This window comes from Amblyraja radiata, chromosome 15, assembly GCF_010909765.2.
Source record: "Amblyraja radiata isolate CabotCenter1 chromosome 15, sAmbRad1.1.pri, whole genome shotgun sequence".
In the NCBI taxonomy this organism is placed as follows: domain Eukaryota; kingdom Metazoa; phylum Chordata; class Chondrichthyes; order Rajiformes; family Rajidae; genus Amblyraja; species Amblyraja radiata.
This window is the reverse complement of record NC_045970.1, coordinates 33,813,041-33,916,765: the sequence shown is the minus strand read 5'-3', so window position 1 is coordinate 33,916,765 and position 103,725 is coordinate 33,813,041. Positions and strand designations below refer to the sequence as shown.

Below are 103,725 nucleotides of genomic sequence, written 5' to 3'. Positions count from 1 at the left end.
AACATCACCCATGCTTTTTCTCCAGAGATGCTGCCTGACTCGCTGAGTTACTTCAGTACTTTGTGTCCATCGTTAGTACATTGTGCTAGTTTGTTTCATTTTCTGGAAATCTATTTTCAGATGTTATTGGCCACAGGATAGCAGGAAAACGAAAATAAACCAGACCAGGAGATCACAACAGTACTGTATTTAAAAGCCCACACTGTCTCCAGTTCATAAGACTAAAACGGCAGTCAATACTGTGGATGTGTCCTCTCCAAGTCTAGACAAATGCAGTAGGAAATCTTTACACTTGGTCTCCCTTCAAGCCAAGGCTTCCCGACGGGCCGCGGCTGTGGGCATAGTCTTAACTACTCTTGCAATAAAGACATTTGCCTTCCTGGCCATTTGTGCACGTACTTTAGTTTAGTTTTTCGTTTTAGAGACGCCGTGGAAACAGGCCCTTCGGCCCACCAAGTCCGTGCCGACCAACAATCACAAGTACGCTTGTTCTATCCTACACTTTAGGGCCAATTTATAGAAGCCAATTAACCTACAAATCTACTTGTAGAAACAAGGAACTGCAGATGTTGGTTTACACAAAAGGACACTTTTTTTTAACACAAACGGTGGTGGGTATATGGAATGAGCTGCCTGAGAAGGTAGTTGAGGCAGGTACTATAGCAAAATTTAAGAAGCATTTAGGCAGGTACATGGATTTAATAGTTTTAAAGGAATTTGGGCCAAATGCAGGCAGGTGGGACTAGTGTAGATGGGGCATGTGGGATGAGAGAGGATCTTACTGAAACATATAAGATTATTAAGGGTTCGGACTAACTAGATGCAGGAAAAATGTTGGAGGAGTCCAGAACCAGGGGCCACAGTTAAAGAATAAGGGGCAGGCCATTTATATAACCATATATCAATATTTAGAACAGAGATGAGAAAATACTTTTTCACACAGAGAGTTGTGAGTCTCTGGAATTCTCTGCCTCAGAGGGCGGTGGAGGCCGGTTCTCTGGATGCTTTCAAGAGAGAGTTGGATGAGCTCTTAAAGATAGCGGAGTCAAGAGATATGGGGAGACGGCAGGAACGGGGTACTGATTGTGGATGATCAGCCATGATCACATTGAATGGCGGTGCTGGCTCGAAGGGCCAAATAGCCTACACCTGCACCTATTGTCTATTGTCTATTGTCTATTGACCAATGATCACCCGTACCCCAGCACTATCCTCACACTGGGGACAATTTAACAACTTACAGAAGCCAATTAACCTACAGACCTGCACGTCTTTGGAGTGTGGGAGGAAACCGGAGCACCCAGAAAAAACCCACGGAGTCATGGGAAAAACGTACAAACTCCATACAGACAGCGCCCGTAGTCAGGACTCTAGCGCTGTAAGGCAGCAGCTCTACCGCTGCACCACTGTGAAACTTCCTGTGCCCAGGAATGCTACCTGACCCATTGAGTTACTCCAGCATTTTGTGTCTATCTGGCAGAGCACCGTCCTGATGTTTGTTTGATTGAAGTCTCCGGCGATGATGAACAGGGCTCCAGGGTTTGTTGTGTCAAGAGGGTTGATGACTGAGAATAATTTATTGGAGTTAGCCAGGGGTGGTATGTAGACCACTGACAAGAAGGTAGAGATGAAATTGCTCTGTAGAAAACAAACATCATTTTATGATCAGGTACACTGTGCAGCAAACAACTTTGGTTTACGTTTGTTAGATACTACTCTAAGAAAATATTCTATCAACTACATGGGTACCAATTATTTCATTAGTCATAATATATTTTTCATTTATGTTAATCTTATTCACCAACAGATGGTTAATACAAGTCAAACACAATACAAGGGCATCTTGACATTATTCTATCTCACCTTTCAGGCAGCCCTCGCACCATCCCTTCCCTGAGCCAATCATAAGCCTCCTATTTACAGTAACATTTCTATGCCACAAGCGGTAGGGGGGCACAGGTGATGTACTGTAACTCCTCACAGAAAGTTCAACAGGTTTCGTTATCTCCTCTACTATTTCATGTTTATATTTACCATCCACCCTTCAAGACATTGCCAGACAATACGTTGACTCTTACTTTGCTGATTTCCACGAACTTCTTCTGCACCTGGTCAAGCGAGAAATGCCAATTGTCACATCCAAAACACCCTTTCGTTACCTTGTTCAATTCCAATCAAAATTAAGTAAGGAAGGATATTAATTTTTCTTCCACAATGTCAATAGAGCAGTGTTGAGCTGAAGTCGTCACATCAGTGCACCACAAATCATCAATTATAAATCAGGCAGCGACGCCTTTTTCCTTGCCTGGGCTTCTGTCAGTCCATATACGAAAACTGGAGAAACCCTCAGGTTATATATCAGGATCAGTCAATTCAAAGCTGAGGCATGTTTCAGTGAAACAAAGAACACAGCAGTCCCAGTTCTCCCTTGGACACAGAAGCCTTGCTCTCAACTATTCAAAGATAGATACAAAATGCTGAGTAACTCAGCGAGTCAGGCAGCATCTGTGGAGGATATGGAGAGGTGAGGTTTTGTGTCGAGACCCTTATTCGGGCTTCAGACTTCTTTAGACTCCTAACCCGAAGCATCACTCATCTGTGTTCTCCAGAGATGCTGACTGACCCACTGAGTCTATTATTGGTGTAAAGGAGCATCTTCAGCTCTTATAGTTTGTTCTCAACTGACATTGACCTATCTGATATTATTTGTTTACCATATCAGGCCTAAAACATCCATTTTTTTCCGTAACTCAGTCATCTGTTGCATGGAATCAGAGTTGTGAAGTTTTGTTTAGACTTTATTTTAGACATTAGAGATACAGCATGGAAACATGCCCATCAGACCACCGAATCTGCGCTGACCTGTGTTCACCCCATACACCAGCACTATCCTACACACTAGGGACAATTTCCAATTCACAGAAGCTGATGCCTTTGGAGTATGGGAGGAAATTGGAGCACCTGGAGAAAACCCACAGGTCACACGGATAATGTACAAACTCCGTACAGACTAGTTATCCCACTACCACACAAGAGGCAATTTACAGAGGCCAATTAATCCTACAAACCCACAAATCTTTAGGATGTGGGAGGAAACCGGACACCCAGAGGAAACCAATGCAGTCACGGAAAGAAGATGCAAACTCCACACAGACAGATACCAAGGTCAGATCGAACCTGGGTCTCTGGCGCTGTGAGACAGCTGCTCTACCGCTACGGAAGTTATAATTTTTTTCCAGGGTAGAAATGTCAAATACCAGAGGACATAACTTTAAAGTGAGAGGAGGAAAGTTTAAAGGGAATGTGGGAAGTTAATTCTTTACACAGATAGTGGTGGAGGCCTGGAATGTACTGTCAGAGATGAAGGTGGAAGCAGATACCATATGGGTTCTAAGAGGTTTTTAAATAAGTACATAAGTATGCAGGGATACGAGGGGTATGGATCATATGCGGGCAGAAGGGACTAGTTTAATTTAGTATCATGTCTTCCTTTTCTTTTCTTTTTTTAACAAAAATAAATTTAATCAATTATTACAAGAATAATATATACAATATGAAACAAACCTACCACCATAGTACATAAACAAGTATTCTTAAAAATCAAATACCTGTACATGCTAAAACAACTATATCACCATCCTTATTAAGGATGCATCCCACACCACATGGTGCCCAGCGGTCCCAGAATCCGCCAGGGCGAGTGTCATGTCTGTGTCATGGCATACGGAGTGTCCGTAGCAGCGACTGCGGAGGTCTCAATAGGCCCGACTATGGGTGGACAAGGGGATGGGGACTGGACTTTGTGCCTTCCCTCACAGTGGCAACCATTGTGGGGGGATGTTTTTATGTTTATTGTTAAATTCCCTTATAATGTTATGTGGTATTCTTATTAATGTGCTGCAATGGCAACTTGAATTTCACTACACCAATTGGTGTATGTGACAATGTGAACCTTTGAACCTTTGATGTCTGTCACAGACATTGTGTGTGAAGGGCCTGTCCTTGTGCTGGACATTTCTGTGTTCTGTGTCAGAATCGTTTTCTGGAACAGTTTGTTAACCAGTTACCCAGCTATTAATAGTAAAGATATCTAACAAGAGCAGAACTGAAGAGGCCTCAGTGGCATTCATAATAAATAACCTGGCCACGCTGAGTGGTAATGAATACTCTCCAATGCAATGTGTGGATAGATTGTCATCCTGTTCGGAATGGAATTGGAGCTGTCCTGAGCTGCAGCTACTGAAGAGTCGGTCTAATGTTTCTTCTTCTGTTGGCATAATGTTTAAATCAACAACATTTTATCGAAATAAAAACAGGCAGTGCACCGCAGTCTGTAGAAGTTCCCCGACACAAATCACCACCGATCCATGTTCTCCGGCGATGCTACCTGACCTGCTGAGTTACTCCAACACTTTGTGCCTTTAAAATTGTAAGAATATTTATTTCATCAGAAGCATGGACATCCTGTATTCAAATCATTTCAAAACATAGATTTCATCACTCAACGTTGCGGCTTTTATTTCGACATTGAACGAACAATTTGTACCATTGTGCAATTATGTTGTTATTCAAGATGGCGCTCCTGAGAGGGCGGCGTCACGGAGCTCTCAGGGTCAACCTGCTTTTTTGTCTGTCTCTTGTTATTTTGTGCCATACTACGGTAACAGCATGATCAGCAAACGGCGTCTATGACCGGGCCACCCTACTACGGCTGAGAGAGTGCAGTCCTTTTGGACATTTAGACCCGGGCACGTTTAACCCCTACCCTGAGCTAATACGCTACGGCGACTCGACGCTAGGCCGACACCCGGACAACGACAGGCCCAGGCGGAGACGCGGCAGACGGGGAGGGGCCGAACGACGACTCCGGCGCTTGGTTAGCAGTGGAAGGTTAGCCCTCCCGGTCATACTGTTTGCTAACGTCCAGTCTCTGGTAAATAAGATGGATGAGCTCCATGCTCGGATCTCCACGCAGAGGGACTTACAGGACTGCTCCATACTGTGCTTCTGTAAAACATGGCTGGGGAAAAGGACACCCGACGAGGCGATAACACCAGACGGCTACACGGCCTTCAGGGAGGACCGGAGCGCAGCGGACAGCGGCAAGACCCGCGGCGGAGGAACGGCCGTCCTCGTCAAACAAACCTGGTGTACCGACTGTAAGCTTATTTCTAAATCTTGCTCTGAGAATGTGGAGTATCTAACTGTGAAGCTACGGCCGTTTTATCTACCCAGAGAACTGCAATGTATTATTGTGAGTGTCGTGTATATTCCCCCTTCCGCCAAAGAAGAGGCTGCACTCAGGGAGCTACACGACATGATCAATGAGCATGAAAACAAATATCCTGATGCTGCTTTTATTATTCTGGGAGACTTTAATCATTGCAACCTCAAGAAAAACATACCAAAACTGTATCAGTTTGTGACTTTCCCAACTAGAGGAAATAAGATACTGGACCACTGCTACAGTAATATCAGAAATGCTTTTATAGCTGAACCAATACCCCACTTCGGCAAGTCTGACCACCTGGCAATTCGGCTCAAGCCCACCTACACCAAGAGGCTTAAGGCACAGCCAGTCACAGTCAGAACTGTTAACACCTGGACGGACAGTGCACAGGCTAGCCTGCAGGGATGTTTAGAGGCTACAGACTGGAACATCTTTAAGGTGGCCACAGATGACATTCATGAATACACAGAGGCTGTGAGTGACTACATCAGCTGGTGCACATCTATATGTGCCCCTCCCAGAACTGTGTGTGTGTTTCCAAACCAGAAACCTTGGTTCAATGGAAACATAAAACAGAAGATCAGGAAAAGGCAGGAAGCTTTTAAGTCAGGAGATCAAAAGGAGTACAAGAAAGCCCGGTACGAGCTACAGAAGTCCATCAGAGCTGCAAAGAGGGCTTATTCCCAAAAACTTGAAAGCTTTTACCTAAGTAACAACACACGCAGTATGTGGCAGGGAATCCAAGCAGTCACAAACTACAAGAAAACAGTACCAACCACAGACCCCCAGGATGTCACCCTCCCAGACAGCCTTAATACCTTCTACACCAGGTTTGACAGACTGAACACAAACACCCCCTCAAAAGCCCCCTGCAACCCCACGGACACTGTCTTTCAGGTGACACCCACACAGGTCCTGAAAGCTCTGAGGCAGGTGAACCCCCACAAGGCTGTGGGAACAGATGGCGTCCCTCCTAAAGTTCTGAAGGCCAGTGCAGAACAACTCACTGGAGTGTATGTAGACATCTTCAATCTGTCTTTAAACCAAGCAGTGGTCCCCCGTATTTTTAAATTTTCCACCATTGTACCAGTTCCAAAAAAAACAAACCCATCCACCCTGAATGACTTCAGGCCAGTGGCACTCACGCCAGTTGCCATGAAGTGTCTAAAAAAACTGGTTCTCACACACATCAATCACATGGCCCCGGGCACGATCGACCCCCTCCAGTTCGCCTACCACCCCAACTGCTCAGTGGACGACGCAGTGGCCATTGCTCTACACCACATCCTGCAACACCTGGACAGCAGAGGAACATACATCAGAACGCTGTTCCTGGATTACAGCTCGGCTTTTAACACCATTCGCCCGGGCAGGCTGACTGAGAAGCTGACAGACCTCGGCATCCCGACTCCCACCTGCAACTGGATCTTGGATTTCCTGACTGAAAGACCACAGGTGGTGAGGATGGGAAGGAGGGTGTCTGCAGAGCTCACCGTCAGCACAGGATCACCACAAGGCTGCTGTCTCAGTCCCAAACTTTTCACCCTGTACACACACGACTGTGTCTCCACCCAGGAAAATACCATCATTATTAAGTATGCGGTTGATACCACCATCCTGGGCCTCATCAAGGGGGGGGACGAGTCGGGCTACAGGAGTCTGGTGAACGACATTCTTGCCTATGGTGAGGTGAACGACCTAAGCCTCAACACAGACAAGACAAGAGAAATAATAATGGACTTCAGAAAAAATCCACCCCCCCTGCAGCCCCTCATCATCAAGGGGACTGTGGTGGAGAGGGCTGACAGTTACAGATACCTGGGATTACAAGTAACATCAGATCTGAACTGGACTTTGAACACTGCTGCCACAGTGAAAAAAGCCCAGCAGAGACTGTACTTCATCAGGCTGCTCAGAAAAGCTGGTCTGCACTGTCGCCCTCTCACCCAGGTCTACAAAGGACTGATAGAGAGCATCCTCACCACAGGCATCACGGTGTGGTATGGAAACACCACACAGACAGAGAGGAAGGCTCTGCAAAGAGTCATAAAGACTGCAGAGAGGATTATCAGAACGGAACTCCCCTCCATGGACACAATCTACACACAGCGCTGTCAAAAAAGAGCAGAGAGAATCATCAGAGACACACTACATCCAGCTCACTCCCTGCTCAAACACAAAAACTGCACATACAACCTCAGGCACAGACGAGCGGACAGCATCGCCACAAACAGAACACGCTTTTTTAAGAGCTTCTTCCCTGCCACAGTGAGACTCTTGGCCAAAACAAAATGAACTGATGTCCTGACCTACCTCATAGCATATCATATTATATCATATTATATTGTCTCCTGGGCCTGTGTAATTTACAATGCAATCGACACTTTTATATAGGGTTTGTGCAATTTACAATGCTCTCACTTTCCCCTTTATATAGGGTTTTAGGCACTTCCTTTTTTATTTCTAGAGAAGTATATGTTTTTATAGATTATGTGTCATTCTGTGTGTCTTTTTAATTTGACTTGACTTGACTCTCTGAACAACCGCACAAGAGTTCCTATGTGTGTAAGCACAAATGGCAAATAAAGTTTTTGACCTTTGACCTTGACCAATATTGACATTATTTTTGTATTGTTACTATAATCTTACTCCCTTCCAAAAATATGTTTTCACGGAGGAGGCTGCAGTTTAATATGTAAGTTGTAATCAAGTTCATGGGCTTAATGATTCAACCATATGTTGCACTAACTGAATTACTTCAATTATTGGAGAAACATACGAAATTGTTTTAGTTACTTTAGTTTAGTTTAGTTTAGTTTAGTTTAGAGATACATGTTCATAAGTTATAGAAGAATAAGGGCATTCGGCCCATCGAGTCTACTACACCATTCAATCATGGCTGATCTATCTTTCCCTCTCAACCCCATTCTTCTGCCTTCTCCCCATGACTCCAGACACGCATACAGAGTGGAAACAGGCTCTTTGTCCCACCGAGTCACCACCGACCAACGATCATCCCATATACTAATTCTTTCCTACACACTAGGGACAATTTACGGAAGCCAATTGACCTACAAACCGGCACATCTTTGGAATGTGGGAGGAAACCGGAGCACCCGGAGAAAACCCACGTGGTCACAGGGAGAAAGTACAAAATTCACACAGACATCACCCATAGTCAGACAATAGACAATAGGTGCAGGAGTAGGCCATTCGGCCCTTCGAGCCAGCACCTCCATTCAATGTGATCATGGCTGATCATCCCCAATCAGTACCCCGTTCCTGCCTTCTCCCCATATCCCCTGACTCTGCTATCTTTAAGAGCCCTATCTAGCTCTCTCTTGAAAGTATCCAGAGAACCGGCCTCCTCAGCCCTCTGAGGCAGAGAATTCCACAGGAGCTGGATCCACAGGATCGAACCCAGGTCTCAGGCGCTGTGCCACTGTTCCGCCTTTGGTGTAGGGGTCGGCATTGGATCCTGAAGCCTGTTCCATTATTCAACAAGTTCCAATCCTGCCTGATCGCAGCTGATGATGCCGTTTTCTGCTCATTTCCACCGTTGATCACTCCACACCCTGATCACTATCAGTGACCAGTCTGCATCAGCCTCAGAGACCAGAGACAATCATAACAAGAGCCAGGCCATGTTTTCTGGCACATGGCCCGACTAATCCTTGTTGACGCCGCCATCGGGGCTGGTTTGGAGCAGCCAGGGCACACATACATACATCCGTTTGGAACGGATAGCCAAGGTAAAGCTCAAGTTTGGAATGTGTGGATGACCTACCCGCTCAATGATTTCAATTTAACGCATTTAACGCAATGAAAGACACAATGTGCTGGAGTAACTCAGCGGGTCAGGCAGCATGGACAAGGGGACATTTCAGGTTGGGATGTCTCTTGAGACTCAAGTAGGGTCCCAACCCGAAACATCACCTATCCATGTTCTCCAGGGATGGTGCCTGACACATTAAGTTCTTCCAGCACCTCGTGTCTTTCCTTGGTAAACCAGGAGTTAACTTAATGAAGGGTATTCTCAGTATTGAAACAGAACTTCATTTCCAGCAGGGACTCTGAGATGGCCACTCTCAAAGAAGGGTGATTTCAGCAGATGCGTTTGGAGTCAGGAAATGTTGCCAACTGGCCCGCTTCAGACTGCAGGAGTACGTGCTGAGGGACTGACTGAAGTTTGGTGCAGCCAATGCCAAGGCTCTGTGGGGGAGGACCACAGTCTAGGGTCCTTCCGCTGTTGGACATTGGGGGGCAGGGATTGGTGGGGACACTCTTCAAACAAGGGAAGGAATATCACCCCAGGGGTCCACATGGGCGGCAAGGATGTTTTGCTTAACTGTAGGTGTGAACACTACTGAGTATGAAACTAATGAAAGTATAGATACCGAGAACACCGATAGAGATAGAGAGAATGTCTGAAGATTTACTGTAAAGTTTATTTTGTGAAAATAAATTGGGATTATTAGTGAGGGTGAGGTCTGGTAGGTTTACCCTTGTGTTGGTTCCCACACCAACTGCTGCAGAACCAGCCTGGAAACGTGCTCTTTAGGTTCCAAACAATTCAATTGGTAATGGAGATACCATTCCACTCATGTAGATTGGCAACGGCAATCCCACTGATAATGGCGGCACAGTCGCGCAGTGGAAGAGTTGTTGCCTTGCAGCGCCAGAGATCTGGGTTCGATCCTGACCTCGGGTGCTGCCTTTATGGAGTTTGTACATTCTCCCTGTGACCGCGTAGTTCTCCGGGTGCTTCGGTTTCCTCCCACACTACAGGTTTTTAGGTTAGTTAGATTCAGTAAAAAAATTGCAAGTTGTCTCCAGCATGTAGGATGGTGCTAGTGTACGGGGTGATCGCTGGTCAGCATGGACTCGGTGGGCTGAAGGGCCTGTTTCCGCACTGTTTCTCTAAAGTCTAAGGCCTGAAGTATATTTTTGTGATGGCACAAAGTGCTGGAGTATCTCAACGGGTCAGGCAGCATCTCTGAAGAGAAAGGATAGTTGACGTTTCAGGTTGGGACCCTTCTTCAAACTGAAAGTAGGGGGCGGGGAGATGGTGGGGGGTGGTGGGGATGGGGAGGGAAGTAGTGAGAAAAGCCCAGGACTAATCAGGGCTGTCTACAAATGACCTCAGGCAGGGAGGCGCCGAGTAAGTCCATTGTTGGCTAGGGAAGGTGTACAATGTGGTGAACTGTGGAACTGTTTAAATGACTAGGATGGAGGAAAGGAGCAAAGGAGGAGCAGGGAGGGGAGGGGAGTGTAGGTAGAAGTTACTTATATTCTGCAGTTCTGAAGTCCTTGCTGCCCTCGATGCTTTTACCAGCTATATTTCAATCCTAAACAAGCACTGATAAATTGGTCAACTGTCCAACACTAGAGGGCATAGCTATAAGGTGAATGGGTGAAAGTTAAATAGCAATATGCATGGCAAGGTTTTTACATAGAGAGGAGAGGGGGCCAGAAACACAGTGCCTGGGGTGGTGGTGGAGGAAGATACGATAGTGGTGCTTAAGAGGCTTTTGGCTAGACACATCTCATGTAGAGGCAGATGAGATTAGTTTAACTATGTAGAAACAAAGAACTGCAGATGCTGGTAATACACAAAAGGACACAAAGTGCTGGAGTAACTCAGCTGGTCAGGAAGCATCTCCGGGGAACATGGATACGTGAGGTTTTGGGGCAACACTAGTCTGAAGAAGGATCTTGACCCCAAACATCACCTATCCATGTTCACTAAAGATGCTGCCTGACCCACTGAGTTACTCCAGCACTTTGTGTCCTTCATTTTAACTATGCATCATGTTCGGTGCAAACATTGTGGGCCGAAGGGCTGTACAGTTCTCCGTTCTGTGTCTATGTCCACAAGGATGTACAGGAACAGCTTGACTTGAGTCATGACCACAGCTTCTTGGCATGTTGTCTAGTCTCCTGTTCAGTTCTTGTAACATGGGAACCTAAAGTGGGCTTTTTTTCCTGGTCTGATGCCATGGGACTTCCATGCTGAAGGTTTCCTATGTTATTTCCACAAAATTGTACCTTATTCCAGCATCTGGGAAGTTGGACAAAAGATGTGCACACTAGAGACAATTTGCAATTTACAATTTTTACCGTAGCCAATTAACATACAAATCTGTATGTCTTTGGACAGTGGGAGGAAAGTAGAACTTCCAGGGAAAACACTACTCCATCCACGTACTGAAATTCGGAACTGTAATATGTATTGTAATTGTAATTTTTAATATTTTTTAAATACTTTTTAATATAACTTTAAAATTCTGCCTAAGAATACTACCTATTCATCCTTCACCATTTTGTCTTTATAGATATGTATATAGCGCCGCAGAATTGTGCACCTATCTCCCCCCCCCCCCCCCTTGTTTTGTTTTCTGTTTCTTGTTTTTTGTACTAAATTATATGTATGCACTGAGTACGAGATGCTTTTAATCTCATTGTACATGTATAGTGACAATAAATGGCATATCTATATATATCTAAAACCCACCCGGTCAAGAGGTGAAAGTACAAACTCCATACCGACAGCACCCATCGTCAGGATCGAACCCGGGTCTCTGGTGTTATGAGGAAGCAATTCTACCACTGCCCAATAGTGCCTCCCTAGTTAATCATTTAAATTCACAAGCGTCAATTATGGGATCTGTGCTTACATATTGTGGTTCAATGGTTCTTTCTTATCGTGTATACAGAGGCACACAGTTCAGTAAAATATTGCCATAGCTAAGCACAGTCCCCGATAGTACAAAGAACTTAGAAATAGTCCACTGAGACCACATGCAAGAGTTGCCTGGTTTTGGCGCGATTTATAATGTCCACTCCAGTCCGTGCACTCGGTCTCCTGGTTCGGTGCATGACCCAGGCGAGCCCCAGGCTGCTACAGGGCCTCCATCCGTCACCCTCGGCCGGATCATCCAGTAAACCATTGTCACTCTCCTCAGCCAACCTCGATAGTGCAGAAGGTAAGACCCCTGGTTCACTCTCTTACCAGCCCGTGCTCTTGCGTCTACTATCACGGACTCCCTTTATCCTCCTCCCTGCCTCCCCACTCCTCAGGAGGCAAGCAGGGGCCTGGCTCAGCGGTTCCCTCAACAGGTCGCGGCTTGCTGCCGCCGGCCTTCCGGCTGCGAGGCCTGGATCATTTTTACAGGCCTCTAGATTGAAATATTATTCCACCATACCTTTTGAATAACTTTCATCTCTCTTCAATAGAACTTGGAGAAGAAAACCTGTGGCAAGAACACCAGAAGCAGAACAGATCTTGATCTAAAACGGCAAGTAGTGTTGCCTGCACGTTGACTCTGAGCAGGGTGGGTTAATGTGGTAAATGTTTGGCACAGTAAATTGACTGCCTGCCCTTTCACTTCTTGGACCTCGGTTCAAATCCAGCTCACGTTGATGTAAGAATCCTCTCTCTGTTCACTGCAAAACCTTATATGAAATGGCCGCAGCTCTGTGCCTCGTGTAAACCCACAGCACCAAACTATTCCCAATTAGGATGAAATTAGCAGCCTTATTGACGCACAGAATTATGTGCGGTGGGAAGTGGTGCCTTGCCATCTGGCAAGTGTTTGTGACAGTCTAGAGGCTTTACTTTCACCTAATTTGTCCTGACATAACATTCACAAACATGGTTTGCAACAGCAGCAGAAGACTAAGACTCCCTTCAAACGGAGTGTGTTTACCAAAGTGACAGTATGATTCAAGCTATGCAAAAGCCCATTTACAAAACCCTTGGGCACACAAATGTGCATCTATCAACCGTCGACGCACCTCCCCAAACTTGAGCAATAAATCTTTGGCCAAACATTTTGGACAAGTAACTGTACCCGCTTAATAATTTCAGGGTTTTCACTGTCAGTGAGAATTGATAACATTTTCATTTAAACTTAATAATTAGCATGCACCAAATTGGGGCTTCACAGTTTAAACCGATGATGGTCCTATAATAAGATATTTCAATTGAAACGTTAAGTTTAGTTTAGAGATACAGCTTGGAAACAGGCGCTGCGGCCCAGAACAGCAGGTCCAGCACTGATCCCTGCAGCATACTGCTGGTCACAGGCCTACAATAAGAAAAATAACCTTCTTCTCCCACCCTTTGTCTCCTGCCACTAAGCCAATTCTATTACCAACTTGCTAGCTCACTCTGGATCCCATGTGATCTCTCTATCCAGAAAAGCCTACCATGCAAGATCTTGTGAAAGGTAATAGACACAAAAAACTGGAGTAACTCAGCGGAACAGGCAGCATCTCTGGAGAGAAGGAATGGGTGACGTTTCGGGTCGAGACCCTTCTTCAGGCTTCTTCTGATTTCTTCTGATTCTACCTTCGATTTAAACCAGCATTTGTAGTTCTTTCCTACACACAAAATGCTGGAGTAACCCAACAGGTCAGGCAGCATCTCTGTGGAAAAGGAATAGGCCCAGAGATGCTGCCAGACCCGCTGAGTTACTCCAACATTTTGTGTCTATCTTCGGTGTAAACCAGCATCTGCAGTTCATTCCTCTACATTCCTCTTGCTCACCTCTTCAAAAACTGAATAAACTTTGTGAGAAATTGTATGTCCTGAGTATAAATTTAGGTTATAATTTGGTATTCCATAATTCAGGATCTTGCAGCAATTCAATGTATCTTTGTTTCTAATCTGTATATTTACAATAATGAAGGAAAGTTTACTCAGGGAGCAATGGGGTAAGAATTTCCAGACTCCTACGTTGGTTTGAAAAAAAGGTGCATTTAATTTAAATTCTCTCTGAATGACAACTACCAATTCCATAAATACACAGTTCAAACTGGTTGGTGGAAAGTTTATTTTCAATTTCAGTTATTTACAATAGTTTCATGTTTAGTGGGCCCACATTCTGTTTGTGAATTTAACCACAGCAAACGTTTGCAATGTTTGAATGGAAAGGCAGACGACCAGAACCTCTGTTAAAGGAGCTTTTCTGTGGTGTATTCGCGCATGGAACGGACTTTAAATAAGACTCGGACACGGGAGTAAACTAACAAGCTTCTTTTATTCTGAACGCCACCATGAGTCTCTCTTGCGCATGCGTCAATTGCGCAACACCTTAAATATATTAATCATATTGCATACACAACGTTTTCTTACCCAGTTCATCAGTTAATCTAAAAATGTGAATCCCAACAGCATGTTATCCCACCACCAGGAATGTCCTCTGATCACCTTGAATGTGAAAATGTGGAAATAGTACTACAAGTACTGCAGAAGATTCTCTTTATTGCTTCAGTAGCCTAAAGGGCCCGTTCCACTATGGCGACCTTATTGGCGAGTTCCGGAGAGTCTGCGATCGCCACAAACTTGCAGCATGGTCGACACGTGGTCGTAGGTGGTCTCTGGTTAGTCTCCTTCATGATCAAGAGGAGTTCCCGCATAGTGGTTACCACTCGCGGCCTCAGTTTGGTAGCGGAAAAACTTTCAACATGTTGAAAAACCTTCTGCAAGCAAAAGTTGGTCAGCATGGAGAATACTTTTGAACTCGTAGTGCAGTGGTAGTGGAGTCGCCATGTCGTTGTTGGTAGTCGAGGTAGCCGTAGGTAATCTCCTTTGCTGACCGGGCATTTTAATTGGCTCATTGGCGAAAGAAAACATAAGCACGGGTTTTCAGAACCAAGGAAAACTGACTAAACCTTTCCTTTCAAAACATCTTTTAAATTTGCACCTGCCTCGACCTCTTCCTCCGGCAGCTCATTCAATATATCCAGCATGCTCTGTGTGAAAAAACTGTCTCTCGGGACCCCTTTAAATGTTTCCCCTCTCCTTAATCCTGTGCACTCTAGCTTTAGACCCCTACCCTGGATAAACAGACTGTGACCATCCACCTTATCATGCCCCCCATTGTCTTATAAACCTCCATTAGATCCACCCCTCAGCCTCCTTTGCTCCAGAGAAAACAATCCCAGCCTCTGCACAGGAAGAAGGCACAGATGGAAGATATTTTTAACACATGTTGAATAAATGTTCCCAACTGTAGCAATCGTTTATTTTCAACTGCCTTTGAACATGTTGATTAATACGGATGCACTCAGAATCGATTTGCGGCCAAAGGTAAGGGTATTAAAACATGTTTTAATATTCGACCTTGTCCTCAAAATCCATTTATTGACTAACAGAGGGAACTTATTGGGGAAACTGGGGGAAAAGAGTTGTAAAGATTCACACTTTATCTCTATCATATAGGGACAGGCTGTCTTAAGAAGTGTTTTGGAAAGCAGTTCTCTATAAGCAGAAGCAAAACACATAGAAACATGTACCTCTATTGCCAAAACTTTATTTTGTGACTTGATGTTAACTCAAAAATATACACAGCTGTTCTGGCTCTTTATCCCCTTTAAAGACATATTGATGGATATGCAAATTAAAACAGAGAGAACCCAAAAATTTATATAACAGTTTCTTCAAGTGTGCGACATATCTCTATTCTCACATCAACTTCTGCCCAAGCAGTCGCTGCTGTGCTTTTAAACACGACGGACAATTAACAAATGCATGTGTTAAATTCTGCATATTCACAATTATCAGTCACAATATCGGCAAAATTAGCTGAATCTGAACAAGAAAACATGCTGCTACCAAAAAAATGGAAAATGTATTTACAATTGGATATTCCAAATTCTGAAATTTGAAGACCTCTTGCACGAATAATGATCCCACTGCTTGCTTTGCTGATTCCAGTTACCACACAACAATGATAGAAAGTCTTAATTCAACCCACAGGTCTGCGTCAGTCTTTGAAATCTGCAATTGCTTGCATACGTGTCTACACCCAACGCATTGATATTGGGCCCCAGAAATCCAAATTATGATTAACATCAAAATAAGCTCAGTAAAATAAAATAGGTTCTCTTTCCAACGTAAGCATAGATGAAAATAGATTATGTATAGGAGTTGGCTTAATTTTAGAGGGGTTGGTATCCAAAAAATGAAAGACACTGTTTAATTCCAGTTCAACACCAATCCTATGAGACTAATTAGGTTGGTTTACTCATGTAAACATAACAAAGCACAATCAATACACAGACTCACATCTTAGCGTAAGTAATGCGTTCATGAGCATTGTAGATACAGTATGTCTCTTTGAATGTCAGTGTTACATTATTAAGTTTGCCACAAGGAAGATGATATTGAAAGGATGATGGCAGAATAAAGATTGGTTACAATAAAAGCCTAACTATCAATCTTCTTGACATGAAAATCATTAATTGTTTGTGACATTTTCATTGCCTTTTAAAATATTTATTCATGGAATGTTTGTGTCATTGGCCAGGTTAGAATTTATTACCCAAATGAATGGGGGGGGGGGGAGGGGGGATAGTGAAGATAGACACAAAATGCTGGAGTAACTCAACGGGTTAGGCAGCATCCCTGGAGAGAAGTAAGAGGAGACATTTCGGGTCGAGACCCTTCTTCAGATTGAGAGTCAGGTGAGAAGGAAACTAGAGGCATGGGGAGGATAGTGAGCTGCCTGCTGCAGTTCTTTTCATGAATATATTTATAACCAGTAACAATGAAGGAATGGTGCTCTGTTTCAAGTATCATGTGTAACTTGGAGGGGTTACTGTGATAGTTTTTCTCTCATATACTCACTGACTTTGTTTCTTGAGATGTTGCAAGTGGAGATGGTACCGGGGAAGGGGTCTTGGTGACAAGTTGCAGTATGTATGGTAGACAGTGTTAATGATGAAGGAAGTGGTGGTGGTAATTGCCAGTCAATAGAGATGCATGAGGTGGATGATGCTGTGCTTCCTGAGCATTGCTGAACCTGATGTTCCAGGCAGACACACTCTACCATGTTCTCACTCGTACTTTAGGTTGGCAGATAAGCTTTAGTGAGTCAGGATAGTCACTCCAAAAGACCCAGCCTCTGGCCTGGCAAGAAAGGAGCAACAAATTTGATGACAGTTAAAAATTAAGCACAAGCTGATTGAAATATGGCCTGGCATAAATTCAGATTTAGTCACTCACAGGATGTACTTCCCAATTTCACCAGCTATTTAAATGCCATTTGACATCCACATCATCCAATACATAGATTATCACAATACAGGTTATATCCCATTGTCTCTCTAGAAAGCCACATACCAATACACAGATAAACTAATTCAAACGGGCTCTTTAGGCCTAATCAACTTTGAATGTCTTGCCATGAAAACTGTAATTTTCTAATCTACATTTAAAAAAAAATTCAAGACTGTACACACAATCTGATGACCCAAGTAATTAGTTTTGGATGACACAACATCAATTTTAAAATGTAACGTGCGTTCATGTTTATGCAGCAAATTAACTTAAAAGAAAAACATTGACAATAATGATAAATCTGCAATGAACTCAAAGGTAATTTGGTAAATATATACATAAGTCTGTCGAAATAACTTGCACTTATCAGATGATATATCAAATTATACAATGGTTCCTGGTTGCTTCAGCTTGATTTAATTCTTACATGAATTCCCCCAGGATGTCATTTATTACTGTTATGAATAAATATTGTATGAACAGGACAGTATTATAAGCAGTGGTTTCCTGACAAATAAACAGATTTCCTGCATTCAAATTACAGGATTCACAAATGTAAAATCAGTCTGAAGCAGGGTCCCGACCCGAAGGTCACCGATGCGTGTTCTCCAGGGATGCTGCCTGACTCGTGGAATTACTCCAGCACTTTGTGTCTTTTTTATTCCAAAATTGCAAATTTTTGTTTCAGGTCTAAATGGCAATATTTGCTGACAGTATTCCTGGGGATCAACTGTTAAATAATGGTAGATATTTTGATTATGTTGGTCTTCAAAGAGAGAGATCGAAAGGGCTGTGAAAAATACAAGTGGAAAGGGAAGGTGCGTTTACAAACAACAGAAATAAAAGGATAATCAAAGTGGAATAAAGATGAAAGAGGTCACGAGTAATTGCAAGTGATTTTCCGAAACCTTCTCAAAAATATGTGGAGGGGGAGGGAGGGGGCGAGTTAGGGTGGGGGGTGTAATAGAAGGGCACATGGACAAATAAGTTTGGCAGCACGGTGGCGCAGCGGTATAGTTGCTGCCTTACAGTGCTTGCAGCACAGGAGACCCGGGTTCGATCCCGTAGGTCTGTATGGAGTTTGTACCTTCTCCCTGTGAACGCGTGGGTTTTTTCCGAGATCTTTGGTTTCCTCCCACACTCCAACGACATACAGGTTTGTCAGTTAATTGGCTTGGTATGAGTGTAAATTGTCCCTAGTGCGTGTAGGATAATGTTAATGGACGGAGATCACTGGTCAGAGCGAACTCGGTGGGCCGAAGGGCTTCTTTCCACGCTGTATCTCTAAACTAAACTAATAATTATTCAAACAGGACCAAATAGAATTGACCCAGAACACTAAAGGAGATCACGAAGCAGCGAGCTCAGATGATAAATTGTATTTTTTTTTAAATTTTGGAAATAGAAATTCTTAAATGACCCAGATGTTGCACGTTACAATCCCGAAGAAAGCAAAAAAAGTCAGTAAATTAAACGATAGTTAATATTACCTCCGAATGTGTAATTTGAGGTCCCAATTCCAAGAAACTGAGTAGTTCAAGAGGCATTTTCCCACACATGCTATCCCTGTAAGGGGTCGATTAGAGGGTTCTTTGGGATATTAGGGATAGGGCTAGCTGCTGCAGATTGGTGGTGGGACTAGGAAGAAGTCAGTAGTGGTGGGCAATGATGGTAGTTGTATCGGGCAGTTAAGAGGCCAGATGTAGGAGGGAACTGCAGATGCTGGTTTAGACTGAAAATAGACACAAAGTGCTGGAGTAACCAACGGGACAGACAGCATCTCTGGAGAAAAGGAACGGGTGACGCTTCTTCAGAGGGTCTTCTTCAGAGGTTAGTCTGTGTTGGGGCTAATCAAGTCAGGGGTGAGATCATGGGGCAGTATTGGGAGAGGGTCACTAGTTTCAGGTGGGGAGCACCAAGGGTGAGTCAGGTATGTAGATTAAGAGTACGGACCCAAGTCAGATTTCCAGTGCTTTGCCCTGAAGCTGTTGAAGAGGAGATGGTGACAATAAAGAAATGGACAAATGTATCAAATGGTGATGAAAGAACAATAGAAAAACCCAGGGAAAGTTAATGAAGGAGGCTCTTTGTAAAGGGGTTTCATGTAAGCAATCTAATTTAAGACTGTATTCATAACTCTATAAATTGGGTGCACACTATCTTTTTAATATTCCCTACATTTAATATTCTCTAGTATCTATTGCAACATAAATCAATCACATGCAACTATATTCATAAGTCATAGGAGCAGAATTAGCACATTCAACCCATCCGGTCTACTTCGCCATTCAATCATGGCTGATCTATCTCCATTCTCTCAACCCCATTCTCCTGCCTTCTCCCCATAATCTTTGAAATCCTTACTAATCAAGAATCTGTCACTCCCCACTTTAAAAATACCCAAAATGAGTTAGCCTCCACAGCCGTCTGTGGCATTTTGCACAGTTCAAAGTGAACTTTATTGTCTTGATGGTCTATTATTTCTATCAGTACGGGTTAAGATGTAAATATACCAAATTTGCATGATGTAAGGTGAGGTCAATTTTCCAGATATGTATATAATGTACAATTTGAATATAGTCTTGAATTTTATTCAAGAATGTGTTTTACATGTTGTTTTGCAGAATATTTACCAAAATAATTCCTTTGAGTTCATTATTTTTGACACCTTTGACCACTGATGCCTTAAGATTATGCTCTTGAATATTAGTGTACATATCCTTATAATGGTGACATGGGATAGAAATTTCACCTTGGTCACATGGGCTAAACTAGAGAAACAACTACACTTTGTGCTTCACTATAATAGTTTGGTTTCACTTCAATCAATGGAATAGAAGTGGAGTCCAACTCTCCTTTGCAATTCTGTTGTGTTAAGCATATGTGAGCCAGGACAAAATTTTCCCCATTGATACTTATTTATTGTTTCAATGGAGCCATCGTCCAACTTCTTTTAAATAGCAGGACGTGCAGTATTCACATGCTGTCATTTGAAAGATCCTAATTTTAAGGCAATACACAATGATTCATAGAAAAATAAAGTGCAAATCTAAGAACGGACCATGTGGTGCCAGCTAAAGATGTCGATGAAAGTAAACCCCTGGATTTGTTTAAATGCGTTACTCAATTTTGTTTTAGACCAGTTGGAGGTTCTGAAGCAAATGGCTCTCACAATTTCCATTGCAACTATTCAAATACAGAGTAGAGGGCAAGCTGCAACATCAGAGTCAGTATCCAGAATACAAACTGTTTGGCATTCAGGAATAGGCCGGGATTTGTCCCACTCGAATCTGTGAAAAAGCACAAAGAGGTTACAAATTGTTCCTTCCATATATCGACAGTATTAACAAAAGGTGGCCTGATGTAAACATATGTGTCGGATAGGAACACACATCCTATTCAAACACACTGAATTATTTTAGTTCTCTAGCTGTGGTCTCATCAATGCATTGCATCAACAAGATTATTCCTACTTTTAAATTCGACCCTCCTTTCAATAAAGGCGAATATGCCATTTTAGTGCCATTTTAGTGCCATTTAGCTACAGGTTTGGGTACAATACACTTAGTCACTTCATGTAAGGCTAATATAAATGATAAATAGCTGAGGCTGCACCACTGATGCCTGTGGCATCCCAGTGGTTTTTGCTTACTAACATAAAAACAAACAATTCTCTCTCTTCCATCAGCTAACCATTGCTTTAGCAATGTTCTGGCAAAATTATCCTCAAAGTCATGAGTCCTTTTCTTGTGCAATAAATTGATAATTGGCAACTAATTAAATTGACTTTCAAATCACATTTAGTACCATATCCGCTGGTTCCCCTTTATCCATCCTGTCAATCACATCCTCAGAACTAAAACTTAATTTGCCTTTTCTAAAACCTGCACTGTTGTTGCTTCATTCTGAAGTGCTACGGTATTTTGTCACATTTGTTTCCATTTTCTCTGCTGTTAATAATCATTCTAAATGTTTCACTCCAATGCCTCCTCATTTTTTACACATTGGTGTGCTTTTAGACTTCCGCAGATGCAATTGTTTGCTCAACATCTCTGTAATTTCCTTTCTTCCCCATTATTACTGCGCCTTTAAAGCACCAGACCTTCTCACTTTTTGCACAATTTGAAGCTCTCGTAATCCATTTTCATCTGTATAATTAAATGTGTCATCTTGACCACTTCCTGTTTGCACTGTGCTTTGATTTTAGAAAAAAACGCTACCACATATGGCTGTGATTTTTTGGCCATCTTACTCAGTCCTCCTCCGCTGTGCAGGCCCCGAAGATTTTCCCATCGATGAAAAATAAAAGACTTATTGGTGTTTAAAAAATCTTGAGATTCTCTCTCCTGTCAATCGCCGCCATGAAGGGCACGCCCCTTCCGGTTGGAGGGGGGGGGGGGGGGGCTATAAAACCCAGAAGTGTGGGCGTGGCTCAGTCTGTCTGCAAGACTGCGAGGGAGAGGTCACGACTCTCTGTCTGAGCTGGGATACTACAGAACACTGTGAATATTCAATGTACTTGAATAAATGATTTGAGCCTGCCCTGTGCGTGAAAGCGCAATGGCAATGGAAATGAAGTGAAAATGCAATCAGCTGTTTGGCTTGAGCCTGCCCTGTGCTGGAAACTGTAATGTATTTTCATTTCAGGGCAGGCTCAAGCCAAACAGCTGATTGCATTTTCACTCCATTTCCATTGCCATTGCACTTTCAAGCACAGGGCAGGCTCAAGCCAAACAGCTGATTGCATTTTCACTTCATTTCCATTGCACTTTCACGCACAGGGCAGGCTCAAGCCAAACAGCTGATTGCATTTTCACTTCATTTCCATTGCCATTGCAGCTTCAAGCACAGGGCAGGTCAAACAACTCATTTCATTTTCATTAAGAGCTAACATTGCATACTCACTGTGTTCTGTAGTTTCCCAGCTCAGACAGAGAGTCGTGACCTCTCCCTTGCCATCTTGCAGACAGACTGAGCCACGCCCACACTTCTGGGTTTTATAGTCCCTCCCCCTCCCACCAGAAGGGGCGTGGCCTTCATGGTGGTGATTGACAGGAGAGAGAATCTCAAGATTTTTTAAACACTAATAAGTCTTTTATTTTTCATTGATGGGAAAAATCCTCAGGGCCTGCGCAGCGGAGGAGGACACTGAGTAAGATGGCCAAAAAGTCACAGCCATATGTGGTAGCGTTTTTTCTAAAATCAAAGCACAGTGCAAACAGGAAATGGTCAAGATGACACTTTTAATTAGATAGATATCTTTGTTTTCTCTCTTTTAATCAGCTATTTAGTCATCCTTTTCTGAATTTGAAATGTTTCCAATCCTCAGACCTTCCATAATTCTTGGTATAATTATGCTATTCCTTCAATCTCATACCACTTCTCTGCTTAGTCGAATTTCCTATAGACTCTCATGACTGTTGTTTCAGACATGAATTAGTTTAGTTTAGTTTAGTTTAGTATAGAGATACAGTGTGGAAACAGGCCCTACTGCCCACAGAGTCTTCACTGATCAGGGATTACCTGAAAACTAATTCTATCCTACACACTAGGGTCAATTTACAGAAGCCAATTAACCTAGAAACCTGCATGTTTTTAGAATGTGGGTGGAAACTGCAGCATCCGGAAAAACCCATACGGTCTATGTTATTTTATGTTCAAACCATCATTTACCCTAGCCTCTTTAGCATGCTGAAAATGTTCAGTCTTTTAGATTGACAGCATTGACCAATATTCCAAAGAACCCATCCCTCCAGCTGTTATCAGGCAACTGAAGCATTCTACCAACATCTAGAGAGCAGTCCTGAGCTACTATCTACCTCATTGAAGACACTCAGACTATCTTTAATTGCACTTTACTGGACTTCATCTTGCACTAAATGTTATTCACGTTATTCCCTTTATCATGCATCTGTATACTGTGGATGGCTCGATTATAATCATGTATTATCTTTACGCTGACTGGTTAGAACGCAACACAAGCTTTTCACTATAACTTGGTACATGTGACAATAAACTAAACTAAACAGTGTCAAAGCCATGTAAAGGTTTTTTCTCCCTACAAGATGGAGGTCTTTGGCATGAAAAACATCAACGCTGGGAAACATAATCTTTCTCAAACACTGCCTTCTGAGTCAGTGCCTCCCACACTTTGACATCATAAGTTACCATATAAAAAATGTTATTGAAATGCACAAAGCTGGAAATGAGTGTTATTCCAGTGAATCATTTCAATTCCGTATTCTAGTTATTCTCATCTCATTGGAACATAACTGTTGACTGGGCGTGAAATATTTGCTCAATTGATGACACTTGTTATTCACACACAGCTGAAACATTATTTTATGGCAAAACAGACACAACTGAATGACAGAGCAAAGTTGAGGATGGAAATAGCTTACATCTGCTTCCATTTCTTATGTTCTTATGTGAAAAACCCCATTATATCTCAACGTCACCATGACTGTGCAAATTATACTCTGATGCTTTTTAACCCCATTGTCTGCTGCAAATAAATCACCCAAAACACTTTGGTACATTAATAGCTAATAATGCAACATACCTGCTGTGCATGATTTGGAGGCCTTGAATTTACCCATTTTATCATTTTTCTCTAAATTGTCCATTTTGGTTGTATCAACATTTCCTGAAAGGAGGAAAACATTGAGCTGTAAATTTGTTCATAGAAATTCAAATACAGTAGAAACAAGGAACTGCAGGTGCTGGTTTACAAAAAACAACGCAAAGTGCTGGAGTAATTCACGGATCAGGCAACATCTTCAGATTTTTCTTCAGAATCAGTCTAAAGAAGGGCCCCAACCTAAAACATCACTGCTTCATGTTCTCCAGAGATGCCGCCTGTCACTTTGTGTCTTTTTACATTTAAAATCAAGTGTTGTGCTGTGTAGGAAGGAAGACAGACACAAAATGCTGGAGTAACTCAGCGGGTCAGGCAGCATCTCTGGAGAGAAGGAATGGGTGATGTTTTGGGTCAAGACTGATCTTCAGACTTGTGCTGTTGTATTTGCAATTCGGCAATTCTGCAGACATTTCTGGGTGACACTCAGAATGTTTGACCCCACATTTTTTGTTGAGTGTTTTGTCCTGTCTTGCAAATTTTCTTTTAGCAAGTAACTCACATAAATGATGTCAACAATAGCATAACATCTAAAATTAGTATGCAGTGAGATTTATAAACTCACTGGCCCGAACTAAACTGAAACTAAAACATGGTATTTCAAGTTCACACACAAACTACGTTCTCAGATGAACCGAAATACAAGTACCCTGGACTGCCTTGCCAACACTTAGCCCAGGACACTGTGCAGCGACTTCCCCCGATTTTATGGTTACAGCAAATTTATAGAGTTTTTTAGACTTTATACTTGAGATACAATGTGGAAACAGGCTCTTCAGCCCAATGAGTCCACGCTGACCAGTGATCACCTCCATACACTAACACTATCCCATACACTAGGAACAATTTACAATTTTTACCAAACCCAATTAACCTACAAATTCATTAACCCTCAAACTAAAACATTAAAACAAATACATGAAATACGCTACAACTGAACAGATTTAAAAAATAATGAAATAATAAGACTGGTCATATTTTTAAACAGGAATTTCTGCCAAGATCCAGTCAACATGAAATCATAGATCTTAAAGGGCAAGGAACTATGCAAGAAAATGATAAAATAAGAGACCTTCAAGCCTATCTCACTGTTCATTGTAATTGTGGCTGGTCTGTGCTGGCCTCTTTTGTGCCAGTTCTCCGTAACCTTGAATTCCTCAAAGTTTCATATATTTATCAATCTACGCCTTAAATGTATCTAACGATCTGGCCTCCACCACTCTCAGGGGCAGAGAATACCAGAGATTCACAAGTTTCACTTTCCTATGAGAGAACACACTTTCATACACCTCATTGTTAAATAATCAGACACTTATTTTGTAACCGTGTACTCTTGTTCGTGACTGGCCCACAAGTGGAAACTTCTCAATATCTACACTGTGAAGCTCTCTGATATCTTGTATGTTTAAAATCTCCAGCATATAAAAAAAAAGAGGATTCCCGAATAATAATGTAATCAATTTTAACATTTTACTTTTCTAACTGTGAGCAAAAAAGTACAGTAATGCTATTCAGAAAGAGCTATTTTTGATTATCAAACGTTGACTATCAGATTTGCCCTGATAGTTATTTTCCTCATTAGCCACATAAGACAAATGCAACAGGGAGTCTTCTTGTGTTCGTTGTTTTGGAAAGATATCAAAAACATTCAAAAGAACACATTAACAGTCTCACAAGAGAAAGTTATTAAAATAAATCTATGTGCTATGTTTACACCAATGCTGATGAATTGCAACATCAGTATCATCTGGTCATATTTTGATTTAACGTCCCTTAACATTATCTAACCTTATAAATAGAAAGCAAAATACTGCAATTCTAATTATGGGTCAGGAGAACATGGATAGGTGATGTTTCGGGTCGGGACCCTTCTTCTTTCCTGTCAATCTTGTTTCAAGTGTTGACATCACTGTCATTGTCTGTCCTGAAAAGGACGCAAGCTTCCGGAGCCATCACTTGTTACAATAGATGATTGATGGTGGTAGCAGAATTAGCTCAGGATACTTCCAGTTTGCAGCCCTGCGGCGTGGACCCTTCTGCTATGGGGCCGGGACCCTTCTTACGTCACATATTCATATTCTCCAAAGTTTATGTTAGAAATACAGCATGGAAATCAGAGATATGGGCCAAATATGGACAGCTGGGACTAGTGTAGATAGGACACCTTGGTCAGTGCGGGCAAGCTGAACCAAAGGGCCTGTTTCCGCGCTGCATGCCTCTATGACTCTCTATGGCTCTATGAAATGGATAGGTGACATTTCGGGTCGGGACCCTTCTTCAGACTGATCCAGACTTCAGTCTGAAGAAGGTCACTGACCTGAAAAGTCACCTATCCATGTTCTCCACGGATGCTGCCTGATCCGTTGAGTTACTCCAGCATTTTGTGTCTTTCCCTGACCACACATTACATTGGGCATGCTGAGCAGGTAAATTTCTTTCAGGCAATCTTAGCAAGAAAGCCAAATCGCGAAATCTACTTAAGTGTTTTTATACTTTTCATACCAAGGCAGCACAAGCCAGAATACACTTCCAGCGTGGACAAGGAAATTGATGTCACTAACATAATTTAATCTGCTCCACCTACCAACCCACCCCTTCATACTCCTTTGCTGCCATTATCAGCCATTTCTAGGATCCCAAACAGGTCGCTTCGTAATCCATTCCACCAATAAACCTGGTTTTATAATCCACCAGGAATAGTTTTTTTTTTCTATTTTCCACACCTGTTCACCTGTAGCTACAATCTGACCCATCTCTAGTGAATATGTTCTTTTTTTACAAAAGGATAAGGTCACTAATTATCCTCACATGTATTTTACTAATTCAGTTCTCAAGTGGCACAGCTTGATCTATAAGGGGCCCCAAAGATGAGAAATGTATCATTTGGGAACAAGTAATTTTAATATCTTATGTAAAGATGTTTACCAAAAGGATTTTAGGACAGGATTTCCTCTGGAAATTATTTTTTTTCTCATTAGCAACATCGTATACATGCAACAGGGAGCGTTCACATGTTCACTGTTTTGGAAAATGTTACAAACAACATACACAAGGATATATTTACTGATCCACCAGAGAGAGACTGTAAGAGAGCTTCTTACTATTTTTCTCACACTGTATGCACAAAGCAACCACAAGAACAAATTCCGTTCAGATCACTATGTGCCATTTTACAAAATTTAAAATGCCTTCATGACACATCTGCAGCAGATGATTATTTAAAAAAAATCAAATTTAGAAAGTTATTTCCATTTCAGCTTCCTCACACGACCCATTCACACACCAAATTCTCCTGCTGAGAGGTAGAGCAAAGAGTTGTTCCCAGGCTTCAGCTGGGGTCCGTCTGGGGTCCGTCGTGGTTGATTTTGCCATGGAACCAGAGGATTCTAACATGTGTATGAAGGAACTGCAGATGCTGGTTTAAACCAAAGATAGACACAAAATGCTGGAGTAACACAGCGGGACAGGCAGCACCTCTGGAGAGAAGGAATGGGTGACGTTTTGGGTCAAGACCCTCCTTCAGACTGACTAACTCATTATATCTTCCCAATGGCAGCCTTGAACTTCATCAAGCCAACACATCCTACCACTCAGTGGCAAGGTATTGGCTCCCCAAGTGAATAACAATATCAGGCTGAGCTTCCATTCATACGTTTACCTCACGTGTATGAGCAGGTTAAACACATCACAGGGATAAGAAAATTATTCTGAACAGCTAAATGTGGATTATTTAAGATGCTTATTAACAACAATTTTCTAATTATTTCATTTTCGGTATGCCGAGGATGTTATCATAAAAAGCTTTATCACCTTTTTTGCTTTGGATGGCACAGTGGTGCAATTAGAGTCATATATTCATACAGCACAGAAACAGACTCTTCGGCCCAACTTATCCATGGCGACGAAGGTGCCCCATCAAAGCTAGTCCCATCTGCCCATGCTCGGTCCAGATCTCCCTAAACCCTTGCTATCCAAATTAATGAAAAGTTAGTAGAGCCACGACCATATAGTGACAGATACTGGGTTCAATCCTGACCTCAGGTTCTGTTTGTGTCATTTTTGTATGTTCTTTCTGTGACCACATGGGTTTCCTCTGGCTACTCCATTTTGGTCCCACATCCCAAAGACACATGGATTGGTAGGTTCAATGTCCACTATAAATTGCCAGTGGTATGTATGCGAGCAGTAAAATCTGGAGGGAGTTAATAGGAATGCGGGTAGAATAAAATAAATGGAATTAACGTAGGATTAGTATAAATGAGTGGTCAGTGATCAATGTGAACTTAGTGCTGCAAAGTGCCATGCGGTCTCTCTACCACTAAAGGCAGTAGTATTAGGATCAACCATTAGGAAATGAAGTAAAGTTCAATAGATAGATGTAAAGAAATTCTGCTTCATGTAAAGGTTGATCGACATGTGGAATAAATATCCAAGCAGGACAGTGAAAGCAAACGCTGTCCAGTGTCTTCTTGCTTTAGAACATAGAGCTGGAACTGACCGTTCAGTCCCCAATGTCTGTGCTACACATCATGCCAAGACCAACTCTTATCTGCCTGCACATAATCCACATCACTCTTTCCCTTCACATCCTTGTGCCTATCCAAAAATGCAGTTATTATATCAGCCTCCACCACCACCCCCGGCAGTGTGTTCCAAGCTCCCACCACCACTCTGTGTAAATAATTTGCCCTGTACATGTCCCTTAAACTTTCCCCTTCTCACCTTAAAGCTACGCTATCACCTTAAAAGCTTTGTTAATCTTTGAAAATCTGCCGTTTTCCATAGGGAAGGTATAGTTTTATTCATGCTCAATTAGTTCTTGCCAGCAAATGGTTCAGATTCCCATTAGAAAGAACAATCAATGTGTGCTTCTACCAATCATCATTAAAACTGCACTTCCTTTATGTACAGAAACCATAGGTTAGCCATTTTAGTTAAGCATTTCTAAGCATTTCTTAGGTCATAAGGTCATAAGTGATAGGAGCAGAATTAGGGCATTCGGCCCATCTAATCTACGCCGCCATTTAATCATGGCTGATCTATCTCTCCCTCCCAACCCCATTCTCCTGCCTTCCCCCCATAACCCCTGACACCATTTGATTCCATTTACGAGCACAAATGGAAGCCAGACTATTGTGATACCTGTTATTTTTGTTGTGCCCAACTATTGTAATTTCAAAATAGAAAGTATTTTAAAACTTGCCTGCCACGTAGAAAGTGATTTGCTGGCATCCTGTTACAGTGGCTGCAGATGGGCCCCCTGGGAAAATTGTTACTCTCCAGGGCAAAATTCCAAGAGCCTCAGCAACAGTACTGCGGAATTCATATCTAGAAAGAGAAAAGCATTTCAATTTAATCTGTTCAAAGTCCAGTTTGTGGCATTGGTAAATTTTGACGATTAAATGCCAAACCATCAGGAGCTTTAAGCGGTGGGGATGTAGCTGCTAGGAACCAATGTGAGATTGTCCCAAAACTTGTTTCATTTAAGAGCTTTATTACTGATAGAAAGGCGACATTCAGTCCATGCTCAAACTCGGCTGGGTTTGCTTTTTCTAAGGTGGTTAAGCTGGATCCCATATTAAATTGTTGTAGGTGGTTTCCACTGGTCAGTGGTTGAGGCTCAAAATTAAAACCATCACAGAAAGAATTAATGGGAATTTTGGAAAATATTTCTTCCAAAAAAAACCTTTTCATTTCCTCAGTATCCACAGTGTGGAGTGCACAAAGAAAATCATGTAAATGAGGGTCCTGGCCAGGCCAAGGACCTTGCAGGGAAGAAGGGGCTGGAGGTGGGATCAACAGTTAACAAATTAGTTGGTGCTGCCGAGGAGATAGGGGGCCAGAAGGCTACAGACCTAATGTGGGTAAATGAGGTCAGGGTCAATAGATGGCATGGGCATAATGGGCCAAAGGGCCTGTTTCTGTGCTGTATAACGCAATGAGAGCGAGGACCAACTGAATGATCGTGAGACACAGAAAGGCAAGGGTAGAGGTTTATCAGATGATTGGTGGTTGGGAGTCACGAGGGATAGTCCTAAGCTTTTGGGAGTGAGCACTGTTGGTAGCAGGATGGGATCCTAAAATAGGCAATTCAATCAACTCAAATAAATAATTTTATTTGCCAGATATTTATAAATAATCTACCAGAGGTACATCCAGTGGCCTTAGCATCCACTCAACAAAGTCTACCTGAAGACACATGGAAGCAGGCTTCCCTCACTATGTGAATGCTTGTTTCTGCAGGAACGTATCTTTACAGACTCATCTGTGGATTATGTGGCACACACACAGAGCAACAGAGAATGAACATTGCAGACCACAACATGCAAGTCCCACCACTGTTGTTTATAATTTATTAAATGAGTTAATTGTTTGAGAAGAAGAATTGAAGGCTCTGGGGAGTGGGCAGAGGAGTTTGACATTTATATTGTCAAGCAACTAACACCTGTTTTGTGCAAGAGGGAAGGAGGAAGGGTCTCAACCTGAAACAGGAGGAAAACAGCAGTCTGCTTGGGAAATATCATTCTCCAAAGTTACATCCCTTGGAATTTCCTGTTGAAATGGAGAATATCTTTGGCACAAAATTATATTTACAGTAATCCCTCATCAGCTTGAGCCACTGTCAGGAAACTGTACTGGTAACATGTGTACAATGCTCTTTTCAGAAACATTTTTTTTGTGTTATTCAAAAGCTTATCATAATGTGTAGGTTTCAAATAATGAGCCTGTTTCCTTGACAATGTCAGATTTTATGGTGCCTTGTGAATGAATAGAAAATGTACATAGCACTAAGTTGTGCTGAGTTCCCTCTGTAATTAAAATAACAAGTTTTAATGTCATTTACAAAGGAAGTCATCAATTGGTACAAAATTACTGCAAGTAGATTATTTTCATCCTGTAAGTGAGTTTTGTTAAAATATTGATGCAACAATGACATGTCTGAAGTTGGGAGATTTGATAGTCAACACTCGAGCCAGGCAGATCTGTGCGATTCCAGTTGATTGTAACTGAACAAGTCCCATAATCAATAATAAAACCAGAGAAGAATTCAATAGAAGCTAAGGCTTGGTCTCTTTCTATTAGCTGCAGATAAGCGTAAAAGTTAACAGACTAATTGTTACTAGCCAAGTTTTTGGGAAGCTTATTAATACTCTGTGCTGGTGGTTTCAGCAGTCATAGCTGGATATAAAATCCAACCACAGAACTTGGTAGTTTCTGAATATCCCCTTTTACATTCTGACCAGGTCTGGATCCTATATCTAAACCTTCCACAGTCCCCACCCTCCCATTATTCTGGCCTGCAGTGGTTCCAAGCTCTCATAAGATCGGAGTAGAATTCGGCCATTCGGCCCATCACGTCTACACCGCCATTCAACCATGGCTGATCTATCTCTCCCCCCTAACCCCATTCTCCTGCCTTCTCCCCATAACCTCTGACATCTGTACTAATCAAGAAATTCTCTCTCGACAGCGCCAACTTAAAATTCTAGTCCTCGTGTGTAGTCCTAATGATTTTATCCCTCCCCATCTCCAGAACCTGCTTCAGCCTTATGAGCACCATTTCATCACCACAATTACCTCTAACCCACAGCATCTCAGTTATTCCTCTTTCTCTTCCTTTAGCAGGTGCGCCTTCCATTGATGCGCATGAGATTCAGTTGTCAAAATTCTTTCCCAAAACTATCCTGTCTCTCCCTTTCCTATTTTAAGACCCTTTAGCCCTTTAATTGACTAAACATTAGGTTACACTTGATATTATCTCGTTCTCACTGATTCCAGAGGGTGTTTCTCCAAGTTGCTTCATTAATGCAATAATTAATTTTATTCATTTAACAGGTACCATCACAACATTTAAGAAACATTTAGACAGGTACATGGATAGGATAGGTTTAAAAGGGATATGGGCCAAATGCAGGCAGTTGTGACTAGTGTATATGGAACATATTGGTCAGTGTGGGCAAGTTGGGCTGAAGGGCCTATTTCCACGCTGTATGACTCTATGACTCCATGACACATTGATGTTTTCACAACTGTTGAAGGAATATTTAATTTTGTGTACATGGAACATTTTAATTAAAAGCAAGTATAAAACCACAATGGGTAAAAAGTGGTGGGAGTGACTGTGGCAAAAGCACCAACCAGCTCAACATTAATCATTCCACTGCCTGACGTTAATTGTGATTTATTCCAGGAACCAAACCAAGCAGGCAGCTTGGCATTACCTCTTTCATATTACCATTTGTATATTTTTATGATTAAAAAACAAGAACAGAAATTGGGGGAGTGTGGCGGGTATATTTATATCGCTTTCTAACTGTTGAAACCAGAAGTACAATCAAAAACAAATAATTATTTAGATTAACGGTACCGCAGCATTTTAAAGGTCTCTTAATAGCAGCTGTTTCCTCATTTTTAAATAATTGTTTTCATTCATACTGAGATTGTTTAAGGGACATGTGATAGTTGTATCCCTTTATTTTATATTGACAGTCCAGTGGTAAACAATGTTACAACAGTCTGAAGAAGGGTTTCGGCCCGAAACGTTACCTATTTCCTTCGCTCCATAGATGCTGCTGCACCCGCTGAGTTTCTCCAGCATTTTTGTGTACCTTACAACATGGGGACAGGTTCTTTGCCGACAATGTCTATGCCAAGCATGACCCCAATATGGCATCCTGTACATCGGCGAAACCAAGCATTAACTCTGCCACTATTTCGACATACACTTGCGCTTATTCCGCCAAGTCCTACTGGATCTCCTGGTTGCTAAGCATTTTTACTCATCTTCCCATTCACATGCTGACTGTGCTGGGCCTCCTCCACTGCCAAATGTGAAGCCACACGCACCATATATTCCACATGGATAGATTTCAACCTAACATCATGAACATTGAATTCTCCAATTTTAGATGAATACAAACTCTCTCTCCTATGCCCCACCTGGACTCACATTTATTTCTCCCGCCCCGCTCCCCTTCTGCTCACATTCCTTCCTCTGGCTTCACATTTCACAACTCTTTAAAAACTTTTGTCTCAAACCTTCTGTCTTTTCATCTCTAGCCTTTTTCCTACCATCTGCTATATCTACAAACTAAACTAAGACATGAACAACCTTAAAGGCTGAAACAGTGTTACCATTGCTTTGACTTTTATGCTGTTCTGATGACATAATTAAACATGCAAATATTAAATTATTTTCCTCTACCCACAGTTGCTGATTGACCCGCTGAGCATTGTACCTGATTGTATTTGAATTCCCTAAAGGCCTTTGATAAGATACTCTGCAGAAGATTCACAGTGAAAGTTCATAGAACAAGTTAGGGCTTTATTCTTTGGAGCGCAGAAGGTTAAGGGGGGACTTGATAGAGGTTTTTAAAATGATGAGAGGGATAGACAGAGTTGACGTGGAAAAGCTTTTCCCACTGAGAGTAGGGAAGATTCAAACAAGGGGACATGACTTGAGAATTAAGGGACTGAAGTTTAGGGGTAACATGAGGGGGAACTTCTTTACTCAGAGAGTGGTAGCTGTGTGGAATGAGCTTCCAGTGAAGGTGGTGGAGGCAGGTTCGTTTTTATCATTTAAAAATAAATTGGATAGTTATATGGATGGGAAAGGAATGGAGGGTTATGGTCTGAGCGCAGGTATATGGGACTAGGGGAGATTATGTGTTCGGCACGGACTAGAGGGGTCGAGATGGCCTGTTTCCGTGCTGTAATTGTTATATGGTTATATGGTTATTGACCAGATATATTTATCTCTTCACAAATGTCATCTGACCTGCTGACCATTTCCACATTTTTAAATTGTTTTTCTATATAAGGTTCAAATAAATCAGCAAACAACAAAATGAGAAGTGGCATTTGTGATGTTGCACAATGATTTGTGGTAGGACCACTATCGTCATTAGAACTGATTTACGAGGGAAAGCACAGACAGTCATCTACCATTCTCAGAATGGGCACGTCATTGGTGAATGAATTAAAGGTAAGGGATAGGATATTTTGAAAGAATAAAAAGCATTTTTTTTTTAGAGAAAGCTTCCAAAGAGGATAGCAGAATGACAAGATACAAGAAAACTGAGAATCACCAAAAAGGGGTAGACACAAAAAGCTGGAGTAACTGGAGAGAAGGAATGGGTGACGTTTTGGGTCAAGACACAATAGGGAAAGTTAGTGGCACAATAGTCAAGTCAAGTCAAGTCAATTTTATTTCTATAGCACATTTAAAAACAACTCTCGTTGACCAAAGTGCTTTACATTAGTGCAGGTACTAACTTGCTACAAACAGTGGTACATAGATCAACAATACATACATAAATACATACAGCGCTCCCTCAGAGGACCTCAAGAAAGGCTTGAGAGTAGAAATAAGTTTTAAGTCTAGACTTAAAAGAGTTGATGAAGGGGGCAGTTCTGATGGGAAGAGGGGTGCTGTTCCATATAGGTGGCCACCATATCATCAAAAGCAGCGAGTTTCATTATAGACATTGACAATGGCTTGGCTTCATAAAGGGAAGACAAACTGGGACTGAACGCTCTATTGACATAGTGGAACATGATCAGATGGCCTCTCCATGGTAAATGAACTGAGACCTATATTTTTTCTTAATGTCTTCTCTGATTATTATTATTATTATTATTATTATTATTATTATATAAAAAAACATTCTTCCTACAATTTTAAATAGAGCTTGAATGCTGTGTTATAATGATGATATATGATATGAGATCAAAGAAGCATAAAGATATTTGAGGGAAAGAAACAAGTAGGGCCTTATGAAGACTAAATGTGCTGTAAAATGCATTAGGCAAGAGACTGCAGTTGCAATTCCCCTATCATATAAACATGAACTAAAATGTAAACCCTGCCGGAAGATTTCTGGATGACCAGCGTGATACTTTTATTTTAAGAAAGATTAATAAACAAGTTCAGTGAATCTATTTACTTAAAATCAACAAAAGATAATTGAATCCTTGTACCAAGACACTTGAAAACTTTAGTCTTTAGAGATACAGCACAAAAATAGGTCCTTTGGCCCACTGAGTCCATGCCGACCAGTGATCCCCCATACACTATATTACACACGAGAAATAATTTACAATTTACAGAAGCCAATTCATCTACAAACCTGCACATCTTTGAAGCAGGGAGGAAACCAGACCACCCGGAGAAAACCCATGTGGTCATAGAGAGAATGTACAAACTCGGTAAAGATGCCCCCAAACTGAAAATATGATGCTCAATAAGAATTTTAAATGGTAAGGTTACGTTTAATCATCTCTCCTAAAGCAGTAACAAAAATGCAAAGCATCACACATACACTAATATATTTGAATTCCCTAAAGGCCTTTGATAAGATACTCTGCAGAAGATTCACAGTGAAAGTTCATTGACCAGATATATTTATCTCTCCACAAATGTCATCTGACCTGCTGACCATTTCCACATTTTTAAATTGTTTTTCTATATAAGGTTCAAATAAATCAGCAAACAACAAAATGAGAAGTGGCATTTGTGATGTTGCACAATGATTTGTGGTAGGACCACTATCGTCATTAGAACTGATTTACGAGGGAAAGCACAGACAGTCATCTACCATTCTCAGAATGGGCACATCATTGGTGAATGAATTAAAGGTAAGGGATAGGATATTTTGAAAGAATAAAAAGCATTTTTTTTTTAGAGAAAGCTTCCAAAGAGGATAGCAGAATGACAAGATACAAGAAAACTGAGAATCATCAAAGATTATGAGATTTACTAGTTCAGGGCAAAAGCAGTTGAAGCAGTACTGAATCTATTAATGCATCAGAAAAAATGATTTTTGTAGGATACCCTAACAAGAATTCAAATAAGGCAGTAAATTTTCATTGTATGTTATACAAAAACCATTTCATCGCTGGCCTTCAGCTGAAACATTTATTCACACCCAGTATTTACATCAATATGTAGATACTATGTAATTCCACATATGTCTATTATAATCTTCATCCACTTCAGTTCTTACCTGCTGAATGGGTTTACATTTGGAAAAGTTAATGACTTCATTGAAGAAACAGCGACAATGTCAGCACAGTCCTTCAAGCTTTTACTGTGATCGTTATTGTGAATTACCACTGATCTGCCCACAACTGGAAATGAAGGAAGAAGGCAATTTGACGAATATCTCAAGAACAATTACTGTCATAAATGCAAATCCCAAATTAAAATAAATGCTAGAAATACTGAACAAGTCAGGCAGCATGAAGCTAACGAGCTTTCTCACTTCTCAGACACTATTTTCACTTTTTAAGATTGTATTTGTAAGGGCGAACATACGCTTTAGCTGGCTTAGGAATCTCCAGGTGGAATTTAAGTTCTTGCACTTCCTTTTGTGCTGTATAAATAATAATTTAACTGGTAGGTGCATAGTGTATGTCCTAAAATATACAAAAAATAATCAAAAAGATGCAAAGGCAGTTTGGTGTTTGTTTTAGATAGGGGGGAGATATAGAGTGGCATTTCCTAAGGCTATTGTATATTGATATATAATATACATTTAGAGTCGAGCTAAAGAACACAATTTTAAACCTTGCAGAAAACTCTGTAGTGACTTGTGAGGTGATACACTTCAGGAAGGGAGTGAGGAGAGGCAATACAAGCTAAGTGGTGCCATTTTGGATTGGGCACCAGAAATATGATGGCGTTTTGCAGCAAATTGTTGAAATATTAAGAAAGTGAACTTTCACCCATTGGAAACAATATCCAGAGGAACTGATTTATGATGCTGGGCAAAATAAACAGAAATGACATGGGTGGTGCAGTGCCCAGTGTTGGAGTTGCTGCTTTAAAGTGCCAGAGACCTGGGTTTGATTCTGACTATGGGTGATATCTGTCTGGAGTTTGCACATTCTCATTGTGACCTCATAGGTTTGCTCCAGCTGCTCCGGTTTCGTCCCGTATTCCAAAGACGTGTAGGTTTGTAGGTTAATTGGCTTCTGTAAATTGCCCCTAGTGTGTAGAATGCGAAAGTGGGATAACAGAACTGGTGTGCGGGTGATCGTTGGTCGCCACGGATTCGGTGGGCCGAAAGGCCTGTTTCCACACTGCATACCTAGACTAAACTAAACTAAACTAAACTACAGAAGGAGAAATCTGTTGTTATGCATGACTGGTAAGGTTGTGGATCACAAGCTTTGATTGGGTAACATATATTGATTTGACAAATCAGAATTGCTTAAATAGTCAAAAGAAAAACACACAGCAGTAGGCAAAGAATAGGAGATTGAGAGCAACTGGAATGACAAAAGAAACTGCAGATGCTGGAACGTAAGCAATAAACAGAGTGCTGGAGTCACTCAGTGGGTCAGGTAGCATCTGGGAAAGGAATGGACAAGCAACATTATGGGTTAGGATCCTTCTTCAGACAATGAATGGATTCGTTCTTCATTAGAATACATTGTTCTATCAACTTCCAGTTAGATTTTTAATTGCTTTCTATGTGTCCAGTACCTTCTAATACATACCTAAATCTCTGTTTCTCCAAATGTCTTAGCTTATAAACATTCAGAAAACACTCAGTCATATTAAGGTGAGTTTTAAGGTAAATTTAAGGTGAGGGGGGAAGATTTAATAGGAGCCCGAGAGGTTAATATTTTCACACAAAAGGTGGTGGATGTATGGAACGAGCTGCCGGAGGAGGTAGTTGAGGCAGGTACTATCGAAACGTTCAAGAAACATTTAGACAGGTACATGGATTGGATAGGTTTAGAGGGATATGGGCCAAACGCAGGCAGGTGAGACTAGCGTAGATGGGCGGTGTGGGCAAGTTGGGCCTATTTCCACGTTATAAGACCATGACTATGATTCTTTTTCAAGTGTCAGATGTATGATATGTCACGCATCACCAAACTGATCTCCACTTGGTGAGGTACTGCCTATTCACTTGGTCTTACAATATATCTCTGCAATGTTCTCCATGGATGCTGCCTGATCTGCTGCAAATTTCCAACATTTTCTCATATATCGCTTTGTCTGCCCCAGACTCTTTGGGTACTTTATGCAAAACCAATGTACCACTGAAACATTGTATTCTTCAATCCAAATTACAAATATGCACTGCAAAAAGCATGCATAACAAAAAAAAAACTATGTTTACGTGTTTACAAGCAACATACGAAATCTATGCACTTCACATCACCTTAGAATCTGAAGGTCTGGGAAACACACATCCACACAAACCTACCAGTAAAATCTCCAGTTAAAGGCAGACTGACATCTGTCTTCAAATATCTCTTCCCAAGACTTATTGGACCTTGTTTGGAATTTAAATCTCCCACCTCACAGTGCAAGGGATAACTTAATGAGCAGCTGGTCTTATAGCCATCCTGTAAATATAAGTGAAACAATGATTTAGATTCCAATGATGTGTGTTAGTCAGGATCTGCCTGCACTTTACCAACTACAAGTTGCTGTGGTAGAATAGCAGCAAAGTTGCTGGATTGGTATCCAGAAGTCTGAGCAAGAGGCCTGCTTGACGAAGTTTAAATCCCACTATAGTTAGATGAGGAATATAAATTAAAAGAAAAATTAAAACAATTGGAATAAAAATAAGAGCATTATAATAGTCACAGTCATAGTCATAGTCATCCAATAATATTTGAGTACAGGCCCCAGTTGTCATCAATTTCCTTTGTTCCTTTGTTTATCTGCTGCAAAGTTTTACCAAAAAAAACACATAAAAATCTCCTCCTACCATTTTCCATTGAAAAACAGGAAAGTCCTACTCTCACGTTCAGTATGTTTGTTTCCAAAGCCATGGTAAAACCATAACTCAAAAACATAAATTGTCTGTTTCCATGTATAAATTAGTTTTTGATGATCATTTGTTGACTTTCCAAAGTTCACAGAGTTGATGCAGTGCACTTCTCTGGGCGATATAGGTAACAGATGGTATTTGTTGCGTACTTAATAATGTGCGTCATTTCCTTCTAGTCTGTTATCTATTGAAAGCATCTGATCCAAGTACTGAACAGTGGATGTGGAACTTTGTAACAGGAAACTCTGATTAATTGAACAGATCCACATCAAATTATAATCTGTTACAATACGCTGATACCATTGTTATACAGGTGACCCACCATTTTAAGGAGAGGGGGCACGGTGGCGCAGCGGTAAAGTTGCTGCCTTATAGCGCCAGAGCCTCGGGTTCGATCCTGACTATGGTTGTTGTCTGTATAGAGTTTGTACATTCCCCTTGTGACCATGTGAGTTTTCTCCGGGTGCTCCAGTTTCCTCACAGACTCCAAAGATGTACAGGCTTGCAGATTAATTGGCTTCTATAAATTGTAAATTTCCCTAGTGTGTAGGATAGTACTAGTGTTGCTGATGTGGGCCAAAGGGCCTCTTTCCCTGCTGTATCTCTAAAACTAAAACTAAAAGGTGCATTCATAGGAAACGGTGCATACCATGGTCCTCCGTCAGTGCATGTGTCATGAAACGGAAGTTGAGAAATAGTCGTGTTTACTTATTTTCTTCCTTTACGTTAATTTTATAAGAATAAATTTTATCCTATGTCCCAGATTTCTTTTGATATTGAATTGTTAATTCTCTGCTGTAACTGCTGCAACGGGCGAGTTACCTGTATTAGGCTCAAATTTCTAACTCCACACATCTACACTAATGTCAGGACTTAACTATGTTTCTCCACAGAATTCCCAGATTCGAGTACTAGCATGAGGCCAAGTCTGTGCTAAGCTTGGCTACCAATTCTTCTGGATGTACCATGCATTGAAACTCAGTAGGTGTTCCAAATCTCAGTCTGGGAAGCCTCTGCTGATCCTGTGTCATTAAATCTGACTCAAGTCAGCGGTCCCATTAAAATATGATGGCAGAGAAGTCAACTGCTGGGTCAAAGCCAAACAGAAAATTAATTATGTCAAAACTGATTTTTAATAGCTTGCAGATAATGCCATATGCCTCAATTCCCTGCAAATCCATATACCTATCCAAAAATGTCTTAAATGCCGCTATCATATCCCCCTCACCCACCACCGCCGGCAGCGTGTTCCAGGCACTCACCACACTTGGTGTAAAAAAAACTCTGCGCATCACACTTAAACTTTGCCGCTTTCACCTGAAAGCTACTGTATGTCTTGTAGTATTTTAATTTTCCATTCTGGGAAAAATGTTCTGATTGTCTACCCTATCTATGCCTCAAATATATTTATGACATCATTATATATATAAAACATTTAAATACATTATGTTGAAATTTATCACACACCAATGCTGATTCAGTAAACGAATGTCAAAGTTTCCACACAAAGGACCATTCTTAATCATTAATATTTGATATTGATATCATAAAATACCAATAGACAACCACAAACATTTAACAGTGGTATAAGTTTCAGTGATGCCTGGTTTTCTTACTGCAGTCAGTGCCAAAAGATTAAAATCAGATAGGATTTACCTTGGTGTCAATGTTGTAAGGATTATAGTGTCCTCCTAATCCACTGCAGTTTTCGGGAGATTGTAGCGGATTAGTATGAACGTGCCACATTAGATGATCCATCTGTGGAGTATACAAATCTTATTGCATAATATGGAAACTTTACAATGACATCATAAAAGTTCTGCACCTACTTGCTTGCACATCTCTACTTCACAAAACTCTGATCAACTCTGATCAAGAAGGTCAACTCTGATCAAGAAGACTCACCAGCATCTCTTCTTCCTGAGGAGACTGAAGAAGGTCCATCTGTCTCCTCAGATCCTGGTGAACTTCTACCGCTGCACCATCGAGAGCATCCTTACCAACTGCATCACAGTATGGTATGGCAACTGCTCTGTCTCCGACCGGAAGGCATTGCAGAGGGTGGTGAAAATTGCCCAACGCATCACCGGTTCCTCGCTCCCCTCCATTGAGTCTGTCCAAAGCAAGCGTTGTCTGCGGAGGGCGCTCAGCATCGCCAAGGACTGCTCTCACCCCAACCATGGACTGTTTACCCTCCTACCATCCGGGAGGCGCTACAGGTCTCTCCGTTGCCGAACCAGCAGGTCCAGGAACAGCTTCTTCCCGGCGGCTGTCACTCTACTCAACAACGTACCTCGGTGACTGCCAATCACCCCCCCACCCCCCGGACACTTATTATCACTTATTATTATTTATTAAAATCATTTGCTATGTCGCTCTTCCAGGGAGATGCTAAATGCATTTCGTTGTCTCTGTACTGTACACTGACAATGACAATTAAAATTGAATCTGAATCTGAATCTGAAAAAGTAAACTGGAACTTGGTGACATTGTTGGTGGTTGAGGCAGATACAATAGTGGGATCGAAGAGGCTTTTATATAGACATGCAGATATGTAGGGAATGAAGGGATATAGATTATGCACAAGTAGAGGTAGTCTTGGCATCATTGTCAGCACATACATTGTTTGCCAAAGGGCCTGTTCTTGTGCTGTACTTCTATGTTCTGTGGAAGTGAAGACCTGTTTACAGCTGGGGCCTGCATTGAAGTGCAGTGGGTCATTATAAAGAAGAATGGAGCCTATGCCATTGAATTGGCTGACAAATGTGCACAACAGGAAGGTATCTTTAATGTGCACCACAGAGAGGTATCAAGGATGATAGGTTTGTGTAAATGGAACATCAGATTCAATGGAAATAAGAATATAGGAGTGCGAATATGCCACCCTGCTTCTCAATCCTGCCTCTCTATTTAAAATTATCATAGCTGATCTGCTCCTGACTTCAGTTCATGTGTCAGTTCCCCATGACCGTCAATTCCCTGATCTTTCAAACAATTATCAACTCACTCTTGAAAACCCTCCGAGAATTCCAGACAGGTTGGACTTTTTAATGAAAATAATTTAACAAAGAATATGTGCAACACGTCAAGTGTAAGGGGCTAAGCCCTGGTACTTTGGAATTTTATAGGTGGATGAAAGTGGGTGCGAATCTTTTATATCACTTTTATATCAGCACCAGTTTTGTAACATGCATCTACTAAACCCATTATTGTTTTCAATGAATGTTTAATTGCAGCAGTCATCTCGAAACTGATTTCAAATGGATTTAGCTTAAGCTGAAAAGTAATGCACTGAGTAATGTTTCCACTTACATCACCTGCATTTGGGTCAGTTGGTTTAAGGTCTATAGTCATAGTTGTGTCACTTGAACTCCCATCTGGGAAGACCTGTTGCCACTGAAAATTAAAAGGAGAGGGTGTTACACATCAACAATTCTACAGGAAAATGAAAATGACCATGTTTTTCATGTATAGACTTTCTGGAGTTTACGAGGAGCAGGGAAATTACGTCATTGCTCACGGTTCATTGGAAAGAGTTTTAGAACATGACCTCCCAATGGTAAAACATCACTACTTAGATTTAGGGAGAGATTTAGTTTAGTTTAGGGATAGAGCGCAGAACAGGCTCTTCGGCCCACCAAGTCCGCACCGACCAGCGATCCCCGTACACTATCCTACCCACACTAGGGACAATTTTACATTTATACCAAGCCAATTAACCTACAAAGCTGTACGTCTTTGGAGTGTGGGAAGAAACCCAAGATCTTGGTGAAAATCCACACAGGAGAATGTACAAAACTCCGTACAGACAGGATCGAACCTGGGTCTCTGGCGCTGTATGGCAGCAACTCTACCGCTGCGCCACTGGGCCCCCCCCCCCCCCCCCCAAATTTAGTGTAGTTTAGAGATACAACATTAGAAACAGGCCCTGCAACCCATTGAGTCTGTGCTGACTATCAACCACCCATTTACACCGATCCAACATTAATCTATTTTTTAAATTCTCATCATATTTTCAACAGATTCTCCCACTCACCAACAAACGCAGAGCAATTTACAGCGGTCGATTAACCTACCAACCACATGATTTTGGAATATGTGAGGAAACTAGGGGGCTCATGGAAAACCCAGAGAGAGAACGTGCAATCTCCACATAGACAGCATCCAAGGTCAGGATTGAATACAGTTCCCTGGTGCTATGAGGCATTAGAGCTGCCAACTGCATCATTGTACAGAGTTAACACAACTCACCCTTTCCTGCTTATTCAGTTTTTCTCTGGAGCAGGACAACCACTACAATGGCATATTTTGCTGAATGATGCACAAACTCAAAACTTCCCAGGGATAACCCTAAAGTGATCAGAGTGAGTAAGGATTGACCCTGGGCTTTGAGCTAATGGCAACCCTTCATCATGAGGGACATATATACATTCATACTGAACCGTGGAGACATCAGAGAGTGCAAAAGGTGGAATCATGAGCATCAAACCATCTGCTGTAGGAACTCAGTGGGTCAAGTAGCATCTATGTGGATGGAAAGAAATGGTCGACAATTTGGGTGAAGATAATACTAGACAATAGACAATAGGTGCAGGAGTAGGCCATTCGGCCCTTCGAGCCAGCACCGCCATCAATATGCTCATGGCTGTTCATCCTCAATCAGTACCCTGTTCCTGCCTTCTCCCCATATCCCCTGACTCCGCTATTTTTAAGAGCCCTATCTAGCTCTCTCTTGAAAGCATCCAGAGAACCTGCCTCCACCGCCCTCTGAGGCAGAGAAATCCACACACTCACCACACTCTGTGAGAAAAAGTGTTTCTCGTCTCCGTTCTAAATGGCTTACTCCTTATTCTTAAACTGTGGCCCCTGGTTCTGGACTCCCCCAACATCGGGAACATGTTTCCTGCCTCTAGCGTGTCCAAACCCTTAACAATCTTATATGTTTCAATGAGAATCCCTCTCATCCTTCTAAACTCCATAGTGTACAAGCCCAGCTGCTCCATTCTCTCAGCATATGACAGTCCCGCCATCACGGGAATTAACCTTGTAAACCTACGCTGCACTCCCTCAATAGCAAGAATGTCCTTCAGAAAGATCTGGCATCAGGTTCTAAAGCAGGGTTTCAGCCTGAAACGTCGACTGTTCTTTTCCACCCACGGATGTTTCCTGACTCACAAGTTCCTCCAGCAAATTGTTTGTTGCTTCATACTGAACCTTAATTCCATTAGGTAAAATCACACGAAAGTAATACTGCCAACAAAATAATAATATTCACAGCACAAGACCAATTGTGCTGAACACTGGGAAAATTCCTGTAAGCTCCTTTTTGCAAGTTGTTCCAGTATAACACACTGTGATAAAACACGTGAACCTTGCTTTGTGCCAGGTGCGGACATTTATGAGAACCACATAACGTTATACATTAACCAGAGACTGAACTGCACCAAAATGAAGCGTCAGTGTTTTCACAGCCTCATGCAACACATTTATTTGAAAACAGAAGGCAATGAGAGAATATTCTTCAACTGACCGCAGCAACATTGAATTGAATTGAATATTTATTACATGTCATTTGAACCTCAGTGAGGCTCAAACGAAACTTAGTTTCCACAGCCATACAAACAGAGACAATTCCTACAAGACATACAAACAATTCAATTTACACAAACATCCATCACAGTGAATCTCCTCCTCACTGTGATGGAAGGCGAAGTCTTTTCTCTCCCCTGCACCATTTTTCACCCGATGTTGAAGCCCCAGGCGGGCGATGTTAAGTCCCACGGCCATTGTAGGCCGCGCTGGGCGATCTACGGCCCCGCTCCAGGTCTAAAAGTCACAAAGTTGGAGCCCCCGGCGGGCGTGGAATGTCCCGCGGCCATTAAAGCCGCGCCGGGCGATGTACGGCCCCATTCCGGGTCATTCCAACACCGCGACACGGGCTGGAGAAGTCGCGTTGCGGGAGCTCCAAAAAGCGGTCTCCACCCGGACTCGCGAGCTCCCGATATCACAGTCCACAGCCAACTCTTCAAGAATTTCCAGAGGATCGGCATACTTGCTGTACACTGTTGAAGCACAAGCTTCACTCCAGTATGGTAACAGTCATACAGTGCAGTCAAAATGGTGTGATGTGTCCATTTGGTGTGTGGGAGCGATGACTGTTTTCTTTGGGGGAAGGAGGAGGACAGGAATTTGGTTTGAAAACTCATTTAAATTTAGTATATTCTAGTTAGGCCTGTTCCATAGTGCAAACTAAATCTCAGTCAAATTCTAAAGGCAGCAACAAATTGCGAGACTTGCTTTTCAGACTTCAGACTACAAACAAAATATGCCAGAGATTTGACACTGAGAGTAACCATTGAAGGGGACAAATATAGCCGCTATTGGTTCAGTACTGATGTGGGGGGGCCTGGTCAGAGAATTTTTTTTTTTTTTAGATTAAACTGAAGAATTTTAATGGATCAGAATACTTAAACGTGTAAGAAGGAACTGCAGATGCTGGTTTAAACTGAAGATAAACACAAAAAGCTGGAGATGGAATGGGTGACATTTTGGGTCTGAAGAAGGGTCTCAACGCGAAATGTCACCCACTCCTTCTCTCCAGAGATGCTGCCTGTCTCGCTGAGTTACTCCAGCTTCTTGTGTCTATCTTCAGAATACTTAAATGAACGTGAAGCACTTTTGGATCAGTTGTAAGAGCTGATTAAAAAGGTAAGCACTTTAATTACTTGCATTCTTTCTGGAATCTGATCCGAACTTCAAATGCAGGCAGGTAGGTCGTATTTGGAAGAAGCTGCACATTTTAATCATTTATGATTTGTATTCAAGGCAACATAATTGACAATGGGTCATACAAGGCAAGAGCAAGCTATTCAGCCTCCTGCACCTGTGCCCACTTGCTTGAAGAGTTAACCATTCAGTGCATTTAAAAATTATTTCATTACAGCTTCAAATTTCCTTCAAATATTTATGCTTTTCTCTTTAAAATCTATAATGGATTTAAATTGCCCCACTGCTTCTAACAGTCAAAAATTTCAGTCATGGGGCATTGCGTTTAGTTTTAATTTTAGAGATACAGCGCAGAAACAGGCCCTTCGGCCCACCGAGTCTGCACCAGCCATCGAGCCCATTTACACCAATCCTACCCATCCCGTTTGATTCTCTGAAGAAAGATCCCAACCCTATCCATGTCCTCCAGAGATGCTACCTGGCCCATTGCATTATTCCAGCATCTAAACCAGCATCTGCAGCTGCAATTGGGTCCTTAACTTTTTAACGCAACGGCAGCAGACAGTCAGGGTGGGCAGCCGTACATCAAGAACCATCGCAGTGAGCACTGGCTCACCCCAAGACTGTGTCCTGAATCCCCTGCTGTTCAGTCTGCTTACCCATGACTGCACTGCCAGACTCAGCAACAATTACATCAATAAGTTCGCTGACGACACAACAGTGGTGGGTCTCATCAGTGACAATAATGAGTCGGCATACAGGATGGAGGTGGAGCTGCATACTGAGTGGTGCAGATCTCACAACCTCACCCTCAATGTGGATAAGATGAAGGAGATGGCAATTGATTTCAGGAGGGCTGGCAAACACCATCATACACCGCTGCACATTGATGGTGCTGCTGTGGAGAGGGTCAGCAGCGTGAAGTTCCTGGGAGTTCACCTAGCGGACGACCTGACCTCAACGACCAACACCACAGCAGTCATCCAAAGAGCACAGCAGCGGCTCCACCCCCTCTGGAGACTCAGAAAAGCAGGTCTCCCCACTGTTCACCTAACGACCTTATACAGGGGTACCATTGAGAGCATACTGACCTACGGCATCACTTCCTGGTTTGGGAGCTGCAAGGCTTACCAACAAAGACAGCTAAACAGGATAGTGAAGACAGCCAGTAGGATCATTGGTGCCCACTCCCTTTCCTGTTGGAGATCTACCAGAAGCACTGCATCCTCAGAGCCATCGCCATCATTAAGGACCCTTACCACCCATCCCACCACATCTTCTCCATTCTGCCATCTGGGAGGAGGTACAGGAGTATCAACTGCAGAACCAGCAGGATGCTAAACAGCTTCTTCCCACAAGCAATAAAAATGGTTAACGGACTGTGTCCCCTCCCCATACACATACACCCCCACATCTAACCTCGCTCAAACCTTGACAGCTAGACACCTGTCAAGGTAAAGTCACTGTTCGGTTTGAATATCTGTTTTTAGTTCAATGTTAGGTCTATTTTAGATAAGATAATTTTTAAGTTGTATGTATTTATTTCTGTTTTTATTAATTGCACTGACAAAAACTGATGAGAAACAATTTTTCGTTTCTTCTGTGTATGCAAGTACTCGGTGAAAAGACAATAAAGTTAATACTGAATACTGAATGCTTGTCTCGCCATTTTCCCCTTCTGCTCTGGCCAAAAGAAAAGGTGATTTAACACTCAACATTCAATGAAGTGTTCACTCCAATATGCAGTCATAGGAATTATATCTGCAGACACCTGTAATCACAGACCACCTGGGGTTCATTTAGCCCCTTAACTAAGCCGGTAATCCCATGAAATGTAATATCTACAAATTATTCTGCTATTCAGTGGTACAATAGAAAATGGATTTATCTAAACATCCCCAAATAGGACCCATGTGGCTTAGACTCCAATAGACATTATAACACATTATTAAGTTTCAAGAGATTTATAAGCTCAATTTGTCCCTTGCACTGACCCCTTGTTCAGCTTTTCACATCGCATTAAAAGAGGTTATTTAATCACCAAAGATTAGGTGCTTAATATTGAGGAATGTATGCCTTGCACGCAAGAAACTCTATCTCCCCAACCTGGAAATAACCTATCAACAAAGACATTGACACTGCTGTTCATACAGCAGACAATGTGGGTTTGTCAAGTGGAAATTTAAAGAAAATGTCCTCTTGGTAGATGTTGCTTCTAAGCTGTTTTATCATTTACTTGCAAGGAAGGCAGAAAACACAACTTTAATCTATGACTGTGATATGTGAACTAGAAAAGGACTGAAGAAGGGTGTCAAAGTCAAAGTCAATTTTACTTGTCACATACACCTGAAGGTGCAGTGAAATGAATTTGCCAGCAGCGGTACAATTAAAAAGAACACAATAAGATTTAACACAAACATCCACCACAGCATTCTTCACTGTGGTGGAAGGCACAAAGTTCAGTCAGTCCTCCTCTTTGTTCACCTGTGGTCAGAGCTATGAACCCTCCGTAGTCGCCGCTATGGACAGCCCGATGTATAGGCCCTCTCGTCAGGATGATTGAAACTCCGACATCAGGACGGTCAAACACACTCCGCGGCTTGGAGGTCCCGAATCGGCGCTTTCTTACCGGAGAATGCGGCTTCAGGATGTTGTAGGCAGCAGGCCAGCAATCAGCTCTTCTCCGGGGATCCCCGGTGAGGGATCCCAGGCTCCGGATGGTAAGTCTACGCTAGAAGCACCGCAGACCACGACTTCAGGATGTAACAGCCAGCGATCGGCGCACTCCATTCTGGCAACTCCCGGCAAGGGTTCGCCCGCTTCGCACTGGAAAAGTCCACGCTGAGCCCGCAGCTGCAACTCCGGGCCCGACTACGGGAAAGGCCGCTCCAATCCATGGTGTTAGGCCGCGAGGGAGGCGACTTGGAAAAAGTCGCCTCTCCATCGAGGAGGCGACCAAAAGCGGTTCCCCTCTTACCCCCCTTAGGGCATGTTTCCGCGCAGTATCTCTAAACTCTAAAGGTTTAGTTATTACTACAGTGCCAACAAACAAAATAAGTGACCTTTCATTACTAACTAACATTAAATTAAATTGTTTCTTTCAATAACCTTCTAGATAATTCTGTGATATCACAGTTACTCAGTATTCTACATGTACCTGTATTTATCTTTACCTGAATAGCATCTCATACTATACATTGGTGTTTTGTGAGGAGGAGATTCTTGCAGACCAGCTCGGCAAAACTATGGGGTATTATTGGAACATATGTGATCAACCAAGCAGATATCCTTGCAGGAAAACTACAGGAAACATAAAGTGTGAAAACAGGAAAGGCTTGCAGCAATGTGTTAAGGAAAACTCTTAGAAGGACTGAATCTATCAAAGCAGAGTGAATTATTCTGGAGACAGGTGATCACACCAAAGGAAGTACGTACTTGGGAGTAACACGAGATTCTCCAAAACACTGGCCCTTATGATACGAGGTTGGTATAAATGAAATGTTTGTGTTCATACTTAGTGTCTTCGTCATCTCCTGCTACGTCTGATGTGCTGTTCTCAAAGTCAATAGTGCATATGTGGTTGTAATTTAATTAAGGACAGGAAAATCCATCGTAAATCATAATAGAACGTGTATGTGCTATAAATGATTATCAAAACCTTTATCGCTGAATTACTGATGAGAATTTTGTGAAGCATTCACTCCCATTAACCCCTCATCACCCTATCCTTCACCTCGCATTATTAGTAACATGCTGCTATCCATACTTCAAATATTTTCTTATGATACTTTTTCTTATCACATTTGTCTCATTCTTAAAGTCTAACCAGCTTTAAAAGCCTCTCCAGAGCTTTTCACCCAATGCCTTTAGTCCTTACAACTATTTGAGATTTTGCCCATGGCCAATGAAGAATTCATGTTGTGATGATGCCATGAGTTTTAGATTCACCTTGCGAGCATCAGCTTCCAGAAATTCCTGTGCTATATGGAAGGTTGCTTTTGTTGATTCTTGCTCAAAAACAATTCATTAGAGAAAACTCTCTCTGAATTATTATAATAGAAAGTTCTCCAAGATTGAAGTGTGAACATAGCCCGTTTTCAAAAAAACTTTACAAAGTAGCTAAGAAGGGAGGACAGAGCCTTGATGTGCATCTCATCTGAAAGATAGTACAGGGTACTTCCAATACGGCGCCTTCTTGGGTCAGCACTGGAGAAACCTTCTGATTCAGAATCATGGCCTACACTTCAACATACCAACATTGTCTAGACCTAATATCACTACAGAATATGTATTTCGATTAAAAGGAATGGATTTTTTTTCCTTGAAAGATTCAAACTGCAGTAAACTTTCACCCTTAAAAATGTCTAATCTTTACTTAGAATGAAGGTATTCATCTAATGTGTCCACCAACTTCACCATAATTGAAAATAAAAATCTTCTTATATTTCTGTACATCTTGAAATGGAACCATTAACCTTGGCAACTGAATTACAATAGCAAAGGGAGGATTTTGAGCGTACACAACATTCACAATAACTTAAATATGATAAACATGCAAAAAACAGAAGTTATGTATTTTAGTCACATTGAAGGTAGATTTCGACTGAGAATAAAACTGATTCTTTTATTGGTGTTTTAATGATCAACAAGCTAATTTTCTTTTACATTACCAACAGAGGATTGCTTGGCTAAAAAGATTGATTTCTCTGTTAAAAATGCAGAAACACTCAAACAGGTTTAATGAAGAAGCAGTGTACTGAATCAATTTTATTACCTTACACTGCTCTGGGATAAAAGAAAAATTAATAATGAAAATTAGCAACAATGGGCAGAATGGATTATTGTGATCCTAATCAGTATTTCCTCATTGAAAATGCAATCAATGCTGTTGCCTTTTAAAAATTGTTAAAGCTAGGCCAATTTAAAGTCTATCGATGAGGTACAGGTAAACTGAAAGCAAAGAAGTATTGCAGATGTCAGAAACTGACATAAAACAGAAAAGATTGTAATACCGTTGGCTAAGCAACATTGCATTAATATTTCATTTTGATAACTTTTCATCATATCGAGAAAAACAAATAAAATGGCTTGTCTTTGAATGTATATCACACCACTTAAATGCTAGCATCAAATTACATCATAGGATTTGTACAGATGTCGCTTGTTCTTATAGAAAATATTCCATGTGATTGCACACACATTAGAGCAGTTTTCAAGGACCACCTTCGCAGGCATTATTTAGCATTGAGCACTAAGCACTGCCGTTGGCAGCATCAGCCAACCACCTGAATGGAAAAAGGAAAATATCGTCTCAAATCACCTCAAAATGGAGCTTGAATGCATGAAAAATGGTTTTCAGCCTGGAACTGTTTTTGAAACAAGGACATCTAGGTCAGATTTCAAGAAAAATTCACTCCCAAACCTATACTCAAAAAACAAACAAAAATTCACCTTGTGAAAACTAGTACACATTAGAACAGTATTGTTGCCCAATAAATGAGTTGGGCTTTCATATTTACCAGGCATGCGGTTAACCTATCCGACTACAAAGCAACCCTACTACATAGATTAGTGCCTTACTATTTTAATTTGACTCACTTTTGTTCTCATCTCAAGATTAATATTTCTGTCATCTTTATGGGAATGACAATTGGTCTCCTCTGTTTAATGAGGAACTGCAGATGCCGGAAAATCGAAGATAGATAAAAATGCTGGAGAAACTCAGTAGGTGAGGCAGCATCTATGGAGCGAAGGAAATAGGCAACGTTTCAGGTAGAGACCCTTCTTCCGTGCATCTGCTGCTCTAGGTGTCAGCTGCTCTACATCGGTGAGACCAAGCGTAGGCTTGGCGATCGCTTCGCCCAATACCGCCGCTCGGTTCGCAATAACCAACCTGATTCCCAGTGGCTCAGCACTTCAACTCCCCCTCCCATTCCGAATCTGACCTTTCTGTCCTGGGCCTCCTCCATGGCCAGATTGAGGCTCACCGTAAATTGGAGGAGCAGCACCTCATATTTCGCTTGGGCTGTTTATAAAGCCAGCGGTATAAACATTGACTTCTCCAATTTCAGGTAGTCCCTGCTTTCTCCTCCCCTTCTCAGTTCTCCATCAGCCCTCTGTCTCCGCCTGTTCCTTCTTCCCGCCCCCCCCCCCCCACCCTCACATCAGTCTGAAGAAGGGTCTCGACCCGAAACGTAGCCTATTTCCTTCGCTCCATAGATGCTGCCTCACCCGCTGAGTTTCTCCAGCATTTTTGTCTACCATAGATCTCCTCTGTATGATTTTGTTTTATGTACTAGATTAATATTTGTATTGCAAGGGCAGAATTGGTTATAACACAACTCTGATCAGGAACTAGAGAACAACTTAAAAGTGAATTTAGAAACTGACTTGCAGATAAGCAAGCTAAAAGGTAGTCCAGCCAAAAAAACTGTTTCCATGTAACCTTCCTGCAGTAATCATATACCACATTCTCTTAGGAACACGGTCGGTCAGTTTCACTGCAGAGGACACTGTAATTGACAAGCAATTGCTTCTATTCATAGTTTCAAGGTTTCACAGTCAAGGTCTGTTTATTGTCACGTGTACCAATTAAGGTAATGTGAAACTCGATTACCATACAGCCATACTAAAAAAAAGCAACAAGACACACAACTACATCAAAGTTAACATAAACATCCATTACAGCGGATTCCCCACATTCCTCACTGTGATGGAAGGCAATAAAGTCTAATCTTCTTCCCTCTTTATTCTCTCGCATTTGGGGAAGTTGAACCATCCTCAGCCGGCGATCGAAGCTCCCGCGTCGGGGCGATCGAAGCTCCCGCGTCGGGTGATCGAAGCTCCCGCGTCGGGGCGATCGAAGCTCCCGCGTCGGGCGATCGAAGCTCCCGCGTCGGGCGATCGAAGCTCCCGCGTCGGGGCGATCGAAGATCCCGCGTCGGGGCGATCGAAGCTCCGGTCGAGCTTGGAACTCCCGAAGTCGTCCCTTGCCAAGGGACCACCAGCTCCACAATGTTAAAGTCCGCATACTCCCATGGTTAGAGCTTCCGAGGTCGATCCAGACAGGGACTGCCAGCTCCCCGATGTTGTCCTGCAGGCTCCCGCGGTTGGCGCTTCCTGAAGTCGATCCTCAGCAGAGGCCGTCAGCTTCACAATGATAGGCCTCGGTGCGGAGGGAGATACGTTACGGAAAAAGTTGCATCTCCGTCGAGGTAAGAGATTAAGTTTCCGCCAACCCCCCTCCACCCCCCTACATAAAACAAGCTAAAGAGCACTAAAACATACATTTAACACATACTTAAAAACAAAGAAGGAAAAGGACGAGAGACCGTTGGCGAGGCAGCCATTGCGAGCGTTACCCGGTCTTAGTTGTGCAGTAGTGCTCTACTAAACAATGCAACATACAGCCTTTAATATTTTGAGCTTGCTGTAATATAAATAAACTTAAAACTATTTTTAAAAATGCCTTTCTTTTTGAATATCTGCGGAGCAAAAAACATTATTATTGTGAGTTTGAAGCTCTATCCCCTAACCTCTGTTTTACCCATTGACATAATTGTTTCTATAAGGTAAGATTTCTTGAGAATGCAGCTATCACATTACAGCAGAACTACCTATACTGGCATTCATTAGCCCCACTGTTGGTTCATGTTACTTGTGGTTTGTCTGATACAGAAAGCACAACCAATTAATCTCCTGTTTTGCTTTTAAGCAGATTGAAGAGCAGTCCACCAATACATTCTCTTTGATTCTTTGTTTCCCCACTCTCCACCTGCTCATTTTCTGTTTTAGTGAACGTGTTTTTGTTCACCTTGCTGCTTTCTGTTCCAAGGGGTCAATAGAATACACAACAAAATAGTTTCAAGACAGCCCATCAGAGGCAAGTTGAAAATCTACTAACATGTACATTGACATCCATGAACACCCCCTCACTGATTCATTAATAGATTGAAAGATGCTGCATGGAAAAATGGCCTTCGGCCTACCAAGTGCAGGTTGAGTATCAATCACATTAGTTCTATGTTATCCCTCTTTCACATTCACTCCCCACAATGGGGGCACTTTACAGAGGCCATTTGACCATCAAACCCACATGCGTTTGGGATGTGGGAGGGATCTGGAGTACCCGGGGGGGAAACCTATGCGGTCACGGGGAGAACGCAACGGTCAGGATTGAACCCGACTCTGTGGAGCTGTGAGACAGCGACTCTACCAGCTGTGTCACAGTGCCACCCAAATCTCAGCTGGCTCAGGATGGTTATTTATGCTTCAATTAAGTGGACCTAAAAAACAGAAAATGCGGGAAATGTTAAGCAGGTAAACGGGCATCAAAATTGTCTTTAAAAAAAACACTTACTTTATGGACCGGATAAAAACTATTTTACATCTATATTAAAATGGAGTTACACAGAAGCTCTATTTTGTTATAGATTTCCAGAGATGTCGTTTTTTTCTTCAACCAGTAACTGGACAACTTGTTCAAGTTCTCTGATCATAAAACATGCTTTTATGATTTCTAGTGGCATATTCTTAAACTTTTAAGATTTGTTCACATTCAATTAAAAAAGACATGTGATGAATGGTTTTATAGGCAAAATAAAAATAGTCACTAAATAATGTATGTAATGCAACCAAATGTCAGCACAATTACGTTTCTTTCCCTTTCTGTCCCCTTAGCAACCAGTTCATCACAGATGAACTGCTATAAGGCAGATTGTGATTTAATTTTTTAATTGGCTTGTTCCACTAAAAGTAAATTTCAGTGCGCGAAGCTGAATTCACAGTCAGTAATTTTAGAAAAGGTAGATGAAACATTCAGTTTGACGTTGTGAAATTACTAGTACTTTTCCAAAGAACAAACGGTTGCAGCATGACTCACTAAAATAATAATGGCATCCTTCCAAGAAAAGCTGTTTGGGTCCCAGACTAACAACGTGGACATTGAAGATTTTAATTCCTGCTGAATTTGACCACTGATTTGGTAGTGGAAGGAATGAGTGTTTAGGGAGTAGATGGAGTGCCATTAAAACAAGCTAGCTGCTTTATCCTAGATTGTTCCATGGTTTCTGAAAATTGTTGGTGGTGTATTCATCCAGGACATCGCATTCGTCATATGTTTGAAGCTGATGGACCGAGAAGATGAATCTCTCGCCAAAGACCTACTCAGCCTCTCAACTGCACTTTGAGCCTCGCAACATGACTGGCAGGTCCAACAAAGTATCTGGTCAATGAAGAATGTTATGGTGTAGAAACAGGGAACTGCTGATGCTGGTTTACCAAGGAAATACACTAGGGGCAATTTACAGAGGCCAATTAATTTACAAACCCACACGTCTTTGGGATTGAGAGGAAACCGGAGCACCCGGAGTAAACCCCGGGTTTACTCAATTGTTCATGAGCAACGTTACAAATTCTTGGTTCTTGTTTCTTGGTCCTCCAAAATATTCCAAATGGAATTTAAACTAGAGGTGGTGAAGGGAGGGCTTAAGCCAGAAAGGGTTATTGGGAAGAAAGAGCTACTTTAAATTTAGTTGCATCTGGTTGGGTAACTATAGTTGGGTGGAGATTATTCCATGCTTTAATTGTGCGGGGGAAGAACGAATTGCTGTATACATCTGTCTTTGTAGCTGGGATCACAAATTGGATCGAATGCCCTCGTCTGCTCCTAATTGGTTTGGGTTTGGTGTAGGTCTTGTAGTCTATGTCGAGCTGACCATTTAACATTTTGTAAAAACAGGTCAAACGGTGAGCTTCATGTCTGTCTTGGAGAGGGTTCCACCCCAGAGAATTCAGAAGTTTGGTGACACTCACTTCTCTCTCATAGGTGTTAGTAACAAATCGAGCTGCCTGTCTTTGGACACGTTCGATGGAAGAAATGTTTTTATTTGTGTATTGGTCCCATGCTGCAACTGCGTAGTCCAAATGAGGTCTAACGAGGGTGAAGTATAGCTTCTCCTTGACAGAAGTTGAACAATGATGAAAGTTGCGCCTCAGAAAGTTTAGGACACCTGTTGCTTTCACTGTTGCAGGATGAGTCTGACCATTCCAACGCAGATCATTCTGCAATTTGATGCCAAGATACTTGGTTTGTTTGGATTCTTCAAGGGTGGCACCAAGTATATTGTAAGATGTTTCGCCTGGATTCCTCTTTCTGGTGACACGCATAGTTTCACATTTGGAAGGGTTGAACTGCATGCCCCATTGTTGTGATAAAGAATAACAAAACAAACAGTGCCCTCAACATGAAGAAAGCAATTCATAATCACAAGTACTCTGACATGGTCATTCCTACCAAGATTATCATGAGTAGCTGCCACAGATTTGAAATAATCAAGCCCATTTTCCTTCTTGTTGATTCTCTCACCACCTGCCGCTGTCAGAACTGGCAGTTCATGTCTTCAGGCCTTTACCAGCTGCCCTTTTTATTCAAGTTAATCCTTTTATACAGATTTGTAAATATTTGGAATTCTCTGATTTATAGGACTATGAATATCTGTCATTGAGCATATTGAAGAGTGGGATTGATGGGCGATGGAGGAAGGTGGCATTGCTGGGCGTGGAAACCGGCCAGATCAAGTGGAGCCAGTATTAGTTCAGGAACATCCAGGAAATAGAGACCATAACTTCTTAAGGTTTAGAAAAGAACGTAGACCATTCCAAGTCTAACAAAATCAAATTCAATGGGATAAGAACTGATCAAACCCAGGGAAAATATGAACCAAAGTATAGCAGGCCAAATTGAAAGTAATGTTTCCACATGAATGCAAATGATTCCAAACCTACAGCAAAGTATTTGACCCAAAACGTTACACGTCCATTCCCCACACAGATGCTGCCCGACCCACTAAGTTACTCCAACGATTTGTGTTTTGCTCACGATTCCAGCATTGAGACTCTAATTGGCTCATTTACTCACTGAAGTGCTTTCACACGCCACCCAAGCTACTAAATTAATACAATACATAAGAAATAGAAGCAAGAATTGGAATTATGGCTCTTATTTCACAATTTATTAAGATCACGGCTAATCATGTATTTCAAGTCTACTGCATACCTAAGTCCCCTTAGTATCCTAAATTATATTACAGTCACAAAAAGTTAAGACATGAACGGTCAATAATGGCAATTCAAGTCATTCCAATCCAACACCCTCCCTTCATTGCCCAGCAAATTATTTCAGATGGTTAGTAGGTTTCTTTTTAGAACATAGAGCATAGAAATGTACAGCACACGAAAATGCCCTTAGGCCCATAATGTCTGTGCTGAACATGATGCCAAAATAAACTATTCTTATCTGCCTGCACATGATCCATATCCCTTAGTTTCCTCAGTTATGCTCTCTGTATCCCACAGTAGATTTTTGTTTTAATCTCTGAGCAGTCCTCTCCCTCTCACATCACAATCACCTGTCTATAGAGTAATTCTCAATTCCTTTTTGTTTGCTGTCAATTGTTCCCGTTACTTTCTCTATGTCCCCTCTCATTTCCTTTTTTTACTTCCCCTCTGAACATTCTGTGTGATCAGTTATATTAACAACCTTGCACCTGTTTCATTGCTTATTTTCCCCTTTCTAGTTCACTTTTTTTTGGTTATCAAAAGAACTCTGGTTAATCTTGCTATTCCTCCTCTTCATGGGAATGTGTGAGACTTTAGCCAAAGCATCTTCAACTTTTGATCTCCCATTAGTTCCATTAGAGTTTTGTATATCATGTTTTGATTGAAACTGTCCCATCACCAATTACTAATCAAGAAGCTATCTACTGTTGCTTTAAAAAATATTCAAAGATCCTACCTTTACCACCCTTGAGAAAGAACTCCAAAGTTTCATGTCTCTCCATGAAAACAAATTGGTCATCTGCCTGTAAAGGGGAACTTCTCCCATTCTAAACTCCTGTGGATACAAGCCTAAACTGTCCAACCTTTCTTCATAAGACACCTGTCCTGATCTTGGATGCTGCCTGTGTGAAGTTTGCAAGTTCTTACATTGATCCTGTGTGGGTTTTCTCTGGGTGTTCGGGTTTCCCATCACATCCCGAAGATGTGTAGGATGGTAGGTTAATTAGCTGCCGTAAATAGTGCCATTGTGTGTAGGTGAGTGGTAGAATCTGGGGGATATTGATAATAATATGGAGAGAATAAAGTTGGATTAAATGGGTGGTTGATGGTCAGCGTGAACGATGGGTCAAAGGGCCTGTTTCAGTGCTTTATCTCTATCTACCTTCTCTAAACAGCTTTTGATGCATTAACATCCAGACTTAGAAAGGAGACCCATGCAGGACACGGCATCTCACCTATCCCACCAGCCACTCATTAAGACTCAAAGATGTGGTCCATTAGGACCCAGACACTCATCAGCCCATTGCTGCAACAAATTGCTCAGTATCACTTCCTTGGTGCTTGTAATTTTCCTGATATCCTGCCTCACTTCCAATTCGCAATTTACAAGTGTCCCAGACATGCTACTTATGGTCTCAATAGTGGACATCAATACTTAATTCACTTGCCTTCACCTTGTTTTCAATTATTAACTCCCCAGAGTCATTTTCTATAGGACCAACAACTCTTTACTTATATAAATCTCTAAAAACACTTATTTTTTACTTTATTTTGTCCTAACTCCAGAGAGAGCTGGCAGTCATTATATCTTGTGCTAATTGTCTCAACAAAGCAGCTTTTTATGGAAACCTTTTCCACAGCAAGTGAGAAGATAGGGCATCTGCACCAGAAGCTATTCATCACATTAATCCCATACTGGCTTTTAGTCGAGTCACTGGATCAGTCCTATTTCCCGACTCTTTCTTCACAACTCTGCTAGTTATTTTCCCTCTAAGATATGTACAATTCACTATCCAAAGCTTCAAATGAAACCATTTCCAATGCCTTTGTGCGCTGTGAGTTCCTGATCATTAGCACTCTTTACATAAAAGAATGAGATTCTCCTTCTCTCCCATCTCTATCGCTTGTCCACCATTGATTACCTGAAATTACTCAAAAATGCATTATATTAACATCTTCCAGTCCTTAGACAATTTCCTGTCTCTGGGGAGGATTGAAAGATTATGATAAGTCCTTTGATTATCTGCATCCCTGCTTCCCTCAGCAGCCCACCACGTCTCCCATCGGGAGCAGGTTACTCCTGCACTTCAAAACGTAGCCAGTAAGCCAAGTACCTCCCCATCATCAGGTTTCACCCCATTTATCTCCCTTGAACTGAGACTTTGAAGACATCCTCTATTGTTGGAAGGCCAGCACAGAGTATTCATTTTCTATACTAACCTTGCCGTCAGACATTACACCTTTTTTTGGTCCTTCATTAGGCCCCCCTCTTCATACTAACATGACTAAATGTTACTCCCTTCTCAAATTCTCTCTCTGCAAGTCTCATTTTACTTTTCACTTCCCCTCACGGTCCAGCTCTTACTTGCATTATTCAGCTCATACTCAATTACACTTCACCACCAAACCATGTCTGTGTGCTGTATCCTCAGCCATCCTCAGAGACACAAATTTACATTCATAATTAAACTTTCATTTTAGTTTACCTTCTACAAATTACTCTGCATAACGATATAGTTTACTCTATTTTTTTATTTTTTTTAGATGTTTTTATTAAGGACGGTGCATATTTATAAACATTTGCATGCAATACGCAAGATTATAGCTATAGGCTAATTTCCATCTGTAGTCCCTCTGGTAAACCAGGTTAACACATCACAACACATTCAATCCATAAGAAAAGAATCAAAACAAAACAAAAGACAAACAAAAAACATAACAAAACAGACAATAAAGTTAAAATAACAATAAAAGACTGCCAGATGATTATATTACGGTTGATTATGAATGCAGGTTTGATTTTCCAGTAACCATTTTTTGATATTCAGATTTAGTTTAACAGAGATACGGAAACAGGCCCTTCGGCCCACCGTGTCCGCACCGACCACAATCACCCATACACCTGTAGTTCTAATCTACACACTAGGGACAATTTACAGATGCCAATTAACCTACAAACTTGCACATCTTTGGAAAGTAGAAGTAACAGGAACAAAGAGTAGGATGCAGAGCAGGAGAAAGTGAATGACACAGATTGAAGTTGACTGATAAAGTGTGAAGATGGCTTGTTAGTGGTAGCCAACCAATCTGAATGGAGTGCAGATGGAGAGAGAAGCGCCGAACCACCAGCATTGTGAGATAGTGAATGCAGCAAATGCAGCAAAAATGAAACAGAGGATGATGCAGGGAAAGCTCAACAGATCAGACATCATCTGTGGTAAGAGAAACATTTTAAGTGCAAGACCCTTGATTAAGGCTGACCCTCCACCCAATCAGTGTGACAAGGCCTTCCCCCCCCCCCCCCCCCCCCCCCAAAATGTTATCTTTCAGATAATATGTGAAACCTTAGCATCATCTACCGTCTCAGATGGACATTAAAGGTTCCATTACATGGTTTAAGAAAAGGGCAAGCAAGTGTACTGTGCCCAAATAGCTTGCTGCAGTTCTGCGATGAAACTCCAAAGTGCTAGAAGGCTTCTTGAAGTTATAAAACATGGTATAGAAATACAATTTATTTCTGGAGGTACAAGAAACTGCAAATGCTGGAATCATGAGTGAGAAACAAAGTGCTGGAGGAACTCAGGAAGATCGATAGCATCTTTGAAGGCAATGGACAGACGTCAATTCGGGCCTTCTTCAAACTCGAAACATCATCTGTCCATTCCCTCCACAGATGCTACTTAACCTGCTGAGTTCCTCCAGCAGTTTATTTTTAGCACAATTTATTTCTATCTACTTTCCACCCACACAATCACCATCCCTGTAAACCTTGTGCTCTGATTTTGCTAACAAGTTAGCTAATGATGGAGGACTTAACATCTCCTCCTTTTAATTTGTTCCTCATCTCCTTGAAGTGTGATTATTATTGCACTCTCAAGATAATGAATACACTTTCAGCGACCATCATTAAACATTGCCTTGGCAACTGCCTCTATTTGTGATGCTGTTTGTAATCCATGAACTCAATTTGACAAGTGCACATGGCAAAAATAAGATGAGATCCAGATCTGTTGATGTTTGCTGGCTGTTGTGCATTGAAAAATAACAGCAAAAGATACACAATCTGATAATGAGAGCTGCAAGATTCAGAATTATCCTCAAATTGAAATAGATCAGGTGTCATATTATAAAGATAATATATAAATTATAAAGAAGCTGTTCACCCTGTTAGTTTACAGCCTTCCACATAAAAAGTGACCATTAATTGAAAGCAGGAAGATTAGGATGCGGCACATACTAATTGGATCTGAAATGTATTTAGTGTGCAGAGTTGTACTCATCCACCTCTCTGGGAGGTACTTAGAAAATGGTTTACATTCTATTCTTTCTTCTTCATGCACCCCCAGCAGACATCATAATCCCAATATTTCTGGCACCTAGTTCCATCCAATGGTGCAGCTGCTACAGCTGCTGCCTTCACAACGCCAGACCCAGGTTCGATCCTGACCTCGGGTACATTCTCCCTGTGATTGTGTGGGTTTCCTCTGGGTGCTCCGGTTTCCTACTACATCCCACAGACGTGCATGTTTGTAGGCTAATTGGCTCTGTCAATTGCTCCTAGTGTGTAGGAACTGGATGAGAAAGTGGAATAGCATAGATCCAGTATAAATGGATGATCAAGGTTTGGTGTGCCCAGAGAGCATCATGTTTCCATGCTGTATCTTAAATGTAATTAAACTTAACTAAACACAGCATAGATGTTGTCCTGGTGTGAAAACCCCCGGGAACAGGATCATTCCCACATTCAGGCCAGACAAGCACAGCAGTATTTTTTGTTCCATCTACCATTCAAACGTAGAGCAGTGCTGTTTCAAAAGCTTATAAGTTATAGGAACAGAAATCGGCCATTCTTCCCATCAAGTCTACTCCGCCATTCAATCATAGCTGATCTATCTTTCCCTCTCAACCCTATTCTCCAGCCTTCTCCCCATAACTCATGACAGTCTAACTAATCAGGAATCTGTCAGTCTCCTTAAAAATATCCATTGACGTCCTCCACAGCCTTCTGTGGCAATTAATTCCTCAGATTCACCATCACTGTTTGAGGATATTCCCAAATGCACAAAAGATTATAAATTCATTACCAGTCTTCATTTCCCAAAGGAAGGAATCTAATGAGAGAGTGATTTAATCTATTTTGGGATCTGCCAGTAAGCTCAACTATACCTACCTGCACCTGTAGCTTTTCACTCATCATCTGGTCAACATGGCATAAAAACAGGCCCAACTTGCCCACACTGACCACCATGTCCCATCTACACTAGTCCCACCTGCCTGCATTTGGCCCATATCGCCCTTAATACCTGTCCTACCCATGTAACTGTCCAATTGTTTCTTAAATGTAAAGAAATGTCATGCTCTGATCTGCAAAGTTGATGCCAAACACCAATTCTCAATGATGCATGTCCATTATCTACATGAGTCAAAGCTGGTGAGCATGAAGACACTGCCTCGCCTTGGAAGAGCCGCATGACTGTTCATTCCTGCTTCCCTATCATTTATTTCAGTGATTACAGTACCAGTCAATTCATGAAGTAACGTCAAAGCAAGCAGAGAACCACAAATTAAATAGAACAGTGGTAAATTTAAGCATGAAGCACTCAAATCAATTAAATCAGCGGTAAATTGAACAAAGCAGCATTGTTGAGAACAATAGCCTGTAATTAATACGTTGGTGGACATAACAAGAAAGAGCTCGATATTGATTAATTCTAACTTCATAAAATAACAAATACATTTAAGAGAAGGTTGGTGTACAGACTTTGTCTTGGAAATGTTGCCATTTTGATTTATAGACAATGTCAGGGAGATACATAATGTCAGGTCACACTGGCAGATACATAATGTCAGGCGATACGAGATGAAGAAATGGACCACTTGAATCAGCAGTCCCTCCCTCCTAATCAAATACACTCTTAACATTCAGATATGTGCTGACTCATTCCAGCCTTTCTTTGTTCTTGCTCTCACCAACAAAATTCAACTGTCTTTCCGAAGCCCAGAAGCAGTATATCCTTCCTTATTTAGGAGTTAAGCAACCTACTGAAAACTGATTGTAATTATTCTGTCAAAACATTGACTTACCAATGGCGAAAAAATGCAAAGCCTTCACTTTTCATTTAGAAATTCAGCTCTCGAATGTTAGTAACATTGCAGTTAAAGTTGCAGTAACATTTAAAATTACACCTTGTCAAAAGAAAACCACAACAAAGCACTGATTCTAATAATGTTTAAAAAAGAACTGCAGATGCTGGAAAAATCGAAGGTAGACAAAAGTACTGGAGAAACTCAGCGGGTGAGGCGGCATGGGATGGGGAGTTGAAGTGCTCAGCCACCGGGAGATCAGGTTGGTTATTGCGAACTGAGTGAAGCAGTCTTTCCAGGTGAGGCAGAAGTTCACCTGCACCTCCACCAACCTCATCTACTGCATCCGCTGTTCCAGGTGTCAACTTCTCTACATCGGTGAGACCAAGCGCAGGTTTGGCGATCGCTTCGCCCAACACTTCCGCTCAGTTCGCAATAACCAACCTAATCTCCCGGTGGCTCAGCACTTCAACTCCCCCTCCCATTCCGAATCCGACCTTTCTGTCCTGGGGGAAGCTGAAAGAGAACCTCATTACAAGGCCGCACACAAACAATAAATGTTTCGCCAAACTTCATTGCTGAGCGCCCTGATTGAATGCAACTGCTTTCGACGCTGCTTCTAATATTTTTGTTAGCAAACCAAAAGATTTCCAGATAAACAACTTAAGTAATTTTCACACATTTACACAAACTAGGTCAAAGAGAATCATGAAAAAAACGCACAGATAGAAAAGAGATGTTTTAAATATCAAAATAGCAGAAAGAAATGCTAACATGTATACCATGCATAATCAAGTGATGTTCCAAATAATTTACAGCCAAATAAATAAATTTGACACGCAATTAATTTTTGTTTCATAATGTTGGAAATATCTGCCAATCATCGACATGAAGATAACCCAATTATCTGTTTTTGTACAAAGTTGATTATTTGTTAAATGTTGGGTGTCAAATTGGAATGAGCCAGTCAATGTTTTTGCAGTTCATTACTGGTAAAAGAAAAATAAGTAAGCAGAAATCAAAAGAAAGCTTAAGAGCACATTTATGTAATGCCTTGCATTATCTGTAGTCATTCAAATGGCAGACCCGTGAAAACAATAGAAAAGGTTGGTGATTACACTCAGCTTTTGCAAAGTTTTTGGGAGGTAAATGAGGGAATCCATTGGAAATTCACCCCCTAAATCTGGGAAATGTAGCAAATGTTTGAACAACATTTTCAGGCTACATTGCAGTCCAAGGTGCAGACATCCTTGAGAGGTCTCCAAACAAAATACTCGGAACCCTGGTTAAAAAAAAAAGTGATTCATCTTGAATGTGACCTAATATAAGATGACAAAGATTTGCAAGAGATTGACAATGTGACTGGGATCATTCCAACTGCTAAAGAACGATTACTAAAAATGAGGAAATTGGAACAAATTGGAACAAAGCCTGTTTCTCAATTTGCCACAGGGTTATGAAACAGGCATTGCCAATTGAAATACTATAGCAAAGAAATAAGAGACTTTTAGTAATAAGAAGCCAATTTCACAATGGCAGTCCCTTGTCTGGAAACAAAATTGAAAATCGACTATCATGGAATATAGTGAAAGAGGTTTGTTTGATGTGAGCCCCTTTCTAATGGTTCTAACACTTCACACTCTTCCCAATCACATTGACATATAAATAAATGATTAATAATGATTAAGAAGGAACTGCAGATGCTGGAAAATCGAAGGTGGACAAAAACTTCAGACCAAGTCTGAAGAAGGGTTTCGACCCGAAACGTTGCCCATTTCCTTCGCTCCATAGATGCTGCCTCACCCGCTGAGTTTCTCCAGCATTTTTGTCTACCTTATATAAATAAATGATGTGGGATTGTGGTCGTTGCAAAGGTTTTGCTTATTTTGTTAATAATGTTAGAGTCATAGTCATAAGGTAATGCAGCACGGAAACAGGCCCACCGTGCCCATGCTAACCAAATTGCCCCACCTACACCAGTCCCACTTGCCTGCGTTTGGTCCATATCCCTCTAAACCTTTCCTATCCACATGCCTACCCAAAAGTCTTTTAAATGTTGTTGTTACCTGCCTCAACTTCTTCCACTGGAAGCTCATTCCATATACCTGCCACCCTACGCACAAGTTAAGAGTCATGCTAGCTGCCTTTCTGTGGCAGTGACTCCTGCAAACCCCTTAGATGGTGGGGAGGTCAGAACCCGTGAGGGAATGGATAGTGTTCACCACTTTTTGCGGTTTTCTTCACTCAAGGGCATTCAAGTTGCCGTACTAGGCCGAGATGCAACCAGTCAAATGCTCTCTACCGTACACCTGTAGAAGTTGAAGAGAATCCTCTCTGATATACTGAATCTCCTCAATCTTCTCAGGAAGTAGATGCGTTGATGGGCTTTCTTTATAATTGCATCAGTGTGCTGGGAAAAAAATGCCCCTCAGGTTCCCTTTAAATCTTTCCCCTGTCATCTCACACCTTATATCTATATCCTCTTTTTCTTAATTCCCCCTGCCTTGGGTAAAAAACTTTGAGCTTCCACCTTATATATTCTCCTCATGATTTTATACAGCTCACATATAGGTACAAAAGTAACAAATGGAATTCAGCAAGGAAAATCAGGAATTATTTCAACTGGGGAGAGAGAACAAGGTAAGATATTAAGCAATAGTGAGGAACCAAGGGATTTTGATGTGCATGTCCTCAATTCCATAAAGATGGCATGACAGTTAATTAGGGTTATTAAAAAAGCATCTGGGAAACTTGCCATAATCATCTTAGGCACAGATTACAAGAGTATGAATGTCACGCGAGAACCATGTAAAATGCTATCTAGGTCACATCTGGAGTACAGTGTATAATAACAGCCTTCACACTATAGGATTTAATTGGACTAGGAAGGGGAAGTGCCCAGGGGGAGTTTACAAGGATGTTGCGGAGAATGGAAAAGTTTAGCTGCAACAATAGTGACCGAGATATTATTTAATTGAGGCATGTAAAAATTATTGGAAGGCTAGATATGATTTCACTGGGGAAAAAAATCAAGAAATAGGGGCACAGATTTAAGTTAATTAGGAAAAGGGTTAAGAGAACGATTTATTTTTTAATTTAAAGGGTATTGGTTTTGTACTGAAAGGGTGGTAGAAGAAAATTTAAGTAGCAGGTCATAAGACCATACGATCATAAGTGATAGGAGTAGAATTACGCCATTCCGCCCATCAAGTCTACTCCGGCATTCAATCATGGCTGATCTATCTCTCCTTCCTAACCCCATTCTCCTGCCTTCTCCCCATAACCTCTGACACCCGTACTAATCAAGAATCTATCTATCTCTGTCTTAAAAATATCCAGACTTGGCCTCCACAGCCTTCTGTGGCAAAGTATTCCACAGATTCACCATCCTCTGACTAAATAATTTTTTCCTCCTCCTTCCAAAAAGAACGTCCTTTAATTCTGAGGCTATGACCTCTAGTCCAAGCCTCCACTACCTTCTGTGGCAAAGAATTCCACATATTCAGCACCACATTCACCATTCATCACCACCCAGGTATAACACGACAAAATATTAGTTGGAGAGCACAGAGCTGGAATGTGGGCTAAATCTAGGATCTCCTCACTAGGAGGTCTTACTTGTACCCGATGGGCCAAATGGCATCCTTTCTGTGCCATGAATTTCAATAATTCTGAAATATCTGGTTATGAGTGAGAAATCCAATTTAGTCTACAGTATTTTTTATTTACAAAATTAGCAATATTATTCCAATCAAGTTAATTCCTGCTGGCAAAATATTCATATGAATTTTGTGGAATTAAAGAGGAAGTTGTGGATTTCACTGCATTTATCAAAAAAAGTTACCGGAATAAAATAAAACCCTGACGCAACATGGCAGGAAAATCATACAAAAAAGGGTTCCGTGAGGTCTAACTCCACTAAAAATAAAATAAATAACAGAATAAGAACTTCTGTTATAATCTGAGGTTGGAACATAACGATAAAGGAAACTCCAAAAAAAATTTGTGAAAGACAAATCTATTTTCAATATTCAATTTGTTACTTTTTCTATCATTTATTTGTTTGAAGCATGCTTCCCTTTCAGCGTTTCCCTTCCGAAGTGTACAGATCTGGCCATGTTTCATACAATGTCTATCACTTTGCCAGAAGAAGGAAGAAATTTGCTCTAAAATCTACTTGAACTTTTTTTAAATTTCTGTCAAAAGGAGGAGCAGAAGGAGAAAAAAATGGATGGCACCAGTAAATGGGCAGAGGATTGCAACTAGTAATTAATGTACACCCTTCCAAATCAGCAAAAGGCTTTGTGACTGGCCAGCAGCAATTGAGTTGTCTTGTATTTAAAGCAAGGTTGTATCTCTTGATGGAGAAGATGAGTGGCACAGTGGCGCATGGGTAGAGTTGCTGCCTTACAGCGCCAAAAACCCGGGTTCAATTCTGACTGCGGGTACTGTCTGTACGGAGTTTGTACGTTCTCCGTGACTGCATGGGTTTTGTCCGGATGCTCCAGATTCCTCCCACACTCCTAAGACATACAGGTTTGTAGGTTAATTGGCTTTGGTAAGTTGTAAAATTGTCCCTAGCATGAATAGGTTAATGTACGGGGTGACCGTTGGTCAGCATGGACTCGGTGGGCCAAAGGGCCTGTTTGAATTCTGAAGTCTGAAGTGCATAGTGGGAATATCTTTGATAGCGTGAGATCAAGGTCGTCAAGGTGATTCTAATTAGTGGGTTAATGAAGGAAATGAGAGAGAGAAAAATAAACAACAAAGGAACCTATGGAAGCTGTAAAATGCTGTTTGAGTTTTAAAGATACAGCATGTCCGGGCTGAACAGCAATCACACCGTACATTTGTTTTATCCTACACACCAGGGCCAATTCAGGGAAGCCAATTAACCTACAAACCTATACGTCTTTGGAATGTGGGAAGAAACTGGAGCACTCGGAGAAAACCCATGTGGTCACAGCGAAAATGTACAGATCCCGTACAGACAGCACCCGTAGTCAGAATCGATCCCGGATTTCTGGTGCTGTAAGGGGGCAATTCTATTGCTGTGCCACTGTGCCTCCCTGTCACCAAGCCGTTCAACCCTATTGCTGAAACCAAAAGTAAATGCTATAAATACCCAATCAGCCAAGTAGCATCTGTGGAGAAACCGTAATTAAAATATTGGAAATACCCAGCAGATCAAACAGCATCTGCAGAGAGAGAAAGATGGGCAACCTTTCAGCATATCTGAACAGTTATGCTACAAACAGAAAATGTGAGTTATCTGAATTTGTTGTATTTGATGCAGTCCCAAAGGATAGGAGATGAAGCACAGTTCCTCCATATTCAATACTTTTTTTATGTTACTTTGGAATATTGAAGTACAAAAAATCTAAACCTCTACATTGGAAATACTTAAGTTACCCAAAGCAGCAAAATAATCTAAAAATATTTGACTTCTCTTGATTTGTTCTCCAATTATAAATGTTGCATTGTCTCTTAAGTATTTTTCTGATTGCCAGGGGAGTCTCGATTGCACAATAATTGAAACAAAGATTTTAAAGTCCACATTGTTCCTGACCTTAATTATTCAATGTTACTTCAACAGGACAGAGAATGATGTTGTCTTTAAAAGAGAAAAACGTAACTTAAGAACAAATATAGCCTTACCAGCGTAATGTTTCCAGTCACCACACCATTGAAGGAAACGTTGGCTTGAATAAACTCTCCTTCTGCAGCCTTCACAGATAACAGATTTGCACATCGCAAACTTTTGTCCCCCATATCATCGGTATCATGGCAACCAAAAGAAAAGAATATATATAAATTAAAAACATGTCAAAATTTGTACATTAATTCACCTCGTAATTCTACACTTCTAGGTTTATTCAAAAGAGAGTTACGTCTCATGCCTGCCACAGAATAAGTTTCTAGATATAGCAAGATCTATTCTGCAGTTATATTCTATAGAACACGACTTACCCTTAAAACCTTCAATATGTTCCCTAATAATCACTCAATAAATCAAGATTAAAACTGCGTATAAAATGTAATTCAACATGAATGCAGTGGCACTATATGTTTACATTTCACAATTTTAACCATTAGTGCAAAAGCAAAATCACTTTGCATCTCTCTATCTATATTACTAAAAGTAAGATCTTGACCGCTTTTGACTCACTGCGGTGTGATTTCCGAGAGAACGCCGCCACTTACGGCCGTCATTTTTGGCCACCTCGCTCAGAGCCTCCCTCTGCCGGATTGGACTGGAGGATTTTTCCCATCGATTAAAAATCAGAGAGATATTAATGGGTTTTTTTTATCGCCATTCTCTCTGCTGCCCCCGCTGGCGGCAGGGGGGAGGGACTAATAAACCCGGAAGAGTGGTGGCTCACTCAGAGGGTGACGTCAAGATGGCGCTGAGTGCAGGCGTCGTTGAATAATTCAGGAAAGTGTGTTTGTTGAATGTTATTTAAAGCCTTTTTTGCTTCAGCACCAGCACCTCTACAGGAGGCTTTAAACATTCATTTTACACACTGTATATTCAACACGTTCTGAAGTTACTTAGCATTTTAGTATTGGGTCCCAATGGGTCCCACTTAGTCTAGTATACTTATAAAACTCTGATCTTGAATGTGGATGTGTTTGTGTGTGTATTTGTGTGTTTGTCTGTGATTCACAACGTGCTAATGGTGATATTTTTACATATTCCGACAGAGATTTACCGCATGATCTGAAAAATGGCCTAATCTGAAAATTTGGTTCATTATTTACCGAGTTTTTTATTAAAATTGTTCACAAATCTGAGATTTTTTTAAAGCAAACGAGCTGATGACGTCACAATGGCTCTGCTCCTCGCGGCCAGCTGTGCAGTTTTCAAAGCGCAGCCTGCTGGGCACTGTTTTTGCATGAGCTGTCCGCCCTGCCCTGTCCCATCCGCAGCCCAGCCGCCCAGAAATTGTCAAGATAAATCTTGTTCATTTTGTGAGGGCAGGACCAAGAAATGGGGGGCACGTTACAAAGATATTCATTTCTCAGATCACTTTATTTTTGGTAAGACCAGTATTTATTGCCCATCCCTTATTGCCATAGAGAAGTGTTGGAAAGCTATATTTTTGAACATCTTTGAGAAAATACTCCCACAATACTGATAAGTAGGAAATTTCATGATTTAACCCTAGTGACGTCTGAGGAATAGTAACATATCTTCACAACATAACACAACATACAGAGCCCAAGAATGTGTACAAAGAAACCTGCCCTTCGTGTAGCAGCAGAGGATGTCAGGAGAGCACTCCGCAGTGTCAACCCCAGGAAGGCTGCTGGTCCAGATGGCATGCCAGGGAGAGTACTGCGGGACTGTGCAGACCAGTTAGCAGAGGTTTTTAGTGACATCTTTAACCTCTCTCTGTCAACATGCACTGTCCCTAAATGCTTCAAGACTGCTACCATCGTGCCTGTTCCCAAAAAAACATCTATCACCAGCTTGAACGACTACCGACCTGTTGCTCTCACTTCAACTGTGATGAAGTGCTTTGAGAGGCTGGTCCTGGCCCACATTAAATCCTCACTCCCACCCACCCTGGATCAGCATCAGTTTGCATATAGAGCTAATAAATCAACAGAGGACGCCATCAACATAGCTCTACACTCTGCACTGTCACAGCTGGAGCGCCCTGGCTCATATGTGAGGATGTTGTTTGTAGATTTTAGTTCTGCATTCAATTCCATCATCCCCAGCAGAATGGTGGACAAACTGTCTGACCTGGGTGTTAATGCCAACACGTGCAGATGGATCAAGGACTTCTTAACAGATCGTCCACAGACTGTCAGGATGCGGTCCAATCACTTCCCAGTCCTGACGCTCAGCACAGGAGCGCCACAAGGTTGTGTGCGGAGTCCTATTTTGTACACAATATACACCATGACTGCACACAATACACAGCACAAACAGGATCATCAAGTTTGCAGATGACAAGACTGTGGTGGGGCTGATAAATAACGACGAGTCTGCCTACAGAGATGAAGTCCAAAAACTGACTGTCTGGTGCACTAAACATAACCTGGTACTCAACCCGACCAAAACAAAAGAACTGGTTATTGACTTCAGGAGGAGGAGAGAGGAACCTGTTCTTCTCTACATCAAAGAAGACATGGCGGAGAGAGTCACTGACTTTAAGTTCCTGGGAATATACATCTCCCAGGACAATGAACACCGTCACTCTCGTGAAGAAGTCACAGCAGCGACTGTATTTCCTGAGGTCTCTGCGGAGAGCAAACGTTTCACAGTCGCTGCTGCTGTCCTTCTACCAGTGCGCCGTGGAAAGCATCCTCTCCTATGGCATCCTGGTGTGGTTTGCTAGCTGCACTGTGGCTGAGAGGAGGGCGCTGCAAAGAGTTATTAAAACTGCACAGAACATCACAAACGCTCAACTGCCCTCCCTGGATGACATATACAGGGCCCGATGCTTGCGCCGGGCCACAAACATCAAGCAGGACACATCCCACCCTGCCAACCACCTTTTCACTCTGCTACCCTCTGGGAGGCGATACAGGTCTCTGAAGGCTCGCACCGGTAGACTAAAATATAGTTTCTACCCATGTGCGATAAAAGAACTTAACTCTAACAGAGAACACTGGGGGAAGCACAATATAATTCGGGGTGCAAGATAATGCGCAATATTCTTTTAAAATATTTTTAATACCTATTTATTATTTTCTTTACTGATCTTGTGTATATGTGAGTCAATGGCTGTTGTGTTTTGTTCTTTTTAAATATTTTATCCTGTGTCTTCTATGTACACACCGAAGGAGATGCAATGGAATTTTGTTGTACAGTTGTTGTGCAATGACAATAAATGTATTCTATTCTATTCTAATGAGGTTAATTTCAGGGGAAACTGGAGTCACACATCAAATCATGAGCTAAACAGTTTCAATTCACAGGAATAAGAATCAATAACACAAATATCTGAGTATATTTTACATAATTAAATTAAAGTCATGCATGCCTTTAAGAGAATTCTAGTTCTGATTCCAGGAATTTGTGGCAATATAAGATTTGATCATTTTCTAACTCTAGTTTATTAGACGGTGACTATTATCCTTTTCAATTTTTATCGTAACCTATGATTTCTCTTCAATATTTAATGTTGGTAATCAATGAAATTCATGAAATCAAGTCACGAAATAGTGCACAACATGGCTGCTGCTAATGTTGATGCACACAGATTTATGATTTTAGGGTTTCCAAGCATGCAAAATAATTAAATGGCAATTCTGAGACAAAATAAGCATTTGGGCTTGAAGAAATACAATAAATTTTCTCGAGCTTTACTCAACTATCTGCATCACCCTGGTTGAAAAAAAATGTTTGGCGGCAGATTTACCACCAGTGTGCATACATGCTGGGGTTGCTGCTACTCAGCCAAGACCATTGCTTCAGGAAGCAGTGATCTAACCCACCACTGACATAAATTGTAAAACGGGGAAGGTGGAAAAAGTGATGACAAATAGGAATGGCAGCTCTACCACTTTCTGTGATGAGTATCATCATGCACAATGGGGGCTTCAGTTCTTTGGTTCAAACTGTTAGTGGAATCATTTAGTATGTTTCTCCATACTGAATAAGATGCAGCCATGAGTTGGACCAGAATTTGTTTTAACCCGCTTCACAACAACCATTCTAGAAGGGGTATGAAGTAAATTCTGGCACTCCCATAATCCAAGCATTCATATATAAAACAACGCAGTGGTGCAGCGGTAGAGTTGCTGCCTTACAGCACCAGAGATCCAGGTTCAATCCTGACTACAAATGCTGTCTGGATGGAGTTTTTACGTTCTCCCCGTGACCTGCGTGGGTTTTCTCCAGGATCTCCAGTTCCCTCACACACTCCAAAGATGTATAGGTTTGTAGGCTAATTGGCTTGATATAAGTGTAAATTACCCCTAGTGTGTGTAGGATAGTGCTTGCATATGGGGATCGCTGGTCGGTGCGGACTCAGTGGGCCGAAGGGCCTGTTTCTGCGCTGTATATCTAAACTAAACTAAACTAAAGCAGCCCAACAGCAACATTAATCATGGGTCAATTCATGCTTGGTGCTCTTTTTCTCATTGTGATAAACTTCACAGGGAAACAAAGTTGTGCATGGTTTAATGGTTTAGGTTTATTCATGTCATGTGTACCAAAGTACAGTGAAAAGCTTTGCCTTGCATGCTATCCAAACAGATCATATATACCATACGTAGATACAATCAAGTCAAACTCAAGTACAATATATAGAGCAAAGTGAAAGACACAGAGTGCAGAATATAGTTCTCAGCATTGTAGCGCATTGCAGCACATCAGCTCGATAGTCACATATGTTCGCAATGGGATAGATGTGAATCAAATAGGACCCTAGCTTATGGAAGGACCTTTCAAAAGCCAATAACAGAGGGGAAGAAGCTGTTCCTGAGTCTGGTGATCTGCGCTTTACTGCTTCTATACCATCTGCCAAACAGGAGCAGGGAGATGAAGGAATGACCGGGTGGGACAAGTCTTTGATAATGTTGGCTGCTTTTCTGAAATGGCGTGAAGTGTAGACGGAGTCAATGGTGGGAAGTCTGGTCTGTGTTTTAAACTGGGCTACATTTACACTCTCTGCTGAGCAATAGTGAGAGTACCCACAGAAGCACTATCATTTTTCTGAGCTAATTGTAAACTCTGAGGAATGGAACATATCTGGAGTCAGATAGTAAGGAGAACACAGATTTATTCATGTCATGTGTACCAAAGTACAGTGAAAATATAATAAATGGTTTGACCCAGAAGATGTTATGAGGCTATACACACCTATCGTTGTAATGGGAAAAATTTGAAAGCAATTTCTTCTATAAATGTAGAAACCCAGATTCTATTAATGATTTTCCGATCCTCCACTGATGCAGCTTTCTCCAAGGAAGTGGTTAGAAATCAAAAATATATCAGAAATTTCAACTATTTTCAAACTATTCTGATGGGATAGTAATACCAACTATCAAACATAAAACATAAAACAGTACAGCCACATGGACAGGTTCTTCAGCCCACTCACTATATCTGTGCTGAACATAATACGAAGATAAACTAATTAGTAAGGGTGTCAGGAGTTATGGGGTGAGGGCAGGAGAATTGGATTGCAACGGAAAGGTAGATTAGCCACGATTGAATGGCAGAGTAGACGATGGGCTGAATGGACTTATTCTGCTGCTAGAATTTACGATTTTATGAACATGATAATCTCATCTGCCTACAAATGATCCATATCCCTCCATTCACTGCATCCCACATCTTTTTGAATAACGTGTAGTGGAGCTTTTTAAGAAATACCAAGTCTCAACTACCGTTTAACAACCTCCTTGGAAGTAATATGTGTGATGTCTAATTATTGTAGATTTCCATGCATTTTAAATAATTTAAAATATAGTTACAATATTTCATTTTATGACTTGATCTCTACATGCCCCCATTCTGCAAAGTATTGAAGTTTCTGTAAGGTTTTGTCTCACAATGAGGGTGAGATTAACAATCCAGTCATTTCTGAGAGCTAGCCACACAAACGCTTAATCAGTGCTCAAGCCTGTGTTTTAAGTATTTTGGTTTTAATTTTTTAATATTTTCTTCATACTTGTGAAATTCCAAAGTATTCTCCAACATTTCAAACTCTTTGATCAGTTTAAAAAAGTTTGTAAGCTTGAGAATAATTGAAGCGTTCCCAAGGGCACGAGGAATAGGAAGAACCCCTGTGTACCATTGGAACTCACTAATCTGGAGCATAGTTCAGGGTCCAAGATGGTACTGACTCTACATGCACTCAGGGATCAGAAAGCATGTGCAGCTTGCCACTCACCAAAAACAAAACATCCCACAGGCAGTTTGCTTGCATTGTGAATGTTTATTGTAAAAGGTTTAAAATGTTTGAAATTGTTACTTTCTTTTGCTGTCTAAGAGAACTCTTCATTGTGATCGGATGTTCATTCTGATTAATATTAGAGACCACAGAGCCCGTGCCCTATAAAGTTGATACCTCACCACATATGACAGGGATCACGGCATTATTATGGCCATGTTTATTTAAGATCAGAAGCAAGCACCTTTGCTTTACCACTGTGAAATCCAAGCCATTATCAAGAAGGCACAGCAACGACTGTTCTTCCTGAGGACATTAAAAAAGACTGGTCTGCCCCAACAGCTGCTGATAACGTTCTACCGCTACACCACAGAGAGCATACTAACGTATGGCATCTCTGTGTGGTATCTCAGCTGCCATAAGGACTCATCACACCCCTGCCACGGTCTGTTTCAACTACTTCCCTCCGGCAGACGTTACAAGGCCTTCTACACCCGAGCCTCCAGACTCAGGAACAGTTTTATCCCAAGAGCAATTGCGGCTCTGAACCGGCCCTAATGAGTGCCCCCCCACCCACTCCCTTTGGACAGTCTCCCTCAGATGGTCACGTCAATCAATTCAGCTTGCTTATTTATGTATTGTATTTATTTACCTTTCTTGTACATCAGTGGAGCTGCACACTAAATCTCGTTGCACTGACGTGCAATGACAATAAAATATATATTATTATTATTATTATTATTAGTTCAACTAAATAATCTAATCAAATGATACCCAGGTAGAAATTGGTATATACAGTCTTGATACAGTAATGCATTAATTCCAAAAGGCTAATTTGTAGAATAACCCATTTTAAGACATTTCACCAAATATGTCAGTTGCCCATGTTAGTCACTTGTTCAAAAAAAAAATCAGATTCTCAAGATCTTTTTCTCATTTAATGTTTCGTTTAAACCCAGTGTTTGATACGTGATGAACATCTGTGTTCAGGGAACTTAATGGAAATCAGTGACAGCCTTATGAATGTATGCAAATGAAATTACCATGAAGAACACAAAAAACATAAAGATGCAGGTGTACATTCACTCACTGACCTGTCTGAAACCTAAACTTCAGTAACATCTCCTGTGTCATATATATGGGTGAAGACATTTACATTTTTTTCAGCCAAAATACAACACATTTGTCCTTCCTGCTGTACACAAACATCTTCTACTCTAGTGCAAGAGAAGACCTCTCCTTCAACAGACAAAAGCTGTTGGCAGTCCTATATAACAGCCCACTGAGGTGACTCATGTAACAAACCTTAACCACAGGTAGACAAAAGTGCTGGAAACTCAGCGGGTGCGGCAGCATCTATGGAGTGAAGGAAATAGGCAACGTTTTAGGCCGAAACCCTTCTTCAGACGAACGTTGCCTATTTCCTTCGCTCCATAGATGCTGCTGCACCCGCTGAGTTTCTCCAGCAGTTTTGTCTACCTTTGATTTTCCAGCATCTGCAGTTCCTTCTTAAACCTTTACAACAGATATCTCATGACAATTTATGGCAGCCAGATCATGCAAATTGAGCAATGTAATAAAGGAATTCCAATTCATTTCCACATGAGAAGTAATTACAAGGAGGTATTTGTGAGAGAGGCGCAAAGATTAAATTCCATCCATATTAACTAATCAGAGCATAACACTGCCAATGGTTATGTGAAATTCTGCAGGTCTGACTATTTGGCTGCTGAAAATGGCAGCTGGCCAATATTTAGCAGGGCTTACTGTAAATATACTACAATACTGCTAACGATGCCTTTTCAGGGAGTGACCTTCCTCACTTGGATTGTAATTTAACTACGGGTCTCGAGCCATCCCTGTCCATTGTCCACAAATTTTCCTTTCCTGCTTTTTGGTGTGTCACCACATTAATTAAAATGGATTAAAGGGCCATGAAACAAATGAAAGGACCGGATTAAAAGACACAAGGTGCCGGAATAACTCAATGGGTCAAGCAGCAACTCTGGAGAAGATGGATAGAGAGGCTGCCTGGCCCATTGATTTACTCTAGCACTTTTTATATTTTGTAAATCAGCATCTGCAGTTCAATACAATACAATACAATTTATTGTCATTTGAGCCTCAGTGAGGCTCAAACGAAATTCTGTTCCTTGTGTCTATGATGTTATCATACCATACCAAATCTTATCCATTAATCATAGAAACATAGAAAATAGGTGCAGGAGGAGGCAATACGGCCCTTCGAACCTGCACCGCCATTCATTGTGATAATGGCTGATCGTCCCCTATCAATAACCCGTGCCTGCCTTCTCCCCATATCCCTTGCATCCACTAGCCCTTAGAGCTCTATCTAACTCTCTCTTAAATCCATCCAGTGACTTGGCCTCCACTGCCCTCTGTGGCAGGGAATTCCATAAATTCACAACTCTGGGTGAAAAAGTTTTTTCTCACCTCAGTCTTAAATGACCTCCCCTTTATTCTAAGACTGTGGCTTCTGGTTCTGGACTCGCCCAACATTGGGAACATTTTTCCTGCATCTAGTTTGTCCAGTCCTTTTATAATTTTATATGTTTCTATAAGATAGCCCCTCATCCTTCTAAACTCCAGTGAATACAAGCCTAGTCTTTTCAATCTTTCCTCATATGACAGTCCCGCCATCCCAGGGATCAATCTCGTGAACCTATGCTGCACTGCCTCAATCACAAGGATGTCCTTCCTCAAATTAGGAGACCAAAACTGTACACAATACTCCAGATGTGGTCTCACCAGAACCCTATACAACTGCAGAAGAACCTCTTTACTCCTATACTGAAATCCTCTTGTTATGAAGGCCAACATTCCATTAGCTTTCTTCACTGCCTGCTGTACCTGCACGCTAACTTTCAGTGACTGGTGTACAAGGACGCCCAGGTCTCGCTGCACCTCCCCCTTACCTAACATAACCCCATTGAGATAATAATCTGCCCCCTTGTTTTTGCCGCCAAAGTGGATAATCTCACATTTATCTATATTATACTGCATCTGCCATGCATCCGCCCACTCACTCAACCTGTCCAGGTCACCCTGCAACCTCCTAACATCCTCTTCACAGCTCACACTGCCACCCAGCTTTGTGTCATCCGCAAACGTGCTAGTGTTGCTCCTAATTCCCTCTTCCAAATCATTAATATATATGGTAAACAGTTGCGGCCCCAACACCGAGCCTTGCGGCACTCCACTCGCCACTGCCTGCCATTCTGAAAAGGACCCGTTCACTCCTACTCTTTGCTTCCGGTCTGGCAACCAATTTCCTATCCATGTCGTCACCCTACCCCCAATACCATGTGCTCTAATTTTAGTCACCAGTCTCCCGTGCGAGACCTTATCAAAGGCTTTCTGAAAGTCTAGATACACTACATCCACTGGCACCCCTTCATCCATTTTACTTGTCACATCCTCAAAAAATTCCAGAAGATTAGTCAAGCATGATTTCCCTTTCATAAATCGATGTTGACTTGGACTAATCCTTTCACTGCTATCCAAATGCCCCATTATTACCTCGTTAATAATTGACTCCAGCATCTTTCCCACCAAAGTCAGGCTAACTGGTCTGTAATTCCCCGTTTTCTCTCTCGCTCCTTTCTTGAAAAATGGGATAACATTAGCTATCCTCCAATCCACAGGAACCGATCCTGTATCTATTGAACATTGGAAAATGATCACCAATGCGTCCACTATTTCTAGAGCCACCTCCCTGAGGACCCTGGCATGCAGACCATCAGGCCCAGGGGATTTATCATCCTTCAGTCCCATTAGCCTACCCAATACTATTTCTCGCCTAATGAAAATTTCTTTCAGTTCCTCTACCCCCTTAGATCCTCTGTCTTCCAGTACATCTGGGAGATTATTTGTGTCTTCCTTAGTGAAGGCAGATCCGAAGTACCTATTCAACTCTTCCGCCATTTCCTTGTTGCCCATAATAATTTCACCCGTGTCTGCCTTCAAGGACCCACATTTGACTTTGCTACTCTTTTTCCCTTAAAAGAAACTTTTACTGTCCTTCTTTATATTCCTGGCTAGCTTCCCTTCGTACTTCATCTTTTCAGCCCGTATTGCCCGTTTTGTTTCCTTCTGTTGTCCTATGAAAGTTTCCCAATCCTCTGGCTTCTGGCTACTCTTTGCTGTGTTATACATCTTTTCTTTTAGTTTTATTCTATCCCTAACTTCTCTTGTCAACCACGGTTGCCTCCTACTCCCCTTAGAATCTTTCTTTCTTTTTGGAATGAAATGATCCTGCGTCTTCCAGAGTATGCCCTGAAATTCCTGCCATTGCTGTTCCACCGTCATTCCTGCTAGGATCCCTTTCCAGTCTACCTTGGCCAGCTCCCCTCTCATGCCTTCATAGTCCCATAATTGCAATAACATTACATTTATTTTAATACACCAAAATGCCTCTTCCTTCAATTAGATGCCTTGGAGTAACAGCATGAGAATTCATATGTAACTCAATCATTCAAGTACTCAAAAGAAGACTGTAAAAGAGCACTGTTTATGTGAGAAATAGAAACTCAAAAGAGAGAATGGGAACATTCACCTTTCCCCTTTAATTGTACACATAGAGTATATATAATTGCTTTGGCACTTTATTTCTGGTGGTTGCAATGCTAGGCAGATATGTATGCAGCGCAAGGTATCAAAAAGGTATTCAAAGTCTCCAATAGCATCAGAATGTTGAGAATCATAAAAGGCTAAGGTTAGAAAATACTCACTAAATGGAAGTTAAAAAAGATAGTTTGATTTTTAATTTTCTATCAATTCCCTCAATGGCTGTGGGTCTCAATGTTTTTGCAAGCATGGGTGATTTGACAGGTGTGGAGTTTTAAACAAAATATCTTTCATTGAAGGCGATAACTCTCAACTAACCATGTTATGTTTTACGTTTAGTTTAGTCTGCCATATGAACTAAAGTATTGTGAAAAGCTTTGTTTTACATGTTATAGAAATCATAATCAGACAATACTCTACATAAATACCATTAAGCCAAACTCAAGTATAATTGGTGGGGTAAAGGGAAAGATACAGCGTGCAGTACATTGTTCTCAAAGTTGTAGCTCAACAGTTCAGAGACAGTCCAAAGTCTGCAATGAGGTAGAGGAGAATCGGTCTAATCTAGTTTATGAAAGGAACGTTCAGAAGCCTGATAACAGTGGGGAAAGTCATACAACATTTTGATGTTAATCACAAAGTGATGGTACACTCCCCTTACACTTATAGGCACAAGAATGACAATATTATGGATTAGGCTTTTACATCAATAAAGTAGGTTTCATGAATTTATGTGTGTCATATTAGAACTTATGAGGCACACAATTAGAAAGCAATCAAAACATTTTACACTGATGAATACATAGAATGTTCTCCCAGGAAATTCAGATCATCAATCCTTGTACTTCAGTCTGAAGACGGGTCTCAACCCGAAATGTCACCCATTCCTTCTCTACTGAGATGCTGCCAGAGATGTCCCGCTGAGTTACTCCAGCTTTTTGTGTCTACCTTTGGTTTAAACCAGCATCTGCAGTTCCTTCCTACACAATCCTTGTCCTTAAATAGGAACGCCTGAATTGAAAGCAATATGCATCTGAATTTTTACTTTTCTAATGGCCTGAGATGCACTGATGACTAGTCAGCAGGTCTGTGGGAAACTGATGACGATATGGCAGCACTCTCCATTTGCCATGATCAACACACTCTGACCCCATGGTCAAAGAAGGCAAGTTTCTAAGACTCTCTCAAAGCTCACTGTTTCTAGATTTTCACCCATTTAGAGTAATAACTCTGATGGTGTTTTTGGTCATTTTTTTAAACAAGCTCACATATGTCATAGATTTGCTCTTTCATTTAATCAATCTTTTTGACTCACAGTTCTGCCTAGCTTTATGGCATTGGTCAACTTGATATATGGGCCCTGTGCCACTTTTTAAAAAACATTTTTATCCTCAATATGGATCACGAAAGAATTCTGGTAGATGCAGCCAATTCAAGTTTTTATCCATTATCTCCATCCCTCTCCTCGCAATCTGCAAAACTCCTTGCAACACTGACAATTATCCAATGATTCTACGACCTTCAAATTTACCCAACAATCATTCATGAAGGACCTTATCAAATGCCTTCTGAAAAATCCAATGTCAAAAATGTCAATAGTTTTTGACCCTCTTTGGAAAAGAAAAATTAATTCCATGGGCTTGACCTGTTCTTCATCTGTTCTATTCTGGTTCTAACTGATTAAACAAACATTTTCATGCTCTGCAGTCAATCTTCATCTGTTGGCCAAAGATATAAGGCCAAACAATGCATAAATCTGTGATTTCCTGGTCTTACTTTTCTTAATCAGCAGAGTGGCATGTGGAATTTTCCATGCTGAAGGAACAAGCCCTTCATCTAAGTATTTTTAAACGGCAAAGATTCAGCCAAATAAGATCATAAATAGTTATTATAACTTCTGTCCAAGGCTTATAGAGATATGAACCTAAAATTTTTCTATTTGTCTATTATAAATAATGTAAAACAATAACCTGTGCGCTGTTACTGTTTTGACTTAAAAGTTAAACCAATTAGAACTGAACTTTTTTATTTCAAACGGTTAAAAAAATGTGGAATGTTCTATTCCAGGGCGTGGAATGCACGATGAGCAAAGATCAAAGGATTTCTGGATATTAAAGGAATAGAAAGACACAGGAATAATGCAGAGAAAGGCCTACTATTTTCTGTGTGCTTAAGCAAAGCAAGAATTTCATTGTCCTATACAGGGACACATGACAATAAACTCACTTGAACTTGAACTAGTGTGAAAGATTGGCCATGATCTTGTTGAATAGCAGAGAAAGCCCCAAATGACCTACTCCTGGCATTTCAAATGGTTTTACGTTCTTATGACCAGGCATCTCAGATATTTTCTATTAAAATGAGGGCAGATCCTACATTGTCATATTACAAGTTTCACCACATTCGAGAAATTCTTCACCAGATTTTAAATTGTAATTGCCAAAAGGTAATTGTTCAGCATGCTAAACCTCATTTCAATTGTTCAAAGATTAGTGGCGTCAGAGCTTCAAGATGTCAGCTTTCTCCCCACCCCAGTGTCTCTCAACAGCAGTAGCGGACTGGGTCTAAAAGTATTGGTTGCCAGGAGACAAAGGGGGCCCACTTCATCAGGGGCCCACTTGATATAGGGGACCCACATCATCAGGGGCCCACTTGCCATCGGGCAAGCTGACACCCTGGCCAGTCCGCCACTGCTCAACAGGTACTGTAATGTATGGACAGTGAGTCCTAATCCAGACCCAGATCCAAGATGGAGTAGGGGGGAGGGAGGGGAGTGAAAGTGGGGTGCAGTCAGAGGGGGAGTGGTCTGATGGTCAAGAGCTTGATTAATGCTTGAAAGGTGGGAAGAAGTACCTGATCTATCTGGAGTTAGTAAAGGAGAGGCAGTTGGGAGACTAGAGAACAAGGACCATGCAAAGGTTGGGCTGTGCGATGTGGGAAAGGGCCCAAAAAGATTAGTAGCGTGATTAGCAGAGAAACTGCTTTGCAGCACTGGTTTGTCAGGTTCAATCCTGGCCTCAGATCCTGTCTGTGTGCATGTTCTCCCTGGGAATGTGGATTTCCTCCAGGTGCTCTTGTTTCCACCCATACATTAAAGGCTTATGGATGGAGAGTAATTAGCCACTGTAAATTGCCCCTGGTGTGTCGGTGAGTGGTAGACTGTGAACGGAGGTGATGAGAATGTGGGGAGAATACAAGTGGGATTATAACCATATAACCATATAACAATTACAGCACGGAAACAGGCCATCTCGACCCTTCTAGTCGGTGCCTATCCCCTAGTATTCTCCCCTAGTCCCATATACCTGCGCTCAGACCATAACCCTCCATTCCTTTCCCGTCCATATAACTATCCAATTTATTTTTAAATGATAAAAACTAACCTGCCTCCACCACCTTCACTGGAAGCTCATTCCACACAGCTACCACTCTCTGAGTAAAGAAGTTCCCCCTCATGTTACCCCTAAACTTCAGTCCCTTAATTCTCAAGTCATGTCCCCTTGTTTGAATCTTCCCTACTCTCAGTGGGAAAAGCTTATCCACGTCAACTCTGTCTATCCCTCTCATCATTTTAAAGACCTCTATCAAGTCCCCCCTTAACCTTCTGCGCTCCAAAGAATAAAGCCCAATAAATAAATACAACATCAGGATTGATGTTGGATTAGAGTAAATGGGTAGTTGATGGTCAGCGTGAACTCAGTGGGCAAAGCAACCTGTTTACATGCAGAATCTCCAATACCAGATAAGAATATTTCATGCGGATCTTCCTAAGTCGAGACACCGTAGGCCACACAAATAATGGCTTCAACCAATATGAAACATACTGAAGTATTATTAATGCAACTACTGGAAATACAGAGGAACTGCAGGTGCTGGTTTATACGAAAGATAGACACAAAAAGCTGGAGTAACTCAGCGGGTCAGGCAGCATCTCTGGAGAGAATGGATAGGTGACCCTTTCAGGTCTAGATCCTTCATCAGACAGATTGTGGAGGGTGGGGGGGAACTGGAAGCAAGAAAAGACCAGGACAAATCGGGGCTGGCAACAGTTGACTTCTGACAGGGTGGTTCTCTAATAGGCCAACTGTTGGCTAGGGCCGGTGTGATCCCAAGAGAGATACATTGTTGCAAACTGTGGAACTGATTAACCAACTTTTGGTTGAGAGGTGGGGGTGGGGGGGGGGGTTGGGGGGTTATGAACTATCCAAGCAAAATATGAGGTGCTGTTTGCATGTGGCCTCGCTCCGGCAATGGAGAAGGCCTTTTTAGTGAATAAATGGGAGAAAGGAGGGCAAGAGGAGAGAATCGCCAGCATTTGTTTGATGAATTACAATATCTGTGGCATTTTTGCTCAGCAATGGGAATGTGCTCATGTGATTTGATCTGAAAATGGTTGTCACTGCTTTTCACTCCAGAATTTCAGATGCAAACCACTGAAATAAACAGGACTGTGCAACGGGATATTTAATCAAAATTTGCATTGTACCTCTGGCTATGCAACCATTTGTTTAGTACGAGGCAGCAAGATTTTTTTTTAACCTTACACATTGACAAGGTAGGGTGCCTCCGCGATGGCGGGTTCTCATGCTCTATCAACATTCAGTACCAAGTTAAATCCTGTTTCCAAGATTCATCTCCCTCCTATTCCATTTGGTCTCCTCCATTGAGTAGGTACTGCATCAAATGTCCAGTTTGGATCTGAACCATTTTGGCCAATCATCATCCCATTAAGATGGATTATTAGTTATCACAGTCTCCCTCTATTCTCCACCACCAATTGTATGCGTCTTATATTTGATACAGAGCCACTCAGAGAGGAACAAGGAAATCATTGCTCCCGAGTCATACACATACATTGTTCTCCATGTAGGTCTGATGACCGATAATAAGCCTCCTTACTTAGGTATTTATCTGTCTTAACCAAGGCTTCTGGTTCTCCCACATTACAATTGTAACAGTCTGCCTGTCATTGATGTTCTAAATTACACAGACAATTTCATAGCGTGGAGCCATTGTTTCATATTTTTGCTGCAATGCTTCCTGTTTATTGGGCTCTTAGATATTGGGTCTTATTATAGTGAGTTAACTTTCCAGTACAGTGCCACCACTTTGTGTCTTCTCTTAAAACATCTAACCACCTATTCCTCCCCCACCTGATTACATCTGTCAACCAAATCCTCCTCACCGAGACGCACATGTTGCGTTCCAGCTCTTGCCCTTGCCTACTTCTTTATACTGACTATCTCCCCTCTACTCTTTCAGTCCAGGTGAAGAATCTCAGCCCAAAATGTCAACTGTCCATATCATTCAAGCAGATTGTTTGTTGTTGAACATTCTTACGTCTGATTTAGAGTTATATCTTAACAACTTTCCAAAGATATGACTAAACTTCAGGTTGGCATTTCAATGTAGAACTAAGGGAGTTTCAGGGAGTTTTAATGATTAGGCGTGGCACCATTGAGATAATGGTAAACTAGCATTCATTCTGCATTCAGGTGTATGTAAAAAACATCATATTGAAGGAAGGCGGAGTTCTGTTGTCCTGGCCAACATTTAGGCAATATTTAAAGAATGAGATGATATGGTCAGTTATTTCATTGTCATTTGTGGAAATTTGCTGTATGTAGGTTCATGGCATGGTTCTTTTATTTGAACAGTGACTTCACTTCATGTACCTAAATGGTTTAAGGGTATTCTGAAGTCATAAAAACTGCAACATAAACAAAAGATTTGATCCCTTTCTTTAAATCTAATGCAAGATGTAAATGTATTCCACATGTTGCTGCTCTGCAATGACAAATTCATGGCATTGACAGGGCCAAGTACTTCCCAGATTCCTTGTTCTTCAATTCATCAATGGCGCAAACATGTTAGAGATGAGAGCTACCACTTTGTGACTATAAATCTTTATACATTCTAGTTCCTTTTTTGCATTTTCACAGCAAGTACTTTATGTTGTATTTAGTTATCTCCATTTCTTTGTGTCCAATGATAGCATACTAGATTATTTATCAGCAAACTATTCTAATTTTCTAGACCCACTGTTATTGTAAATTTAATTTTAACAATTGAGAATTATCTCTTAAGGAAGGAACTAACATGGAAACTGTCTTCCCCTTAGTAGGATTCAGTAAGGAAAGAAACCAGCACTGATAATATCCATTTATACAATTCTAATTTTGGCATGTGAAATGATAAGGGGATTAAAAAACGTAGGTCTGCATTTATGGAACTATTACAGGCATAAGGTGCATAGTAATTTAAAAAAATAAATGGTACCAGGATCTGGTAACGGTGGGTAAAAAAAAAAACACGGTTGGTATATCCTTTTTTGCAGAGTTTTGTGTTATAATAGAGCAATTGTTTCTCCTTTTTTTTCTTTTTTTTTTCTAGGGTCTATTTCCTTTCTTTACTTCCTTCTCTAACTTCTTCCCTAAGGGGCTTTCTTTTCCCAACACTTTCCTGCACCTTCACGACTCTTGGTCACTTTCCTTACTTCTTTTATTTCTACCTTTTTTAAAGCTCAAAAAACAAAGTGGTACAACAAATGTAGTAAGATATATGTGATGTGTATCACTGTAATTTACTGTACTTCTAATAAACAAAAATAAAAAAATAAAAATAAAAAACGTAGGTCAATATGAGTGTGTTAAAATGTAAATGTGTGCGGACTATGCATTAAAGCAAACTCCCATTTACACTAAAACAAGACAAAATTAAAAAATGGTTTAAATCAACCAATGTTAATTTCAAAAAGCAAAGCTCATCTTCTATAGGAATTGGTGCATTATAGTGCTCACACCATTTATGAATCATTTCCACTCAAAGGTGTTTTGGAATATAATTAATTAATTCTTGATCGCCTATCACTTTTCTTTGGACAACATGTGCTAAATTTACATTTACATTTGGAGACACATACTGTAACTGCCAACCAGGTAAAGGGCTTAGCTTTATTGCTTAATTTCAAATACAATATAGTAGCATTTACTGCTTGCATGCGTGACATGAATCAATTAATGGAATCAATCAACACAAAAACAGACTATTTGGCCCAATATCAAATACCAATCCATTGTTATCCAATTTACCAGCACTTGATCCACACCTTACTAAGCCTTGGTAATTCAACATGACTGACACAAAACATTTTTGAGTGCCATAAATTGTGATTGTCATTCCAAAGAGGAAGAAAGATTCCAAGGGGAGTAAGGGGTGACCGTGGCTGACAAGGGACGTCAGGGACTGTATAAAAATAAAAGAGAAGTAGTACAATGTAGCAAAGATGAGTAGGAAGCAAGAGGATTGGGTAATGTTTAAAGAGCAACAGAAGATAACTAAAAAGGCAACACGGGGAGAAAAGATGAGGTACGAAGGGAAGCTAGCCAAGAATATAAAGGAGGATAGTAAAAGCTTTAGGTATGTGAAGAGGAAAAAATTAGTTAAAACCAAAGTTGGACCCTTGAAGACTGAAAAAGGTGAATTCATTATGGGGAACAAGGAAATGGCAGATGAGTTGAACAGGTACTTTGGATCTGTCTTCACTAAGGAGGTCACAAACAATCTTCCTGATGTACAAGTGGCCAGAGGTCTGGGGTGACAGAGGAACTGAAGAAAATCCATATTAGGCAGGAAATGGGGTTGGGTAAACTGATGGGACTGAAGGTTGATAAATCCCCAGGGCCTGATGGTCTGGTCTGCCTGATGGTCTGCATCCCAGGATACTTAAGGAAGTGGCTCTAAAAATAGTGGACGCATTGATGATTATTTTCCAATAGATTCAGGATCAGTTCCTGCGGATTGGAGGGTAGCTAATGTTTTCCCACTTTTTAAGAAAGGCGGAGGAGAGAAAACAGGGAATTATAGATCAGTTCGCCTGACATCGGTGGTGGGGAAGATGCTGGAGTCAATTATCAAAGATGAAATAGCGACACATTTGGATAGCAGTAAGAGGATCGGTCCGAGTCAGCATAGATTTATGAAGGGGAAATCATGCTTGACTAATCTTCTGGACTTTTTTGAGGTTGTAACTAGGAAAATGAACAAGGGAGAGCCAGTGGATGTAGTGTACCTGGACTTCCAGAAAGCATTTGATAAGGTCCCACATAGGAGATTCGTGTGCAAAATTAGGGCACATGGTATTGGGGGTAGAGTGCTGACATGTATAGAAAATTGGTTAGCAGACAGGAAACAAAGAGTAGGGATTAACGGGTCCCTTTCAGAATGGCAGGCAGTAACTAGTGGGGTACCGCAAGGCTCGGTGCTGGGACTGCAGCTATTTACAATATACAACAATGATTTAGATGAAGGGATTCAAAGTAACATTAGCAAATTTGCAGATGACACAAAGCTGGGTGGCAGTGCGAACTGTGAGGAGGATGCTATGAGAATGCAGGGTGACTTGGACAGGCAGATGCATGGCAGATGCAGTTTAAGTTGGGAAAAGGTGAAGTACAATGGGATCTGGGGGTCCTTGTTCAACAGTCAATGAATGTAAGCATGCAGGTACATCAGGAAGTGAAGAAAGTGAATGGCATGTTAGCCTTCACAACAAGAGGAGTTGAGTATAGGAGCAAAGAGGTCCTTCTGCAATTGGATAGGGCCTCATTGAGACCACACCTGGAGTATTGTGTGCAGGTTTGGTCCCCTAATTTGAGGAAGGACATTATTGCTATTGAGGGAGTGCAGCGTAGGTTTAACAATTTAATTCCCGGGATGGTGGGTCTGTCATATGCTGAGAGAATGGAGTGCCTGGGCTTGTATACTCTGGAGTTTAGAAGGATGAGAGGGAATCTTATTCGGACACGCAAGAGGCAGGAAACTTGTTCCCGATGTTGGGGGAGTCCAGAACCAGGGGCCACAGTTTAAGAATAAGGGGTAAGCCATTTAGAACGGAGATGAGGAAACACTTTTTCACTCAGAGAGTTGTGAGTCTGTGGAATTCTCTCCCTCAGGAGGCCAATCTCTGGATACTTTCAATAGAGAGCTAGATAGGGCTCTTAAAGATAGCAGATTCAGGGGATATGGGATATGGGGAGAAGGCAGGAATGGGGTACTGATTGGGGATGATCAACCATGATCACATTGAATGGCGGTGCGGGCTCAAAGGGCCGAATGGCCTACTTCTGCACCTATTGTCTATTGACAGTTTAAAGAATTTGCCAGCCATCTCACATTAAACTGAATTTGTCAGAGTTAATGCAAAACAAAAAATTTAACTCTGGTTAATTCATGAGAAACAAAGTAGATTCTTCAATAACAGGTCATCTATTCAACCACGTTCCCTGCCAGATGGCAGCGCCTTGGCGCAGATACTAGGGTGCTGCCTCACTGCTCCAGCACCCCGAATTCAATTCTGACCTGTGTTGCATGTGTGGAATTTGCCGATTATCCCCTTGACTGTGTCGGGTTTATTTTGGGTGCTCCAGTTTCATAGAAACATAGAAAATAGGTGCAGGAGGAGGACATTCAGCCCTTCGAGCCAGCACCGCCATTCATTGTGATCATGGGTGATCGGCCCCAATCAATAACCCGTGCCTGCCTTCTCCCCATATCCCTTTCAGTGACTGGTGTACAAGGACGCCCATATCTTGCTGCACCTCCACCTTAACTAATCCAACCCCATTGAGATAATAATCTGCCCCCTTGTTTTTGCCGCCAAAGTGGATAATCTCACATTAATCTATATTATACTGCATCTGCCATGCATCCGCCCACTCACTCAACCTGTCCAGGTCACCCTGCAACCTCCTAACATCCTCTTCACAGTTCACACTGCCACCCAGATTTGTGGCATCCGCAAACTTGCTAGTGTTGCTCCTAATTCCATCTTCCAAATCATTAATATACATGGTAAACAATTGCGGCCCCAACACTGAGCCTTGCGGCACTCCACTCGCCACTGCCTGCCATTCTGAAAACGACCCGTTTACTCCTACTCTTTGCTTCCTGTCTGCCAACCAATTTTCTATCCATGTCAACACCCTACCCCCAATACCATGTGCTCTAATTTTAGTCACCAGTCTCCCGTGCAGGACCTTATCAAAGGCTTTCTGAAAGTCTAGATACACCACATCCACTGGCTCCCCTTCATCCATTTTACTTGTCACATTCTCAAAAAATTCCAGAAGATTAGTCAAGCATGATTTCCCTTTCATAAATCCATGTTGGCTTGAACTAATCCTTTTACTGCTATCCAAATGCCCCATTATTACCTCTTTAATAATTGACTCCAGCATCTCAGATCCCACATCTCAATCATGATCAAAGTTCATTAGATCTAGTAACAGAATTGGGCCATTCAGCCCATTCAATCATGGCTGGTCTATCTTTCCCTTTTAACCCCATTCTTCTGCTTTCACCCGTTAACTCCTGACCCCCGTACTAATCAAGAATCTGTCAATCTCCGCCTTAAAAATATCCATTGACTTGGCCTCCACATCCTTCTGTGGCAATGCATTCCACAGATTCACCACCCTCTGACGAAAGAAATTCCTCCTCATCCTCTTTCTAAAGGTACTCTGCCACTAGTGGAAACACCCTCTCCACATTCACTCTGTCCAGACCGTTTACTATTCTGTAAGTTTCAATGTGGTCCCCTCATCCTTCTGAACTCCAGCAGGTACAGGCCCGTGTGCATGTCAGTAGATTGATTGGCTATTCTTTAGATGCGCCATAGAAATTATCGATAGCTGAAGATAATGTGGGTAAAATAAAATGGGATTTGTGTAAATACGTGCTCTTTCATCAGCAGTTGCTGGGGGGGGGGGGGGGGGGTGAAAGGCCTATTTCATAGGTATGATTATGGCTTGGTGGCAAAGTTAGGAATGCCTCCATTATAAGATCAACCTCATCAATTTCAATTTCACTTGGAGAAACTGTACCAAAAGAATTCAGCCAAATGGTCTCATAGTGCCAGAGGCCTGGGTTCGATCCTGACTATGGGTGCTGTCTGTGCGGACTTTGTATGTTCTCCCTATGACCGCATGGGTTTTCTTCGGGTTCTCCAATTTCCTCCCACACTGCAAAGACATACAAAAATTGTAAATTGTCCGTAGTGTGTAGGATAGTGCTTGCGTACAAGGTGATCGTTGGTCGGCATGAACTTGGTGGGTCCAATGGGCCTGTTTCCACAATGTATCTCAAAAGTCTAAAGTCTAAAAGTCAAAGTAAAGACACCACCACTTTATGGCAGTAAATGAAAATTCTCAGCAAAACCAATCATCACTACAATATATTGATGAAACTACAGGGGTTAGCTATCCATTCTTCTCTTGCAAGTAAAATATATTTATTAAAGATTTGCATTAAGCCAATCTGCTTCTAAAGTGTTTTGGAATGTCCTAACATAAAATTACATTGTTCTCATGTGCCTATATCTTTCTCCTAATTAACCTTTATTTCTATCATTCATTTCAAGCCACCAGGATGCATATGTCTATCCCTCCCACCCAGTCTTCTCAAAAGTCAAAGTCAGTCAATTTTATTCGTCATATACACCCGAAGGTGCAGTGAAATGAATTTGCCAGCAGCGATACACTTAAAAAGAACACACAATCTGTGTATGTGTGCGCGTGCGTGTGTGTGTGTGTAATCGTACTGCTCGAAAAAACAGCGCTCTAACGGTAAAATGTTTACATATTCCTGTAGAGTTTGATCCCTTGGTCAAAAATCGCCATCTGAAAAATTCATGAATTATTTCTTGAGTTATTAATCAAAATGTTCAAATATCTGAAGAAACTTGGAAAGAAATAACTGCTAATTCCCTGTGCTTACAGCTGTGACGTCACAATGGGATTGTAGCCCTGCTCGCAATCCAAGTTGCTCTCTCTTCTCCCCAGGCTCTCTTCCCCACCCTCCAGGCTCTCTTCAACCCCCCCCCCCCCCCCCCCCCCCCCCCCCCGGTCTCTCCCTCATCCACCGGGCTCTCTCCCCCTGGCCTCTTTCACATCCCCCCCAGGGCCTCTCTTCCACCCCCACCCCCACCCCCCGTTCCCCCACCCCCATCCTCCCCCCCATCCCGTCCCGCCCCCCTCCTCTCTCTCTCCCCCACCTCTCTCTCCCCAGCCTTTCTCTTCCTCCCCTAGCATTCCTCTTCCTGCCCCCTCCCTCCCCCCTCTTCCCCCCCCCCCCCCCCCACCCCCCGCGCGCGTTGAGGGGACAGGACCCAACGGATCCCCCTTGGTCTAGTACACAATAAAATTCAACACAGACATCCACCACAGCATTCTTCACTGTGGTGGAAGGCAACAAAGTTCAGCCAGTTATGTTGCAACTTTACAAGTCAACATAACTTGAAGAATTATGTGCAGTTCTGGTCACCCAGCTATAGGAAGAATGGCATGAAGCTGAAAAGGGTGCAGAAAATATATACAAAGATGTTACCAGGACAGGAGGGCTTGAGTTATAAGGGCAGGCTGGATTGACTGGGTTCTTTCTATGCCTGGTGCATGGAAGGTTGAAGAGTAACTCAGAGTTAATAAAATTAGGAGGGTTGTGGATAAGAGTGGTCACATGCGTTTTCCCACGATAGTGCAGTCTAAAATTAGAGGGAATAGATTTAAAGTGAGAAGGAAAATATTTAAAAGAAAACTGAGAGGCAACTTTCTCACACAGAGGGTAGCGGGTATATGGACCAATCTACTAGAAGAATACAATACAATGTTTAAAATACATTTGGACATGGATATAAAGGTTATGGCGGATGTGGGCCAAATGCAGTCAAATAGGAGCAGCACAAATAGTCATCTTGGTCGGCATAGACAATTTGGGCCAAAGGACCTGTTTTCATGCTGTGTAACTATCTCTAAATAAGGTCAATATTTGCACATACATACAAATACTGATGCTTATTTTGTAAAGTTAAAATATCCTTTAAATAATGGTGGTTTTGATATGGCATGCAATAAGACAAGAAAAATGGCTAATAATAAAGAAATCACTCATTTGATTTCATTTCCAGCTTTCAAAATCTTGCAATTAATCCCGCACCTCAGTCCAATCACCTGTCATTTTGTACACTCACTAAACCCTTTTCTTCTGAGCTAGGTCGGCACAGTGGCGCAGCGGTAGAGTTGCTACCGTATAGCGCTAGTAACCTGGGTCCGATCTTGACTACGGGTGCTGCATGTACGGAGTTTGTACGTTCTCCCCATGACTTGTGGGTTTTCTCCGGGTGCTCCGGTCTCCTCCCACACTCCAAAGACATACATGTTTGTAAGTTAATTGCCTTGGGTAAATCCTGAAGGCAATTAAGGCATGCCCGATCTTGTTGCATTCACAGTTTACTGATAATATACACATGAAGCCAGCAATTTGACTCACAAATGAAGCCACAAATTGACCCTCGCTGTCACTTATGCATGCAAAGTGTTCAGAGCATGGACTGTGCCCAGACTGGGATTCAACAATTCAACATCTTGTCCACGATATTCAATCTCACTAAACCTGGCAGCATCCAAATTTTAAAAATTACTTTGGATCAACAGAAAATACCTTGTAAAATAATATAAGACAGTAAATACGATATGACACAACAACATTAAAAATGCTCAGCAAATCAACTGATTCACCTATATCAAGGTAATCTTCCTAAATAATTTATTACCATCAGGCCTGAACCTGCAGTATCACATGAACATTCAAGCCTATGTACCTACCTCTGTTCTCTGGATACAGGAAACAATGATCTCATACCGAGCAACAAAACATGCCTGTATTTTAATGTTGGAGTCCAGCCATGATCCCAGCTAATAATGTCAAGATAAAAATATTTGTGATCTTTTAAAAAATATCAGAAGTGTGGCCTGAAGGTACTATCGCAACGTTTAAGAAACATTTGGACAGGTACATGGATAAGATAGGTTTAGAGGGATATGGGTCAAACGCTGGCATGTGGGACAAATGTAGATAGGACATGTTGGTCGGTGTGGGCACGTTGTGTCGAAGGGCCTGTTTCCACACTGTGTGACTATGTGTATCACTGCCAGTTCACACCATTACATGCACAGATAACTCCAGCTGCGATCACAACTAGCAAGTGTTTTCTTCAACTAAGCTTTAAAGTCCTGTGTAAAGTTAAATATAAAAGCTGCTGTTGAGATACACAATAACATATGGAACTAGACGCATGCTTGCAACTCATCTCTTTGAGGAATGCGGTTTGGAATAGGTCCATCATTGTATCTTAATATAGTCCCTATTCTTAACGTTTCCACAGCATTTTCGATTTCCCAACTTGTGTTTTTATTATTATTAACAGATTAACCGAACATCCATAGAAATCATGACATGCAACCAGGTCCTTTGTGATTATGAACCAATCATTAGCACCAGTCCTACAAAGACTTCCCCACACTCCCATCAATTCCCCTCCAGATTCTAACACTCACCTGTACAGAAGGAGTAACTTACAGTGCACTATTAACTTGCTCACCTGATGTGGGTGGAAACCAGAGCACTGGGAGGAATTTCACATGCTCACAGAGAGAATGTGCAAACTGCACACAAACAGCAGCAGAGGCCAGGATTGAACCCAGGTCTCCGACACTGTGAGGCAATAGCTCTACTGTCTGCAACAGTGTGCTGCCCATTTGTACCAAGGGTAAAAGCAATCATTTCAGGACTGCCAGATTCAGATGAGATATGTGCACATTGACTGAAGGCTATTTCCCCTTCCTGGCTAGAGAACAGAATCCAGCCTTTATCTGGAATAGGTTAAACTGGCTGGAACAATAGTTTGCATCTATTAACAAAAGCTGAACATTCTGAAAACATTCTATAGATTGAAAAACTATTGTCCATCGAAGGAAAAAGTGTTAAAGGTTGAATGTCAATTTTAATCAGCCGTTGTGTAAGTAGCATCTATTAATATGTGAGAGCCAGCTTCATGAAAAAGTTCACATGTCAATTACAAGCAGTAATCAGACACCATTGTTTGCAAGGACTCCAGTTCTCAGAATGAGAGATATTTTGGTAATTGTATCTCTTCTATTCATATGTATCAAGATTCTTTATAAACAATGTAATATATATACATGCTTTAAAAATGCACATACCAGCCATTAGGCATGGCATAGGATCAGCGGGTGAGACAGCATCTATGGAGCAAAAGAAATAGGCAACGTTCTGGGTCGAAACCCTTCTTCAGAAGGGTTCTTCTGAACCCTTCCAAAAGAATTCTTCCAAAAGTCTGAAGAAGGGTTTCGACCCGAAACATTGTCTATTTCCTTTGCTTCATAGATGCTGCCTCACCCGCTGAGTTTCTCCAGCATTTTTGTCTACCTTCTATTTTCCAGTATCTGCAGTTCCTTCTTTAACATTAAGCATGACACATCCTGGTTTTGCCCATTGTAAATCACATAGAGGAAACACTAAATAAATGTTACTGTTAATTGGACACAAATTGAAACTCCCCGGAATGATATCAAAGGAGGGGATTGTGGCAACCATGTCATTTAATTTAATGCACAGTTAGACATATTTGTGCTGTAGATCGATATTTAGGGTATTTATAGTTATAGAGTAATATGATATGGAAACAGGCCCATTGGTCCAACTTGCCCATGCCAACCAAAATGGCCTTCTAAGCTAGCCCCACTTGCCTGCATTTGACCCATACCCTTCTTAACCTTTCTTATCCATGTACCTATCCAAATATTTCTATATCCAAAGAGCCATCCATCAATACCGTGATAAAATTAATATATTTTGAGTGCTTGGGGTTTAGTGTTACAAATCTTTTAGACCACATTTGTAAATGATTTTGTCTAAGAAAGATGTTTCAATATTCAGACGCATTCTTGTCAATTATGTAACATAATGTACTTCAACATTCATGGGTGTGGGCAAGTGTCTCTACGGAATGGCATATATACAGTGGGAGAACTGAAACAATTCAAATGCCTGGCTTTGGACTTTAAGAGTATAAATCCTCAATGTACTTGCATTCATCATCGTTGAAAACATTAGCGACACAGTGGTGCTGGTATCCAACGGGAACGGTGATTGACCACCACTGGAAGTATAGGATTTTGGTGTGTGTGCTTTATCATCATTCCTTACAATGCTATGTACGACAGTGATCATATAAAATTATAAGAGGACTGGCCAAGCTAGATGCAGGAAAAATGTTCCCAATGTTGGGCGAGTCCAGAACCAGGGGCCATAGAATAAAGGGGAGGTTATTTAAGACTGAAGTGAGAAAAAAACTTTTTCACCCAGAGAGTTGTGAATTTATGGAATTCCCTGCCACAAAGGGCAATGGAGACCAAATCACTGGATGGATTTAAGAGAGAGTTAGATAGAGCTCTGGGGGCTAGTGGAGTCAAGGGATATGGGGAGAAGGCAGGCACGGGTTATTGATAGGGGACAATCAGCCATGATTACAATGAATGGCGGTGCTGGCTCGAAGGACCGAATGGCCTCCTCCTGCACTTATTTTCTATGTTTCTATGATCGCAACTTCTACTGAAGTGTGGATGGCTGTTGGCTCGCTAGAAGCTCATCCGCCCTTTAACAGGTCTTGTTTATGGTCCTGCTGGGGGTCCACAGTCCCCTCCTCATCTGGCAAACCAGGTGGGGGAAGACGGTTTAGTCGCTGACTCTCCGACCATGGAGCAGTTAGCACGGGATTACATGGTAAACTCCCCCCGACCTGACCTGATGATGTGCTTGAGTTCCGTGCAATTCTTCCAAAAGGTTCTTCCAAGTGTTTTTTATAGGATGCCTGCCTGTCAAATGCCTGTACAAAGAGGCCACGTGAGTAGCATTGGTTCTTATGCAAATAGAATGCATTGGCTTGATGGCACTTAGAATAGAATTGCTATGAATAGAATTTATTTTTGAAAAATATTACCTGCCTGTTGTGTTAAAAGGACCTTTTATATTGACAGCTCTGGCTTCCATATGGCTCATTCAAGGAATAAGAGAAAGTAATGGAGAGCATGTGGAAGAGAATAAGACAGATAGCACAGTTCACAGCTGGTAGTGCTGCTGCCTCACAGCGTCAGAGACCCAGCCGCAGCCCTGACCTCGGGTGCTGCCTGTGTGGAGATTGGATGTTTTCCGTGACCCTGTGGGTTTCATCCGAGTGCTCTTGTTTCCTCTCACCTCAAAGATATGCAGGTTTGTAAATGTATTGGTCTCTGTAAATAGTCTCTACTGTGGAGGGAGTGTAAGAGAAAGTAGGATAACATAGAAACAGGGTGAATGCATGATCGATGATGGGCAAAGACTCGGTGGGCCGAAGGGCCTGTCTACATGCTGTATCTGTAGAACTAAATGTCGCTTATCCAACCTTTTTAAAGGATTTGCCAATTCCTTATATCCTGAAATGCTGAACTCCACCTTTTCCTTTAGCATCTCCAATTTTTGAAATCTATTGAGCAGTGCAAAGCAGGAAATGATTAAGATTGAGATAAGCAGGATGAACCAGGTTATCAGTTTTCAGTCAACTGGCAGTACAGCTGAATGTTTCAAATCTAGCTAAAAAATAGCACCCAGTTCTTTCTTTCCATATTCCCATTGGTTCAAATATATATCTATATATTCCTCTCAGAAAGTCTGCAATGCAAATTCTGGTTGAAAATGGGTTTGGGCTCGGGTCCTTTTAGAAGCATTTTAAAACCAATGCAGATTAAGCACATACATGCATAAACACACATCCTTGCTGATTATATTCTCTCACTGACCAATCTGACACAAAGAATAACCACGAGCAAAATAATGAGTAGCTAGCACCTTTAAAAAGATTGGCTAAGCTACCTTTAATTTTAGAGATACAGCCTGCAGACAGGCCCTTCGGCCCACTACCAATGCCCAGGAAAGTTTACTCATGTCCAAGATATCTCTTAAGAAAAATCAGAGTTTTAGACTTACGGTGATCCATTGTCTTGATAAACAACCAGCGAACGTCTTACAATACTGTGAGGTCCAAACAAGGGCATGTTCATGTCCATATATATTTCAGTTTGGTTTAAACCATTTAGTGTCCCAAATTTCCCACTGATATCACCAACTTCATACTGATCAACTGTACCATTGCCTGGTTCGGGTGACAAAGATCCATTCACATTGAATGGGTTGTAGCGGCCTTCAACGCTAGTAACAGAACAAGAATCTGCATTGGGAGAGTCAGTTTTGATGGGAAGTGTGTGGATGCCATAAGTTTCAGTCTTGTTATTCAGATCTGTTAACATAACGTCCACAACAGTGCGGTCTAAATCTGAAGATTGTTTGAAAACAATCTTTCCATTAACTTTTCCAATGCCTTTCCACAAATTAGTTTCCACAGAAGCTAGGCGAAGCATGGTTACATTAGCACAAGCTAAAGGTTGGATTAAGACATTTTTCCCAAGAATGACCAATGATCGAGGAACAATGTTCAATGGCCCAGCAAGGGATGAAGTGGTGTCAGTAAAGAAATTCTTACTGTCAACTGCTTTGACATTGTTGATCAGTTGTATTGCTTTATGTTTCTTAGCATAGTCTCCAACTTCACATCGGAAAGGGCTGTCTGGACTACACTCAATATTATAGTTGCTTCCAACATCTACTTTGAAAGGATTGAAATGTCCCTTGGTGCTTAAGCAAGCGTTTGTATCGGAATCCAACTCAGAGCTTATGGGGTATTCATGAATGTACCAGAGGTGATCAGATATTGGCATAGAGGATGAGTTTGTATAGGAAAGGTCCATAAAAATGGACAAGTCTGAATAGGGGTTGCTCTTCAGTTGTCGAAAAACGATTCTTCCCGACACTGGGCCCTTAAATATGGCCTCAGCACTAAGGACTTCACCAGGATATCCGATTGTACTACACACCCACCTAGTAGAGTTGGGGTAATGGACAACTACCGAACGGCCAATAATGCTATTGTTCCCAAACAATGGGAGATTCCAGTCCTTAAAATACTCTTCAAACGTGTCCAGTCCTTTCATAAAGCCATGCCTTCCACTCAAGTCCCCTATCTCATATTGATCCTGAGTTTCGTTCATACTCTGGGGATAAGAACCGGATGGCTTCTTCCCAAAAGGATCCAAGTGCCCTCCTAGATTATCGTTACCACACAGGTTATCCCATGTGGTGCGTCGCTGAGGCAATGGGAAATTGTGTACGTGGTAAGCACTGGCCATGGACCTCAGGTTCATCAGCGAGACGGAGTAATTGGTGGCATCAAAGGGAGAAACTTGGCGAAATTTGAAAGTTCCTTTCACACCTTTCATATCCATGTAAGCCCACACCTGCTTGGCTTCCATCCTCTGAACTTCAGCGCAAGACCACGCCGCCCCATCGTACATGTACAATAAGGGTTTGGGACTGCCGTCGGGTAAAATGACTCCGTCAATGCGACTTTTAACATGGTTCAGAGGAGTGCCAACTTTGAAAATGCCGAGTAAGAACCTATTGCTTTGCCCACTGTTCTGTGCCGCTGCGGTACAGCTGGTAGCCCCATCTTGCAGGTAGAGAGTCACGTTTATCTGCCCAATGCTATCATTGATCACCATCAGGTTAGCCAGTACCCTCGCCGTGCTCTCCCCGTCGTTCTGACGGATGTACACATCCCCTGCTACCGAAGAAAAAAACTTCCCCTGCCAGGTATTAGTGGACACGTCTTTCTTTAGAGTAGCGCACGCTTTGCTTCCATTCCGACAGCCCGCGATGACTAGGGACAGATCGGAGAGGTCGGACTTCATCTGAAATAACTTGTTGTCCGCCAGAGTCTCGGTCGTACTGTTTGCTATGAACCCGTAGATTTTCTCACCTACGTTCGCTTCGCTGCAGGGATCCTTGGAATTGCCGTACATGACCGGGAATTCGTGTATTGAAATATCAACTTGGGCGCAATCAGTCGACAGATTTATGGTTATCTTCTGAGAAGTTTTGTTAAACTCTACTGTCCCCAGAACCTTTCCCATGTTTATTTCAGCTGTGTAGCGTTCGGACGACACCGGTGCTGTTGACAAAATATAGAACGTGTTAATTTCAAAAACGTCAACATGTATTTATCTAAAATCTATTTCACGCTGTCAAAAGTCTGCAAACAATAAACTCGTCACATTGCCCTGCTGAAAGGTGCTGATTAACACAAATCGAGTCAACTTGAGGTAATGTACAAATTTCGGACGCCTTACCGATCATTGCAACAAGTACAACACTCCACATTGCAGCCATAACGCTGGTGCTCCTCTGAGCTGTACGTGCAGGCTCTCGGTAACCAAACACTACACTTTCGGCTTTCAAACAGTTTTATAACTCAGCTCATTGGAATAGCCGCCAGGCGATTGGGTAGCTGGCGTGTGGCTCAGCCCATTTGGTGACCGAGGTTGTCTGAATTAGATTTTTTTTTAAAGGTGAAGGATTTGACAGTTGTTATTACTGTTTCACTAATTGAGTTCGTCCGGTGTGTTTTCAATCGGTAAATACTTCTCCATATAAATTAGTTGAATCCGGTGTATTAGAAATTGCCAGTGAGCCCGCTGTTTCTGATCCGTTAGTTTTCTTTCCTCGGTTACGATGATTCCAGTTGCGCGGCGAGTCCGCACTGGATGTAACTTACAGTGCTAACACTTTCCATGAATCATGTAACCAGACAGAAAAAAACCAGACGGGAGACGTGCACGCAAGGACGCCAGTGTGGATTCTGTGTTACAGCGAACCACGTTCAAGGTGAAACGTCGTAGCAAATTACCGGCTTTTCACCAGGCTAACGCAACGGAAAACAAAAAAAGTGGCGCATTCAAACTCCATCTGAGCACTGAAGCACATAATCCAACCAACTCGAAGGGAAGTGTTTCGTCTTTTTAATTAAAAAAAAGTTTATTTATATATTTGCAATCTGTACATCATTTCCAGCAGGATATTTACAAAATTCAAATTAAAACATGACTAACCTGGTCCAGAATGTATTCCAGCCATTTTATGTAAAACGTTTATTCATGTATTAGACATTTAGATCGTTTTCGGTTCAGTATATGCAAAATGAACATCAAATGTACTAACAATGTACTAATGTACTAATCAAATGGCCATCCTTGTCCAAGTCGCCTTTCATCCCCTGTGACATGTATCAATTCCTGAAGTCTTCTAGAAAGCAACAGATACACTATTCTGAACAAGATACACAAATCTGAAGAAGAGTCCCGACCCAAAACATCACCCATCCATGTTTTCCAGGGTCACTGCCTGACCCTTGAGTTATTCCAGCATTTTGTCTTTCAATAGATTCACTGCTCTCTATTTGGGCATGGAGAAATATTTGGGCATGGAGGTATCCTGGGAAGAGGGTCAGGCAGAACAACGTGGGCAGAAACAGACAGGTATAAGGATAGGACAAGTTTGGAGGGATATGGACCAAACACAGGCAGGTGGGACTAGTGTAGCTGGGACATGTTGGCCAGTGTGAGCAAGTTGGGCCGAAGGGCCAGTTTCCACACTGTATGACTCTAACCATAGACAACTCGTTGCCTGGACCTGTGAATAGCTATCCTGACCATGTCCTGGAGCACAAAGCCAACAGTTCCCTGACTGTTCCCCTAAAGAGGTGTCACAGGTAGACAGGGTGGTGAAGAAGATGTTTGGCCCAGAGTCAAGACACCAGTATGGGTGTTGGAACATTATGTTGCAATTCTACAAGAATTGGCGAGACTGCATTTTTTTTCTCACAAAAGTAAATTTGTTTACAGGTACAAAATGACTGAAAATACTACTTTAAGGAGACATCCATCTAAAATAAGGATTATACATGCAAGTATCAAACCAAAACATTAATTAATTAATTATGATTAATTCATTCATTCATACTTTCATCGAAGAAGCACTCATACCCCACGGTGCCAACGGTCCCAGAAAGCCTGTGGACACCGCTTGCTCCCTCTCCAGTCTACTCCTGCTCCTAAATTTGACACTCACATGTGAAGTTTGGTGAGATCACTTTTCTCATGTTATGTGCTGCAAGGAAGAATAGGATAGCACCATTTGTATGTGGAACAAAACCAGAGATCCCAGAAAAAAAACGCGGGAGAACGCGCAAACTTCACACAGACAGTACTGAAGCTCAGGATTGAGCCTGGTTCACCTGAGTGTCTGGCAGCATCTCTACTTGCTGCATCACTGTGCCACCTGAATGGGCAAAATCACTGTAGTGTACAGATGTTAAATTTTGTGAACAGTGTTTTTCCAGAGAATGTCATCCCTACAGCTACAGATAGATGAGAAAGATTGGTGACCACCCCATAAACACAAGAGATAATTCTCTGGGACTATGCCATTGATAGTTAATATTCACTAATGAATAACCATGATGTTAGTGGTAGTTTGGAATAAAGGAAGTCGATAACACAATGAGAAGTGTGCTGCACTGACAATAGACAATAGACAATAAGTGCAGAAGTAGGCCATTTGGCCTTTTGAGCCAGCACCGCCATTCAATATGATCATGGCTGATCATCCCCAATCAGCACTCCGTTCCTGCCTTCTCCCCATATCCCCTGACTCAGCTATCTTTAAGAGCCCTATCTAGCTCTCTCTTGAAAGTACTTAGAGAACCGGCCTCCACCGCCCTCTGAGGCAGAGAATTCCACAGACTCACTGCAAACAAAGGAACAAGTAAGAATAGAAATGCAATTGTTGTTGGGGATTTGGTAGCATTGAGGATGAATAGTTGTTTCTACAACTGCAATTGTGAGTCCCATTTGATCCATCGGTCTTTTAGTAAATGGTATGGGATATTCTGCAAAGTGCAATGAAATAGCTAGCTGGTTAAACCATTGCAATGGGATGGGAAAGGCTTGTTTCAGTAGTTTGCAAAAGGATTAAAGACTGTATATCTTTGGAATCTTCTGAGTGCCAGAGAGTAGAGAAGGAAAACAAGAAAATTCATGATAGGAGAAGCGGTGCAGAAGAGAAAGCTACAGATTTCATGGAACATTGGAACTACTAAGAAAGATAGTCATATTTCTCCTAATTTATATTTCAAGGAAGTATTAACTAGTGCAGTAACAGGGAGGCTTCAATGAAAAGCAGCAGAAAGAAAGGCTGTTTCATAGAAAAGCAAGGCTGTAGAGTAATAGAACTAAGAATAGTTAAAAGGAGAAAAATGAGATAAAAAGCTATTCGAATGGTGCTGGGATCTGTTTGTGATAAATATAACAAGTATAAAATAAGATTGAATGGGTTACAAGCACGAATTGTCATGTGAAATTATGATACAATGGTTTTAACACTGATATGATTTAAACAGACACATCAATGGGAACTTTGTGTTCTAGACACCAACATATGCAGGGAGATAGTGAATGATAGAAGACAAATATGATTGTGGCTATATAGAAATATAAGGGGAAACTCTTATAATAATGAAGAAGATTGAATATGTTAAGTGGTTATTGTAGCACACTGGTTAGATTGGAATACTATCCACAACCTGGATTATTTATTTATTTGGGAACATGAGTTTGAATCGTTCCACAGTCGATAACAACGACTAATCTGAAATAAAATGTTATTTATCCATAATGCTACAAATTTACTGCATTATCATAAGAACCAGTCTGGTTCACGTCGTATTATTTGAAGTTCCTTTCCTATTATTTTTGTATTTCTCTGTAATTTCTCTGCAAGTTTTATTCCTTCTCAATGTTGGAACTGGATGGATTATATCCAGTAATGGAAAGATCCTTTCCAGCACTTTCTCTTTAAATACGTGGTGTATAGACATCACTGACAATCACAGAATAGACTATCCATCCAGAATGTTTTATGTTTTATCCTTTAAAGTTCTCTCAGGTCTAATTAAGTGAGAGTAAAAATGTCGACTAAACTTAGCTTGCATTTTACCTCACCCATTACCATTCCATTTGTGACCCGGAACATTGCCTATACATTCCCTGCACAGATGCTGCCTGTCCTGTTGAGTTCCTATAGCATTTTGTGTTTTATTCAAGATTCCAGCATCTGCAGTTGCTTGTGTTGCCACTCCATTTCACCATGCACCTGGATACATTCAGGTATTTACTTATTCATGGTTTTCTTTCAAGACCAACTCCTTGTACACTTTCTTGCTTTTCGGTTTCAATTTATTTTTTTGTCAGGTGTACCGAGGTACAGTGAAAAGCTTTTGTTGCATACTATCTAGTCAGCGGAAAGACAATACATGATTACACTGGAGTCATATGCAGTATATTGATACATGATAGAGGAATAACGTTTAGTACAAGGTAAAGCCAACAAAGTCCGATCAAGTATAGTCCGAGGGTCACCAGTGAAGTGGATCATTGTTCAGGACTGCTCTCTGGTTATGCTAGCTAGGATGATTCAGTTGCCTAATAACAGCTGGAAAGAAACTGTCCCTGAATCTGGAGGTGTGTCTTTTCACCTTTTTCCTGATGGGAGAGGGGAGAAGAGGGAGTGGCCAGGGTGCGACTCGTCCTTGATTAATGTGCTGGCCTTGCCGAGGCAGCGTGAGGTATAAATGGAGTCAATATGAGGGAGGTTGGTTTGTGCGATGGTCTGGGCTGTGTCCACAATCCGCTACAATTTCCTGTGCTTTCCTTCCCTCTGTGATTATTTAAAACTTGATATGTCCAAAAAGATTTACAATTATGATGCAGTCACCGACCTGAAACATTAGCACTGTTTTTCTTCCCTTCCTTCTTTCTGAGAGTTCTCCAAGAGTTATTGTCTTA

General features: G+C 41.5%; 1 protein-coding gene across 1 annotated transcript; it reads right to left on the bottom strand.

Annotated features, from left to right (window-relative positions):
* Positions 1-19,854: 19,854 nt before the first annotated feature.
* LOC116981186 lies at positions 19,855-99,623 on the bottom strand. The gene is made up of 10 exons (XM_033034002.1): positions 99,175-99,623; positions 96,920-98,996; positions 68,256-68,355; positions 42,042-42,125; positions 40,386-40,487; positions 38,157-38,298; positions 35,940-36,063; positions 29,138-29,262; positions 23,860-23,943; positions 19,855-20,587 (listed from the first exon to the last, which is right to left on the bottom strand). The coding sequence occupies exons 1-10, from the start codon at positions 99,212-99,214 to the stop codon at positions 20,484-20,486; spliced, it is 2,982 nt and encodes a 993-aa protein (XP_032889893.1). The 5' UTR covers positions 99,215-99,623; the 3' UTR covers positions 19,855-20,483.
* Positions 99,624-103,725: the final 4,102 nt, after the last annotated feature.

Coding starts and splice junctions, on each gene's coding strand:
- LOC116981186 (XM_033034002.1), bottom strand. CDS start 99,214: ATGGCTGCAATGTGGAGTGTTGTACTTGTTGCAATGATCG. Junction 42,126..68,255: donor TGACTGGAAACATTACGCTG/GTAAGGCTATAT, acceptor TTTAATTTTCAG/TGGCAACAGGTCTTCCCAGA. Junction 20,588..23,859: donor CTCCAAATCATGCACAGCAG/GTATGTTGCATT, acceptor GCTTTTTCACAG/ATTCGAGTGGGACAAATCCC.